This window comes from Amblyomma mixtum, chromosome 4 (assembly GCF_055824585.1).
Source record: "Amblyomma mixtum isolate Tamu chromosome 4, ASM5582458v1, whole genome shotgun sequence".
Classification (NCBI taxonomy): domain Eukaryota; kingdom Metazoa; phylum Arthropoda; class Arachnida; order Ixodida; family Ixodidae; genus Amblyomma; species Amblyomma mixtum.
The window spans coordinates 9,113,618-9,232,360 of record NC_143015.1 but is presented as its reverse complement, the minus strand read 5'-3'; the positions used below and the strand labels follow the sequence as shown (position 1 = coordinate 9,232,360).

The following is a 118,743-nucleotide window of genomic DNA, read 5'->3' as shown; positions in this document are numbered from 1 at the left end:
CATCGCGTGCGGCCTAACAGGATATGAGCAATACTTTTATAGCATAGCTATAAAATATCCCAGCGCCCTCAGCTGCCGATATTTGATCCAAGTGTACCTTGTGCTCTGTGTTGGTGCTGTGAAGAATCAAACGAGTAGAATTATTTATTTCTTTTCCCCTGCTAGCTGCCGTCCTCACTAAGCCTCCCATTAATCTCTTCGATTGCGAGAAGAAAAAGTTCCTCTAAAATGCCAATAGAATATTTCCTCAATGCCTGTCATTTGAGCGCACTCTACGCACCATTGATTCCGCAGTCTCAACCATTAAAGGCACCATGACATGATTGAACACATATTACTGCATTTTCTAGTGTGTGTTATGAGCTTGTTATTCCCTTTCGAAAGTTTGAATGCCCTGGACCGCCATAATGAAGTGCTTCTATGATGTAATTTGGATATGCGCATCGCAACTTCATCCCGTAATCCAAGCTAGAAGCTCATCAGACAGGACTCGCTACTATCGGAGTAGCGCTCAACCCACATACCTGAGTGTCTCACGAATTAGAAGTTGCGGAGAAAAAAAATGCCGACGATTATGCTTCTCGGTAATTCAGTTTTTGAGCGCAGCTGCAGCGGTATTTGAACCACGGGCGACCGCATACGTAGCGCCCAGTGCTGAGCTCAAGTGGCTCTGGGTTTCGGCCTCTGCAACGCACACAGCCAGCTGGAAATTATTGGAAGCGGACGGCTGCGCTGCGAAAGTGTGCAGGCTAGTGCAAGCTAGGTAGGCGCCGCATCTCGAGTCATGATGCGTCTCCCCCTCACCCTGGTTTGTCGCCAGGGCTCCAAACACATCGAACAGCCTGGTAAAGCTCGCCGCTTCGCCAGGGTCGCGAGGCGAGGAGGACCAGGGCCGCTACCTGGGATGCGCTTGCGGGAGCACGCCCCCCTTACTCTAGCGCCATCTCTTAGCGGGCCGTCGCTGCGGAGCCCGTCTTTACGCTATCGCATCTTTTCATCCGCCGCTGCGCTCCTTGTTCTCTCTGTCTTCCGGTGCCTGAAAAACCGCGAAAAGCACGATATGGCTATTACCTTACAGGTCGAAAACAAACCCCGTCGTGGAGGGGCCCCAGGTAGCTGACTCCGAGTTAGGTTCTCCTGTCTCCGACGGTCAGCGCCCGTTGCGTTTGGTGGGTGGTCGGACATCCCGTGAGCGGGGCCGCACCTTTGGGCAATCTCGATGCTCTCCCTGTCCTGGCCAGGCAGGCCGCAAATGGTGTCGAGGTAAATTAAGGATCAGATCAAACTCGCGGTCCTCATTTCCGCCCTACCCGCCGCGGTGGCTCAATGGTTACGGCGCTCGGCTGCTGACCCGAAAGACGCAGGTTCGATCCCGGCCGCGGCGGCTGAATTTCGATGAAGGCGAAATTCTAGAGGCCCGTGTGCTGTGCGATGTCAGTGCACGTTGAAGAACCCCAGGTGGTCGAAATTTCCGGAGCCCTTCACTACGGCGTCCCTCATAGCCTAAGTTGCTTCGGGACGTTAAACCCCAATAAACCAAACCATTTCCGCCCTAAATCCCATAACCCATTTCCTGACAACCATTTACCCCATCCATTTTACCCGTCCTTTCCGCTACTTCCTAAAGGAGAGCAGGAGAGTCTCCCTGGGACCGCTCCCCCGGCTGTGGGTCACTACAGTAGCTTTCCCCCCACACCCCCATTTTTTTCCTATTTCCCACCTACGGGTGGTAAAAAAGTGAGAATATTAGCATAGGTTTAATTCTTTAAGGTGATAAATATGATTGACGCCATCCAGACACTTCGATGAATAGCTAAATGCGAGTATGTACGCCCTGGTCCTTCGCACTTATGAACGAATCTGAGAGCGTAGCTGCACAATCTTTGCGTCATAAAGATGTGTAAACGACAGCGTGAAAGGAATAAAACCGGGAAAAAAGATTTACTGACAACTGATAACTGCCGTGTGAGAAAATGAAAAGAAAACTGCGCCCGCCTCGCTCTTTTCCTTGCGGATTTCCTCCTGTCGATTGTCCTCCATTTGGAAAGTGTGTCTACTTTTCTTAAATGTTTCGCTGGAAGTGATCTATATGTCTCTGCCTCATTCGAAAATTGGGAAGCTGCCTGACTAATCACAGCAGCAATGTTTGCGGTAGAGAACACTGTGTAGCGAGGATTGCGTACGCTGAGAGAGAGTAGGTCTATATACACGGTGTCCCAGCTAGATGTGACCAAGCTTGGAAAAAAAAAGAGGATGTTCCCTAGCCCCGTGAGACCAGCTGAGGGTTGTTGACAGTCGCGTGTTCTAGTCTCCAGTAGTTTTTCATTGTGCAAAAGTAAAAAATTAGCGGAGACTAGTGGAACATGTTCACTATTTAAGTGAATGTGATGCAGCGTTTTCGAGAACTGAAATAAAATTGTTTAATAGCCTTTGGTAATAATAATGCATTATAATTTTAATTAAAAGCTTACTGACGCCGGAAAGGCGTATCTATTCCTCCTCAACAGGCCTGCAGTGCAACTAAGTTTTTAAGCAACAAAATTAACTTCATCGTACTGCAATACTATGGCATGAAAATACACACCAAGGATCGGAATAGCACGAACAATTTCAATCTCAGCCAAGTTAGATGTTACATTTACATCTGCTGGAATATGCGCATGTTTAGTGCTGAATATAACTGTTTTTGTTTTGCTGGTATTCACTCTAAGGAAATTTTGCACGGACAAACTGGTGAACTTACGTACAAGTACTATCGCGCTCAATATGACTTGCAACCCGCGAGCGTGTGGCCGCAGCGTTTTCGGAAGCATGGTGGAGCCGACAAGCGGCGCGCCTGAAAACTAAGTGGGAAAGGATTCTGCTGTTCCAGTAGCCAGGCCCATCCCCCGCGTCGTCTGCGCAACGAAATCTGAGCTGGTTGATTCTCACAGGCGCCGGCGCGTCTAGCCTTGCACATGCGTGATTTCAAATCGTCAAAACCGCTCCAGTCATACTGTGATTGAAGAGCGATTTGGGCCACGGGTTTGTCGGGCATGACAGATGAAAGCGAAAGGAATGAAACAAAATCAACCGTGACATGCGCCTTGCATTCGTCACGCAAGCGCCGGCGATGCGAATGTTATGGTACAGCCTAGACCGCAGGGGAGAAGGCTGAATGGTGGAACAGCAAAATCCTTTCCCTTTAGTTTTCAAGCGCGTCTCTTGTCGGCTCCACCATGCTTCCGGGGAGCGCTCCGGCCACGCTGCTTGAGGTTGCAAGTCATATTGAGCGCGATAGTACATTCGCTTGCGGAAACAACTTGGTAGGACAGGGAGAAGGTACGATTATGTTGGTGCCGTCAGCATACATCATAAGCTTTGTTTCATTGTGTATGTAGGCTACGTCATTTACTTACCGGTTGAAGAGCAAGGGACCAAGAATGCGTCCTTGAGGGACGCCTGAATCTACCTTCATATGCGATTTAAATTAATTAATTAATTTAGTGATTCACTCAAAACTTATATATAAACTTGACATGATCCTGAATAACCCCCGCCTTCTCAATTGGATTTCAAGTTTTCTTTCCAACCATTCTCAATTTGTGTCCTTCAACCGAACTAATTCTAGGGTAGCAGACGTGCCCTCAGGAGTTCCACAGGGTTCTGTATTGGGCCCATTGCTTTTTTTGATTTTTATAAATGACTTACCTTGTAACATCACCTGTAACCTACGTTTGTATGCTGATGACTGCGTGCTGTATCACAAAATTTCCTGCCTTGATGATCACTTATACATTCAGAAATCATTTTCAGAATTTAGCTCTTGGTGTGCTACATGGCAAATGACTATTAACATCCGCAAAACTGTTGTTATGACTTTCATTAATAGAATGACACCTTCCGTGTTTACTTACACAATTAGCAATACCCCCATCCAGAGTGTGAGTCAATACAAATACCTTGGTATTATTTTCACACCCAGTATGTCATGGTCCAAACATATAGATTTCATAACCTCAAAGGCACTTAAAAAGTTAGGATACCTCCGTCGCACAATAAAAGCTGCTCTTAGAGATACGAAACTACTAATGTTTAAATCGCTAATCCGTCCACTACTTGAATACGCCTCCCCTGTATGGAACCCGCACAAACAACGCGAAATTAACCAAATCGAGGCAGTGCAGAAGAAAGCCGTTCGCTTCATATGCCACAGGTTTGGTAGAGATTTTTCGCCTTCCACAGCACTTTCATCACTGGGCCTGCAACCACTAAGGACTGAGTCTTTAAAATTTTTGTATTGCATTATTAACTCTTCCTGCCGGACCTCTGCAAATGATTACCTAATCCCTGCTATACCATCTAAAACTAGAAGTCACTGCAGCCTAAACATCACGCCTTATTTTGCCCGCACGGACACTTTTAAATAAAGTTTTTTTCCGCGTGCAATCGAATATTGGAATTGTTTACCCGGTTCTACTCGCTCTCTTCCTTTAGAGCTGTTTTTAGAGGCTATTGAATAGTTTTTCCGTTTTTCTTGTTTTCACTCGTACTGTTTCGGATGTTTGCCATTGTTGTGCTCCATGTTTTCCTACTTTGTTGTTCACACCCACCCCTGCAATAGCCCAATAGGGCTGCAGTATGTATAAATAAATAAATAAATTCATGCAAACTGTTGCCCGTATGTGTGGTGAACTTGTAAAATTTTAATAAAAGACCTCTTACATCGTTTCTTTCAAGCTTTCGCAGCAATATATTGTGATTAATAAAATCAAAAGCCTGGGTAACGTCTAATAATATACCAAAGGTGTGAAGTTTGTGTTCAAAGTTATGCAGGATGAATTCCTTTTGGTCAAGGAGGGCAAGTTGTGTTAACAAATTTTTGTCAAAACCGTATTGAGCTTTGGAAAGCAGTAGGTGCTCTGAAAGAAAGAAAGATAATTTGTTCGCAAGGCGTTTTCTAAACTTTTCGAGAATATTGGCAGAATAGAAATTGGACGGTAACTTCGAATGTCTAATTTATCACCCTTCTTGGGCAAGGTTCCAACTCTCGCAATGTACGAGAAGGAAATTTGGCTGTGGAAATACAGAGATTATAAATATACACTAAACTGGGAGTTATGTATACAATTACATGCTTAATTGGTGTTATCTCTAAGCAATCGGCAGCGCTGCTTTATTTATTATAAAGTTCATGAAATATCAAACGCAGGTCTAGAGTGCTGAACAGCAAGTTGCTGGTCTAGTTGGTGCTGTTGCATCGTGGTGGAGCAGCGCAAAGGACGGGACACAAGAACCACGGAAGGACGTACACAGGCGCTGACTATCAACTGAATTTTTATTGCGAAATACAGAGAATATATAGCAATCATGAGGGGGTGGAACATAGATAAAAGGTTGCTCGGTCACCGGAATCCAGAAGACAGTCACGTCAGTAGATAAAGTATGTTGGTGAATGTGGTGGCGGTGAAAGACGATAAAGAGATGCATCGTGCTCCACCACGATGCAACAGCACCAACTAGCCCAGCAACTTGCTCTTCTGAACTTCATATCTTGTTCATCGGGCTCTGTTAACTGTCTCCATTCTGACCCCAGCCTTCTGATTTCCCTCACCGCTCTTGCCATTTGCCGGTCTCGGACACTCTCCTTTTGCCTGCGCCACAAATTTCTTCCCCCCGACGTCTTGGCAATTTTTGGCGGCTTCACCCCGTCAGCCGGGCACGGAAACCGATTCCTGAAACTTCTGAGGTCTGAGTGGCAGAGGCAGTCTCGCCTCTACAGAGAGTTCCTTCACCTTCGGTTGTGCTCCAGCCAAGCATCTTGCGGAACTCGGAAAGAATGTGCTCGAATCCTGGACACCACAGTTGAATTTCTCTGGCAACAACGTCTGCGCCAGCTACGGGACTGGAAGCCGAAGAAACCCAAGTGGGACCCGAATCCCGTGCACACTGTTGGCGACGTGGATTTACCGGACGACATTCGGAATGTTCTCAGCCAGGGCCCAAAATTCGCCGTGGAACCGAAAAAATCGCCTGTGGAACTTCTAAGCCTTGTGAGGCAAGTGGGACAACAAGCTCCAGATTCCGACAAGGACAGGTGCGTTTCCGAGGGCGTGGACGTTCTGGTCAAGCATAAACCGTCCTCCAGGAGACTACCTGTACGCCGCACCGCCACCTTTCTTCGAACCCATGGACTTTTCTTGGTGCCCTCTGACAAAGAAGGGGGCTTCACAGTGCTCACCACAGGCGAGTACAACTCGAGAGCCATCTCTGCCTTGGAGTCAACTTTCCACAGGAAGGACACCGTGAACCTTTCCAAGGTAAAAAGCCAAGCCTTGCGCCTATGCAAGACCGCAAAACTTGACGCGCTAGCCCGTAACCTGAAGTCAACCAACCGTTTAACAGGAAATGTCTTTTTTTCTGCCAAGACGCACAAACCAGGTTATCCGTTTAGGGTCATTGTTTCCGAGCAAGAATCCTGGCAGAAGCAACTCGCCACCTTCATTAAAGACAATCTAAAACTTTTAGTGATTGACGACCCTTTTGTGGTTGATAGCTCAGAACAGATCATCACTTTTTTAACCTCGTCTCATCACCAAGATCTTAAAGGATTCTCCGTCGATATCAAAGACTTGTACTATTCGTTGCCGCACCAGGAACTAATGAGTTGTATAGAAGAAGCTATCGATAGACATGGCACTGTTCGCTTCCAAAATCAAATAGGGCTTTCCGCGAGCGATTTTCTGCGAATCCTAGACTTTTATTTGAAATCCTCCTTTGTCACGTGGAACGAACAAACCTACATCCAGAAGAAAGGTGTATGCATAGGCTCATGCACAGCCCCTGTTCTTAGTGAACTCTTTCTGGCCCACTATGACAGACTGCTGCAGAAAAGAATCGGTAGTACCTGCGTTGTCAAAATCTTTCGATATGTAGACGACTATCTCGTCCTTTTAAAATGCAACAGTGAAGAATTCAAAATTGCAGCTCCCGAAGTTCAGTCCTTGTTTGACCAATGTTTGCATCCTCTCGTATTAACGTCTGAATTCCCAGAAGATAACAACATGCGGTTCCTTGACCTACGTCTTCATTTTTCTCCTGCGCATGCCTGCTGGTCATACGAACCCAGAGGTAAAAAGCCGCTCCTCTCATACGCGTCAGCACATTCGAAGTTGATAAAGCGAGGCATCATCAGCCTGTGCTTCCGCAACGCCCTTCAAAAAACCTGCGAACATCGACTTCATGACTGTCTTCACGGGCAGGTGGGTCGGCTCCTCGCGGCGGGCTACCCTTTACCTCTCCTGATATCAGTTGCAGGCAGCATGAAGAAAAAACGTTTGCCCACCCGGAAGGAGGATTACCGCAGAAATGTTGTAGTTGTGCCCTATCTGCACAATGTTAGCCACGGTCTTAAGAAAGTTGGGAAACGCGCAGGCGTCGACGTGGTTTTTTCTGCGCCCAACAAGCTCGCCTCTCTCTGCAGGAGAGTTAACAACCAGCAAGTTCACCGTGGTTGTGGGCAAACGCACAGCAATCCCCACGTTCCTTGTGCCTCCGGTGTTGTGTACTCTGTCCCCTTATCCTGCGGGAAGGAATACATTGGTCAAACGGGAAGATGCATCAATGTCAGACTTCAAGAACATAATAATAATGTAGGTAATATAGCCATCACTGGAAATCTGGCCAAGCACTGCAAAAAATGTGAAAGCAAAACCTGCGCCCCAATTTTTAACCAATGTACAATCATTGGGAAAGGACGAGATCGTACGTCGAGAGAAATAATTGAGGCTTGCAACATCCGTCGTGCAAAAGACCACTGTGTTAGTACATCTTCCATTAGTTTATCTCAGAAAGAATTGGAATTTCTGAGAACAGCAGGGCATGGGTTGTGATTCTTGGCGTTTGTTTTCTATCCCTTCCTGTTTTTTAGTGTTCTTTTTCCCCCGGGTTTTTAATTGTGACATAGGGTTAGTTTTTTATTCCTCGCAGGCCTTTACTCCTCCTTTTAGCTGTTTCATGCTTTTAGCCCCCTTTTTTGGCCTCTTTAAAAATTCATCTTCCGTGAGGCCTTAATGTGTTTGTTGATTGCCGGCCCTTCATACCTCCCAGCCTACCAGGTATTAACGTTTCTAAAGTGTTTTTTTTTTAATGTTCTTAACGATTTTTATGTTTTTTTAATGCCATCTTTTCTGTTATTGATTGTCTATAGCTTTTAGCCCCTTTTGGGCGACCTCATCTTTCATTACCGATCATCCGTTATTTCGCGCCTTGGCCCTATACACCCTCCGCTTCTCTTTATCGTCTTTCACCGCCACCACATTCACCAACATACTTTATCTACTGACGTGACTGTCTTCTGGATTCCGGTGACCGAGCAACCTTTTATCTATGTTCCACCCCCTCATGATTGCTATATATTCTCTGTATTTCGCAATAAAAATTCAGTTGATAGTCAGCGCCTGTGTACGTCCTTCCTTGTTTCTTGTGTCCCGTCCTTTGCGCTGCTCCACCACGATGCAATCTAGAGTACTACCTGCCTTTAAAAGAGAGAGAGAAGCAGAAGGACGGAAAGGCGGGGAGGTTAACCAGGTGATGCCCAGCAGGCTACCCTTCACGTGGGGAGGGGAACAAAGGGGAAAAAAAAGGAAAAAAGATGGGCAACGAAATGAGTTTTTCAAGTGTCCATTGACCCCTAGCACAAGGGGACAGTGGGCGCACACTTAAAGCTTAAAGCTTATAGACGGGAGCACAACCACGAGTCCTTTAAAAATCTTAGGAGCGCTTTCGGCGCTTTACTTTGTGAGGCAGCTTTTGTCCAAGACCCTAGAATCTTGGATTGTGTTCGAGGTTGTAAAAAATTGTTTGTTGGTTGTAAGGCGAAAGGCTCTGTAGCGACTCTGATGCCTGCACAGGCTCTCTGTGGACAAAATAATCATTGAACGCATTAACCATGTTCTCTTCAGTTGTCATTATTACCATTTATGCAATATTCGCTCTTCGCTCGACTGTTTCTTTCCGTCCAGTAATATAGTTTATCTTTGTCCACAGTTTACCACTGTTTCCTGCACTAGCCAAAACCTTTTCTAAGCGTGTGTCCTGCGCATGTGCCCTTTTCTAAGCATTTCTAAGTATGCGCCCTGATTTTCACTTCTTGGAAACTGTTACGTAATTGAACCGAATAACATCAACTAGTTCCAAGATTGTTGACCTCATTTTGACAACCTCACCGGATGTAGTTAATTAATTACATTCGTGCCGGGACTGAGAGAGAACAGTTTTATTCTATTTTTACGTGTAGAAACCGTAAATCTGCCTACGGCAGCACCAGAATGCATCACAGATTAGAACAGGGCTTTTTTTTAATAAAGAACGAATTAAGAATATTCTTGGATGTATACTTACTGAATTTTCTTTTGTGTGCTGCTGAAATCAGCTGTTGTCTCTTTAAAGAAAAAGTCACCTCACTACCAGACATATGCATGCGGCTACGTAAGGTATCGGGTAGACAACGGTCCGTGTGGTTTGAAGTCTCTTGAAAAGAACTTTTAAACAAAAGAAACGCTTAGCGGTAGGGACGATCCCTATGTTTCTTATCAGGTAGAAAATTCTGGGAAAAAGCGCATTCAAGACTTCCAAACTTTTTATTCAATCGTTTTCTTTGAGAATGCCCTCTTGCCCCCCTGGAGGGAAACAAAATAAAGTTGCTTGACCAATGGAGGACTCGTTCCGATTCGGAGACTCAAACAAAGGTCGTTCAACTGGCCGAAGACGCCGCCAGGAGCTAAGACCTTCTGGCCGTTATTTAGGCGTAGGGCCTAAAGCCCCTCAAACTGTTGGAAATATAAGTTTTGCAGTCCAATCTAATCACGCTACTCCTCCTTCTTTACTGGATACAAATAAAAAAGTTAGGAAATTTTTCAGTGGCTCAGCATCCAAGATGATCCCCTTATCTCATGTGAATGGCGTGTTATTCCTGGAGAAAATGTTGCCAGGTTCTTAGAGAGGTATTTCAAGTACCGTTTTGTGACTGCCGTCTCTAACCTTGCCGGATGAGGTCAATATAATTTTCCGCGGTTGGACCGTCTAGTTATTGAATCGGTCGGTCTGCAGAACCTAAACGGAAATTAAAAATTTTCTTCTTCAGCTATGGATGATGTTAATTCGGAATTTTTTAATAAAAAGTTCCAGTGTATTCGTCTACAATCCTATCTAAACTACCAGCAGTCTTTGCACTCTTCAGTGTTACCAAACGATTGCAAGGTGTGCAGGTTAGTAGCGGCACTGAAGTCCGGTGACACAATTTCTCGTGCTAATTATAGACTTATTTCTTTAAGTAGCGTTTCATAAAGAACCGTTAAGCACGTCTGCACCAATCTCTTTAATTTCTGGAAAGCAACTCCCTTTTTATAACACATCAACATGGTATTCAGAAATGATTTTTACGCGAGGCACAGCTCATATCTTTCACTGGCGATTTCCTTGCAGCAATATATACTCTGGATCCTACATAGACTGCATGTTCCTGAATTTTTTCAAAGAATTTGACCATATTAACCAGCGCCTATTATGTTGGATGCTTATCAATATAAACATTGCCCCGACCTTTCGGCATAGATCGAGAATTTTCGGCACAACAGAACCCGATTTTTAAATGCTAATAACTCTGGTTCTTCTCCTTCTCAAGTTTACTCATGCGGGTGTACCCCAAAGTTCTATGTTAAGCTTCACATTTCGTTATGTATATTAATGATTTGCCTGACCAAATTACTTTTTTAGTCAATTTTTTGCGGAATGTTGGGTAATTTACACAACAATTTCTTCTAATTCTGGTCCCACCGAACTTCGGTCCGACATCAACAGAATATCCGACTGGAGTAACATTTGGAAAATCTGCCTTAACCATAGTAAGTGTAAATCAATGGGAATCTCCCGTAACACGGCTTCAATTTCCACTAATGTTTTCGACTGCAAGACACAGGGTTTCTCACTAGAACATGTGGCATCCTACAAATATTTAAGTGTTTAGATATCCAATGATCTGTCCTGGCAAATTTATATTGGCTACATTGTTAGCAAAGCCAGCCCCACATTTGGTTATCCAAGGCGTAATTTCTCTGGGGCACCTTCCTCCCTAAATCTGCTGCTATAAATATACCTCACGAGCCCAGAATTGGAGCGATCACGCTTGATGTCGAATCCAGGTCTTGAATATCTCGTTCAGTCTTTGGAGTCGGTGCAAAATTGCAGCCCGATATCCATACTTCATAACTAGCCTCGCTAATCATGTGTTTCACTAATGAAAAATCCTCTGAACCTTCCCCTTGTTTCATTACGAAGGGGGAACTGTCTCACGTATCACTCTTTTACAATATCTACCGTCCCAAACACCATCTTAAACAAGAGCTTCTATCTGAATCATCGTATATTTCGTCGCTTAGTACTCGCCTCCGTAATGTAGACGTCCAATTTTGTTGAATGAACACATTTTTTTATGCATGTATTCTTCAGAGAAGTAACCATAGGAACCACCTCGCTACATTAATTGAAGCAATTATCGACACCGTCCTGTTTAAATAAGCGATTGAAGAACATGTTTACTTCCAGTGATCGGTATTCTCCTGTATTTTCCAGTCCTACTGTGTAAAACGCTTTTGTTTTCCTCCTATTGTATTGCCGCGTTTTGTGTCATGTTATACTGGGCCTCTTCGATTTACCGCGCTCGGGCAGCCCGCTGGCTGCCCGCAAGTTCACCTCTGACCGAAAAACGCATCATGGCCACGTGGGCTGGCGGCCACCGCAAACCGGCAATCACGGCGGCAAGCAAGTAGCGGATCACAGAGGGCAGATGCTCTCTCTAGCTTCGCATTCTGCTGCGTTTCATTGCTACGCACACGCACTGTAGAAATAGGCTGCTTGGTATCGAAAACAACGCCTTGCAGTTATTGAGGGCTGCGTGCCGCAGACTGCAGAACAGGCAGCTGATCCAGCTCGCACTCGTATACATCGGCGACGACAACGCGAGCGTGTGCCATCGGTGAACAGTGTGCTGCGTAGCTTCAAGGAATCCTCAAAAGCATGCGATGAGCAATCGCAATCTAACGTGTTTCATTCGACACCACATAGGACGGAAAAACTGCCCGTGCGTTGTTTATCAAACGACAAGCCGTACTCTCGGATTATTGCGTGTTTGCTTACTACGTAGTAAGTATATTTAGAAGAACTTCTTGTTGGGCAAGTTGGTGCATTGCTTGAAGGAACCTAGTTGCGCTATAAAAAAGACAAACACAGGAAAAAGCCAAGAGACAGACAGAGCGCAAACTATCAACTGAGTTTATTTGTGTGAAAGTGCCTTATATAGTCAGAATCACAGCAAAACAACAAGGGGAATGAGAGAGGGGTACAGCCAATCAACTCCTGGTCAACAACAGGTGCGCAGAAAATGGTTTTCCTTATTGTACAGTTTTACAGAAGTGTCGCTTACACATTTATCACCGTTTTCTTTAATGTGATAGGCCTCCAAAAGCTCCCAAAACAGCGCGGGAGATCTTGGAGGCCTATCACATTAAAGAAAACGGTGATAAATGTGTAAGCGACACTTCTGTAAAACTGTACAATAAGGAAAACCATTTTCTGCGCACCTGTTGTTGACCAGGAGTTGATTGGCTGTACCCCTCTCTCATTCCCCTTGTTCTTTTGCTGTGATTCTGACTATATAAGGCACTTTCACACAAATAAACTCAGTTGATAGTTTGCGCTCTGTCTGTCTCTTGGCTTTTTCCTGTGTTTGTCTTTTTTATAGCGCAACTAGGTTCCTTCAAGTAGTAAGTATACATGACTATGACCGCCGACGACCCTGCATGGTGATTGACTCTGGTGTGGTCGTTGCGATTTCTACGCTCGTAGCCTGCTTCCTGTAAGCTGTAAGCAGAAAAAAATCGGGTTACGTTTCGTTCAACTGTAGTCTGTCGATCGGCCGCCGGCTTTTGCTGCGGGCAAGAAATGCAGGCATAATCTCGACAAAGCGCATATCAGCTTGTTGAACGTTCACCTAGAACAAGGGGGTGTACTGTATAAATTTAGCTGCGTATCGTATCTGTAATAATACAGCTTTATAGCAGAGAACTGGCACTGGAATGGAGAGCGCTACAATAAAGCCCTGCGTATCGGTGCCTCACGATTCCGCGTGTGCTTGCATGATGATCAGCGCTAAGTGCTTATTTTATCTCTCTCTTTTTTTTTAATGAGCCAAACACGAGGAGATGCATGCCTACGGTACTTATCAGATATTTTGAGCATACGAGGTCTGTTAGAAAAGTATCCGACCTTATTTTTTTTTGCGAACACCTGATGGATATTGTCGTGTCTGGTCGCTGTGTTGAAAGCAGCGAAAGACGCACACGGTACTTTAAGACTTCGTTTATTTAAAGCCGATGAGGGTGCGACCAGCGTCGACCGAGGCAGGAGCCGAACTGGCCGCCCGAAGAAAGGAGGGAGCGGAGAAGCGTCCACGGGAGGGAGTGGCTTCCCAGAACAGGAGGAGGGTGCGGGGGCGCACGCGGGGGCGCACCATGGGGGGGCATCTGGCGACAGCGTGCGACGAAGGGCAAGTGGTCGTTAGGAGGAGGATGCGAGTGGTCGTTACACACACAAAAGCAATAAGGGGACACAACACTTCCTTCCCCCTTAGAAAGTTGCCTGGTATCGTGCAGGGGGTCGGCGCTCACGCGTGGAGGCGCGCTGGCTTTGTGCGCTCGGGGGAGAAACACTTGTAGGCTGGCTGTTGTTCGCTGTGTCTCCTAGGTCTGTCCTGGGCGAAGTCTCTTCTTCCGGGAAGAGGTGCCAGGCTATGTGGGAAGATGGTGCACGTGTTCTCTCCGCTGGCGGACAGCTCTCAGACGGCGTCGTAAATCTACGCAGCTGGTTGAGATGTCGGCGTGCTACTGTGCCATGTATGTTGACGAGCCAAGAGCGCAGGCCTATGCGTCTGACAATTGTAGCTTCCTCCCAGCGTGGCTTTTTCAGAAACTGTCGGGCGAGGACGCGCTGCCCCTCATTAAGCGTGCCGCAGCGCGGAATTGCTTTTTCTTCCCGGAACGTCTCTGCCTTTGGCTCGGGAAGGATGGCTGTGAGCTGGGTTCGCATTTCACGCTCGAACATCATTTTCGAGGGGGTCTCGCCTGTTGTGCTCTGAACCGTCGTGTGCTGCTTGAAGAGAAAGCGCGCAAGGCGGCGCTGCAGCGAGCCTGTCTGATCTCTTTCAAGGGCGCGTTTTAGCTCGGCTACGTAGCGCTCGGCCTGTCCGTTTGTCGCTGGGTGGTAGGGGGCCGATGTAACTGATGAGATCCCGTTGTCGCGATAAAACTTGAGGATCTCCGCAGACACAAACGGTGTTCCGTTGTCCGACACTACCTTGCGCGGCAGGCCGAACGTTGCAAATAGTGATCGGAGGTTGTCAATGACTGCTGCCGAAGTCGTCTGTCCCATTTGCCTTATCTCAAGCCACTTTGTGTAGGCATCTACGACCACAAGGAAAGTGCAGCCCTCAATTGGTCCTGCAAAATCAATGTGCAGTGTGTGCCATGGTGTGTCTGGCTTTTCCCATTCTGGGACAGGAGCTTTCGGCGGGGCGCTCCGGCTGCTCTGGCAAGGCTTGCATTCTCGCACCACTGTTTCGATGTCGTTGTCAATGCCAGGCCACCACATGTAGCTTCTGGCACACTTTTTCATTGCAACGATGCCCCGATGTCCGGCGTGGATGAGAGACATAGCTTGTGCGCGTAGTTCTCTCGGCATCACAACTCGGGACCCAAATATGATGCAGCCGCGATGGGTGCTCAACTCTGTAGCTCGCCTGCGGTAAGCGTCGAAGTTGTCCCCTTTGAGTTTATGCACGTTGCCTTGTTGAACAGCTGTGTAAACTAGCCGGAGAGCTGCGCACTTCTGCGTAGATGCTGCAACTGTGCCTGCTGTAAGCGGAGGTTCTGGCAGTGCTTCGAACATCAGAACGTCTCCTGGTGGAAATGGTTCGTCAACAGTTGCGTCTAGTGGCAGACGGCTTAGCGCATCGGCGTTTTGATGTTTACTCCCATTGCGGTAGACCAGAGCGTAGTCGTACGCTGAGAGTTTGATGCACCAACGTGTCATTCGCGGAGACAAAGTTGGTGGCATAGGCCTTTGTGGTCCCAGAATGCCCAATAGCGGTCGGTGATCGGTTATAAAGGTCACCTTCCGGCCGGCAATGTACTGGTGAAAATGTGTCGCCGCGTAGACGATGGCTAGCCCTTCTTTGTCAAGTTGCGCGTAGTTGCGTTCTGCTTGCGACAACGTACGTGAGGCGAAGGCGATGGGAGCTTCCCTTCCTTGCTCGTCAGTTTGCGATAGAACCGCGCCGACTCCGTACGGTGATGCGTCGCAAGCCAAAAGCAGAGGCTTCCTTTCGTCGTAGTGGCGGAGGACTGTACATCTTCGAATCAGGTCTTTCAGGGCATCGAATGACTGCTGATGGCGTGGCGACCATGTCCATGTCACATCTTTCCGAAGGAGTTGGTATAAGTCGTTGGCCACGGTAGCTCTTTGTTCCAAGAACCGGTCGTAGAACGTCAAGAGTCCGAGAAAAGCCTGTAGCTCCTGCTTGTTTGTTGGAGCTCGTGCTTCTGTGATCGCTCGCACTTTGTCCTCGGTAGGGTGAATGCCTTCCGCATCAATTCGGTGTCCCAGAAATTGCACCTCTGGCACCGCAAAACAGCACTTCGATTTGCTTATGCACAAATTAGCGTTTGCTAGCCTTTCGAGAACGAGCTCTAGGCGCACTGCATGCTCTTCAGTGGAAGTGCCACTGATGATGACATCGTCAAGGTAGACACAAACTCCTGGGATGCCCTGAAGCACTGTCTCCATGAATTTTTGAAATATGGCCGGGGCTGCAGCTACGCCAAAAGGCAGTCGCTTGACTTTGTACAAGCCTTTCAGTGTGTTAATTGCCAATAATTCAGCAGTTGACTCGCTCACCTTCAGCTGCTGATACGCCTGGGTGAGGTCCAATGTGCTGAAGACTCTTGCGCCACGCAGTACACTGAATACTTCTTCAGGTGTCGGTAGCGGGTAAGAGGACGCTTTAGTCGCAAGATTGACGGTGCTCCGGTAGTCTCCGCAGAGGCGTATGGTTCCGTTCTTCTTGCGAACTACGACAAGTGGTGTGGCCCATTCTGAATGCTGCGTCGGCTCGATGACACCTTGCTGCTCCAGTTTGTCCAACTCTTTTTCAACTGAATCTCGGAGAGCAAACGGCACCGGCCTGGCCTTCAGAAATTTGGGTTGCGCGTTGTCCAACAACTCTAGTGTGACCGGGGGCCCTTCGTTTCCTGGAATCTCTTCCGAGAATACTCTTTCGTATTTCTCTTGCAGTTGCTCAACCATGTTCTGGCTCGGCGTCTGGTGTATGCCGCATATCATCACGCCTAGTGGAGAAAACCAGTTTCTCCCTAGAAGGCTTGATCCTGTGCCCTTCACAACAAGCAGAGGTAGCGTATGGGTCTGGCCGTTGTAGTTAACCTGCACGTTGGCAGAGCCCAATAGTGGCAGATTCTGTCCTGACCACGTTCGCAGGTGCGTGTCGTCTTGTTGCAAGGCGGGTGCGTCAGATGGCCATGAAGTTCGGAACGTGTCCTCACTGATCAGAGTACAGGCTGCGCCGGAGTCCACCTCGAACTTAATCAGCTGGTGATGTACGCTTACTTCTGTAAAAATCTTCGGTCGCGTGCCGAGATTCATGGTGTTCAGGTCGTACAACACAGATGGTGTTGCTGATGTTGTTCCATGGAGATCAGATAGCGGCGTATTCTCTGAGGCGTTGACGCTGTGATTAGGCTGGGAAGGTGACTTTATCTTGGCAAGTCTCCGTTTCGTAATGCATGCTCTTTCGATATGCCCTCGCTTGTGGCAAAAATTACACGTGGCTGACTGGAATCGACATCCCTGGGGGTTGTGTTGGTCGTCACACCGCCAGCAGCGTTGTGCCTTTTTGACCGATTTTACAACAACAGAAGGCTTGCGCACCTGGTTGCTTGTCTGGTGTACCGGCTCGGTGTTCCGGCGAATCCCTCTCTGCTGGTGACCGGCGCTCTCCGCTCGAACGGCGATGTCGTAAGCTTTGCTGAATGTGAGGTCCTTCTCAGCGAACAGGCGCTGCTGCAGTGACTCGTCACTCAGTCCGCACACAAATCTGTCGCGTAACATCACGTCCAAGGGAAGCATGGTGGTGTTAGCAGAAGAAGCTGCGTCTCCCTCCTGCCCGGTAGCTGTTGTCGACAGCGTTCCAAAATTGCAGTCGGCAGCGAGCTTCTTGAGCGCGGCTACGTAGGCGCTCACAGTTTCTCCTCCCAGTTGATCTCGTCGTTGGAAGCGAGCCCGGCTGTAGACCTCGGATGGCCTTGGGTCGTAGTGCTTTTGCAGCGCTTTTACGATGTCGTCGTAAGACACTGCCGCTGGTGTGCTTGGCTGAATAAGGGCGCAGACAGTATCGTAGGTCTGCTCCCCGCACAGCGTCAGCAGGTTGGCCCTCTTCAAGGCTGGGTCTGTGATGTTGTTAGCTTCAAAGTAGAACTGAAGGCGTCCAACCCACGATGACCACGATGAGCCGTTGAACTCTGGTATCTGATTGGGAAACCCTCGCGTAGCCATGGCTTGTCAATAGCGTTGCGTAGCGCGGGTCGAATCCACTTTCTCGTCGCCACTGTCGTGTCCGGTCGCTGTGTTGAAAGCAGCGAAAGACGCACACGGTACTTTAAGACTTCGTTTATTTAAAGCCGATGAGGGTGCGACCAGCGTCGACCGAGGCAGGAGCCGAACTGGCCGCCCGAAGAAAGGAGGGAGCGGAGAAGCGTCCACGGGAGGGAGTGGCTTCCCAGAACAGGAGGAGGGTGCGGGGGCGCACGCGGGGGCGCACCATGGGGGGGCATCTGGCGACAGCGTGCGACGAAGGGCAAGTGGTCGTTAGGAGGAGGATGCGAGTGGTCGTTACACACACAAAAGCAATAAGGGGACACAACAGATATGAAACAAGCGCGCTTGCACCAGCAGACCTTGAAGTGTCGTGCGCATACACGAATTTTTTCCCGCCTGCCGATAGCGTCAGTCGCTGGGAGGCAGCGTTTGAGTGAGGTAGTGCGCAGTGCTCTCGTCGGTTTTTCAGTGCAAGCAAAATGGCGGTGCGACAGGAGCAGCGCTAATGCATCAAATTTTGGCCAGAAACGGGGCGACAGCCAAGTGGAAACCATTCGAAATATTCAGACGGGTTTCGGTGACGATGCTTAGGGCAGCACACAAATTAAGCAGTAGTACAACTGGTTTAAAGATGGCCGCACATCGGTGGAGAGCGAGCCACGCTAGGGTCGGCCATTAGCACGCCGAATTGGCCAGATCATTGCCGAAGTGAACGCTCTGGTGATACGGGACCGTCGTGTGACTATCCGAGAAATTGCGGAAGAGGTGGACATCAGTAGTTTTTCTGCACATTCCATTATCACCGAAGATTTGGCCATGAAGAGAGTTGCGGCGAAGTTCGCGCCGAAGCTGGTCAGGGTGGAGCAAAAGCAGCTTCGTGTTGAAGTCTCGCAGGACACGCTGGATTCCACAAACAGTGACCCCGACTTCATCAACACCATAATCACTGGTGATGAGTCTTGGGTGTACGGGTACGACCCGGAAACCAAATCCCAGTCGTCACAGTAGAAGCATTCCACGTACCCACGACCAATGAAAGCCTGCCAAATGCTCAGCAATGTCAAAGTGATGCTGACTGCTTTCTTGGACTCGCTGTGTGGCACACCACGAGTACGCATGCCCCAGGGTCAAACAATGATAAAAGAGTACAACAGGGATGTCCTCCGTCGCCTACGTGATGCTGTGCGGCGCAAGAGACCGGAGTTGCGGTCAACAGGAAATTGGCGCATCCATCACAACAACGCTCCTGAACATTCTTCGCACTCGATTCAGACTTTTTTGGCAAAAAACCAGACTCTTGTAGTTCAACACACTCCTTGCTCTCCTGGTAAGGCCCCCTGCGACTTCTGGCTGTTTCCCAAAATCAAAAGGCCATTGAAAGGAGCGCGATTTCAGACAAGAGAGGACATTATGGCTGCAACGACAGCTGAGCTAAACTCCATTCCGAAAAAGGTCTTTTCGGAATACTTCCAACAGTGGCAGCACATCTGGGAGAAGTGTGTGAAGTTCCAAGGAAACTAATTTGATGGTAATTAGGTTTCCAGCGCTCCAGTTATGCCATTTTTTTTTCTTCGGCCAAAGGTCGGATACTTTTCTAACAGATCTCGTATGTGGCAGAAGGCCCGAGCATCAAGCTGTACAACAGTTGGCGACGACAGAATCAGCACTTGGTCGGCTACAACTGTGTGGCCACAGAGATGCCTCGAGCAATGTACCCGTGAGGGCTTTCAATAAAGGACATGTTTCAGTCGAGCATTTTTCAAAGCATATCCGCTTTTGCACTGCGCCAAACGCAGTGAAGACCATACCCTCCGGTATCGCGCTCAACCAATGCATATATATGCGCGCGTCTGAACGCGTACTCGGAACTGGCATCTGCGGCTGCTCTCGTGAAAGGCCTCGAACACCATCGCAATATCAGCCGGGCGCACCAAATTAACAGCCGAAAAAAAAAAAGGGGGCTAGAACAGAAGTGCCTTTTGTATGAACTGAAACACTATTATTAATAGAATAATATAATCGTTCTTGGAAGTTATCAGTAGCTTCCCAAGTAAGAATACATGATGAATTCAGACAACGCAGTCGAAAAAATTGCCCGTGTGGATAAAATCGCAATTCAAGAAAGAATATTTGCCCAATCGGTATTAATAAGAAAAAAGTATGGGCTGATGATATTGGGCGCACTAAAATGACCCACATTTACACCAGGCAAATGTTTAGACCAACCAAGTTATCAGCGCGACAGTTTAAGGACTGTATATCCTATGTAGATCCGTGAATGTGGCGTTTGTCTCTAAACAGAATGCTTCCAACTCTTTTGCAACGTTTTCCTTTTAAACGACCCGCATTAGAAAGATTATCATGCCTTTAGGCATAGAACGACTGCTGGGCGATTGACGACCGTTATTTCATTGCAGCACTTCTTGTATGCTGTGGAACCATATAGAAACGCGACGTCTCTCAGACGTGCCCCACTGACATCAACCTTCAATGTTGTGCAAAGAAAGTGGAGAGCGGCAAGAGTGTCTTTTCTGAACAGGCGTGTACAGTCCCGTAAGGTTGGGAAAGTTCTACATCTCTACAGATGATTGTCGCAGGCTCAGGGCAGGATATTTGTTTTTGGCACTAAAACGTTTTCATAGCAAACAAGCTTTATTACCATTCCCATACCACAGTGTCATCAAGCGCAAGCTGCGATGGTGCCTAAGATGTAGCGCGATATTGTTTGTTTCGGAAGCCGCGAATCTGTGAGCTGTATCAATGACCAATAAGAAGATAGCGAATTGTTGGCAAAAATCGGCGAACGATTTCATTTCAAACCAACGCACAATAATTACACTTTATTTAGATTCCTGTGGCCTATTCCTGTGACGTCCGCCTATTCGTCCACTTGGCCGCACGGAGGCTCGAGCGGAGAGGAGCTGGAGCACGGTTCCCCGAGCGCGGTGGTGTACACCGGGTTCCAGTGTAACTCATTCTCGTTGACACCGGTGTCGCCTTCCGCTGTGTAGGGCAGCGACACTTCCGATCCAGCATACGGCGTGCTTTTGGCAGACTGTACGCTTCTGCTTCTGGTGGCAACTGAAGAACTTCGGCGCCCAAGGTCTGCAACGCACGAGGGAATATATGTGTTCTACGCCACAGGCAAAAGTAACTCTACCTGGACAGGGTACAAGTATACATACAGTACATACAGCAGTGCATACAGTACAAACAGTACATACAGTACATACAAGTAGATAAGCAGGAAACCGTGCAGTCTGACGTGCCTGCTGCCGGCATCTACTAGCAAGGTGCATCTGCGTGCACTTTTCCTGTCCTCTGTGAAGATAAGCACTGCGTGGAAGCTCCGTTACGAATTCTCGGAACGTTTAGACGCATAACGGCTCCGCGTTGTTCGTTTTTGTACCGTCGTATCATAGCAAATCGTCATCGTGAGGCCTTCATTCCGTGCGACCAGGTTCAGCGCCTGGACACGTCTCCAAGAGCCGCGCGTTCAGCAGTTGGCGATCGTACCGATGGCGCATTTTCACTCCTGCAGCCCTGGGGCCTCACACACTGTAAAGCACAATAAACCAGCTACTTGATCTAGTTACTGAAATTCCAACGATGGGTCGCGGGTCGCACTTGTTTAATTTCATCCGAAGGGTCAGTTGAGCAGGGGGCACAAGATATAGGTAGCACATTCCTGGCGCTGTGTTGTGACATTTCTTCCTGATTAGCTCCGCTTCTGAAGGCTGATGGTTCATGTCATCTAGTTAACTGGTAGGATATTTGCCGTGCTTTTCTGAATGTATTATCTTGAACAACACTACGAAAAGCTCCGCGGTCTCATTGTTATTTAGAGTAGGTGGCCTCATTTAGAATAGAATAAAGGCGGTACTAGACTCGAGCAACAGTACCGCCGGGAAAGCAATGTTTATTCTTTAAATGATTTTTCTGAATGTGCAAAGCAATCTTGTACACTAATGCTCGCCTCCAGATGAGGCAAGTGCTCGAAAATGCCGATGCCTAACCTCAGTGGGTCAAACCATTCCGCACTTTGGTTTAGGAAAGCCCAGTACCACCTTTTTCATAGGTAGCCAAAATTCAGTGATCAATGGAATGAACCAGCTAAATGGAGTAAATTTTTACAACGCTGTTCTGAAATCACGGAAATATATCAAAGATTAAAAGCTAAGCACTGTAGCGTGTGCAATTTGAATAGTCATAGTAAACTTCGCGGCAGCACGCGGTCAGGGGCGACAGCGTACACTTGAGAAAGCGGTCACTTGTTCTGGCTATAAGCTGTATTCTTCTTTATTAATGCGGTTGTGGCCAAAGGTGCGACTGGGTGACTGATATGACAGCGCGAAGCGGTCTGTGCCTCACCTGTTGCGGACGCACCGTCCACGTCGAGCTCCGTGGAGGCGAGGGACTGGTTTGAGCCCGAGCTCGAAGGTACAAACCCCGAGGACGCGGAGTACTCCCCGGTAACTGTCGACGTTGCGTCATCATTATACCCGACCATCGCTTCCTCTTGCGCACTGCGAATGTGTTCGTGACAGGAAAAGTTGAGATGCCACGCTCTCTGTTCATCATCCTCATCAGCCTGACAACGCCCACTGCAGGGCGGAGGCCTCTCCCATGTCTCTACAGCTAACCCTCTCCTTTGCAAGTTGTGCCCATCGTATCCCTGCAAACTTCTTAATCTCACCCGCCCACATACCTTTCTGCCGTTCCCTGCTACGCTTCCCTTCACTTCGAATCCACTCCGCTACCCATATGGACCAGCGGTTATCTTGCCTTCGCATTACATACCCTGCCGAAGCTCATTTCTTCCTCCTGATTTCGACTAGTATGTCATTAACCAGCGTTTGTTTCCTCACCCACTCCGTCCTCTTCTGATCTCTTTACGTTACACGTATAATTTTTCTTTCCATAGCTCGGTACGTTGTCCTTAACTTAAGCTGAACTCTTTTCGTTAGCCTCCATGTTTCTGCTCCGTAGGTGAGCACCGGTAAGCTGTAACTGTTGCAAACTCTTTTGAGGGATATTTGTAAACTGACATTCATGATCTTCAGAACCTGCCATACGCCCTCCACTCCATTCTTATTCTTCTAGTTATTTCCCTCTCATGTTCCGGATCTGCGGTCACTACCTGCCCTAAGTAGACGTATTCTCTTACTACTTCCAGCACCTCCCTACCAATAGCGAACTGCTGTTCCTTGCTAGGCTGCTGAACATTGCTTTCTTTTCTGCATGTTAATCTTTAGCCCACCGTTCTGCCCTGCCTGTCTAACTGATTGATCATGCTCCTGAATGGCTGAGCAAGGCAATATCATCAGCAAATGGCAAATTACTCAGGTATTCTTCATTAACTTTTATCCCCAACTGCTCCCAATTCAGGCCTCGGAAAACCTCCTTTGAACAGGCACTGTCGAGATCGTGCCTCCCTGTGTGACACCCTTCCTTATAGGAATTTTATTGCTGAACTCATGAAGGACTATGGTAGCTGTGCAGTCGTTATAAATATCTTGCAGTATTTTCACATAAGACTTTTCAACACCCTGATTCCGCATTGCCTGCATGACTTATGAGGTTTCCACTGATTCAAATGCTTTCTCTATTCATAATACTCGCGAAAATCTGCTTTAAAATCAAGCACCCCGATTGGCGCAGAACTAAAAAATAAGTTGATTGTCATGCCACTAGCAGCAGATAGGGACAGATAGTAAGTTGAGGTTATAGGAGAATCTGTCAGAACGTCACTCGGCTGCTCAGAGTCTGAAAACTCGGAGAACGGAAAAGTTGCAGTGCACCGTCAATGCACAGTTTACGAGCGCCATCTATGTCTACTGACGCATAACTGTGTTCTATCAGTGGTATCAGTATCCCATCTTCCGATTTCGCCCCCTTGTTCACCATACAGCTTTCTGAACGGTGATTTTTGGTCACGAACATGTAAGAGTCTAAGCGAAAATGCAACAAGCCCCTCAAGAAATAGCAAATGGTTCACGTGATGTTAGTTATTAGTGTAAAAGAGCAAAAAAACTGATTCGGAGAAAAAACACGAAATGCCGACTTGCATGTTCTAAAGCACCGCACTGATAATCCATTCTGCTTAGCGCGCTGTGTTAATGATGCTGTTAATTGTGGCTTTATTAAGTCACGCAAAATTTCTTGCCGCTATCTAAGGCTTCATAGAGGGAAGTTGAGGAGTAGTACACTTGGGAAAGGGAACATTGATTCACTCATTCATGCCTCATTTTCCAGATAAACTGGAAAGCCTCCAGGGCTAAAAGCTAAATAAGCGGCTTGACTGGGCCCGGGAGGCCGTTACAAGGCAGTGTTGCGAAGGGAAAAAATACATACTTGTACAAGGATTCGCAGCAGTACATACCATGTACTCAAGAAATTAATAGCACGAACACGAAAAAAGGCCCTGTCGTTTGGTAGGAAAAAAAAAAGAGAAAGAATATTCAGCATACATCACAATACAATATGAACCGAACATTCAATAGACAGAGTAGTATTCCAATACTTGTGAAGAATCAAATCAAAGGAATGCTTCCCTAACACTAAAGATACAGTAGGACGGGGGATCGTTTAGTTTGTCCTCCTCTGCGAGCATCTACACTTCCTGTCCGTTTAGCCCTGAAGTCCTGAGAAGAAAAACGTTCTTTCTGTGGAGCAGTTCTCGACATGTGAACGCCCTTCTTTCCTCCGCTTACGAAGCGCATTACCTTCAAGACGCAATTTCGCACTGTGCATGAGCTCTATATCTACCTGTGTTTCTCTATGTCCAGCAAACGTAGTTTTTAACAATGAACAGCGATGCATCCTTCTGAAATTGATTTACCTTAGCAGAATACTATGATTAGATTAACTGTAGTCAATCCGTCCGTAAGCTTTACAGACCAAACTGTAACTATCGCAAACAGCGTATCTCTATAATACAAAAATGAACTTAAGAGTTTTCGGTCCACTCAGTAATCGCAAAGATGTGTCCCCCTAGAGCAGGGCACGGCGTGCACATTTGAGGCGACAGATGTTACAGGCCACCACAGCCTTTTGGTAGGAAGCAGGTGATGTAAGTTGCAAGGATCCTTCCTGAAACAAACTGCCCACTTGACTTTCGCTGCCTTTTTGCTAAACCTTCGGTACGGAAGGGTTGTCAAACCTGGAAACAAACCGCAGCTAGATAAGAGACACCTCAGACGGAATAAACACGCAAATACTTAAACAAGTCGCCAAAGCTTTGTCTCACAGTGGGCATACCTAAAAGCAACATAAAAGAATATAGGAAGGAAAAAAAGAAAAATAAGACGTTCCATGCACTCTCCCATTTTGCGCAGATTTTCCGATTTTCTGCTGCACTAGCTGCTTATAAAGCTACGTACGTGATCGACTAACTCCGCAAAATAACACTACGTTGATAACGTGTTTTCAATGCTTTATAGAAGTGTGTGATGAGAGGCTAGTTGATAAGGCATTCTGAAGATATAAAACTACGCAGGAGACAGGACACAGAAAAGATGCAGACAGGACGAGCGTAGACTAGCAACTGATTTATTGGACGAAAAAACGACCTTCCTTCAAGAGCAACGCATGCGCAACCAAACTTAACGCCCAAAGCAAAAGTACACAATCTTATCAACCTAAAAAGTCAAGTTCCTTCTGATACAGGTGAATTGATGCCTCGCTAACACATTTTTTCGCGCCGTATCTAGCAATTTGCCAGGCTTCAAAAATCTCGCGTGCCTTCCTGTCCTTCGCGCAGCCTATAATATTCGTTTGCTTGAAAAATGGCATACAAAATACTTTTTTCTTTTTGTCATTGATCTTACAAGACTGGCAGTGCCTTGTTAAATGCTGCCCACTATGCTGGCTCAAAGAGTTATTGTGCTCCTGAAGGCGTTTATTAATGCAGCGCCCCGTCTGCCCACATATACGGAACCACAGCTGAATGGGATCTCGTAGATAACTCCCATCTTACACGCTACAAACTTAGGTCTGTGGTTGACTCCGCACCCTACTTTCTTTTGCAGGTTATTGTTTGTTAATCGGCATAAACTAGACTCGCTTGTCAAGTGATGTCCACACATGGTGAAATGTAGTTTTACCACTCAAGTATATCGGCTTTACTCTGCGGGTTTTCCTCCCGCTCTTCTGAAAGCTTTTGCAGAATCTTTGCTGAAAACTCTACAGTTGAAACGAAACCAACAAGAACTAACTGAAAGCGATAGGAGGAAGTTTGAAGTCCTTCTTTATGTGCACAAGACCTCGCATGGTTTGAAGAACGTGGGAGGAAAATTTGGAGTCAACGTGTTCTTTTCCGTCCCATGTAAACTGTCTCGTTTATGCCGATTAACAAACAATAACCTGCAAAAGAAAGTAGTGTGCGGAGACAACCACAGACCTAAGTTTGTAGCCAGTAAGATGGGAGTTATCTACGAGATCCCATTCAGCTGTGGTTCCGTTTATGTAGGGCAGACGGGGCGCTGCATTAATAAACGCCTTCAGAAGCACACCAACTCTTTGAGCCAGCATGGTGGGCAGCATTTATCAAGGAACTGCCAGTCTTGTAAGATCAATGACAAAAAGAAAAAAAGTATTTTGTACGCTGCTTTTCAAGCAAACGAAGATTATAGGCTGCGCGAAGGACAGGAAGGCACACGAGATTTTTGAAGCCTGGGAATTTGCTAGATCCGGTGCGGAAAAATGTGTTAGGGAGGCATCAATTCACCTCTATCAGAAGGAACTTGACTTTTTGGGTTGATTAGATTGTGTACTTTTGTTTTTGGCGTTAAGTTTGGTTGCGCATGCGTTGCTCTTGAAGGAAGGTCGTTTTTTCGTCCAATAAATCAGTTGCTAGTCTACGCTCGTCCTGTCTGCATCTTTTCTGTGTCCTGTCTCCTGCGTAGTTTTATGTCTTCAGAATTTCAATCCTTTGTTCCCATCTCAAGTTAAGCTTCATTCGCTTTCGTTAAAGAATAAACAGGTCCCGAGAAATTATATCCCCTCACTTTTTCGTCTCTTCATAGTGGGCACTTAACGACGTTTCGCTCTTGCTGGCTTCTCTGCTGCAGGCGATGCGGCGGGTCAGCCACTGCAGTACGAAAATTGTCACATAGATGGCAGTGGTGATGCCGAGAAATGCGTACGCAGGCGTGGTCGTCTCACGAATGTCCTGAAAATAAAGACCGAAACGGAATGACTTCGATAGTACTATAATACGGCGTGATAGTGTCAGAGATCTCTCAGTTGCGCGGTCCGTCTGGCTATGCCTATTACAGCAACGCGGTGCTCTGGTAGGTCTGATTATTTAGCACCAGGTGTCACGTATGCATTAATATTCATCTTACAATATCCCGTCGCCTTCCCGTGTCTACACTTATTCAAGCTGTCCACTCTATATCCTTGCTCACTCCTTCTCGATTATTGCTGGGACTTTTGCACAGCGGCAAGCCACAGTAGAGCGCCGAAATTATCTTTTTCCTACTCTCCAACAGAAGTAAAACAACTTCAGGACCTTATATGTAATCCCAAAGCCCTAAGTCCAAAGATGTAATCCCAAAGCGATGTAATACAAATGGGGCTGGGCCAAATTGTGCAGCCGTCTAAACGTTCCCTTCACCCGAAAGACACGGGTTCGATTCAGGGCGCGTTTCGCTGGAGGCACATGCTAGAGGCCCGTGTAGTGTGCGATGTCATTGCACGTTAAGGAACCCCAGGTGGTCGAAATTATCAGGAGTCCTTCACTGCGGCGTCCCTCATAGCCTCAGTAGCTTTGGGACGCAAAACCCAATAAACCAAACGAAACCATTCCTTTCAGACCTCTAGCAAAAACTTTCGATTGGTTCAGGAATGAATTTTCGTCACATTTGATTGACCCAACCACCTCTGGTTCTGTTACCAGCCAGAAGAAAAAAATGTCTAAACAACGCAAGTGGCAATTGGCCCTTATTCTGACAGAAATGTGGTTGGATGTCCATGTGTGGCTCCATGCTAGGATCACTCTGAATTTTTGCGCGGACATCACAGCCATCCATTACACCTGCTTACTTCCAACAAAAGGCCGCAAGAGAAGCTGGATACTTACAGGAAGATTCTGAACTAGTGCGAATGAAAATGTCTTGTATAAGCAGTGAATGACTGTCTTCCGAAAGCGGTGTACAGACGGCAAAACGCTTGTCTAAAACACGTTCTCGGCGTGTTTCTGGCTGAACATGCGATATCTAGCGATAACATTTGGTTAAAAATGGTCTGCATGCAACCATGTGCAGTTAAACTCGTAGGACTTCATCGATATTTTGCCTTCCTGGTCGCAGCGGCTATGGAAGCTGCGGAACACAGAGTTCGGTCGTTCTAGGCATGTGTTTTGCCCTCTGTACATGTCAGCCTTTTTCTGCGCACATAGCAACAAGGTTTTTTTTTTCTGATAACCTTTGTTCTTACGATTGCAGTGCAGTAGCAACATGTCCAAGGCAAGGAAAGAACGCAAACACACGCGCTCACTAACAACTGGGTTTGTTACCTCGACCTGGCTATTATATGCACCAGGCAACCTTGGCGTGATTACCTCAGCCATCTTCCTTTGTCCCCAATCATTCAAGCTGTCCCTGCCGTTCAGAAACAGCAACTCTTTCTTGCTCAGACGTAGGGAATCCTTGCTGACACATCTATCTGAAAGTTTCGAAAGGAGTGACGTTCTATCATCTCGCTTGTGGGGTTGTGCTGGCCCTTGAGCAGAAACGTTGTTCTTCTGAAGGCAGGTTCGCAGTTTTTGCACTGGCTACCACAGTGTTTGCTTAATTCCTCTGAGCTACATCTTTAAGAATTTCTTGCGTTCTTACTGTCTTGTATCTAGACACCTCCTGGTTAGGCCGACAGAGACACTGCCACATGACAACGGTATTAAATACGCAATAGTTTTTTTTCCGCAGTTTACAAGACCCGGACGGTGTCTATCATGCAGTCAGGATCGCTAATGGTGTCATAGTTTACACTTCTACACAGTCGGTGAAATGTTTTTGGTGCCGAAGACATCAATTCTTGCTCAATTTCCTATCCTCTGCACGTTACGCACAACAATATGCAGGTAACGTATTACCGGCACCTTCCTTCGACAGCCCTTTGCACTGGGTTCCTTCTTTGACTTTTTTACTATGCTTTCCGCTAGAGCATTTAGAAGATCTGATGGGTAACCGACTTCCTCAAGGCGATGCGCTTTCCTCTGAAAAGCGTCTTTCTGTCGGTATTAACATGATTTTTCACGAGCAATATTGAAGTAAGGCTTTGCGACGGCTCTCTTTACGAACTTCGAGTGCGATGAAGGATATGGAAGGAGTGGCACGTTACCCCTTGGCACACAGGCCCAGCACACATGTTCAATACCGAAGCAGAGCCCCAAGTCCAAGAATATAATGTAGCCATTAATTGGGCACTCATAAGTACCTGTCAACAGCCGCTGGCGGTCAGCTAACGTTGTAACGACTCCGGACACACGTGTCTTAAAACATGCTTCGTCGTTGTTTAGAATCACCGAATAATCGTCTACAAACCATAGCACACTGGCTATTCCGAATTTGGCGCATCGACCCGGCAGCATACGATCTCAGACAGCAAGGTATATATCGTTCAAGATCGGCGCGACGTACGCACCAATGCAAAAAAAAGAACGCAGGAACACCGATAGTATCCTCCATGACAACCTGTAGAACAGTATAAGTATTATCGAGGCCCATGGAGTTTTCTGTTTCAGAATCCTTCCGTTGTGTCAATGAGCAGTCCCTTAATGTTCCTTTTAACGTACTTTGGCGCAGTTCGAAGGCCATATCAGCTCATAAAGAAATGAAATTTGCATGCGTTCGTTCCTAGCGCAGATATTGTGCGATATATACCTTGCTCTTTCGGACCCAAACTTACGGGTCATAATGCGCCGAATTTGGAATAACCAGTGTGCTTCGGTTTGTAGAAAATTATCTGTTAATCCTAAAAAACAAAAAAAAAGATTCTTTTCAGACTCTAGTGTACAAAGTCTTTACAACTTCCACTGATTGCCTTCCACAGTTGACAATAACTCATAAGTGGCCGGTTAACGTCCACAGTAGATTATTGGACTTAAGTCTGTACTTAGGATCTACTCACGCGTTCTGGACTGCGGACCAAGGGCAATAAGTAAGTTTTTTTATGGTCTTCGGTACACTCGCAGTTGTTAATGAGAGCGATCGTAAAGGAGAGCTTCATAAACACTTTTGGAAAATCATGGGAATACCTACAGGAAGATGCTTTTCAGAGAGGAGCGCATCGCCTTGAGGAATCCGGTTACCCATGACATCATGTACATTTTGAGACCCGCCGCGGTGGCTCAGTGGTTACGGCGCTCGGCTGCTGACCCGAAAGACGCGGGTTCGATCCCGGCCGTGGCGGCCGAATTCCGATGGAGGCGAAATTCCAAAGGACCGTGTACTGTGCGATGTCAGTGCACGTTAAAGAACCCCAGGTGGCCGAAATTTTCCGGAGCCCTTCACTACGGCGTCCCTCATAGCCTGAGTCACTTTGGGACGTTAAATCCCAATAAACCAATAAACCAAATCATTTTGATGGCAAAAAATAAAGTTAAAGGTATCATCTAATCGCTGCAGTGGACTGCATCCTAAAAATTCGGCAGACGATTACGATAATCGGTAATGCGAAATTTGAGCGAAGCTCTTCATACGCCGCCTGCCACTGCTCGTAGGTGGGGTGTAACGCTGGTGCCGCCCTCCCGGATCTTCCCGTGGCAGCCGCCTTTCAGATGTCCTTTCCTCCGCCCTCGCCGCGGCATGTGGCGTTTCACTCCGCTGCTACCTGCCGTGGTTGTCAGAGGGTGCGTTGGGCCGACAACGCCGACAACGTCGACGACGACGACGCGGACTGCAGCAACGAGCGCATAACAGCTGCGCTCTAAAAATTCAAGGAAGGAACCAAGCGCGAATGGCTATCCAAGGCAGACCTCGGTGATACCTTACCTGCACGTTGTATCACACAACCTGAAGTAGCGAGGAAATATATCAGGAACTGATGTCGTCTTTTCACCCCAAACAAACTGCACCAGTTGTTTTGAAAGGTAAACTCTGATACAGCTAAAGATCCCGACTGCATGACACGAAGCCGTCCATATATTGTAAACAGTGAAAGAATATGTATTAACTCCCCTTGGCATGTGGCAATACCTATATCGGCCACACCAGGACTTGTCTGTATTACTGCAAGAACAGAAAAAAAATCTGAAAGATGTAAACTAAGGAAAATTGAGCAATCACTGTAGTAAGTGCAGTCTATAAACCTGCCTTCAGAAGAACAGTTGCTCCGCGCAAGTGCCGGGACACCACCACAACGTCCATAGAAGCTCATACTATTTCGAAAATATGTCATAGATACGTCAGCAAAGCTTCCGCATGTCTCAGCAAAAAAGAGCTGATGTTTCGGAACGACAATGACTACGTCAATGATTGGAGGGATAGGAAAGAAGGGTAGAATAATCTCGCCGTAGATTCACGAGTTGTTTCCTCTACTTGTGTCGTCACGAACCTGGTGCAGATATTACCCAGGTAGAAGCAACAAACGCAGTTGTTAGTAAGCACCTCTTGTGCATATTTATTGCCTCGTCCACAGAGCTACAACGCTGTGCTTCTTAGTGCACACAACGAACTAGCCAGCCATTACGTGTTAAACCTTTTTATTCGGTTGTACTACTAGGCGAATTTTCTGATTTCGGGCATACGTAGTACGTAGAGTCGCCCATACAGCTGTCTAGAGAGCTCAAAAGGCGCACCGCGTAGTACACTCGCGTCATTTACAAGTGGCTTAGGGATTGAAAAAAACCTTATCGTGCATGCACATTCTCGTTAATTCTCTTTAGCTCCCCATGCCCTTAAAAGTTATATGAGGCGTGCCAGGGGAAATTAGCTGTCGTTACTGCACAACAAAGCTTGCCGTTCGTGCGCTCTAGACAGGTGTGTGGTGAGTGTACGTATGTGAAGCCTGCTTTGTGACAGGCGGGCCATCTGCCCACGGGGTTGTGGGGAACCTGGCAGGCCTACACCTTGATGAAGGCCTCGAGGATTAGTACACCAGGGTGAAGGTCAAAGAAGTTGTGGTAAAGGTATTTAGGTCGAATGTGTTTATGTCAATGGTCATTAGAGTGAAGCCACCTAGGGGTGAAGGCCTCTATGGCCTTATGGTAACGGCCTCTAGGGTGAAGACCACCAGGGTGAATGCCTTCAGGGTAAAGGGCTTCAGCTAGAAGGTATTTAGGACAAAGCGATTTATGGCAAACGCCTTTAGGTCGAATGCCTTTAGGACGCAAGGATCAGCGTAACTAGTGCTACTGCACGATCTTCCGCACTTAGCCATGCTAAATCGTCTGCTAAATTTTTTCTTATAAAAAAAGAGAGCAAACGTCCACTGCGAGACCGCGCAAGTCACACCCATCTGCCGCACTTTTTGAGCTAGTAGCTCTGCGCATTTTCCTGGCCGTCTTCAGATGGGTGCTCACCCGAAGGTTCCTACCTTCAAACCCGGGATGAGGCCTGTGGGCTGTGTCGGGTCCTTCCATCCGATCAAAGCGACGCCCCAAGCTCCGAAGCTCTTCGCGGTCTCCTTAGCCTTCTCCACGACCGGTGCCATTAGTAGTGAACACACGACCGCAATGACAACCTTGAGCAGCATGGTGCTCTTCTGCCACCGCTCCGAGGCTGGATTTGCTCTTCTTCTTCTACTTCTTCTTCTCAGCCTCTATACAAAGACGAAAGCTTTTAATGCCTCATAGAGTCGTTAGCAGCCGTGTCGGCAGATGTGTCCATGTTTAGGTTACGTGCCTTATATGGAATATGCCAATCATTACTTAATCGATACTTAATAATAATTGCATGATAATTCATGACTAATTGAGTAATAGCAGTTAAGCAATTGGCGCAACTTTTCTAGTCAGACCAGGCAAATAAACAAAACCGAGTAGGAAATTTGTCGAGTAGGGGAATCGAACCCCGGTCTCCGGAGTGCGAGACGAGCACGCTAACCACTCCGCCATGCCAGCCCGATGGTTTTGAATGAACAAAGGCATGTCTAGTGAATACGGTGCCCTCGTTTACTCCCATCTTTTTCCCTTCCCGCTCCAGCTCCACGTAACCTGATTTGGGCCCCCGGTCACCAGGGACTCCAAGGAAGCGATCAGGCCGATCAGAAGCATTTGTTGGGCGAGTTGGTGTTTTCGATGATCCATAACTACAGAGCAGGCCGATCAGGCCGCCCGCGCACTCTCTCCCCGGGCTATCTCCCTGTCCTTGGACGCCTACTCCCAATCAGACAATCTGGCCCTTACATTCAAACACATCACCGATTACTACAAGGAGGAGCACCGGCGCTACCCGTCCCCTTGTAAGGGTCTGGATCGCGCTGACGAGCGCCTCCTGATCAAAATTCTCACTAACACTGTACTGTACCCGGAGGCAAGGGCGTCCGCAGAATTTTTTGCAGGGGGGGGCCCCATTGGTTGTTGGCGCCGGAGGGGGGGGGGGGGGGGAGGGGAGGGTATGTTCGTAGCAAAAAGGCACTATTTGCGGAGTAAATTTATTTATTTATATATAAATAAAAAATAAGTGAAATACACACATGAAATAAAAATTACAAACAGCAAATTAAAGCGTGGCTAGGAGAGATACATTGGAGTTTATCAACGAAGAAACAATTAAAATTAATAAAAAATGGAAAAAGATACAGTCACTTCGTGGAGAAAAGTGCTCAGTCTTGCTGCATACGGGTTCTCGACTCACCCGGATTGATGACCAGCACACAGCACAATATCGTCACAAACACGCAACTACTGTCACTCAGTCAGTCTTCCTTGAACAGCAACTGTAGACGCCTCGGATTTTTCTGGGCGAATTGCGTGATTGCACGGGTGATAAATTCATTTCTGTACTTCATTACACGCTCTCGGTGCACACTCATCACACACATTGATTGGAAAAACGGTTGAACGGGTACGTTGAAAACAAAAGATGACTATATATATACAACGAAAACTTATTTACAAGATAAATGCACGCTCGCAGCTTCATACACCTCGCTCCATCTTGCTCGCGCATCCGCACAGCCGAGCAACGGCACACACACTGCTCGCCGCTCGTCGTTTTCTCGTCCGCTGTCTTGGTTGTTCTCAGCTTCGTTGACAACCGGCCACTAAAACACCGAAGCACAAAGGGGAAGGGACACTCGCCACTCCGGTCGGAAAATTTGTTTTGTGTGTTTTTATGGTGTTCAGTGCCCCAAAACGACTCAGGCTATGAGGGACAAAGTAGTACAGAGTTCCGGATAATGTCGACCACCTGGGTCTCTTTACCATGCACTGACATCGTACAGTACACGGGCGCTGTTGTGATTTGAGGCCCAGCCAGAGGTGACAGGCGAGCCAGGCAGGAGCCATCGGGCTGCGTTGACCAAAGGCGCTGGTTTTCAGAGAAGACGCAAGGAACGCTGGTGTGGGGGCGCCTCTGGAGACTGCGTCGCCGTGAACAAAAGGAGCTAATCCCCTTTGCCGAAGATTCTGAATGCGGCGCTTCTACCGAACTGCGCTCTCCCGCGGATCGGAGGAGACAGCGAGCGGCGGCGGCGCCAACTCTTCGCCCGCTTGCCCCTGAGCAGCCCGACAAAGCGGGGGTGGACACGGCTGATTTGTCCTTCCCTCCTGAAGATGCCCTGTGCACTGTCTGCCTCCGTGTCGCTATCTCTCTAGAGATCAAAGAAACAGACACCCATCTCAAGACGGCTCGAAACACATGCTCGCCGGTGCCGCTGTATGTCTGCAACAGGTCGCCCTTCAACAGAGCTAACGACGGCGTGGTTTGAAAACGGCGTAAAGACGCGTGCCCGGACGCGGCATTTCGCAGATGTGACCCAAAGCGTGGAAGCGGGGCTGCTTTTACCCTTTTGGCTGAGCGCACCACCGCCCCTGGCGTGCGGCCATCACTCACGCTTCGAGTGAGTGATTTTCCAGGGGGGTGCAGCCGCCCCCCCTTGCCCCCCCCTCCGGACGCCCATGCCCGGAGGTGCTTATACATTTTAACACATCCTTTGATGGCGCGTGCCAGTTCTGTGGGGAGGTGTCTGACACCTTCCACACGATTTGGGGGTGTCAATCAAACCCATCTATCCCCACAACTCCACCAGAGAGGACTGGGAGGCGGCCCTGCTCGACTATCAAGACCTAAAGACCCAAAAGGCATTGGTTGAACGTACGCGGGCGGCGTTGCTTGCCACCTAGTATTGTGAGGAGAAAGCGCCAATACGGTCAATTACCTTTCTGTGTAAATTTAATTCACGATGAATGTTTTTCACCACCACCACCACCAACAGCCTGATGAATGTTCAACTAATGACACATACTGTGCGAATTAGGAACTGTGTGTGCCGCAAGCAAGTGGGCCTTCGGGGATATAGAAGGCATTGTTCCTGCCAGGTATAAATTTCGCAGCAAAGCATTTAACAAAGCATCGCAATGTTTGAGATCAAAGAGGAAGGGTGCTGCCACAAAGGAAGGTCTCGCTCTGTCGCTCCTTGCTTGACCTCATGGTTGCGCAATTTCAGTCGCCAGGAAACCATCATTCCAGCCGCCCAGCAACTGAACGTCGCTATATGAAACGTCTCCGGACGCCGTACTCAGCGAAAACGGGTACAACTGCCTCGGCTGTTCTGGAGAAGTCGGCTTGACTTTGCCGCTGTACAGCTGACCGCAATAGATGTGGTAACGCGACAGGCAGGGCCCTTCGGCCGCTTCTAGCAGATTATAATGTTTTCGAGTCACAGTCCCAGAATCTTCTCGAGGATTGTTTACTACTCCTGGAGCATCTCCTAGTATGACAATTTGTTCCAAGTAGATAAGCAGGGTCGTTTCATATCTTGTGACTCTAAGATGTAGAGCGAGTTATAGAGACGGATCAACGTTTACAATTTGAGCGATCGAAGAAAGTCGCTAGCTTTGTTTGCAGTATTATGTCCTCCCCAACCAAGCATCGTATCTTGTTTCGGTGTTTTTTTTTTCACTGTTCTAGACTCTGTCCCTTATAGCCGAAGTCTCATTCGGACGTTTTCCCCACTGACGTTTGTCGCACAAGCTCACAAAGCGGGACGGGAGCCAAAGTAGGACGGGGGAGCCCGGAGAAAAGTAGACACCACGGTGGGGACTGCCTTATCGCTTTTTGAGGAAATTAGAATGCAGAGAGACAGTGACGAGCAACCTACCGAACGGCGTCGCCCCGGGCGATGGCATTACGAGTAGAAGTAGTTTCTGAGTCTACAGCGGGAACTAGAAGAAAGTGTCCAAGTGAAGGCCAACACAAGAAAGCGGCCCAGACGGAATAACAGTCGACTGCAAAGGTCCGGGAGGCATTACCTATTACGGCCTCTTCCGGCATTTACGGCGCTCGCAAGCTCATCGAGCGATAGAGGCCGGGCTCAGCGCCGTAAGATTGGGCTATTGCGGCGGTATAGCGTGCGCCCATTCATCACTAAATTTTCAATGGCAGAGTCGAGGCGATCGGCGTTGAGACGGTCGATGAGGGAGAGGAGGGTGGGATCCAAACACTGTTCGTTCGAAGTAGTTCGCCGTAGAAGAGACGCAGGCATCACACTCACATTCTCTTGGATCTTTAACGTTCACTGATATTGCACAGCACATGGCCAGTTTTTGAGATTCGCCTCCATGAAAACGCGGCAGCCGTGGCCAAGTTCTAACCAGGGTGCTCCGGCTGAGTAGCCGAGCGCTCAAATCACTGAGCGACAGCGGCGGGTTACAGTCCAACGCCGTAACACGTCAACGGAGAGATGAATGAGATTGAAAGGAGGAAGAGAAAAATGAGTTAGTGCGCTGATAAGGTGCTTCATATGCACGCAGAGCGGCGAGTCATATAAAGATTCCAATTCGATTCCATTTCCCTGTCATTTTTTTTTTACTTCGTTTTTGCCTCAGTCTTCTTCGCTGTTACACTAATCAGTGATATGAGCACGTGGTAAGAATCGAATAGAATCAAACGAATAGCATCCTTTTATAGGCACCTTACATGATCATTACATGCCTTCTATCTCACCACGCAACCGAGAGCACGAGACGTAAACTATACTTCAAAACCCCATGGTACGAACCAAATGGCAGAAAAGCCTGTATCGTTAGTACCGCTTTACACATGCAGAGGTAATTAAAAATTTATACTCATATTAAAAGTTGCAAGGGGTTAATAAAATTTAATAGGAAAAATGTTACTTTTTTGGCACCAGTAGCGCGCAGTCACTGGGTCTTGCTTGCAATGCTTGATGCGCAAAGGCGCTTACAGCTTTGTCATTTACCCATTTTACAGGACTCTTTGATCATCGTTGTCATAGCTTTGAAATTCTGTCCAAAGCGCATCGTTCGACTATTGCTCAGCTTTCACAGCTGACGGAGTCAAACGCCGAACAGCGATTTCGTCCGAGCCATCCGGCGGGGTTGACCTGCTACGTACGAGGGGCTTCGCCCTCGTCCACTCAACCGATGTCTGCCTCTCCTTCTCTCCCGTTGAATCATTTACACAGACGAAAAAGAAGGCTGTTCGGCTCACAGAAGGCTTCATCGTCTGAAGAACAATTCATTGATTGGAAAACATTTCATTCGTCGCAAAGAGCTTGGTTCTAAGAAGTGGCGTTAAGTGGTCGAGAGTACATAGCCCTCGACGACTTTGTGAGCCCACTGCATCGCCAAAACGTGCGCTCTGGGGTCAGGGAACAGCGTGAGTCCCTCAAAATTTTGGAATAAAAAATTATTACCTTAATAAGAATGACGCACTTTGAGTTCATATTTTCATTTATTACTACAGCCGCCGCGGTGGCTCAGTGGCTATGGTGCTCGGCTGCTGACCCAAAAGACGCGGGTTCGATCCCGGCCTCGGCGGCTGGAATTTCTTTGGAGGAGAAATTCTAGAGGCCCGTGTATTGTGCGATGTCAGTGCACGTTAAAGATCCCCAGGTGGTCGAAATTTCCGGAGCCCTCCACTACGGCGTCTCTCATAGCCTTAGTCGCTTTGGGACGTTAAACCCCATAAACCAACCAAACCAATTTATTACTACACTTCTTAGATATCTCCCTGATAATATTTTCATGTGGCCGAACACTGATACCTTGATTTAGATATAGATTTATACATTTGCGTCTGATGTAAAAAAAGCTTTTTAATTAAGAAGTGTGCACCGAACTCTGTTTATCCTCTTCTCGTGTGTTGTACTATCAGCAAGAAATGAAACGCGAACAAGATAACTGAACCACGGACTACGAAATAAGCAGCTCTTAGCCAGGGGAAGCTGAATACTAGCTCCTGCTATTTTAATTTCGAAGGAACGAAGACTCTTCTTTAAAAGTGTTGTTCAACCGCGCTTGTATTTGCAATACAGGAATTAATACGTTGGTGTTTTTGTGATGCCACCTCAGTTTTCTTGTTCGCGTTTCATTCGTTGCTGATAGTACCTTTGTGAAATTTTGAAAAGACTTACTGGCTATTTTCCCCTAGCTTTTTGTTATGCCTTAATTCTTGTGTAAGTTCTGCGCGTTTTGTTTGATCTCTAAGTTTTTATTTTGTACAATCTGTAATATGTGTTTCTTTTGTTGATGCTCTTACGAGTGTTGAGAGTGACGTATAGCTTTCTGTAGACTAACTTACTCTGTCTTTAATGTGGTATATTATTGCCTGCATGCTTGTATACTTTTTTCTACTGCACCCATTACTAGCCGTCTGCTATGGGTCCGAGCAGTGTTTGCGTATATTTGTGTAGCGACAAAGAGCAATAAATAAAGGAATGAAAAAAATCTTAAAACTAGCGCGTTTTTATCTAGGCCGAGCCCACAAGCTGTCCTCGTAGCACTGCCATGCTGGAACCACTGAGGCTACCCCTCAGGGCTCTGAAAATCGCCAATACATCGGTAAAGGTTTAAAAGAGTATTGGAGAGCTTGCCACTCATAAAGCATTTCGAGTATAGGTGCAGATATTGTGAGCGCATTGGCCGCTGCATTAAGATTGCCTTATCCCATGGAAAGCGCTGGGTTGTTGTGGCCTCGCATTTAAATGGATTTCGACTGACGTAATTCAGCTTTGAAAGCTGTATTCGTGCCGATGCCAAGTTACGCAGGGGCTTCAGCGATTTGTGGGTGTTGAATATGAGGATGATGTGCGGCTGTGAATTTTTCCACAGACAAACACCAAAAGTGCCGCAATGTCTCGTCGCCCAGAACGTTCAAAAGCTTTCTTTAGATAAAGAAAATTTGGTATGCATAGATGAGCTGTACCGAAGAAATAGCGGCCGAGCGAAAATTCAGAATTAAGATTTTCACTGCGCAATTTGCGTTCTCATGCTCTAACACTGCCGACCAAGAGGCCCTCCAACAGAACCTTAACCACATCGAGCAATGGTGTGAAAATCGTCTTATGACTTTTAAGCCAAACAAGTTCAATCTTCTTTTCATTACCCATCACCACAAAACTCATGCCTTTCAGTACAAAATCGCTTACGGGCCCGTCGAATCTGCATCATATTTAAAATACTTAGGCGTCCCACTATCTTATAAGATAATTAAATATAGAATGCGCATCCTCCTGACATGACATCATCAACTAACACGCGTACCACACAGGCGCGCCACACTTAATATGGCAGGAGCCGCATCGACACACGGCCCCTGCCCGCGACGATGAAGCGGGTGGACCAGCGCCGAAGGAACTGGTGCTCCTCCAGTGACACGAGGTCCACGCACGCTTGGGCCAACATGCGCGCACGTACCCGCTGTAACATAGGGTACATGGCTCTCCGTGGTAGTCCCTGCAGAGCCGCCACACCCCTCTGGCGCCACAGCACGAATGCCCCGACGCAAAGAAGCATGCGTACGAAAGGGTCGCGAAACCTGGAGTTGGGGCCGAGGGTCTCTCCAAACATTCTAGACATGAGAACCCAAAATGTCCTGGCGACAGAACACTCAAAGAGTGCGTGCGGCAAGGTTTCAACAAGGCCACACTGCGGACATCGGTCGGAGGGGGCCACGCCCCAAGCCGCCAGGCGATCTGCCCTAGGCAGGGTCCGCCAGCCTCGCAGCCAGCCAAAGTCTCGCACGTCTGCGGGAAGGGATGACGACGTCAGGTCCCGCCATCGCACCTCTCTGCTTCGCGCCAATTTCTCCTGTGGGGCTTCTTTTACGGCCAGGAGCTCGCATACCCGAGAGGCGGGAGTTGAAAAAAGCTCCACCTCTGGCAGCGCTGCGGTGAGGGACCTGAGCGTCTGGCAGACTCGCTGGAAAAACCGAGGCTGCTGGAAGGCTGTCGGGCCGACACTCTGCTCGGGAAAGAAAAGGGAGCGCGACGTACCGAGTAGGTATGACAGGAGCGCCCTGCCCGGGTAGCCGGCCTGGTTAGCCAGGTCGCTGGTCGCCCGCAACGCGAGCACGTTGCAGAATGTGGGCAGGTGGGGAATGCTGAATCCCCCCATGTTAGTAGGAAGTCGGGGGAGCGCGCGCGCTACAGACTTCGTCCTGCCTGCCCAAAAGAACGAGCCACATAAAGTGGCCAAACCGCGCGTGAAGGTGCGGGGTGGGTGGGTGATGCGTGCGACATAGTACAGTGGGGCGCACACCGACGCGCGGATGATAAATGCGAGCTCCGCGAGGGAGAGACGGAATCGCGCCGCCACTGACAAGCGTTTCTCGGCGGTCTCTCTAAGCCGGGTCCACGTCTCGCGAGCCGGCTCACCGGACTCGAGGAAATAAACCCCTAAAACCTTCACGGCGGAAACCCACTGCACGTCGCGCAACAGGCCTGAGGAGAACGCGCCAAAACGCAACGCCCTACTCTTGCCCCTGTTCAGCTGGGCGCCGGACAGCTCGCTGTAGACTTCAAACAGCCGCAAAAACGCTACGTAGCTGTCCTCGTCCCGCAAGAACAGGGACACATCGCCGGCGTATGCCGAGACCTTCACCTGGCCGTGGATCGGCAGCGGGAAACCGCGCACGGACGGACTCTCGGCGATGCGGCGCAACAGTGGATCGAGGCACAGAACGAAAAACATGGGCGACAAGGGGCAGCCTTGCCTGATCCCCCTGGAAACACAAAAGGGAGCGCTGATCGCTCCGTTGACGGTCAGGCGGGCCGTAAGCCCCGAGTAGAGGAGCCCGACTCTGGCTACGAAGGCTGATGGAAAGCCAAAAGCCTCGAGCACACCTAGCAGGTACCGGTGCTCGATACGGTCAAAAGCTTTGGACTGGTCAAGCGAGACAAAGCAGCCCGGGACCCCCGCTCTCGAGGTGAATGTGAACAAGTCACGAGTAAGTGCGAGAGCGGAAAACACCGAACGGCCGGGCACGCTAGACGTTTGCGCTGGGCTGACCACCGAGGGCAGAATAGCGCTCAACCTGTTCGCCAGCAGTGACGCCACGATCTTGTAGTCTGCGTTGAGCAGAGTGATCGGACGCCACGCCTGCGGCTCAGATGGGCACTCGCCCGGCTTCAGAATGAGCGTGACTCGGCTCTCTCTGAAAGACTCTGGTCGAGCTCCGTCCGTCAAAAAGCTGTTGACCATATCGAGCAGGGGACCCTCTAAAACGTCGTACAGCTTCGTGTAGAAACTGACGGGGATACCGTCAGGTCCGGGGGCGAGGCAGCATTCATTCTAGCTACTGTGGCGCGCAGCTCGTCTGGCGTCGCCGGCGCGCAGAGCTGCTGCGAGAGCTCGTCCTCGACTGCGGGCCCAGTGCGGGGAGACCCTGGCAAAAATCGCGGAGTGCGTCGCGAAACGCGGAGTCGCCTGCCCGCTCAACACTGGATGCGAAAAGCTGGGACACGTGACGTGTGAGGACTTCGCGTATCTCCGTGGCGCTGCTGCTCGTGGCCCCGTTGGGCAGCGCGATCTCCGCAATGAATGCGGGCGCATCCTCATCGAGGGCGCCTGCGCGAACCTGCCGCAGGACCGATGGATCGGCTACGGGCCTACCCTGAAGGAGGACTCGGCTGGCAGCGCGCGACGATTGCCTCAGCAGCGTCTCGCAGCGAGCCTTCAATAAATTGTAATAATCTCGCATAGCGAATGTAAGCGGCGCGCCTCTCTTGACTATGCGGATTCGAGCCAGCGTCTCGTTAAGTTCGCGGGTGATGCGTGCTCTTCGCTGGCGGCCTTCCGCGATAAGGAGTGCGCGCCACTCGCCCTTCCGCTCGTCCCACGGCACTGATGAGTTAGCGCGCGCGCCCGGAGCACCCAGCGCACGCTGAAACGATGTGAGACTCGACCAATCTGTCAGTAGGCTGGCGTCCATTCGCCACAAGTCTACTCGTGGGGCGCACCCGCCGAAATCCAGCACTACTGACAGCGGTGGATGGTCGGTGATGCGCGGAGTGCCCGCGGGAAACGCGAGCACCTCGCACGAAGCTACATATGGCGCGAGAACGGGCGGGAGCAAAAACTTGTCGAGCCGACTGGCCGACCTCCCTCTCTCCCATGTGGCTCCGAAGGTGTCGCCATGAGACGAGACCCACGCGTCGGAAAGTCGGAACTGCACGCATAGGTCACGCAGGGAGCGCGCGCCGGCGTAAGGCCGACCCTGACCTGGGCCGCGTACATCACGTGACGGGTCGAGCACACAATTAAAGTCACCCACTATGGAAGGGGTAGGAGTCTAGCATAAAGCAATCGAGAGACTCGAAAAACGACGAAGAATCGCCACGTTGCGCCGGCGCGTACACAACCAATGCCCTCACCCGTCTGCCGTTAAGGGAAAAATCGACGGCCAAAGTGCGACCGTTGACGCCGTACGTGCAATGTGCGCCTGAACGGAGAGAACTATTGATAAATACGACACCGACACCGCATGACATTGCACTTGAGGCAGGTCGTGAAGCGGAGGTCACGCCGACAGAGTGCACGCAGTCTTCCGCGGTATTCCGAAGGCGGCGTGAAGGTATCCGCTGGGACGACTCGCATGGCCCGCGGACTACGTGTCAGCAGGCCCGCGAAGAGGAGGGTCGGTTGACCACTGCAGGCCAAGATTCCGCAGTAGTCGCCAGGGCAACAGCAGCCAGAAGTGGCAGCTGTGGCGCCGGGGCAGCCGTGGCGAGACCAGACAGCAGCCAGAAGTGGCTGCTGTCTGGTCTCGCCACGGCTGCCCCGGATGGATGCGGCGAACAGGATACAGGCCGCTCCGTTGCAGCAGGCGGCAGCGAGACGATGTGCACAGGACAGCAAGCCGGAGTGGCTCCTGGATCTGCAAAATTTCCGAAACACACTCCGCATGCCTTTAACGTAGGTCACGGGAGGAGAAACGGCGTACACAAGGGCCACGTGGCTCAATGCTCAACTCGCTAGCAAAACGTGTCGGGCGGCTGTGCAACGCAAAGTTCGAGTGAACAAAGCCCTTTCTTGAGTTGAACGAGAATGCTCGGTTCAGGCGAGGTTAAAAAAAACTGGCGGCCAGCAAAGTGCGCCCCCTCTCAACACCACGGTCCGGTGGTCGTGTCACTTTTGACAAGGTGCAGGCAGCTATAAATAGCTTTAGGCCTCACTACCATAGGGACGGTCGACGACCCCCCAACAAAAGAAAGACCCGAAACGGGTTTCTTGCGCGCAGCCGCAAGGAGAAATCAGCGTTGTGGGATGGTCCTCCCCGCTCACTGCACAAAGCAGCCTCTGAGCGATTGGCGCCCACCTTATCGGACGGTGTCGGAACGCCCGGTGCCGAGCTGCAATACCAGCGAGCTCGTAGCGGCACCCGTGGCGGCAGGCCACCCGGCTCCCGGAGCCGCGACTCCCAGAGTCGAAAAAGAGACAGCGAGAAAATATATACAGGAAACTCGGACCACCCACGCGGCTTCCGTACTTACTCGCTTCGGGCTCGGCAACTCCGCGGGCGCTAGGCCTCGCGCTCCCTCGATGCGGACCAAGTGGTTCTTGAAGCAACTCCAGGAAGAAAAACTTGACAGAAAAAACATGCTGAGCATGTCGAAAAGTTCAAACATGCTGCAGCGCAATACACCTCGCACTCAAGAAAGCATGCCGCAGGTCCTAGCGATCAAAATTCACACTAGGCCTACCACTTGTCAAGTCCGGACAAAGAGCGTTCCTCGAACCGAACCGACAGTCGTCCAATGTTCCAAGAGCAGGCCCCTCGTTGGGCTGCCAAATGTGGGGTTAAAATAGGGGGGATAAATCCGTTCTCTCCGATTAAGCGCGGCTGACACAGTTCAAAACCGCGCTTACCCCACCCCGTGATCGCGTACGCTACCGAGCGCACGCCGACCACGGCGGGCCGTGCTCTGCGGGAACAAAGGAACGACACACTGGCTGACACAAACAAGGCATTTATTGCTATAACAACAATAACGCCAGCTAGCAACAAAATACACTGAGGAATCGAGGATGTCCGACTCATCAGCACGGTTTTGAGCGAACGTTCGCCCACGCTAGGGCAAATGGATAAGCTCCGAGGCCGAACGGGACGGGCTCGGCGGGAGCGGCGGGAGCAAGTTCCGACCAAGAGGCGCCCGTCGACGAAGAGCGGAGCCGCGTGCGAAACATCCACTCGCCTTCCCGGCCCCCAGGAGAACAGAGCGAGCCTTCCCCCGCGCGCGAGCGGCAAAACACGCCATCCGTGGCGCTGCTGTCGTTGCGACGCGAGCGCCCTCCCCTGTTAGTTAAAAGTAACCGAACCGAGAGGAGTGCTTTGCGGGGGAGCTAGCCACAGGGAACTAGTGAGTTGAGGGAAAGTGAACGCAGGGGACGAAGGCGTCCCCACAACTCTCGGTTACGGGAGAGGCGCAATTTTTCTTTGTTTACCTCTCTCTCTTGTCTTAGTGCACTTTAGGTGCAATATTGCCTTTAAGTATTGTATTCTCTCTCGATTTTAACTTTGCAAGAGTTTTTTTTTTTATTCGTGAAGTCTGCATTGTTTAATGGAGTGCATATTGCAACCGCGCTAAAACGACGCAGGACAAGAAAGGAAAGCACAGGACAAGACGCGGAACTTCAACTAAAGTTTACTACGGGAAAACCACATTTATACAGGAAACGTAATCACACCAGATAAACAGCCGAAACCATCAAATAACACAGGCACGAGGGCGCGCGTGGCACAAGTTCACATCTAGGTAGTTTAACTCTTTCTTAGATAAAGATACTGAAGTGGAGCTGATGCAACGGTCATTTTCTTTTTTTATGCAGTAGGCTTCAAAGATTTCCCTGCTAAGCTGGGTCGTCAATTTTTTTAAGACAATTGTGTCGCGGAACCTGGGTGTGCAATTATTACAATGGCGACAATGTTTTGCCAGTTCCCCGCCTCCCGCCAATGATTCAACAGCGGCGCGATGCTCCTGAAGTCTGACATTCAGGCATCGTCCAGTTTGCCCAATGTAGCAATTCCCACATGAGAGGGGTATTTTGTACACCACCCCCGTTTTGCAGGGAACGAACCTGTCTACGTGCTTAGTGCGGCACTCGTTCTTTTTTGCCCTTCCCTGCACCATATTGCACATGCCCGAAAGCTTTTTGGGCGCCGTGAATACCACCGGGACATCGCATTTCATGGCCACTTTTTTGAGGCGATGGGAGATCTGGTGGAAGTATGGCATTGCCACGGGTCTCCGGCGTTGCGGTTCTTCACTTAGGCTGTGCTTCGGTGGGCAACGGGCTTCCTTGGCAAGGGCTTCTATCACCGAGGTGACCATCTCTTGAGGAAAACCAGCACTACTCAGACGTTGTAATTGATATCGCACGCTATCCTGCATTTCATGTGGGCAAGACTTATCAAGAGCAGCGCGCATAAAAAAAGAAAATGACCGTTGCATCAGCTCCACTTCAGTATCTTTATCTAAGAAAGAGTTAAACTACCTAGATGTGAACTTGTGCCACGCGCGCCCTCGTGCCTGTGTTATTTGATGGTTTCGGCTGTTTATCTGGTGTGATTACGTTTCCTGTATAAATGTGGTTTTCCCGTAGTAAACTTTAGTTGAAGTTCCGCGTCTTGTCCTGTGCTTTCCTTTCTTGTCCTGCGTCGTTTTAGCGCGGTTGCAATATGCACTCCATTGTCAACCACCAACTAGCCCGCCTTCATTTGTTACATCTGCATTGTTTAGTTAATCACTTTGTATGCGTTTGTACTAGTTATTGTGAAATCCTCTGTATGATGTATAAACATTGTTTTGTTTGTGAACCTTTGGCTCCGACCCGTTCTCTGGCTTGCGACCGGCGAAAGCTGGGCACCAAACGACCAAAAACCTCTTGTCACTTGGCAGCTGGTCTCCGCTGAGCTTGCCATGCTGAGTCGAGGGCATCTCCTTAGAGTCCGAGACCGCTACCCCCACACGCTCTAAGGGTGTCCGGGAGCTTCACGCTCAAAAGTGCGGGAAGTTGGGTGACAATCGTGCGCCTTACATCATGCAAGCATCACGCATATCTCATCGCACTAGCCACTCACTTCAATATTTCTGTTCATGTGCGCGAACTGTTATTTCCTCAGCCTTCTTGTTTCCAAGCGCGCCTAAACCTTAATACGTAAAGGCTGGCTAGTTGGTTGTGCATACTTAAGACTGGCCAGGTTGCAGGGCCAATTTCATAGCCCCTCCGTCGACAGTGGGACTCCCTTGAATCAATTAATTCGAGAGGCTACGCGTGCCATAACTTATCTTCCTCGTATCACTCCCATACCCATTCTGCAAGAGTACACTCAACTTAATACATTAAGTGAAATCATCGACCAGCGTGAGGCAAACAGAGCACGCAAGATGTCGCTTCAGCTTCATCCTTTACAAAATCTTCCTCCGTGGTCATACTGTCAACTCACAGACAATCTCTCCTCTGCTTCGACGCCGATATCAGCCGCGCATCTTCCTTCAGGGTTCGTAATATACACCGATGCATCACACACAGCACTGCAGGGAGTTACCGTAGTTTACAGTTCCTCCAATCCTCATTTTAACTCCCGCGCTACATATAGCGCGGATACTTGCTCCCCCTTGCCTTGGAGCTTCAAGCGATACATGATGCCATTGCTTCCCTTCCACTCGTACCCACTTTCGATATTTTTCACATTTACACCGACTCCCTTGCCGCCCTTAAGCAGCTTGAGGCTGTCCGGCGCACATTCCAAGTTACACAATCCATTCACCAACTTTGCACAAAATACCCCTGTCCTTTGCGAATACACTGTATTCGCGGCCATGCCCAGGATCCCCATAATATTCATGTGGATGAAATGACACACCTTGACACATCAGACTACCCGCCACCTTCCCCCCTTCCCCCAGATCCGTTCTTGTCCCATGTTTCCGAGAAACAGGCTTTGCGTCAGAGAACACGCGCTCTAATTCCTCCGTGTTCGTGCCCTCTACCCCGGAGTCTCACTCGGGAGGAGGAGGTATCTGTGCGCCATATTCGGGCAGGAGCGGCTCTGGCTCCGTCTGTGCGTCATCGGTGGCGTGACAAACGTTTAGAAGTGACTGACAAGTGTCCTCATTGTGGTGCTGCGCCCGACCAGTGTGACGAAAAACACTTGCTGTGGACTTGCCCGGCTACAGCTTCCGTGAGAAGACGCTTCCTAAAGAAGGTATGCCTGCGATGGGACGTTGCAGGCGACTGTCACAAGTGGACTCATGATAATCGCTTTATCGTGAACATTTGCCACTTTTTAAGCGAGGCTTGTTTGCACTCCTTCATATAACTTTCTTTCCCTTTTACATTGTGCCTAATGGCAAACACCTCTAATAAAAAAAATAAAATAAAACCAATTGTCAGTTAACGCCTGTGTTCGCGCCTTTGTCTTGCCATGTCCGGGTTGGTACTGCGCTTTATTGGCATAAGTATGCAGCTAAAGATTTAAACAGCCTTCCGCAGCATATCATCTGCATCACCTCCCCATTATCGTTTGATAATATTTAAATAACTTCCTTTGAATCTAAGCACATGCGCCACTGCTATTTTTGGTGTCTTTTTTGATGCTGCTACCTCTTTGTGACATCCCCCCGCGGGATCCTTAATGAAATGAAACCAAATGAACAGAACCGCTTGACATATCTCATATTGTCTTGGCTCCAGGTAAGTTAGAACAGAAAGCAAAAGGCACAATACGAAAATACAGCAGGCCAGTACTTCACTCTGCGGTCGTCGAAGGACTCTTAGGAATCGCCAGGCAAGCATGATGGCATATCTCAACCAAGAATTATTTTTAAGCTTAATCGCATTATTAACAAGGCATTAACAAGGCACATTTAATGCATATTTTTCGCGCTGTCGCATATCGTACATTCAACGCTAACTAGAATAATCATTCATTATATTTGTTCAGCACCACTAGACCATGCCCAAGTCTTTTCAAGCTGTTCAAGCCTTGAGAACAGACGAATAAAGCAGATTTTTTTTCAAATTTTCCCTTTTTTCTGCGCCATCCCATTGCTACTTCGGAGAGTCAAATGCCCGACTCTTTCAAAACAGCGTTGTCACGCAGATGTCTCAAAGGCTCACCGAAATTTAGCACTGAGAAGTACAGTTCAGTAACAGCTCTAACAAGGTTTGTTGGGACAATTTTCATGTTCCTTCTGAACAATAAATCTACTTTCCGGGGATATGCGCTCTAAAACAGCAAAAGACAGAAAGTGCAAGATCTTCCGCCAGTAAAAAAACATGCGTCGACGTACATGGACAGCATGTCACTGAGGGTTCGGTTGAAACGCTCGGTCATGCCGTTGGTCTGAGGGTGGTAAGACGAAGCGGTTCGATGGATAATGCGGCATTCCTTGAGGAGGGCCTCAAGAGCGTCAGACAGGAATACGCGTCCACGGTCGCTGAGCAGTTCTTGAGGAGCACCATGACGAAGAATCAGGTTCTTTAGAAGAAAGGAAGCCACGTCGCGGGCGGAGGCAGATGGTAATGGAGACGTTTCAGCATAACGTGTGAGATGATCCACGGCCACGATAATCCAGCGGTGACCAGCGGGAGTGGGAGGGAGGGGGCCGTAGAGGTCTATGCCAACGCGATCAAACGGGCGGGCAGGGCAGGGTAACGGCTGCAGTGGAGCAGGCGAGGTGTGAGGCGGACATTTACGCCGTTGACAGGATGGGCAAGATCGCACAAAGTGGCGAACAAAGCGGTACATGCCACGCCAGTAGAATCGGAGACGCAGACGCGTATAGGTTTTCAACACGCCGCTGTGTGCACTCTGGGGGTCCGCATGGAAAGCGGTGCAAATGTCGGTGCGTAGATGGCGGGGGATCACTAGGAGCCATTTGCGTCCATCGAACAGGTAATTGCGACGATAGAGGAGACCGTCCCGAATAGAAAAGTGACGGGCTTGACGTAAGAGGGAACGGGACGAATTATCAGTCGTAGGACTCGAAAGGAAGTTAATAAGAGTGGCGATCCAAGGGTCTTTCCGCTGCTCGGTGGACATGTCGGCAGTGGCAAGCGAGGACAAGTCGTAAGCAGACACAGGAGCAGGCGATGAAGCACTAGGTAGCGGCGAGCGGGAAAGAGCGTCCGCGTCATTATGCTTGATGCCAGAGCGGTAAATGACATGAATGTCATACTCCTGCAATCGCAGAGCCCAGCGAGCTAGGCGGCCTGACGGGTCTTTGAGAGAGGCCAGCCAGCACAGGGCATGGTGGTCGGTTACTATACAGAACGGGCGACCGTAGACATAGGGACGAAATTTTCCAATAGCCCAAATGATGGCCAAACATTCTCGTTCGGTAACAGAATAGTTGGCCTCCGCTTTGCTCAAGGTCCGACTGGCGTAGGCGACCACATATTCACGGAAGCCAGGTTTGCGTTGAGTGAGAACGGCACCCAGTCCAATACCGCTGGCGTCAGTGTGGATCTCAGTAGGCGCAGTCGGGTCAAAGTGGCGCAGGATGGGAGGCGAAACCAAAAGGCGGCGCAAGGTGTCGAAGGCGTCATCGCAAGCAGGCGTCCAAGCGGAGAGGTTGGAGCTGCCTGCGAGTAGCTGGGTCAGAGGAGCGATGATCGTGGCGAAATTCAAGATGAAGCGACGGAAGTAAGAGCAAAGGCCAACGAAGCTACGGAGCTGCTTCAGTGAGGTGGGCTTCGGAAATTCGGCAACTGCACGAAGTTTGGCGGGGTCCGGAAGAATGCCGTCTTTAGAGACTACATGTCCTAAAATGGTGAGTTGTCGGGCAGCAAAGCGGCACTTTTTCAAATTCATCTGGAGCCCAGCGTCAGTAAGACAAGTCAGAACGCGCTCGAGGCGGATGAGATGAGAAGAAAAGTCCGCAGAAAAGACGACGATGTCATCGAGATAGCAAAGACAACTCTCCCACTTGAGTCCACTAAGGATAGTGTCCATCAGGCGTTCGAAAGTTGCCGGGGCGTTGCAAAGGCCAAACGGCATGACGTTGAACTCATATAAGCCGTCAGGTGTTATGAAGGCAGTTTTTGAGCGATCAGCGTCAGCCATGGGCACCTGCCAGTAGCCTGACCTCAAATCCAGCGAGGAGAAATACTCAGCTCCCTGCAAGCAGTCCAGGGCGTCATCGATTCGTGGCAGGGGATAGACGTCCTTGCGTGTGATGTTGTTGAGCTGGCGGTAATCAACACAGAACCTGATGGAACCATCTTTCTTTTTTACCAACACAACAGGAGACGCCCAGGGACTGTGGGAGGGCTGTATGACACCCCGACGGAGCATGTCGTCCACGTGATCAGAAATGGCGCGGCGCTCAGAAGCCGAGACACGATAGGGGCGCTGGCGAAGAGGGGCGTGTGTACCGGTGTCGATGGTGTGCGCAACGACAGACGTACGGCCTAAGGCAGTCTGAGGAAGATCGAAAGAAGAACTGAAGCGCTGGAGGAGGGCGACGAGTTGATCACGTAGCGCGGGTGGAAGGTCGGCGTCAATGGCACGGTGGAAGACATCGGAGGGTGGTGGATCATTCTGAACATTACAAGAGCTGAGCACATCAACATCGAAGGAAGCGGTGGTATCGAGAATAGGGTAGGGAAGGCAGGAATCAAGTTCTTCAATACGCCCGAGGCATTCACCTCGGAGCACTGCTGACGGGCACGAAGATGGGTTCGAGACGTAAATTGCACTTTGTCCATGGTCGATCGTCAGAACAGCAAAGGGAAGCAGGAGACAGGGATGGCGGGAAGCGGTTTCGGAAGGCGTGAAGAAAACAGTTGAATGAGGGACGCCGACACAGGAGAGCGGCACGAGGGCAGCAGAAAACGGAGGAATGTCGGTATCAGTCGCGACCACAAGTTTGGCAGACTGCGTAGGTACGTCGCAAAAGGGAGCGTCACACAGCGGAGAAAAGGCGATTTCAGCTCGAGCGCAGTCAATAACGGCACGATGAGTCGAAAGGAAGTCACATCCCAGGATGATGTCGTGTGAGCAGTGAGACAGCACAATAAACTCGATGGTGTACAAAACATCTTGAATGAGGACACGGGCCGTACATGCGGCTGAGGGATGAATGCGCTGTGATGAGGCGGTGCGAAGCGAAAAGTCAGAAATTGGGGTAGTCACTTTGCGGAGTCGGCGGCAGAGAGCTTCACTTATGACAGATACTGCAGCGCCCGTGTCGACGAGGGCGAGAACCTTGGCACCTTCCACGAACACTACGATTACATTAGCGGGACGACACGGAGGACTTGAGGAGTTCGAAACAAGCGCAGTTCTTGCCCCCGGAACTGCGGCTGTTAGTTTCCCTCAAGCGCGGAGCTAGAACGTCGCAGCATCGGAGAAGGGGAACGGCGTCGAGGGGAAGGCGATCGGCGAGTGGTGTAAATTTGGCTATCAGGGGAAACAAAGGGGGGACCAGGTGGCCTTCTCGGCGAGGATAGTTCGGCATCGTACGGGTAGGAGCGCAGGTCAGGTCGAGAAGGCGGAAGGCGCTGGCGGCAAAGCCGCGCGACATGGCCGGGCAGACCACAGGCGTAACAGATGGGTCGGTTGTCCGCAGTACGCCAGGGATTGGTAGGATGTGGGCGAACCCTTGAAAACGGAGCTTGAGACGGGGGCTGAGACGGCGGCGGAGGACGGAAAGAAGGGGCGGCCTGGTAGGAATCGGTTGCCGGCGTATGTCGTGGCCTGGCCACCGCTTGGGCGTACGTCAGGGGTGCTGTCACAGGCGCGGGCACAGGGCTGGATGGTAGCAGATCAGCGACTTGGTCTTGCACGACACGGCGAATGGTAGGAGCCAAAGATGGGGTCGAGTCAGGAACTTGGGGGGCGGGGTCTTGAAAATGGGATATGAGGGACAGCTGGCGAGCGACCTCTTCACGAACGAAGGCTTTGATGTGGTTGAGAAGAGGGGAGTACTCAGGAGTAGTACCGCCCAGGGCCAGAGTGGAGAGGGCTTCGTCGCAGACACCGGCACGCCGTGTAGAAGCGCGCTGCTTGCGGAGCTCGTCGTAGCTCTGGCAAAGCTTAATGACCTCACTGACGGTGGTGGGATTTTTCGCGAGGAGCATCTGAAATGCGTCGTCAGCGATGCCTTTGAGGATATGGTGGATCTTGTCCGCTTCTGGCATGGCGGCGTTGACACGTTTGCAGAGGTCAACGATGTCCTCAATGTAACTTGTGAAGGTCTCGTCGGTGCGTTGAGCGCGGTCCCGTAAGCGCTGTTCGGCACGGAGCTTGCGCACCGCAGGGCGGCCGAACACTTCCGCAAAGCTCTTCTTAAATACGGGCCAAGTGGGTAGGTCCGCCTCATGGTTTCGAAACCAGAGGTTCGCCACGTCCGTGAGATAAAAGATGACGTTACTCAGCTTGATGGTGTCATCCCACTTGTTATAGCTGCTCACTCGCTCATACGATGACAACCAGTCGTCAACATCATGGTCGGCAGTCCCACTGAAGAGGGCAGGGTCACGCTGCCGGATGGCGCCAGAACAAATGACGGTGGTTGAACTGGCCGCCGGTGTTGGGGCAGTCTCATCTGGCATGGTTGACACAGGCGGCAGCGTACGGCTCCGGAGTTCCAGGTTGGCAGGGGACGAACTCAGCACCTCCACCAATTGTAGGGGTGCGTTTATTAGGCGTCCTCAAGAGACCGAACCGCCGTGCAGGATCTGGCAGCGTAGACGGGCGTAGCCAGCACCAAGAGAGCGGGGCAACTTCGTCGTCGTCAGGCGCAGCGTAGTGTCGGCGCATAACTTCGTCGTCGTCAGGCGCAGCGCAGTGTCGGCGCATGGCGGTAGCGGAACCTGTCACAGTTGGCACACTACAAACGCTATATGACCACTGCATGCTCTCTTGATTATTGCTATACGTAGCTGTGGTTAACTGCTGTGCCGAAAGTACCCGAGAGTTATAGCTACAGAAGGTGCATCACTCACTCGATGATAACGGAACAGATGAGGATAATAAACTGGATGAACACGCCGGAGGCCATTTTCCTGAAACACGCAATGCCCAGAGCTTCAAAAATTGCAGCAGTAATATTGCAGCAGTCCTGCCAGTCGAAGGCACTACCACAAGCGTTGTTACGCTTTCAGCGGAATGAATTGCTTAAAGCCTATGAGGCTTAATACAAAAATAACAGGAATGTTCAGCTGGGTTAATTCGAATATCAGCGCGGGCATCTGTCATAGCGGAGGCATTGTTAGAGAATGGATCCTAAATTTGACTTGATTTTCATGCTAAGTACACCGCTAGCAGAAAAATTAAAAAAAAAATTGCCAACAGCCACAACAATTGGACAAAAATTTATGTGGCGTAGAATAACACTACTTATAAGGATGACGTCTGTTCCTTCTTTGGCTACACAATAGCGTGCGAGAGCATATTTCCTGAACTTCTAACGCAAAAAGACGAGGACAAAAAAAACGAAATGGACAGGATACAGTCCACTTCGTTCCTTGTGTCCTCGTCTTTTCGTGCTAGAAAATCGACACAATAGCGGCAGACCTGAAATTCACGCGTTTTTAAATGCCCGCCCTTGGCGCGAATGTATATTAATGAGAGGTTACAAAGGAAACGTAAATTTTCAGCAATAATAATTTCAGTTTTTATTCATGGCACTGTTGCGAGATAAACCCGCTACCAATTAAATTCACAAAAACGCATTATATGACGTCTCGGCGTCTAAGATGCTGTTAAAAAAATGCATTTAAAAACGGTTTCGATAGCCATGTCTATCACACTTGCAAGAAACAAAATTTCTACGGCACGTCATGAAAAATATTAACAGGCGAAGTGCTGAAGCGCAGCGAGATCTTTACAAAAAAAAAACAGCGCAAATTTTAAACGCAGTAAGAGAAGTAAAAATAAAAAGTAGACAGAGGACGTTTACAGAGGAACCGAGATATTAGCTTCCGCTTGAAAGCACCGACATGCGACCGTGTAGGGGAGGGGACTTGGGAGAGATAGGCAGTAAGAGAATGGTGCAGAAAAAGCTAGATAAAAGAAACAAACTCTATCATTGGGTAGGCGTGAAGGCACATCAATGGTGAATGTAAGAAAGCTTTAAAAGCTAGTGCAAAAGTAGAGTCTCCTCCGGGCGTTCACACAAAAGGTTCAGCGCAGAGTTATTACACAGAAGAATGGGTTCGAGAATGTTTTGAAGATGGTCAGTCAGTCCAGTGTATTTCAGACAGAAGAACAAAAAAGTGACGCGCTGCACTTCTTCGTAGATAGTCTTAAGGACCTGAAACACACATCATCGTTAGTGGAATTTCTGTGACGGTCTCTATGAATGCATATATTTATTTCCTTACGATACCCACCGGCAAAAGAAATCATTGGTTGGAGGAGCCAACGTAAGTCATCGAAAAAAGGCGTAAATCATACAGGCACATAGCAATAAAGAGGCATGGGCAGAAATTGGGGGGACATTTAAGCACCGCCTTTAAAGGTCAGCGCTAATAGGCCCCGTCAGCGACTCCTCTTGCCCGTGCAGACAGGGACATTTTCCCTCTTTCAGAATCATCATGTGAAAGCCGCATGAACATGCATGCTCGGCCTAGTGGCAGCGTGTCTGACTCGCAACAGAAGGGTCAAGGGCTCGATTCACGGCTGATAAAGGCAATTTTCTTTTCAGCGCTATTGATTTTCTTTACATTCATGTTCTAATGAAGTTTGAGTTTTGCTGCTATATTCTACTCAGCAGCTTTCTAGCGCTTTATCTCTTTTCATTTCCACTCCTCCACGCGTGTCCACCATCTCTACGGCGAATCCAGAGTTTCTCGACTCAACGCCGACTGTCTACGCCGGGTCGTCCGCTGAACAGGGCTCTTAATGCTTTTACTTTAATAACAAATCGAAAAACCAGTGCGCAGCAGCTGTGGAGGAGGACCGGCGCGCTCGCGAGGTTCGCCGTCGACAAGACCCATTGGTGCTCACTGTCGAGAGAGATCTCGGTCGGTGGCATAGCCACACTGAGGAACGGCAGGCGGCGAAGACCTCGCAGCAACCACAGTGGCGCCGGCGGCAAAGCGTAGTGGCCGAATCTCAACTTCCGAAACTGCTGTCTCACGCCAGGTTCGTGCTAGGAATAGAAGATATTGGGCTGACGCTTAAGCTCAATGTTAGCTTGTGTTAGTCCGGAAACACGCGCTACCTATCCGCAAGCGGAGGAAGCGGCAGGAAGCATTGTCACCCTAGCATCGTCTCCGCGGGGAAGCGCGCGGGGAAGCGAGTCGAGTGTTCGTGCCTCAAGGACGCACTCATCGAGATTCTGTCAACTCATTCTGTTAAATCTTCATTAAATGATGTTTGTTGAAGACTCGATCGTGTCATTATGTGCATCGAGGCTTACATCCGCTTTAAGGGTGGGATGCGATAGCTTTACTGGGTCAATGCCCGTATATGCAGAGTTGGTCATTCTCTATACTTAACGTTCATAGTATGGTGCGTTTTTATGGTGAATATTTTCAAAAATTTTCCCGCCTCAACCGTTAGCTCGTTTGCGGTGAAACTGCACACAGAGCTTGCGTATTCTGGTAACTTTTGTATTGTAGCAAGTTTTACAACGGTACTTACTTAGTTGAGCCATGCATGATGCGAAAACGTAATCGTCTGCGTAGAGATTGGTCAACCAAAACTCGGAAACGCAGTTTTTTTCGCTGAAGGGCGACAGTGGCGTCATCTGTTTCCTGCAGTGAAAAGCGTCACGACAAGGCGCTGAGGTAAGAGTTGCAAACAATAGTATCCTTTGAATGGTAAAGACTCGTTAAATCAGTTGTTGTGATTTTTTTCTGCTCAGTTAGCCGAAAATGTTGGAAGCGCTACAGCTGAAACGGACGCACATGCCGGAACGGCATATTCAAAGGGTCCGCGCATCTTGCAATGCTCGCCTCGGCGCCTTGTCGCGACGCTTTCCACTGCAGGAAACAGATGGCGCCACTGTCACCCTTCAGCGAAAAAACAGCGTTTGCAGGTTTTGGTTGACCGATCTCTACGCAGACCATTACGTTTTCGCATCATGCACGTCTCAACTAATTAAGTACCGTTGTAAAACTTGCTACGATACAAAAGTTACCATAATACGCAAGCTCTGTGTGCAGCTTCACCGCAAACGAGCTATCGGTTGAGGCGCGAAAATTTTTGAAAATATTCACGATAAAAACGCACAATACTGTATATCCTTGGGAGTCCTCGTACCACTCCTGGCGCAGTGGTGCAGCGGTGCCGCGATGCGCCACCGCCCTTTGATGGCAGACCCACGCGGCTCTTCCGGAGCAATCATTCGCGTCCATTCATTAATTTAAGTCAGTCGCCATGGTGCCGAGTTTGCTCACAATCCGGTGGGCAAGTTGCGATGACGCCACAAGGTTACGTGACCTAAGTGACCAACCTCCCGCCCAGGTTGCTTCTCTGGGGATTTTTCCTTCACGTTCAACGGCGCCGATGACGACACCGCCTTTTGTGCGACACGATCTCCTTAAAGCTGTCATGTTAAAAATGGCAACTGCACGCGTGGTAATGCGGATAATGAACGCTAGGTAAACAGGTTAGCCCACCTTTCAATCCCATTTATTCATCGTCAATACCGCGCATTTCTTGTCAGCACTGATATTGTGACGAAGCTTCCACGAATCTTCCGGGCCGCAGGTTGCCTGGAGCCGACGGCCCCACTGAGCACACAATATCCTGTAGATGTCTAGAAACATCTATAAAAGTCATAAATATCTTGGGCTACAAAAGACATCTACAAGATGGTGTTTGACACTCGTCTAATAGACATCTTAGCCAAGACGCCTGGAAGATTTCTTTGGAGGGATATTTGCGTCTTCAGCTACACAAGGCGTTTAGAAGTTGGCTTAGCAAGTTGTCTCCAAGACATCCCCGGGAGACATTTTTGTGGCCGCGTACACATGATGCAATTGGCTTCGGCGCTTCGACTAGGTCACAACTCGGATGAACGAGTAGCCGACTGTCGCGCCATATTCCCGTGAATCGAAAAAAAAAAGCTGAAACGGAACTAGCAACAATTATAAGAATCCGAGCGAAAAGCTTAAAATTAAAGCCTGCACAATATTATATGTATCATATATATATATACAGCAAACTAAAATTAACATTTTCAGCCATAGCGCTGCGCACGCACTTCTAAAATTAAGGGCTATGAAATTAAAGGCAGGTTTTAATTCTATGGCGGCGAAAAGCCGGCGCCCACGTATACGTGCACGCGCGTGTGCTGTTGTTGTTGTTGCGACTGAAGGAAGAAGGAAAAGAAATTGCACGGGCCTGCTACTGGCTCTGTTGCTGAGCCACCTCCGCTGCCTCGTGCGGACAGAAGAGAAAATAGAGAAAGAAGGAAGAAAAAGAAGAGCGAGAGAGAAAGACGCGCGTCGCAACAGCCGTCGTCCGCCACCGAAGCGGCAGGTGCAATGACGGCCTACAAGAGATAAAATTCCTGTGGCAGGCTAGCCCCCGCCGCAAGCGGCGTTGACCTACCTATCCCAACCCCGTAGGATCAGGAACAGCTACCTACACTGTGCGTGCGATATCAGGGCACGCCAAAGAACCCTATAAAATATACACAGGTGGTAGAAATTTCCGCAGCCCTTCACGGAGTCTCACATAACTATAACTAGCCTCAGTCGCTTTATTTCAAAGGGATGTTGTCATAACATATTAATATAAACCACATAAACCAATCAAGCCACACCAATTTTTTTGCCGCTCAAATCCGCGCCTGAATAAGTTGACAAATGGGCAATTTCCTCACTGGCGTCCCAGAACCCTCCTCGCAGCGCTGCCTCTCCTCCTCCGCTCTTTTTTCCCTTCTCCTCTTTTTTTCTTTCACGGCTGTTGCGCGCTTCGGTCTATTCCTCCGGCGAGTCTGCCTCCGCGCACCGCCGCCGCGAATCTGCGCGTCTTCTGAACCGCGGCCTGGTCAGCGCGCCTCTCAATGTGCTGACGCATGAACACGTAGGTGGTGGTGAAAACGTTTATTGCCAATGATGTAAATCGTAGGGGGCGCCTGGTTTGCCGCAAAAGTTTGCATGATTACGAGAATTGGTCTGGGTATCGGGCATGCTGCAGTATTGGGTATTGAGCAGTCCGGGTTTGTAGTTGTCGCCAATGTGCAGCCTGCGCTATGGTGAGGGACGGAGCGGGGGGTGCGTATTCCCTTCTTTTGTCTCGGTAATACGAGAGAATATCACGGAAGGAGACCAGGTAGTGCATTCCCTGCTCACGACAGTATGAGGCATTAAAGGCTTTCGCCTTAATAAAGCGATTCTGCTCGTATTGTCTTTCACAGCTGTTCTGCTCCTGGCGAGCTTCTAGGGCGGCCGGCTCGCGATTTTCGCGTTGCCCTTCGAGCCATTTGTGTGGCCGGCACGTTCCTCGCGCAAAGAAGGCGACTGCGCACGTACTTAAAATGGCGTTAAAGGGCGATTCACACGACGGTCCGTTCGCCCGCGGCCCGCGCATTACCTGGTCTCCTTCCGTGATATTCTCTCGTATTACCGAGACAAAAGAAGGGAATACGCACCCCCCGCTCCGTCCCTCACCATAGCGCAGGCTGCACATTGGCGACAACTACAAACCCGGACTGCTCCCAATACTGCTGCAGACCAATTCTCGTAATCATGCAAACTTTTGCGGCAAACCAGGCGCCCCCTACGATTTACATCATTGGCAATAAACGTTTCCACCACCACCTACGTGTTCATGCGTCAGCACATTGAGAGGCGCACTGACCAGGCCGCGGTTCAGAAGACGCGCAGATTCGCGGCGGCGGTGCGCGGAGGCAGACTCGCCGGAGGAATAGACCGAAGAGCGCAACAGCCGTGAAAGAAAAAAAGAGGAGAAGGGAGAAAAGAGCGGAGGAGGAGAGGCGGCGCTAGCTGCGAGGAGGGTTCTGGGACGCCAGTGAGGAAATTGCCGACAAATGCTACGTTTGAATTAATTTATCGGAGTTCCGTAATCTCTATGATCAGATCAGGGGGATCTGTTCCAGCTCCGGGATCCGACCGGCCAGACGTTTGTAACAAGCACAATGCATTGTGATGCTTCTCCGGCTTACTTTTTCTTCCTCCATGTGCCGACGTCACTACCTCAACCGCACTCACCCCAGGACTGCAGCGATTCCAACCTTGATAAAATTGAAAACTTAATTTTATTATTAGTATTTGTTTCTCATCATATTTTAATTTTTTTTATTTTCATTTTAATTGTCACTTGAAATTATTGTATTCGTATCTTGAATTGATTTAATTTTGTTAACTGCGGTACTGCACATTGACCGTTGTTCCCGCGCAAACTGTCAGACAAGCCGGAGAAAGGAACTGGAGCGGTTGCTCCGTCGTCGCTATTGATCGTGCTTGTTTGGTGTCAACATCAACCCGGTGTGGGAGCGGCGCCTATATTCGGGTAGTGTCCTTACGTTTTTGATGAGCAGTACTCAATTGTCAACTAGGATAGCATGCACGTATAGGTGTTTTATGTGTATCCAGTATCCCGACCGGATTGTCAGATGTACTACAGGCATGCATCCACGTGCACGCGAAATGTAATTATGTACCGCGGCCAAAAAAAAATATAGAACTATATGCATGCTGGGCAAAAACTAGCGCTTCCTCACTGGAATTTTTGCTGACTGCATATTTGGTGACTGACTTTATCGTCAGCGGGGCGTCTCGGTGTTAATTGTTAGTGCTGCCGACTCCGGTAGGCTTGCCCCGTTTCTTTCTCGCTTAGTTACATCGTGCACGTGTGCGCCGACCCGCGAGCTCTCGTATGACAGTGCTCCATTTTCAACTAAGATGAGCGTGTAGGTGTACCCGCCGGATTGTCAGGTGCGCGCAATGTGTAATATGGAGCGGCCAAAGAAACCCTTTGAAAGTCTTTCGCGGTGGCAGAAGAGGCGCCGGTTAAATAAAATTGTGTCAAAAGTTTCTACATGTAGCTCTCAGCCTATCACGACTGATACCCGGAGCACTGCAGAAGCAAGCTGTAGTAACTGGGTGGACAGGAACGCCTCCAATAATGTTTGCACTACGTCAGAGTTCGAATGCGAGATTGGTGGTGACGTATCTGAATGCAGCTCTCATGAGGGAATGGATTCACCTAGTAGTCATGCTGATACCCTTTCTGGAGATGAAGAGGTTTCATCTGAGCTGCCGTCCTTTGAACAGGATAATCCGAGCGCGCGCATTGTTTCGGTTTCAGGCAGTTCGAATTCTGAGGATAATCCGAACGCGCGCATTTTTTCAGTTTCAAGCAGTTGTGGTGACCTTGCAAGGGGGGCCGATTTTGGCAGATCTTGCCCAACTGAGTTGGCACAAGATGGTGCTTTTCATGACAGCTGTCTGCAGGTAGGAGTGGGATGCACTAATTCTGAACCTGTGCCTGTTCACGACAGTAGCTCAGATGAAACTGCGTCAAGCAAGAGCTTCCCTTCAGATGCATTCTCTACAGATTCCGAGGTTGAGGCTTTGCCTGGAACTTTTTTGAGCAGCATCAGTGAAAAACAGACAAATAGTGCCATGGCAAATAGTGATTCAGTGTGTCGCATGAAACACTTCCTGACTGAATGGTCTGGTGATCATAAGATCACTCATGGAGCCCTTTCCTCACTTATGAATGAGTTGAGGCGTTACCCCATCTTCTCAGGCTTGCCGCGCGACCCAAGAACTTTGCTGTCTACACCTCGCAGGGCATGCGCAGTAACTAGAGATGTGCCACCGGGTTCCTATTTTCACTTCGGCATTGCAGAGAGTTTGAAAAGCCTACTTGTACAAGTCAGTGACCTTTCGACCATACCACCCCAAATTGGTATAATGTTTTATGTTGATGGGCTGCCACTAACCAAAAGCACTCACAGTCAGTTTTGGCCAGTTCTTGGTAAAACTCAGGACGTAGCTCATAGTGGAGTATTCTTGATTGGCTGTTATCATGGCCATGCAAAGCCAAATTCCGTTGAGGAGTACCTTTCGGATTTCCTTGCTGAGCTTCAAGACCTCTTGGCAAATGGATTCCATTTCTGTGGACAAATATTCTCTGTTTATGTAAGGGGATTTGTTTGTGACGCACCGGCTAAAGCATTCTTGTTAGGCACCAAGTCGCACTCCGGCTACTTTGGCTGCGGAAAGTGCACACAAGAGGGCGAGTTTGTAGATGGAACGGTCGTTTTTCTTGAATCTGACGCACAGCTGCGAACAGATCAGTCATTTGCTCAAAAAGCACAAGAAGAACACCATGTAAAAGACACGCCCCTTCAGTCCTTGCCTGTAGGCCTAGTCACACAGTTTCCTTTAGATTATATGCATTTGGTCTGCATTGGTGTTGTGAAGAAGCTGCTGCTTCTGTGGATTAAGGGCAGTAAATCTTACCGCCTGCCATCACTGTCTGTAAATGAAATATCTCAGCGTTTGGTTGACTTGAAACAATTTTGCTGCGGTGAACTGGCACGACTACCACGGTCTTTGAAGGATCTTGGCTTTTGGAAGGCAACTGAATTCCGTTCCTTTGTTTTATACTTTGGTCCAGTAGTGTTGAAAGGTGTCCTAGGGCAAGAGAGGTATGAACATTTCCTCGTACTGCATGTTGCTATTATCATACTTGCTAGCCCATCCATGTGCATGACATACAATAATTATGCCAAGGACCTTCTTTGTTTTTTTGTTCGCAGTTTCAAGTCATTGTATGGTCGCGGGAAAGTTTCATATAATGTCCATGGGCTAGTGCATCTTGCTGATGATGTAGCAAACTATGGAGCATTAGACAATTTCAGTGCCTTCCCGGCTGAAAGCTTTATGTTTCGTCTGAAACAGCTGCTTCGCAGTTCAACTCGCCCGCTTGAGCAGTTGCACAACAGATTAATTGAGCTCAAAGAGAGTGGCAACCTCAATGCCTTCCAGAATGGTCCAGAACCTTCCATTGTTTTCAAGAAGATGCATATGGGAGGACAGCTACCGAATGACTGCAGGGGGCCACAGTTTCACACTGCCGTCTTTCCAAAGTTTGTCCTTAAATCGGCTATTGGAGACAATGGCTGCATTCTCTCCAACTGTTGCGTAATCCTAGTCTCCGATTTTTGCTTTGATGAAGCAGGTTCAAAAGTGATTGTGGGCAGACAGTTCACAGAGGTGAGAGATTTCTACACTGTACCTTGCCGCTCCAGTGACGTGGGCATTTTTGTTGTATCTCATCTGTCATCTTGCAAGGTGTGGCCGGTATCGCGTGTCCAGTCAAAATGTATGCTGCTTCCTTATTTAGGTTCCAATATTGAGTATTTAGCTTTTCCATTGCTTCATACTATGTAATTTTGCCTCATCATCAGATGTATGTGTTGTTGTATCTTTAATTGTCTACTTTTTACCAACACTTCAATGCTTTTACTGTCTGCAGCCTAATAGTTTTCACTTTTTCAGGCAATGTTTGCTATAGTTCGTTTTTTATCCGATGACTCAGTCGATGTGGTGCCAACAAATTGGCTAAAAGGAGACGAGTGTCTGTGGCCAACAGCGTTCCGTGCAACTCGTACCGTCAAGGCGGTGAAACACCGAGAAGTGCCAGATGCTTCTTTCAAGAAGCACACTGTTCACGTTCTGAGTTTTGAAGGTAAGAAAACCAGTGTGTTTTCCCTGTTATCTTTTCTTAATCTTATGGGATTAAGAAAAGAGGATATATGTTGAATTCTGCTGGTTAATTAAAGGAATATTTAATATAGCATGAACTGTCTGCATTTAATGCAACATGGATGCGATGAAGCACAAACAGTGAAACAAGATAGTAGTCACTTCATAGTTAACACCAGCACAGTTGAGTTTTACTTTTATACAAAGTGAAAATTGGATTTCCACAATATAGATCACCATAATTCTTAGCTTTGGAAGCAGAGTGGTCGTGTTTCATTTGTCCTGTTGACGTTTCATTTGTTAAAACTGATTATAAAATTTATCAGTATTTTTGGAGTGGAAATTTTAGAGTATAAGCTCTACTTTTCATACTGCAACTCTCATGATCAAATTAGGCACGGTTTCGACCTTCCTCTGCTGGAGGTGTTCCCATATGAAGTAACATGCATGATTTGCTGGGGAGAGATGCTGCTGTGTACCAAGTGACTAGGCCAGGGTAGAACAGCTGATTTGCTGGTGCATGGCCCTTCAGTCTTGCCGCAAATAAGGCACGCGCTGCTTTGAATATGTCAACTCTATGGTGCAGGCACTGAGTCGGATCATCTTGCCAATATAGCTTGCTGGAATGAAGGAAAGGTTATTAAGCCATACAAATATACTGCCATGATTGACAGAGGTTACTCATATAATGTGGTCTAACCAGGACAAACCTCCAAAATTCTTTCTTCATTGCGGTCTGCCTTTGACAGTATGTTCAGTAGTGTTATTTTTACTGAAGTCATAAGGAAACATTTCACATTAGATTTTTAAACAATTGTTTTTGACATTCACTGTTGGAGGCTTTAAATTGGGCTAAAATGAATGCTGAACGTCCAATTTCGTTTTATTTTAGACACATACCAAAGGGCAAGATCAAAATTAAGAAAAGCTGAGGATACAGATGACATCGCAACTTCAACAGATCAAGGTATGTAGCCCTCAATTCCAAGTATTAAATATTTCAGAAGTACTGCCACTAGAGCTTTGAAAAGGTGTACTCTGGCTTTGAAAGTTGTGAACAAGAAAATACTGTGAATTAAGAACTAGTTACTGCACAGCTTTATGGCTTAACCATTTATCATTTATGCAAACAAAGTAGCCTAATTTGCTCAATACTTGCTAAGCTGGATACTATCTTTGCATGATGCTATGCTTTGAATAGTTGCCATTTGGATATGCAATACTCAGTGAATCTTACTGATCTGATTGATCACATGCCCAAGAGAGGCTTTGGCGCATCTTTCTGTGTCCTATCAGTGGTAGAATTTCGGAGTGAGTAGGCCACCTGCTTCATCATCTGTCATGTGAAAAAATGTTTTGCACTGGACTTTGCTGTTAGTGTACATTATAAGAAGGGATGATGTAAATAAACTTGTTTAAACAATGATCAGCTGTAAGTATAGTAGTGAAGAGGTTCTTTGAAACTGTGACGGCTGGCTGTACTTTACTTGGCATGAGAACTGGCTTGCTCTTTATCTGAAATGACATTTTCCCATTTCATAGCTGGCAACACATGCTTACTTTGCATATTTGCTGTTAGCAGCTAATTTTTAAGGTGTTGAAACGATATAGCTGAAGTGGTGAGAGTCATGTTTTGATAAGTGAGTTATAGCGAGTGATGTCTCTATGCACAGATATATGGAAAAGCACTGAACAAGGGTTGGGGTACCTTGGTTTGCAAGGCGAGCCAACATTTCAACAAAGGGGCTTATCTCAGATGAAGACAAGATCCCTTGTTAAAATGTTGGCTTGGCTTGCAGGCTCGGGCCCCCTCAACCCTTGTTCAGTGCTCTTTCATACTGTGTAGCCATCTCCTTTCTCCTTTGTTACCCTGTGTACAGATGTCTTTAAACAAACTATGAGAGACATCTCAGTGCTATCTGTGCATTTCGATTCGATCATTTATCTAGAGCTCTTGAGCCGTGTGCTGAGCAGAAAATTAAATCATAGCACAGGTGCTTGTTTGGGACCAATGTAGTCTGTGTGGATTGCATGACAGCGGCCTCGCTAGAGTATGTTGTCAGTAAAAGTCAGTGCCTTTTTTTTTTCACAATTTCACTTCACTTTCGCCACAGCATCTCTAGAAGCCAAAATTATGCATCTGGAATCTTCTCGAGTTGGCAATTCACCCATTGCACATTTAAAAATGGTACTGCTTATATTTTTGAGTAGTAATATTGAATACTGTTTGCATATTTATGTGAAAGAATATAATATGATTTTTGGTGACAGTACTGCACCTAGCAAAGCTATTTTATAAATGTGCAATGTGTGAAAGCAAGCTCAACTACCTTCCAGATACTATATCTGGCGTTTGAAATTTTGAGGCATAAGACCAATTAAGAAAATTTAGAAAGGAGAATCATCTTTTTTGATGGCCATCAAATTATAGAGTATTGCCCTTGAAATCAAAAATGAAGTTCATTACTTGATTTTAGCTAATTAAATTGTTTAGCTCTGTAGCAACCAGAATACCTGCCTCGCTGTATAACCAATCTGCAAAGGCTACACCAGGGTACTCATCATAATTTTTAAAATGCAGATCTATAGTAATTAAAAAAAATTGTAAATTCACTTCTAGCAGTCTTATCTATGGAGTTCTGAGTGGGGTGGCTATTTATGTGGTGAATTTCTCACCTTCGTGCTAGTGGCATTCACAAACTGTTGATATTTAGAATCGGTACCCAGTATAGACATCGCCTTGAACTTTTTTGCTGCAAATTCACATTTCATTTTCAGAGAAGGGTCGTGGGAAGCGAAAGAAGGTATCGGCAAGTTTGAGCAGCTCTGATATCTCTGATTTTGAAGATGGAAACAAAGATTTTGGACTCCGTGGTATTCCACCCTCACCTTTCAGGTCTCAAAGGCATGGAACGTTCCCTTTCTCAAGAAAATTTCTGGGTGATAAGAAAATAACTGATTCTTTCAAAGAGCTTGTTCTAATTTAGGAGCTGAATTTCAAAAGTACTCTTTTCATGACAAAGAAACACCATATTCATGGAGGTTATAATTTTTCTTGTTTGGTTAATTTTGTGTTGTTGCTTCTAATTGCAGTGGTTCAACTTTGCATGGAGAGAACAGTTCTGCAGCATTGCACACGTCCACAGGCATTTTGTCACCATGTCCTTCAGGTGAGGTCACTAGCGTTACCATATGTTCGGTACTGTTAAGCAGCACTGAGTTGCACAGTGCTTATTTGCTGGTGTAGGTGTTTCAGGCTTTTACTTAAGCAAGTCTGCTTAGGGAAATGCATGCAACATTCATGTAAATATATCCAGCTATATGCAGTCTCCATTGTCTGCAGGGGAAAGAAGTTTTGAATCATCACCCACTTCTGCTGGCATTTTGGCAACAAGTCGTTCAGGTACTGTTAAATGCTAGGAGCAGCTAATTTCATTTGAGTTTAAGAGCTTTTAATCAGTGTTGCTGAAGTTCTTTGGCTTGGAGTATTTCAGTTTATAATTTGCTTGCATTATAGTATATGTGTAGAGTGTGATCGATACAGTCTTAGTGTAAATGCATCCAGCTATATGCAATCATTTCTACCGGCAGAGGGGCGAAATTCTGAAACATCTCACACCTCGACAAGTGTTCTGCCACCAAGTACTCAAGGTATGCTTGCATTGCGGTGAAACTTGCCTCCCCCTAATGCAGAACCCTGCGCATGTCTTTGTATCTGCATATGTATGTATATATGTTATTATAAGCTACACGCATCATCCTTGCCCACAGAGAAAAGGCACTTCGAATTCGGAGCAGCCCACACTTCCACAGGCGTTATGTCACCAAGTTCAGGTACGCACACCTGCCTTATTATATGTTAAGTGCAATTAGGTGCCATCAAGCTGCATAGGTTTCCATTGCCAGTCTGAGCATCGTATGACTGCTTTTCGGGTCTAACTGTATAGTAATGTGTGCAGCATAATGGACGCAGCATTTATGTAACTATATCCAACTATGTGTAGTTATTTTTGCTTGCAGTAAAACAGAGCTCTGAAGCATCACACACTTCCATGGGATTTTTGCCACCAAATCCTTGAGGTATACAAATGCTACCTTATGTTATGTTGGGCACAGTCAGTCGCCACCAGGAAGCAGTGTCTAGTTACTTCTTTGAGCATACTGTGACACCGATTGTTGGGCTTGAGCATAAATTATTCAGTATGAATGCACATATATCTGACTTCATGTTCAGTCATTTGAAGCTAGAAGTAACTGTTTCAATTGAAATTTTGAGTTGTAATCAATTTATGAGAGTCTATTTCTATCGTCTTGCAGTACTTTTTGCTATTAAGTGAACACTTACTTTGTTCGATCTATTTGGGGCAGTTGTGGTCCGAAAGACCTCTCAAATTTTGGTTCGTCGGGTACTTTAACTTCAGCATAGTAGCAAAAAACATTACATATTGATGAACGTTAAAAACACTGGTGTATAATATGGAAGAGGTTCATCATTCATTGTATTAACATTTTTGCTTTATATGCAGCCTGCCTTGGATGCTCACATGTGAAAGACCGGGCAGCATCAGAAGCAGGAAGCATCAGCTCTGGTAAATAAAAATTCTTGCAAATAGAAAACAAAATACTTGAGCACCATGCAGGAAATAATTGCACAATGGATCTGTCTCAGTAAATATAGAGAGTAGGAAAGTTTGTTTCATGTGCAATAAGAACTGTGTCAACAGTAAAGTAAATTTATTCAAGTATGAACTGCTTTACTCAGCCAGTTGAATCAGATTTCTGTCAAAATCAAGCTGTAGAGTTGTGCTGGCTCTTTGGGCTTGGTACTGCAGCACAATTTGCTTTTGTGGGCAGCACCATGTAATATCCAGTCCTTTCAATCTGTATACAGCATGCCACATACTTGCTCCATCAGAACAACAGGCATGACGTGTGCTTCTACTTTATGGCTTAATGCATTTACTTCTGTTTCTTGGTTACTCTTTTCAGATAATGCACTTCGGATTCTGCGAGAAGTTTGCTTTGTGAAGAAAGAGCTTAGAGCGATAAAAGGGCTGTTGGAAAAAGGACAGTGCGGTGATAGTGGAGGGTCTGGAGAATCTGTCATTTTACCATTGAAAACAGAGGAGGATATCCAAGAAATTGAAAAAAAGCTGAAATGTGAAGAGTTTCATGCACGACTGGTATGTTTCATTTTACAAGTGTGCTGGTGTGGTTCATTTGCTTTTGGTGAATAAACATAGTTGCCAGTTCATGTACCTGACAGGGTACTCAGAGAAGGATGCAAGGCATAAAGCAGAGTGCACAAGTTGCTCATAGTGTGCATATATGGTTCATTGGGAGCACATAATTAGTGTGGCAGGAAATTAAAGAAGGATGTGGCCATGGATATGTAAAGTAAAAGCAAGTGCAATGTGGGCATTACATTAGCAATGCTGCTGGACAGATTTCCTGCCAAAAACATGTATTACATAACCCCTACTGGTTTTACAGGTTCGCCAGCTTGCTGGTATAGGTGGAACCACTGCCCAAGCTGCGACGACAAGGATATTATCAAAGTTGATTGATGACTCTTTGGGCCAACATTATAGCTTGTATGGCCAGAAAGGCAAGAAGGTGTTTGCTAACTTGGAACTATTCAATGTGATCCAGAGTGAGTATACTCCCATGTCACATATGACTACTCAAGGCAGTTCTGGCATTAGATTCTTGAGTGCTGAAATTTTTGCAAACCGCTAAACAGCGCTTGTAAGATATATGGTCATATCATAGCTGGATACAAACAACATACATAATTTTTCATTGATATAGTAGTTCGTGGTTAAAGCATCATATCGGCACAAGAATTTCTAGGTCTCTAACTTGTTTGTTACTGTCAAAAATTAAAACTGATTTCTTTACTTTTCAGTAATACACATGCTGCATACGTACCATTGCCCATAGTTCTGCTGTTTTAGTAGGATAGCTGCTGTTTTCACGTTGTATCCTACTCAGCTGAAGCCCTCTCTTACTTCGCCTGGCAAAAAAACCTTTACTCCCGGGCAACTTTTTGTGGCTATGCAACCAAGGCTGCGGAGCAGTGCTTTAGTTCTGGCATATCTGGCCTCAGTTTCGGTTTCAGTTTGACCTTTACTTGAAGTCATAGTTTTCGAGCCGCAAGCGACACAGCAAGGTCCTTCTTTAGCCAGCTTAGGGCCTACTTGAACGTAAATGTGTGGTTAATGAATAAAACACACTTTGTACATTGCCAAAACGTGTGCATTGCGTTGTGTAGCAAGACCAGCGGCAGCGGGTAGACGCAACAAAAACAGCCAACGTGCATTTCAGATTACTGACAGATGGTGTAGCATCTCGTTTTGCTCAGCATATTCTGCTGATTCAAAAATGCACTAAACTAACATTGCACTGTCTTGTGTTGTAGAACGATCATGATGTACCGTGATCATATAATACTCTAGAGCATGATCCTTGAAACTGTTGTGCTCGTGATTGTGTTTTAGTGTTTTTTATGCCGTCATTTTTTTTTTTTTTGCCTCTTACAGAAGCAGTACGGCTTATGAATGGACTCTCGCTGGCATCACTGCAGGATATCCAAACAGGAGTTAAAGGGTGGCTCAAGAACTGCTCTGCACGGCTGAAGAATGCCAAGAAGAGGTACTTGGATTGTGCTGATGCGATTTATACACTTATCCACATGTACTGAGAATTTGAAAAAAAAAGTCACCTTTGTACTCATGTGGGCTTGTCTTTTTCCCCCTACTGTTTGAAAGTGGAGGCAGGCTATTTCACTAGTTTAATGGGTTGAGCTCCTTGCTTGTCACTGTCACTAGGTCTAAGCCCAGTTATAGGAATAGGCACTTGTGTTGGCTTCTCTATCTTCTGTCATCTTTTTTGCACTTGTTAACAATGAAGGTGTAAACTACCAGTAGCCTGGACATCAGAGGTGTGCCTTAGCAATTTGAATGCACTTGTGAAGAAATCATATGGATAAAAGACTGACGGCAAAAATGAAATATTGTGCAGCTTCGTAAAGTATTGCGGGGTTTTTTTTTTGTTCACTGTTTGCAAAGTGAACAAATATGAAATTACCGTTGTGTTAAAAGTTCTTATATTCTTATATAGTGGGTGCTATCTACTGCAATACCGTACTAGATATTACATTGACTTGGCTATCCAATTAACAGTGACTATAGAGTCATGTAATCCCTTTTAACAATTGTTATTGCAACAGCTGTTTAATCAAGGATACTGCAGAAGTCCTAGGGGGCTATTTAAAAAAATGATTTTGGTGTTTAGTTTTTTCTTTTCCTGTCCTCACTTTTTTAGTCAGCATTTTGCTTTTGATTCTTGTAACATTTGCAGGGGTAGAGAGCAGGTCTGCTGTTTGAAGTAATGCATGTTACGTATGTTTTGTATATATGTGACTAAAAGATGTGAAATGTGTAGTGGAACACCACACAGGGATGGATTGGAAAAGAAGCTAACTGTGCAGTGATACATTTTTGCATGCTGAAATTTTGTGCTGTTGAAACACAGCTGCGATGCCTCATGGCCACTGTTTGGCTGCAGCTTACCTAAAAGAAAAAGCTTGTTAATGTTACAAGAGGCTGAGTTAACTAAACAGGTGTGCAAATATTCAGTATTTTCTCATAACACATTAAATGTCCGTTTCGATTCACTCAACAAGTGAAAAGGTGCACATTTCAAATAATTTGCAGCTAACAGAATAAAGTGAGGCATTTGGATCATAGGCACCAAATTTGAATAGGGCGTGTTTTTTTTTTCTGATGACTTATTTTAAAACAGAGCCTACTCTGACAATGCACAGCATGGCCAGCTTGTGCAAGGAGCAGTCAGTGCCATTAGGACTGCAAATTAATCCAATTTATGGACGATGGTTTAGAATCAACAAGGTTCAGCCAGGTTCAGTAAACATGTCCTATCACCTTGCCGGATATTGGAGGTCGTGGCGCACTGCTCTTGTCCTCATGTCAGCCAAAGTGTAGCACTTGTTTCCATCACCGTCAGAAAGAACAAGCAATTTCATTATGTGAATATGAATATCATCGGGCAAAATCTGACTGTGTTCAGTCGTTAGTTACAGCATTCCTGGATGAATGTTTGGTTTGTGTCAATATCCACAAACACAGGGAATAATCGCGTGGATGTTTGATTTGGTTCTCACTATTCAGTTTGATTTTTTCTGCTCTCTATATATACTTTGCCAGCAAAACTATATTATTCAGTTTAGTTTCAGAATACTATTCTCGCACCACTATAGTTGCTAACAAGGCATTCTTTGCAGACAATTCATTTTGCCTTGCATGATACAGCTTTTTTCAGTATGACAGTGTGACCGCGGACAACAAAGCAAAATTTTTATGTAGGTCCCATTCTTAATGTGGAAACAAAACATAAGGCACTTATTTCATAACTTCATAAAAGCATACTGAAGTATGTTACCTATAATTTTCTCATTGCAGGATGTCTAAGGGGACTCCTGATCACCTCACCTCCACCTGCCAGCCAGTCTCAGCATTTGTGGAAGCTGCGAACATTTAGTTATTCCAGGGAAACTAAGTTTATGGGCACACAAGTCCATGCCATATGTTTTTTTAAGATTTTTATTTATTTGCTCATGACGCCAAGCGGAATACTTGTTTTCATGCTTATTTTTTAGTTCTGTTTACATTGTCGCTGTTGTGTTGCGCGAATTCTTTGTCATGTGTTCTTTTATTTACTGCACTTAGCATATCTTGCATTTCATACTTATTTTTCAGTTTTGTTTACATCGCTGCTGTTGTGTAGTTGTGCATAAGTCCTTGTCATGTTTTTTTTTATTTTACTCACAGTGCCAACTGCCATACTTGTGTTTTACAGTATATCTTACATTTCTTGCTTACTTTTCAGTTCTCTTCAGGTCATTACATTGCTGTAGACAGTGTTTCTGAGCACATAAGTCTAGTCATTTTTTTTTTTTTTCAGATAATTATTTACTTGCAGGGACAAGTATATCTTGAATTTCATGCTTTTCTCTTTAGATAATTCCTGGACGATTTTTTCAGGTGCATAAATCTAGTCATGTTTTTATATTTATTTATTTACTTGCCACGCCAAATTGTATCTTTTATTTTATGCTTATTTTTCAGTTCTGTTTGTCGTTGCTGTCGGCAAACCATGCTCCTAAGCGCATAAGTCCTTGTCATGTTCTTTCTTTTAAGGCTTTTATTTGCTTACTCACAACACCAAGTACTTGTGTTTTCCAGCAAATCTTACTTTTCATGCTTATTTTTCAGTTTTGTGTAGGGTGTTGCTGTGACAAGCCATATTTCTCAGTGCATAAGTCTGTCATGTTCGTTTTCTATGCATTTTTATTTTTCAGTGCGCCTCACATTATCATGTTTATATTTCATTCTGTTTTGCTTCTCTAGCTTTTTTTTTTTCAGACTGCTGCTTTGTTATGGCCTTTACCTACTGTTTAATCAACTGCCACAGTAGATTGGTTTTTCTGAATCCTGTGTGTAATGCCCTCTTTGGCCCTTGAGCAGGGTGTAAATAAAAAGTATTTCATTTCGTATTTGATTACTATTAAAGTGAAAGCTTGCACAACACTGAGTCGTTATTTTTTAAAGCTATTTGCATGCTAGAACTGCGTGCAACTGGCTGACTTTTCTGTAAATTGCCAAGTTTATAAATGTGGCGGGTGCAGGCTAGCCGTTAACTGTTCTTACATGCAAGAGGCTTTGATGTTAGCAATTAAGATTTGCTGCAGATCAACAGTGCTAATAAGCCTCTTACATATAAGAACAGTTAGTGGTTATAACTTCAGTCTGTCAAATCGTATTTTGAGTGCGTCTATGCAAGATATTTTTAGCCTTTTAAGGAGAAAATAAAGGCACATTAGCACAGAAATATACATCTCTAAGACGTGCCAAATTTCTTTCATAGACATGCAGTAGGTGTCCTTAAGATGTGTACACGATCGTCTTCCAAGACGTCTTGTAACCCAAAATGTATGGTGCGTTATCCCAGCTATGAGACTGCTACTGACCAGCTTGATAAGTCTTGAAACATCTTCCCAAGATGAACTCTAGATGTCTTGAGTGACTTGCAAACACTTCTCATAGATGTTCAATAGACTATTAAAATATCTGGCTAGCTGTCATATAGACATCTTCCATGTCTTACCTAGACAATTTGTAGATGTCTAAGAGATGTTGCTGTGTTCACTGGGGGCCGAGGCCCGAGGACACGCCCAAAGGCATGGGCAGGGGGGAACGGTGTCTTGACATGTAAGCGGCGTCTCGGGTCGGTGGGGTCGGTAGGTCGGGTCCTTGCGTCGGGTGCAGTTGGTCGTGTCGTGTGGTCTGGGCGGGGGACGGGGCGGAGGAGCAACGGCGATGTCGGCAACCTTTCGCGGGGTCGGCTTGCGAGAAAACGGCTTCGCCCGCTTGTAAATCCCTTTTTTTTTCGTTTGCTACCCTAGACCGCCAAAAAAATTGAGAGGTGACCAATTGGAATAATTCTTTCACTCGCTAATCCATTCTAGTTCTGATTCTATTCGAATTATAAGTCCGTTGTTTTTCACTACCCAATCTACTGCATTTGTGGCCCTTTCCAAATTCCCACTACGCAACTACGCGAAATGCGTCACATTGTTAGATAGCTCCAAGCCCTCGTGCCAGTACCGGCACAGTGGCGCTGCGGTTATGCGAAGCGCCACTGCACTGGCAGGTGGCTGTTCCAACAGTGCTGCCAACCCTACGGATTCTTCCCTAGATCTAGAGAATTTGGACGTTCTTTAGGGGAAAAGGGATTTTTTTTGTATAATCTAGGGAAATTTCATTTGCTCGGAAAGTTTCTTTTTCTCTCTCAAATTTCAATTTCTCTCTCAATTTTTCTCTGTCAATTTTCACTCCACAAATTATTATTGAGAAAAACGTTCAGGCAGCTATTGCGAGGGGCATTCAGGCAGCGGTAGAGCGGGTCTTGCAGGGCATCTTGGAGCCCCGTCTGATTAAGCTGCAAGCCTTTTAAATCAGAATCGATCGGAAACTTCAGGAGCTTGAGGAGTGTACGCGGACGAAGGTACTAATATTAACTGGCCGGTTGGCTAATAGGCAGCTTGCAGCTGATGATTCGCCCGACACCGGGTGGACGCACCAAGCGCGATTTCCTTTAGTGTTCAACATGGCCCGCCCTCCTAAATTGCAGATTTTGCAATGGAACTGCCGGGGGTTTAGAAAATAAGAGGGATTCGCTACAGCAATACGTAGATTCGTTGGGTAAATCACCAGATATTATTGCACTGCAGGTCGTGAATACGGAGGCCAAACTCAGACCATACAGCACGCATCAAAACAGCTCATCCACTTGCATTCTGGTGCATAAGGATTGCACGGCTGTGACAATTGAGCTGGAGTTAGTCAGTGAGCTGCAGCATACATTTATCAGCTTCTACCGAATGTACGCACTATCAGAAGTGCGTATGTGTTGAACATATATAGTCGACCAAAAAACAGGGGTGCGTCTTTCGATGAGATTTTCCAAAAGGCCGCGCAATTGGCAAAAAGTGCACCTCTCATCATTGTGGGGGATTTTAACGCGTATAGCTTCTTGTGGGGTTATAGTAAGGAGGATATTAAGGGCAGAAGACTCGCTGCGGCCATATCGGACATAGCACTGACGATTCTTACTGACCCGCAGCATCCCACGAGAATTGGCCACAGTGCCTCGAGAGATATATGTCCAGATCTCTCGTTGATTAAAGGAGCGAGATACTATGATTGGCACAACACACAGGAAACCTTAGGGAGTGACCACTGCATTCTCAAGATCTGCCTCGACTACAATAAGCATCGCAAACCGAGAGGGAATGCCCGGCTTATGGACTGGTCGTTGTTCCGACAGGCGGAAGACTCTACGCTCAACGCGCCCATTGAAAAGTACGAGGAGTGGGCTGAGTCGCTGCTGGGAGTCAGGGACCGCTTCACACGTACGCTTCAGACATCAGAAGAAGTCCCGGCCATTGACAACCACCTACTACATCTATGGGAGGCCAGAAGAAGTCTCACACGGCGGTGGAAAAGGCAAAAACATAACCGCAAGCTCAAGATCAAGATCGCGAAATTAAGCTTGCAAGCAGAAGAGTATGCACGATCCCTGGCCAAAAACAACTGGTTGGACAAATGCTACTCCATGAAAGGCATCCTTAGCACCAAGGCGGCTTGTAGTCTTCTGAGATGTTTGATAGAGCCCTCCAAGTCTCGCGGCGATCAGCAACGTAACCTCAATAGAGCCCTACACGGCTTCGCGGACACGGAAAGTTAGGCGTATGAAAGGCGTATGAAAGTTAGTAAATGTGAAGACCCATTTGGAATTAAAATGCAACCAGTTATGCATGTTATAGATATTATTTGTCCAATTTTAGCTCACATTTATAACTTAGCTCTAGGTACAGGTGTATTTCCTTTTGAAATGAAAAAGGCAAAAGTGATTGTCTTACACAAAGGCGGTTCTAAAGGTGTTCTCAATAACTACAGGCCTATATCTATTTTGCCAATATTTTCCAAGGGCTTAGAGCGAATAATTTTTGTACGCCAGTCTGATTTCCTTCAAAAATATAATGTCATTACAATGAAACAGTTCGGATTTAGGCAGCACTCATCTACAGAACTGGCACTGCTCCGACAAAAAGAATTCATTCTCACGAACATCGAGAACAAAATGATCACTTTAGGAATATTTGTAGACTTCTCAAAAGCCTTTGACAGAATAAATCATACTACCCTTCTCTTAAAACTTTCTGCATACGGTATTAGGGATAAGATGCTTAATTTAATTTCCAATTACCTCATTAACCGCGAACAGTCTGTCACTGTTGATAATTTTCACTCTGCTTACAGACCTCTTAAACACGGAGTTCCCCAGGGAAGCTTACTGGGTCCGCTGCTATTCAATATATATATTAACGATCTAATAAATATAGATAAAGAAGTTGAATATGTAATGTATGCAGACGACACCACTTTCTTTTTAACTGGCTCAGACGTAAATGGCTTAGTGGCAAAAGGAAATGAAGTCTTGGATAAACTGCATCTGTGGTCTATCAAAAATTCTCTCTTAGTGAACTCAAGTAAAACAAAAGCTGTATATTTCAGAGCCAAAAACACGAATTATAACATAGAAAATCCCCTGAGATTGGGGGTGAATGACATAGAAATAACTAAGGTAGTCAAATCCATGGGTGTTTACTTTAATGAATACATGCTGTGGGATGCTCATATTCAGCATCTACAGACCAAGTTGTCTCGTACAGTCGGAATTCTTAGAAAACTGCAATATATGCTACCTGAGAGAACCAAGCTTCTTTTGTATATCGCACTGTTCGAATCCAATATAAGATATTGTAACTTAATCTGGGGCAGCACTACAGCCACCAATAGAAATAGGCTGTTAACGGTACAAAAAACCGCGCTGAAAGCAATAGCAAATGTGCCTTCTTTTTCGTCTTCTGGGCCTTTATACTCAAAATATAATATAATTAAAGTTTCCTCGTTTTATGATTTTCGCCTCCTCCAACTGTACAAATCCTTGTCCGAACGTCGAATGCCGTTCTTAGAAGAAACTATCAATCTACTCGAAAATACGCACTCCCATCTAACTCGCCATCATGAAGTTTGGTATGTTCCACGTCCTCGCACTAATTACGGATTTCAGACACTAAATTACGGCTTACCTACTTTGCTTAATCAGTTTCGCCTACCCAGCTCTTCCGTTCGTTTACCTTCGAACCAACAGATGAAAACTTTATTTTTGTAATATTTGCTAGCCTTGCCTTTGCGATGCCTTGATTTCTCTTTGTGTTGGAATGTGTTTGTTTTGATATGCCTTTTCTTTTTGTATGTGATGTAAGATATATTATGTTGATTGCTTTTCCGGTTGCGGATAAACCGTACATTCTTATTTTTTTCGATTTCTTTTTTGTTATGTTCAAATTGTGAACTAAGTGCTTTGTATGTATGCTTTACACGCTTTCATTATCCCTGCCGCCGATGTAGTGTGGGGGGAGGGAACGTTGTCAAGCCACAATATTGCGGCTTTTTTTCCCTCCTCCCCAGCCATGTGATTTTCTTTACATGTCTGAAATAAAGTTGACTTGACTTGACCAGCAGCTAGTTGCAGCCCTCGCGAGCAAGTACCTCTGTACAGTGAAAGACAACGAGCCAAGACGGGATTATGAGGGTACGGACAATCCGGACCTGGACACAGAGTTCGAAGTCGAGGAAATACAGGCGGCGCTTATGGCCATGAGGCGAGGCACGGCGCCAGGGAACGACAGGGTGACGGTGGGATTGCTGGTCAATCTCAATCGGCAATCGCATGAACATCTCACGCAGTACATCAACGAATGCTGGAAAAGTGGACAGTTACCCTGGGCATGGGAGACGGCTGATGTCAGCTTTATTCCCAAGCCTGGAAAAGAGGTGAACATCAATAACCTCAGGCCCATCTCGCTTACGTCGTGCGCCGGGAAACTTATGGAGAAGGCGGTACACATGCGGCTTTCGACGTGTATAGAAGACCACAATATTATACCTCACACAATGTTTGGTTTACGGCACACTTGTCAACCCAGGACGTGCTACTGCAGCTGAAAATGGAGGTTATCGATCCCCCGCGCAAACGAAACAGTAGGGTCATAATGGCACTAGATCCTAAGGGGGCTTTCGACAACGTGAAGCATTCAGAGATTCTGGAAAATCTACAGGGTACTCACTACGGAAAGCATACCTTTAATTACATCAAGGCTTTCTTGCAAGATAGGCAAGCACACATCAGGATTGGCGACACGAGGTCCGAGGCGATACCCATGGGCACCAGGGGGACGCCTCAGGGATTAGTCCTTTCTCCACTGCTCTTCAATGTTTACCTCACGCACCTGTCGGAACAACTTAATGCCATAAGGGGAATCCGCCACGCCCTCTACGCGGATGACATAACCATATGGACAACGGAGGGAAACATGGGACAGATGGAGATAGAAGATGCCCTCCAAGAGGCTGCCAGGACGGTTCAAAAGTATGCAGAAGAATGCGGACTGCGCTGTTCCCCGGACATGCCGGAGCTCCTTGTCCTTCGAGGGAAGGGGGATACTGCATCGTTGGAAATCTCGGTCCATGGTACACCTATTCCCGAGGTGGAAACAATACGGATTTTGGGGCTGCTCATTAACAACAAGGGTGTGAACGCAGCAGCGATCACCAAGCTCCGAACTGTGTGCGAAGAAGTCATCCGTATGATATCTCGTATCACAAGCAAGAAAAACGGAATGCAAAAACAGGATACCCTTAGACTAATACAGGCCTTTTTCATCTGCAGGATAGTGTACGTGGCCCCGTACCTTCGTATGAGGAAGACCGATCTAAACCACCTGGACGTTATCATTCGAACGGCTTATAAGAAGGCAATCGGCCTACCCATGAAAGCATCTACGGAGCGTCTGCTAAAACTAGGGGTACACAATACGGCTGATGAATTGATTAGCGCCCATCTTTCAAGCCAGGTAATGCGACTGGCCATAACTACGACCGGCCGCAGGGTCTTAGAAGATTTAAACATTAGCTTTCCGCAGCAAGTGGCTGGGAGACAAGATATACCTAAAGAGTGGAAAAGCAAAATCCTTACGCTTCCGCTTCCCAAAAACATGCACCCGGAGCATCATCATGCTAGACGAGTGGCGAGGAGCAAGAAGATGAACGAGTGCTATTCAAGGGAAGAAGGAGCCTTCTTCGTGGATGCTGCGGGTCCTGTACAAGGCATATCAACGATCTCAGTGGTGCACCAAAAGCAGGTCGTGGATGGGCTTTCAGATCGTAACGGGGATACACAGGCTATGGAGGAAGTAGCGATAGCCCTAGCCGCAACGCACTCCGCATCGAAATACATAGTTACAGATTCCCAGGCGGCTTATAGAAACTATATGCGTGGCAGAATCACGCCGCTAGCCTGCAAAATTCTTAGTCAATGTAGGACTTCAGCTGAACGGAAGGAATTAATATGGGTACCAGTTCATCAGGGAGTTGAAGGAAACGAGCGCGCACACGCTTCGGCCCCAGCTTTTCTTCCCCCGAATCCTTCTCCGTCCTCCCTTACTGATTCAGGCTCCCCTTCTACATTAACAACATATTCAAAAATATTGCAACATTTGCGCCTTGAAAGGCAAACACTCCAGAGGCCCGCTAAGGGCCTCAGTAAATCAGAGGAATGTCACCTTCGCAGCCTACAAACTATGTCTTTCAATAATCCAGTTACTCTTCACGCCATTGAGCCCGAGTCCTTTTCGGCAGAGTGCAAATTTTGTGGCCAGAAGGCAAACCTATGCCATAGGGTATGGGCTTGTCAGAAAAATGACAGCAATGACATCATAAATCAGCCAACGCGGTAGGGCTGGGAGGCGGCCCTGTCCAGCTCGGACCTCGAGGAACAACGAGCCCTCGTCGCCAGAGCACGAGCAGCGGCTTTTACCAACGGCGTCCCGGACTAGGGACCCGATCAGCCTTCCCTTCAACTAAGGCATTGTGGCTTTCAATAAATGTTTTCATCATCATCATCTCAAATTGGGAAGACAGTACAAGCTTTTCGTTGTTTTCTCTCTACAGCTGACGGAGGCCCGCACAACACTGCCGCGCGCTCGTGTAAAGCCTAGCTGTTTCACATGCAAGTCAAAACGCTTTCTTGCTGCGGCGCAAAAGCTGTTTAGAGCCATCGCGGCGGCTCCAGCAGCCAGAGTGGTGATTCTTCCAACAAGTTACAAATTTTTTTCAGCACTGCGCTGCTCAATTTTCAGTCGCTTGCATGCGAACCAGCCTTTACTCGGACGTAATCGGACGTGAATGGTCTTGATTCATATTGCAGCGAAGAAGCACGAGCACTAATAGAAGGAACATGCCAAAACATGGACGAACGCTGCATTTACAACTGGTTTACTGCGAAAAGATGTCGAGCTTAAAAAGGCTCACGCATCTGCGCATTACAGAAAGAAAAAAACATTAACTACCACGTGCCAAGGAACACCAGAAAACATCTTATCATATTGCCGCAAAAAGGTTGAATTCCAAAGCGTACAAAAAACATAAGTATCAATAATGCAGCAATCTGCTCTTTTTTTTATGTGAAAGGCCTCCAGGTGTTCATGTGCCGTTTTATACTTGCTGCTGCCTAGGATTCGAGCACTATCGAAACGTGGCATACATGTCATGCATGACTGGCAGTGCTTAACCAAGTACACATTCTCTTTGTTCTTTAAATTCCTTTGGTGTTCCCCTAGCCGGTCGTTGATGCATCGCCCCGTTTGACCTATGTAGACTTTTCCACATGAACGTGACAGCTCGTATACCGCCCCAGAAGCGCATTGCGCATAGGGCGTGGCGTGCTTTTTACCACTTACGCTTCTTGTTTCGCTTCCGGAAATACGAGGGCACAGCTTTTAAAGCTTCACCGGAGCCGAAAATCGAGCGGCACCTCATACCTGTTCGCAACCTTCTTCCTGTTATGCAACACCTTGTGCAGAAAGGGGGCAACTTCCGGTCGCAGGTTTCATTCCCCCTCCATCGTCTTGGGGTTCGCTGTGCGTTCCTTCCCTTTTTTCAGCCAAGCTTCTGCAACAGAAGTCACGACCGACAAGGGGTAGCCCGCTGACAAAATTCTAGCCAATTGGTTCTCAAAGCCAGACTGCATCTCATGGACGCACGATTTCTGAAACGCCGAATCCAGACACAAACTAACTATGCCTCTTTTTATCACCTTCGAATGGATAGAGTCGTAAGGCAAGAGTTGCTTCTGAACACGAGGGGTGTACATCCAACAAGTATGATCTCTGCCCAACATCACCCGAATATCTAAAAACTGAAGTTTGTCGTTATTCGGCGTCTCAAAAGTGAATGTTAGACCCTTTCCATGCTTTGGAAAAGTATCTAAAATCTTGTTAAAAATAGCGCAGTAGTGTGAAGGGCTCTGCGTTTCTAAAAAAAATTAAAAAATCATCAACATATCGGTACACTTTGATGACCTCGTCCGAGTTAAAAACAGTGCTTAAAATCTGGTCAATGCTGGCTAAAAAATTGCCGCTTAATATGGGTGTAGCGCAAGATCCAGTGCAAATGCCTTTCGTCTGTAAATAGAGGTGATTGTTAAAAAGCGATAAATGTACCTTTAAGGTAAAATTCTAAAAGAGTCAAAAAATTGTCCACAGACATGTCAGCCGAATTTTGGAAAGGGACAACACCACTCTTGTCAATACATTGTCTAAAAGAAGCTTACAACTCTTGGTGAAGTATAGAATGAAACAGATCCAGTAGCCTGTAACTGCAAAGAACATTTCTCACTTAATATAGTGCGGAATGGCACCTCGGGTTTGTGCGTCTTAGCACTAAAGAAAATATTCAAAGCATTACTTTTAGACTTAGTGATTCGCGCACACAAAGTTTCATTCCCAACATCCTTGCAGAAGTCGGCTATCCTTTGTTTTGCAGTAGTAGCATGACGCTTTATATGGGTGAAATTCTTTTGAACCTCTTGAAGGGCTTTTTAATGGAAGAGGCCTTTCGGCAACACTACAAAGCCTCTTTCTTTGTCAGCTTGTTATACCGACAACTCACTGTCAACAAAGTGTGTCACCACCTTCTGCAAGGAGGTTGTTAGGCTCCTATCCCTTGACACACCAGCTGTTTTTTGGAGGCAGTCAACACCTTCAAGCAAGCACCTCTCCTGTTGCTCCACAGGCGCTTTCTTGGCTATGCGACGATTCAGGGCAGCCAGGTCTTGAATAGGAACAGTATGGTCCCTGACGTGGGCAGTGGCACCCGCTGCTGTGATCTGACATGCCGCCGCCTTCCCTCAACACGCGCGCCCCTTCCTCAAGCTGTGTTCGGAGCTCGCTGCACGGCAATTTCCTCGCTGGCGTCCCAGAACCCTCCTCGCAGCGCCGCCCCTCCTCCTCCTGTTTTTCTCCCTTCTCCTCTTTTTTTCTTTCACGGCTGTTGCTTTCTTCGGTCTATTCCTCCGGCGAGTCTGCCTCCGCGCACCGCCGCCGCGAATCTGCGCGTCTTCTGGACCGCGGCCTGGTCAGCGCGCCTCTCAATGTGCTGACGCATGAACACGTAGGTGGTGGTGGAAACATTTATTGCCAATGATGTAAATCGTAGGGGCGCCTGGTTTGCCGCAAAAATTTACATCATGACGAGAATTGGTCTGGGTATCGGGCATGCAGCAGCATTGGGTATTCAGCAGTCCGGGTTTGTAGTTGTCGCCAATGTGCAGCCTGCGCTATGGTGAGGGACGGAGCGGGGGGTGCGTATTCCCTTCCTTTGTCTCTGTAATACGAGAGAATATCACGGAAGGAGACCAGGTAGTGCGCGGACCGCGGGCGAACGGACCGTCGTGTGAATCGCCCTTTAACGCCATTTTAAGTACGAGCGCAGTCGCCTTCTTTGCGCGAGGAACGTGCCGGCCACACATCGCGAGCCGGCCGCCCTAGAAGCTCGCCAGGAGCAGAACAGCTGTGAAAGAAAATACGAGCAGAATCGCTTTATTAATGCCTCATACTGTCGTGAGTAGGGAATGCTAGCAAGTGTGTTCGAGTTCCGGCGAAGAAAAAAAAAACTTTATTGAGACTGAGAATCGAACCAGGGCGTTTGGCACTTAAATGGTAGTCGCTGCCATTCCGCCACGAACACGGTTTGAGCAAGAATAAAGGCAGATCTAGTGAACGCCCGGGTTTCGTGAGTGAAATAAAACGAATGAAAAAATTGCGAGTATGAAAAGAAACAAAAATTTAAGAAATTAGATCATAAAACACGAAAAATATTAGAGAAAAGGCACATCTAGTGAACGCACCGGTTTCGTGAGTGAAATAAAACAAATAAAAAAATGCAAATATGAAAAGAAACAAAATAATAAAGAAATTAAACTTTAAAGCATGAAAAATATTACAGAACACAGACCGCGTGGTCCAGAAGACGCGCAGATTCGCGGTGGCGGTGCGCGGAGGCAGACTCGCCGGAGGAATAGGCCGAAGAGCGCAACAGCCGTGAAAGAAAAAGAGGAGGACGAAGGGAGCGGAGGAGGAGGAGCGGCGCTGCGAGGAGGGTTCTGGGACGCCAGCGAGGAAATTGCCCGCTGCACGACGTGAAATTCCTATTTAGTAAGCATACCTGCATGCTTATTCTGCTAAATAGGAAAGAACAAGGGCGTCATTTTTTTTTGAGATAGGAGCGTCTTGCTGGAAATCTTAGCTAGTCCAACTAGGGGAACCATTCCCAGTTCTGCCGCCGGGGTGCAGTGGCTATGGTGCTCGGCTGCTGACCCGAAAGACGCGGGTTCGATCCCGGGCCTCGTCGGTCGAGTTTCGATGGAGGCGAAATTCTAGAGGCCCGTGTACAGTGTGCTGTGAGTGCATGTCAAAGAACCCCAGGTGGTCGAAATTTCCGGAGCCCTTCATTATTTCATCCCTCATAGCCTGGGTGGCTTTGGGACGTTAGGCGCCCCAAAACCATTATTCCCAGTTCCACGACGACGAACGAAGTGAGTTGAGGTCACATGAGGCGTACAGAAGCTGTAACAATCACTGCTTCATTGTTTTAATTGACTCAAACTGTTACGTCAGCCATCGCCTAGAGCAGTCGAGCAAGTCGACAAGCAGCTTTTGTATCGCAGTTTCCGTACATTCCTGAAGCGACCTCCAGTCATTTTGCACGTGGCATCCTTCTGCTGAAGTCGAAACCGACGCAACGTGAGGGAAAAAAAATCTGTTAATTCCACATGCCGATGCATGATTACTGATACCTTGCGTACAGTGAAAAAAAAAACACATACACGATATAGAGCCGTAAATTTGTAATTTTCAAAGAGCGATATACGGTTTATCTTGTAGCTTCATTTAGAAGTTGTTCATTTAAAATCTTTCATTTCAAATTTACAGCTAATTTGCTTATAAACGTCTGGTATTAGGGTAGCTGCATGATATATCTTGCTACTGAACTACGCATAAATATACATTTTTCACAACTGAACGCTATTTTCGTATCTAGGGAATTTTTTATTGCAAATTGGAGGAGAAGCGGCGCTGGAGGTTGGCAGCACTGTGTTCCAAGCACAGCCACTGGTGAAGCTTGCGAGCGCCAGGTTGTTTTTTCGAGCGATGTGAGAAGGAATAGCTTCCGCACAATTCCCGCACTTTCCTTAACCACCTCCACCGCACAGGAGTGCCTGGTTGGCCTCGGACCAGTTTGAGGATGAACTGGCCATGGCGGAACAAGCTCTTTCCATCCTCGGCGACTGAACCAAAGTCCCCAAATAAAGGGCAGTCTCTCTGTCTCTCCCTAGAATACCTACGAACTCGCACTGCCATGCTCCGGGGGGTCCCTGGTCACGCTTGAATTAAAAAAAAAAAGCTCGTTCACGGGCTGCCACGCTGCACTGCGCACAAAAAAAAAACGTTCGAAGATTTTTAGACTAGCAAAAAAAAAAAACCTTAGACCATACGGCAATCAAGCATCAAGGCGCCCACGGGCATTTAAGACCAAATTGCTTTCTTTCATCAGCCAATGGTGCTTAAAAGTGCAAATGCACGGTGTTGGAGCGACCATCAAGATCGCCCATTCCCGGTCACAATGGCACGCCACACACGATGCGAGTGCGTATGCTGTTTCCAGAAGAGCCAGCATGTATACATCACAGATGCTACTGCGCGGAGCGAGCTTCTAGTATCGCTTAAAAAACGGGAGGAAACGGAACGGCCGATGTTCACATACCTGTGCGTCCCATGCAAACTGGGCTCGTAAGAAAAACAACCTTCGTTTTAGATAGACAGATAGAGCTTTTATTTATTTATTTATTTATTTATTTATTTATTTATTTGTACCTCAAAGACCCCATTGAAGGGGTATTACATGAGGGGGTGCTGAGATCTGGGCGAGTTGGTATGCATTCATACTGGTGAACAGCGCAAAAAAGGCGGGACAACAACAAGACAAGCGCTGACTATCAACTGGGTTTATTGAAGGACGGAAGGGTATATATACAAAAACATAACACAAAGAAGTAAGAGATAGTGTGAAAAGGGCCGTGAAAATCAAAACTTATGTCACATGTGAAGAGATGTAAGCCAATTCCTTGTTGCTAAGTGCCACGGAAGGACTGCTGATGCATTCGACACCTTGCCTGTGGATGTGATGCGCTTCCATTATTTCGCGCGTGAGTTTATCTTTATGGCGGAACAGAACTTCGGTTTTCTTGTACTCCGGTGCGCACTTGCACTTTTTGCAGCGGAACTTTGTGCGCGGAAGCCCGCCGTCCTGTTCCGATTTCCTTTCTTGCTCCCTTTCATGGTGGCATTTGCACTTTTGACAATGAGCGGCAACGTGGCTAAGAGGGTCACTTTTCCTTCTGTTTTCATGCTCCATGAGCCTTTTGTTTACGCATCTGCCGGTCTGCCCGACGTAAACAGCACCGCAAGAGAAGGGAATTTTGTACACCACGTTTTATGCACATGGTACAGAGGGTGAAACATGGCGTACTTGGCAGCCTTCCTTCTTCTCTTCCTTAGCCTGTGCGACCTGCTTGCACATGGAGCTCAGTTTGTGGGGAGCAGAAAACACAACATCGACATCATACCTGCCGGCAACCTTCTTGAGACCGTGAGACAAGCCGTGCGTGTAAGGAACCACCGCTGGTCTTTTCACCTTCTTGCCTTCATTGGGTCGGCCATTTTTTACAAATTTTATCAGCTTTTCGGAAGCCCTGGAAATTATTTCATCCGGATAACCATTTGCGCGTAATCTGCAAACCTGCATTGTGATGCTATCAGCAGTCTTCTCATGGCACGACTTTTTGATAGCGGATTTCAGGCACGATACCGCTATACCTTGTTTTATAAGTTTGGAGTGACACGATGAAAAATTCAACAATGGTTTTTCAGACCTCGGGCAATAATACCAGCAAACATGTCCACGTTCAATAAATAAAGCCAAATCCAAAAACTGAAGCTGATTGCCGCTTGGAACCTCAGTTGTAAACTTGAGGCCGCGTCCGTATTCACTGAAGACCTTCAAGACATCAGCGAGCTTTCTTGGCAAACTGCCTTCATGAGCAATAACCAGGAAGTCATCTACGTACCTAAAGATACGAGTGACCATGCCTTCTGACGCTTTGCTAATATCAGAGTCAACATTGCCAAGAAAGATATTGGCCAAGACTGGAGCAACCCTTGATCCTATGCAAACACCTGCCGCTTGCACGAATGCCTTCCCTTGCCAATCAATCACAGTCGCGGACAGGTAAAACGACAGAATTTCAAAGAAGCTCTCAACAGACACTCCGCATTTGTCAATAAAGGAGCGCTCTTCATTATCCTCGCAAATGCACTTTTTCACAGCGATCATCAAATCACAATGTGGCAAGGAATAATATAGATCAACCACGTCAATACTGAACATCATGCAAGTCCCTGGATTTTTCACATTAAGATAGTCCACAAGCGCTTGAGAGTTCGGCACTAGAAATGGGTCGTGCACGCTCAGGGACGTCAGGTGTTCTTTGAGGTATCCCGACACGGCCCTCTGCCAAGTGCTGCGCTCGGAAACGATAGCGCGGAAGGGTACATTCACCTTGTGCGTTTTGGAGGTGAAAAATACATCCAGGAGCAGTCCCTTTGACTTGGTAACTGATTCAGCCAACTTCATCAAGTTGTGGCGCTGCAAAAGGTCGACTGCCTCTCTCTTTACCTTGGCTCCTTTGAATGAAACCTGCCTGAAGTTCTTGTTCAAGGCCTCGAACGCCTTCTCTTGAAAGGAACCCTCTTGAAGGACGACAAAGCAGCCTTCCTTATCGGCCGTGACTAGTCTGAGGCCACTTTTCACCAGGAACTGCACAGTCTCCTTTGGGTTGCTTCTGTTCCTTTGCGCCTTGTCCGTTCTCGCCAGTACGTCCACACCTTCTGCAATGCAGCGTTGGCGCATTTCTTCAGGAGCGCGGCGAGCAATGCCTCTCGAAAATGCCACCTTCTCAGCAGGGTGCAGGCGAGGTTCCAGGGCGAACTTGGGACCCATCCGCAGCACCGCCTTATGTCTCTCAGGAATTTCCTTGTGGCCGAGAAGGCCTTGTCGTCCTTCAAGAGGGTTCCTTTCAAGAGAAGGTGTTCGAGGCCTTGAACAAGAACTTCAGGCAGGTTTCATTCAAAGGAGCCAAGGTATAGAGAGAGGCCGTCGACCTTTTGCAGCGCCACAACTTGATGAATTTGGCTGAATCAGTTACCAAGTCAAAGGGAGTGCTCCTGGATGTATTTTTCACCGCCAAAACGCACAAGGTGAATATACCGTTCCGCGCTATCGTTTCCGAGCGCAGCACTTGGCAGAGGGCCGTGTCGGGATACCTCAAAGAACACCTGACGTCCCTGAGCGTGCACGACCCATTTCTAGTGCCGAACTCTCAAGCGCTTGTGGACTATCTTAATGTGAAAAATCCAGGGACTTGCATGATGTTCAGTATTGACGTGGTTGATCTATATTATTCCTTGCCACATTGTGATTTGATGATCGCTGTTATGGGGGTTATTCTTGTAGTAACGCTCAAAGGGCTAGAAGCAGTTGTCGCTCTCTAGCACCTGCGTGCCAGCCCTAGCAGTCAGAGCTGTGACCCCCAACCCGCGGTGCGGTGAGTCGCAACCACGGCGGGTTCGGGCCAGAGGGGACAAACACGAGTATGCTACTCGGAGGAGCGTTTATTGCTCCCGAGCAATACAATGCAGCAGCAACAATACAACCGCCGTAACGATGGAGAGGGTTCCGCTCGCGTACGGGGGTGAAAAACACAAAGGAAAGAACGCACGCAAAAATGTGGGGGAAGAGGGTTCCGCTCACATCGCGTGGTTCCTCGCTCACGGCCCGCGGCGGTCAAGTCACACACGGTGGTCGGGCGATAAGGGCAGCGGTCTCCGTGGCAGATCTCTGATCCGTGCGTGTGCACGGCTCCCGCCAGAAGACGAGCGAGCCTCGGGAGAATCGCGTCTCCTCCCGGGCTGTGGAGAGGAGGTCTCTCCGTTGTAAGAGGGGAAAGAGGGAAAGTCTCCGCGGCGGGGAGCGAAAGGAAGCGGGGGTGGCGAGAGTGCCCTCCCTCGCAAAACCTCCCGAACGGCGCGCACATAGCATCGCGTGATAATTACGCGCGGCCGTTACAATGGGGCAGGGGATTCATGTGTATCCCCACATCCCCCCCTCCTTAAAACTGCCCTACGGCTGAAAAGTGACCGCGTTCACACAAAAGGGTATACCGAGTGGGGCCGGCGAAACGCCGTTTAACTTTAAAACGAATTAAGAAAAGATTCAGCTCACAGCCAGCAGTGCCGTCGTCGAAGGCCGTGGACGCCAGGGCAGGAAGGTAGTGTAGACGACCGCCATGGACGACTGTGGAGCCCAGGGTTGAAGGGGGTCGATGACCGCAGGTCCCGTGAGTCGGCCAGGGCAGCCTTGCCGGGACGCGCGGGCGGCAGGCAGGCTCAGGGCAATTACGCGCCGTGTCGTAGCGTACGGCAGGCCCCCACTCAGCTGGATGAACCGCTTGCTCTTGGCTCGCCCTCTTTTCCTCTCGTTGGGGGGGTGACAAAGGCGCGCCGACCCATTTTCCCTCTGCCGCAGAGGACTTGCGAGGCGGGCCCAGCGGGGCACCCAGCTTCTCTTGCGGGCGAAGCCGCTGCCGCGGGTACAGGGGGACTCCAAGGCGGCCTCTCTGCTGCAGTTTTCGCCATGGTAGACACAGGCCCCGGTTTCCCCGAATTCCCGCTCGCTTGTCCCGCGGCCGACCGGAAGCTGTTCTTCTTCTGCGCAACCTGGTGGCGACAGCGGGCTCTTGGCTCCGGAATGCGGCCGCCTTCCAAACGGCCTGGCTCTCGGTGTTCGAAGCTGCCACGGTCGTTGCGGCGTCCGCTGGCTCTCCTCCGGGCACGCTGTGAAGGCTGACCTGCGGCTGCAAAGCTGTCTTTTCTTTTTAGTTACTTTTAACGATTTACACACATTTTTTTTTTTTGAGCTAGTCTAACCCCGCTCGGTCTTTTCCGACGAGAAAGCGTGTGCTTGCTCCGGAAGCCGTGGTGCGAAATATGGAAGGGGTGTTCCGTCCATATTAAGCAGGAGAAATTACTCCCTGCGCGTTGGTCAGAGTTGTTTCTGCCGTGGGCGCAAGTTGTAACGAGGCGCCGGGCTCTGTTGTCGAGCCTTGCGTCTCGGTGCGGCTGCCTGTTGGCGGGGGAGGGTGTTCTCCACAGGCCACTCGTTCCCTCTGGCACACGTCGCACGAGCGGGCGTAGCGTATCGCATCCCGCTTCATGCCAGGCCAGGTAGCGAGGCGGCACAACTTGAGGTAAGTCTTAGGGCCACTCGCTTGCCCAGCGATGCACGTGTCATGAAAGTAGCGTAAAAGTGCTCCTCTCAACGTGCGTGGAATCACCACCTTGAAGGACTCGTGTGTATCCTTCTCGGAGGGGATATATCTCAGCAGGATGCCATCGGAGTCGAGCAGATAGGAATCCATCGCGCTCACAGCATTACCAGCTGTGTTCGAGCGCCCCGCACGGACAACAATACCAGTTGCCTCCATGTGCGCCGCGGCCGCGCCGCCCGGCTCCCTGAGCCCGTCGAACACTTTTCTACAAAATGGATCCTCCCGCTGTGCCTCCAATAGCTCCCTTCTGCTGAAAACGCTCACCACGGAACTGACGCCTTCCAAGTGGTTCACGCTTTCGCCCTGGGAAGGCGGGGTGTCCCTTCCCTCGGGGCGTTGTGTGAGCTGCGCGGCAGTCGCGCTGCTCTGGCTGTCGGGCGCGGCGGAGTGGGCAGTGTTGTTACTTCCCAAGCCGTCAACGGGCGCGCGCGAAAGTGCGTCCGCCACCACGTTGTTCTTGCCCCTCCTGTAGCGCACGGTAAAGTCGTAACGCTGGAGGGGTAGCGCCCATCGCGCTAGGCGTCCGGACGGCTCGCCTAGGCGTCTCAGCCAAGTGAGTGCCGTGACCAGGATGTTGCTGCTGAGAAGCCGTATTGGACAACCACAGCAGGGACTGGATGTCAATCCCGCTCGCCGCCATGGCTAGTCTGTATGTCGGCAGTCGGTCACACAGACACTCGGTTTGTCACACCTCTGGCCCCACGTTGGGCGCCAAGAATATGGGGGTTATTCTTGTAGTAACGCTCAAAGGGCTAGAAGCAGTTGTCGCTCTCTAGCACCAGCGTGCCAGCCCTAGCAGTCAGAGCTGTGACCCCCAACCCGCGGTGCGGTGAGTCGCAACCACGGCGGGTTCGGGCCAGAGGGGACAAACACGAGTATGCTACTCGGAGGAGCGTTTATTGCTCCCGAGCAATACAATGCAGCAGCAACAATACAACCGCCGTAACGAGGGCGAGTGTTCCGCTCGCGTACGGGGGTGGAAAACACAAAGGGCAGAACGCACGCAAAAATGTGGGGGAAGAAGGTTCCGCTCACCTCGCGTGGTTCCTCGCTCACGTCCCGCGGCGGTCAAGTCACACACGGTGGCCGGGCGATAAGGGCAGCGATCTCCGTGGCAGATCTCTCATCCGTGCGTGTGCACGGCTCCCGCCAGAAGACAAGCGAGCCTCGGGAGAAACGCGTCTCATCCCGGGCTGTGGAGAGGAGGTCTCTCCGTTGTAAGAGGGGAAAGAGGGAAAGTCTCCGCGGCGGGGAGCGAAAGGAAGCGGGGGTGGCGAGAGTGCCCTCCCTCGCAAAACCTCCCGAACGGCGCGCGCATAGCATCGCGTGATAATTACGCGCGGCCGTTACAATGGGGCAGGGGATTCATGTGTATCCCCACACTGTGAAAAAGTGCATTTGCGAGGATAATGAAGAGCGCTCCTTTATTGACAAATGCGGAGTGTCTGTTGAGAGCTTCTTTGAAATTCTGTCGTTTTACCTGTCCGCGACTGTGATTGATTGGCAAGGGAAGGCATTCGTGCAAGCGGCAGGTGTTTGCATAGGATCAAGGGTTGCTCCAGTCTTGGCCAATATCTTTCTTGGCAATGTTGACTCTGATATTAGCAAAGCGTCAGAAGGCATGGTCACTCGTATCTTTAGGTACGTAGATGACTTCCTGGTTATTGCTCATGAAGGCAGTTTGCCAAGAAAGCTCGCTGATGTCTTGAAGGTCTTCAGTAAATACGGACGCGGCCTCAAGTTTACAACTGAGGTTCCAAGCGGCAATCAGCTTCAGTTTTTGGATTTGGCTTTATTTATTGAACGTGGACATGTTTGCTGGTATTATTGCCCGAGGTCTGAAAAACCATTGTTGAATTTTTCATCGTGTCACTCCAAACTTATAAAACAAGGTATAGCGGTATCGTGCCTGAAATCCGCTATCAAAAAGTCGTGCCATGAGAAGACTGCTGATAGCATCACAATGCAGGTTTGCAGATTACGCGCAAATGGTTATCCGGATGAAATAATTTCCAGGGCTTCCGAAAAGCTGATAAAATTTGTAAAAAATGGCCGATCCAATGAAGGCAAGAAGGTGAAAAGACCAGCGGTGGTTCCTTACACGCACGGCTTGTCTCACGGTCTCAAGAAGGTTGCCGGCAGGTATGATGTCGATGTTGTGTTTTCTGCTCCCCACAAACTGAGCTCCATGTGCAAGCAGGTTGCACAGGCTAAGGAAGAGAAGAAGGAAGGCTGCCAGGTACGCCATGTTTCACCCTCTGTACCATGTGCAGAAAACGTGGTGTACAAAATTCCCTTCTCTTGCGGTGCTGTTTACGTCTGGCAGACCGGCAGATGCGTAAACAAAAGGCTCACGGAACATGAAAACACAAGGAAAAGTGACCCTCTTAGCCACGTTGCCGCTCATTGTCAAAAGTGCAAATGCCACCATGAAAGGGAGCAAGAAAGGAAATCGGAACAGGACGGCGGGCTTCCGCGCACAAAGTTCCGCTGCAAAAAGTGCAAGTGCGCACCGGAGTACAAGAAAACCGAAGTTCTTTTCCGCCATAAAGATAAACTCACGCGCGAAATAATGGAAGCGCATCACATCCACAGGCAAGGTGTCGAATGCATCAGCAGTCCTTCCGTGGCACTTAGCAACAAGGAATTGGCTTACATCACTTCACATGTGACATAAGTTTTGATTTTCACGGCCCTTTTCACACTTTCTCTTACTTTGTGTTATGTTTTTGTATATATACCCTTCCGTCCTTCAATAAACCCAGTTGATAGTCAGCGCTAGTCTTGTTGTTGTCCCGCCTTTTTTGCGCTGTTCACCAGTATGAGGGGGTGGAATACTCAGGAGAACATTTCTTCGATGGATGATTTGAATGATGATGAGTTGGTCAGATCCACGATGGCGTTTGGCAGGTCATTCCAGTCCCTTGCTGTGTGAATGAAAAATGATGACAGATGAGCAGAAGTGCGGGCTGGGGGAGGATAGACGGCCTTCCCGTGGTTTTGTGCGATTGGAGGTGCGGTGTGCAGGGCCGATAATGGAGTTAAGCAATGGATGATAATAGAACTTGTGAAACAGACACAGTCTGGAAATTTTTCGGCAGTTCTCTAAGGTGGTGAGATGAGCATTGCGTTTTAGTTCAGTTACACCGTTACACCTACATGATAAGAATAGGCTGAGAAAATGAAACGAGCTGAGCGAGTTTGTACAGATTCGAGAGTAGTGGAAAGGTTATTTCGATGAGGGTCCCAGACCGCGCATGCATGTTCTAATTTGGGATGAATAAGTACTAAATAAGCAAGTAATTTCACTGATGGGGGTGCTAGTCGCAGGGTTAGTCGAAAATAACCAAGGACGCGATTTGCCTCGTTAGTAACCTGAGAAATATAAAAAGACCAACTTATATCAGGTGTCAATTCGATGCCTAAACACTTGTAAGTTGACACTGAAGAGATAGAATTCTGCATTCCCGATTAGATATCTTGAAGATGGTTGTAAATGACGTCGGTGGAATGATAGCAGACATGTTTTTTTTTTTTTACATTTAAGGACAGTAGCCATGTATTACACCAGGTTAGTGCGTGCTGAATGTCAGACTGGAGAAGCAAAATGTCAACGCTGTTAGTTATAGGCCGGTAGATAATGCAATCATCAGCGAACATGCGAATGTTAGAACATATGTTAGCGGGCAAATCATTAATATATATAAGAAAAAGGAGGGGGCCCAAGACGGTGCCTTGAGGTACCCCAGATATAAAGAGGAATAAGAAGATGAACATTTATTAGCAAAAACAAATTGCTGTTGATTAGTGAGAAAGCTGCATATGCAATTAAAGACAGATTTGTTAGGATTGAGACGTGAAAGTTTTAGGAATAATCGTTTGTGAGGAACATTATCAAAAGCATTCTCAAAATCAAGGAAGAGGGCGTCAATAGGAATGTTATGGTCAATGCTAGAGTTGAGGTAATTAATAAAAATGGCTAATTGTGTTTCGCAAGATAAACCTTTTAGGAAGCCTTGCTGGTTAGGGTGGAAAAAGTTGATGGACACTAGGAATTTTATAATTTGAGAGAAAATTATATGTTCCATTTGTGTGGATAGATAGATATTGGTCGATAATTATGGGGAGAATATGAAGGTCCTTTTTCGGGGACTGGGATGACCTTGCTTATTTTACAGTCATGTGGTATGATGGCTGATGAAGGGATTGCTGAAAGATATGTCTCGGATACAAGGTCTGGGATACAGGGGCAAAAGGCAGATGCACTCTGCCTGACGGGGCCCAAGCACCCGACACAATGCTCAGGACAAGCAGCAAAAGAAGCAAGAGCTTCATACACTCTCATTAGAAAATAATTGTACAAGGTAAACATTGAAGGAAGATGCATACTTTTGCAATGACATAATTATAAGGTAAATATTTACAAGGCACATCAGAGAAACAAGAGAATTTGCAGAGTTAACGGAACAACAGTGACATCAAGAATTTCTGCATGAACAACCTTTCAATCATTCGAGTAAGAAAGGAGGTAAGCTTTAGCATTTCTTTTGAAGGACTTTCGGGAAACAGATTTCTGAATAATTTCTACGGCCTGCGTATGCTTACGACTAAATCATCCCCCGGCTCCAAGGAAAAGTTTCGGTCCAACGCGCATGAACTGCGGAAAGAAAAGTGGTTTAAGGAGTCATTTGATATATCCAGCAACCATGATCAGCTTTAGAGTTCACCACCAAACGTCTGTTAATCTGAGTTGGGAGGGTGTGCATTTTATTGACGGCGATGTTTCCTAGAAGGTAGCACAGGTGACATTGGGGCGGACGCCAGCGGTGGATCCCAGCCAGGGGGCAGGGGCAGGCGGGGGTTCATGCATGCCCCCAAAATGTTGTTACTGCGCTTTGGATGGCAGAGGCATCCCGCAGGGCATGGTGGTCGAAGTGTCAAGGGATTGCACTGAGAAAATAAGAAAATAGACAGCAAGGTTACTGGAACTACGTCACTCGCGCAGGTGATCTAAGAGTTGCCTGGGACTATACATAGTGCAAAAGCAAACACGATAAAAAGAAACAATTTTTGTCGACCTAAGGTCAGAAATTCTCGATGTTTGGGAAATGCTACATCATTTTGTAAATACTTATTTTATTTTACTGTTTCTCAAAGGTAAGAAACAGCAACAAATATTCATCAGCGTATTCTTTCTTGAACATCTTTGTTTCTCTGACACAAGGAAGGTGTTTTTGAAGCGCTACAATCTAATTAATAAAATGCCACGAAGGAATGTAAATTAACTGCTTACAAATCACTAGTTCGACCCATCCTGGAGTACTCCTCAATTGTCTGGTCCCCTCATTACGCGCGCGACATTGACCGTTTAGAATCAGTTCAAAAAAAGCAATAAGATTCATCTTCAGCCGGTATGATCGCAAGTTTTCACCTTCTTCCCATATGCACAGTTTATCTTCACAAACTTTAGAACATAGGCGCACACGTGAACGCATCATTCTGCTGCCCAAGATCGTTCACACATCATCTGGCATTCAGGCACCCTTCACATTTGTGTCATCAAGCGCACGTGCAACCCGACGGAACCACCCATTAAACATTGTTTCCTTCAAATCACATATAGATTGTTTTAAATTTTCTTTTTTCCCTCTAACCGTTGAAATTTGGAATGGATTGTACGGCTCACTTCGTTCATTGCCAATTGAAGAGTTTGTTGTTCAGTTGCCTGACAATTTGACCCGTTGATCTGTTTTTAATACTTCTGTGTTATCTATTTCTATGCTACCCATGTTATTTGTTTTTACGCATGTATTCACCCACTCCTGCTATGTGTCTCCTCAGAGACAGCAGTATTTATAAATAAATAAATAAATAAAATAAAAATTTCCGAGTGAGCAAGCTCACTGATGCAAATTTTATATAGTATGAGTTTTTTTTTTTACTCTGCATACTTTCTATCATACTAATCTACCACTTACTACTCAAACTTTTTTTGTGTGTGGGGGGAAACGGGTTGTGCTTAAAAGGGAATCGTACACTAATTCTTTGTCATCACCCGAACGCGTCTACGCTGTTCGAATCCACTCTGATAAATAGGCATATTTCTGCAGCAAGAAATTGCAGTGGCCAGTCCTCTAATTGTCAGTGACTCATGGTAGCTTCAGTCCGGCCGTTCTATAATGCTGCCATTGGACTGGACTTGGCGCCTATTTCGAATTTCAACATTACATTGTTCTGTTCGCCTTCGACTGTAACATGAGCTTCATTATTTACTGATTACTGTTTTTTGTAATACGTGAGCCTTCTTTGCGCTCATGCATGAGAGGGCAAAGTAACGTGTACAAATAAAACATCATGAACAAAAGCAAAGTAACAAACAAAATAGAACTATAGTGGTAACACTCTCACATGATTCAAGTAATATCCCTGTCGCACTAGCAAATTTAATGTCATTCTACTCGAACGACATTAGCACCTAATGTCATTAATCGACTTCTGCACTGGAAAATGTAATGTCATTAGCTTCGAATGACATTCGCCATCGAATGAGTTAGGGGAACTCATTCGTAATCGATCTCGAACCGAATGAGTACACTGGACACCAAACACGCAGCAGAAACAAGCGACGCGAAAAAGTAACGTGCACACTGCCGAACTTTAAAACTGTATTTATTTAGTTGTGCTAAAAAAAAAAGTTAATGTTGGTGTGAATCTGTTCACACTAGAGGCTGTCGTGGATAGTTGTTACTCTCGGTCTCAGCAGCAGCCAACAGCAGCGGCCAAGCGTGAAGCAGCGTCTTTCCCGCCGCCGTCGGTCATTTTGGGTTGTGTGTTTCTTGCTGGTTGGCGTGCCATGTTCGCTAAGCTCGAAATTACTTAGACAGAGCTGAGCAGTTCCCCTTTTGGAAGTTATTTCCTTGCTCCGCATGAGTCCGCGCACCGCCATGTCAGCCATTTTGTTTGTTTACATTTATCGGATTTGTAGTTGACTTTGTACTTGGCTTGGCTTTTGATGGCTAAAGTTGTGCAGAATGGCCGAAAATAATATCTTAAGCTTATAATACTGCACACAAAAGTTCTCAGCCTCTTTTGAAACACTGCACAACAATTTCAAACATCTTTTATGCACGCTGATGCCTTTCAGTTGTACTATTTTTTGTTCACTGATCGTCAATGACATTATTTCTTTCCGCGTAGCCCCAAAAGAGACCGAATGACATTCGATGCATTAAATGCCATTAGGTTCGAATGACATTAAATTTGCTAATGTGCCATGGGTATAACATCAGTTATGTGGGTACCAAAGCGCTCAAACCTTACGGCAAAAACATCGTCTGAAGAATTCATAATCTCTTTGTTAAAGAAATCCACATTTCGATTGCCTAGGAAAAAAAAAAGAATATTTAAATGTATCGCAACGTGCCCGGTATGGCCTAATGCATTTCCTGTGGCGACTAATAAATACAAATTACAGGATTGCACTTAAGTCTGCTTTAGAGCGGAAATGCGAAAGCTCTTCCCTTTCCTGCCTTTCTGCCAGCGTCTTTAATTTATTATTTTCGTTTTGATGTTTATTGCTTTACGTTTTATTTTATTTATTTTTCATAGTTTATTTTTTCTATAATTTTCTCACTTTAATCATCATCTCAACACCAGCTAGCACTATCGCTAGCAGTGATCACCTCCATCATCATCATCGATATCACCAGCTATCAGGACCACTGCCATCATCACTGTCATTATCTCCAGAACTAACTATAACTCCCAGTAGCTATCATTTTACTATCACTACTAAAACTATCTTTAGCTCTATCACTATCCCCAGCTATCATTCAAGCGCTCACTACCACTAGCTATCTCTAGAACTAACTGTCCTTATCAGTACCTACCATTATCGCTATCTTTCACTATTTTTACTATTTACCTGCTATAACTACTATCATTGCTTATATGTTACTTATCAACTGTTGCTTATTCAACTTTTACATTTTATTTTAATTACCAGGTACCTTATGATTGACAGTTCGTGCAGACACTTTTGCGAACAACTTCCGTCAACGCCACTCATGAGTGAATGACGGCTTACGCCTTAAAATGCTTATTCAGCGTATCAGTAAACAGCGTATGCCTTTCATCTGAGTTATGGGACCTCCATGACCTCCTTGCCCTGGGCAAATACTAGAAATAAGTCACTCACTGGAAGCATCTGTCCCGAGTGGTATAGCTATGAGAAGGCCGTTTGATGAACACTGTGCGTCATAGTTTCCGCGCGTATAGGCGCGGCAGCTATGGAAGAGCAAAATAAGCCTGCCTAACAAATATTCTCGCCGTTGCATGCAAAGCTACTTTGCAAGCCTTTGCTGTTGCTTCTTCCTTCTTTGTCATAGCACATGATGATCACTAGCTCATATGACGACTGTAGTTAATGACTTCACCATAGTTTTCAGTGGGCTTCATCTCTTGGCGGCGCTCCAAGCGGTCAATTTACATGTGACATGGTCACAAGCAAGGACAGCTTTCACCTGTCTGTTTTATGGCTGCGCGTCAATATTGGCAGGCACGTTTAAGGATTCAGGATTTAAGTATTTTATTTTTCTTTACCGCTGGGGTAAGAGGGGAGTGTGGGGCTAAAGGCATTTGAATGCTTGACGGACGTTCCAGCCCACCCCCCCTCTCTTCTCCATTAGCTTTGGCCTTAGGTGCCAACCCACAACCAACCCATACCTACCCAAACCTGCCTACCCGAACCAAACACAAGACAACACGTTCCAGCACCCTCGTGTACTTAACAGACAGCAAACAAAAAAGGCTACAGAATTATCACATTAAAAGTTAAATGAAACACTGTATAAAAAGTGTGCTAGGGTAGCACTCTCACATACTCAGTAATCATCCACACAAAGCAGAAATAGTAAACAGAATAAGCGGATACTACTAAGATTGGGAATATGTACACTTGGATATGCGAAGCAGTTGGCGTACTTGTACTAAAATAAAACAAAAATAATTGTCAGTCTTAAAGCAGAATGAAATAAAGGAAAACAAGCACTAAGAAATGAAACAAACACGAAGGTGAAAGGTCTAGTCCAACAAGAGCAATTGCATCAGCTACAAACTGCCTGTCGACGCTGTGCACCACACGGACCCACATTCCTTCAAGACTGCCATTCAACCACTCTTCACTTGAACATTATGCCCATCCCTCATGTAATACCCCACACCAAGGGGCATTTGAGGTAATAATAATAAATAAATAAAAAACAACGCCGAAGTAAATCAAAAAGATATGACCATAATCATGGAAGCAAATATTTCATTTCAGCAACATTTCTTTAACCTGTTTATTCAACTCGTTCTAAACAAACACAGCTAACATTTCCTGCGTATTAAGTATATCTACTGAATGGAAAGCAGAGAATTGTTTTCCATAATTTGTTCTAATTTGAGGTGAGAGTCTTCTGGCGTGTCTGATGTTATACCCACCATCATTTCTATAATTCTGCTGTACGTATATATTTTTCTTTGTGCATGACTTGAACAAATTTCAAGTAGTAAATCTGGTTGGCACACAACACGCAATATTGTTAAAAAAGCAGACCTGTTCAAAAATTTGCATAAGGGCCTTGATAACTCGAGAACATACGTAGAATGCATTTTTGCGAGATTAATAACTTACTGTAATTTGATTTTGATTGTTGGGCCCCATATCAATGTTCCGTAACAATGAAGAAAACAAGGGTGTTGTACAGCTATTTTTCTATCCACAGTGGAATCAGATGTGCTATTCTATATATAATACCCATATTCTTAGAGAGTTCACTGCATAGATAACAAATATGCTTACTACAAAATAATTCTTCCTGAAACCAGACGCCTAGAAACTTCTGTTCTCTTACTCGATTAATCACAGAGCCATTGCAGATGATATCAATTTCTTTTTCGGCTCTTTTATTACTTGGCTAAAATAAGACGTTTGTAGTCATATCTGTATTAGATGCAACATATTTTCTCTTTACATTTCGTTATCTCTAATATTTCTCTTTTAGCGCCTGAAGCTCACAGGCAAACCCACGGAAATTGCTCTTGCGAATGTTAAAAAGGAGAGCGGATATCCAACAATTTCGAATCTCGGCAGAAAAGCCCACTACACTGTCCATACAGATTACGCACCTGGGTGGAATTAACCATGAATAAAAATTCCCGCTCCCAAATCTCGTTTTAAATCTGCCCATTTGGAAAGCTACACCACAGCATACTTCTAAACACTTTCCAAGAATTTCAATACAGTCGCCCTCCCAATCGTGAAATGTGTCAACAGAATTGTGCAGCAAAATTGTGGAACATTTGCTTGTGTGTAGTATTTTCCACGGCACTGGCTTCAAGCATTACTTTACTGTACTGGGAAGATATTTGAAATAAACGGCCATCATACCTGTTGGAGGCAGCGGAAATGAGCTTCATAAAGAGCACTCCATTCCATCGCCCTGAAACCGAAGTTGTTAAAAATAACTGAACATTACGCAAAAGCAGTTAGACATGGAATATGCTTGTTTTCAACGGCATAAAAAGACGCAAAGCAACGTGGGAAGAAAAAAACTTTGATTTAGAATGCCATGTTTAACCGCTGCATGAACATCACAGTGATGTGCAAAAAGGCAAAATTAATATTCTAAGCCGATGAGACAAGCACATTTCTGACATACACTTCGCTCCCTGACCTACTAACGCGATGTCGCTAAAGGTCCCATTGTATAGAAAACCCGGGGTGTGCGTGGGCGGATAATCGTGATGGGTCGAGAGGGTAGAGACGCAAAAAACCAGTTTGGCTAAAAAGAAAAAAAAGGAGGTCAAGCAGAATCAAACCGCAGTCCTTCGGGATAGAAAAAAGGCGCGCTGCCGCTGCCCCACTCAGTATTTTTTTCCCAACATGGCACTGACTATACAAGATTTTGTATGTACAGAAGGGGCTATATACAGATTATTTGCAAATACATTTACCTGCTACTGCCCCAATGAGTCACGTTCGTGGAGTGGGAAAAATGGAGGCCTTGTACGAGCGCCTCACGCCTCACAGTAGAGGAATTACATTAAAGAAACACTTTACTAGGGTCACTAATTAGCGGCACTAATTAATATGGAATATGATGTGTAATGAGCCGTATGGAATGCCGACGAGGGTCTCGATGTCTGCGACACGCTAACGCGTCATAATCTTAAAGGAGTATGCACACCTAACTTTTGGGTGCACGGTTTCTTCTTGGTAATGGGGCGTAAGACATTATTATACACGCAATACCACGTGGCAACCTCCTACGACCACTAAAAAATGTATAATCGAATTTCTTTCTCATGCTATCTCGGTTTCGGTTTCAACAACCGAACGATGGCTGTGACGTCAAAGAGATGTCATAGGTCACGTGAGGCGTGAAAAAGTGCAGTATATTCCCTGCTTCGATATACGCTTTCATTGCGGCTCTTGGTTCAGCACTGTTGTGAATTAAAACGATGAAGCAGTGACTACATCGCCGTTTTTCCATGCATCACGTGACCTATAACCTCTCTGTGACAATACAACCTCGTTCGGCTGTGGAAACCGAAAAAAAAGCATAATGATAGGAAAATTCGATTATAAATTATTTACCGGTCGTAGACGAATACCACATGGTGAGTTTCGCATAATAGTGTCTTCCAAATGATTATGAACAAAAAAAAAGAGATGCTACCACAGTTAGGTGTCTATGCTTCTTAAATGTGAACTTAAGAAACCCCAGTGTCTGGCCGAACCTTTCTAAGAATAAAAACTAGCAAAACAAAGCTGCAGTTTTTCATACCAAGGGCACACATATAGCGAACAGTATGACATATATCAAACAGTTTGAATTTTTAGTATAATTATATACATACTGAACTCGCGCAGCCTGTCGAAGTGTTTCTTACCCCTTTTTGGAATACGTTAGAGCGAGTTGATCTTACAAACTTCGTACTGCAAAAGCTTAGTCATATAACATGCATATTAAATCGATGCAGCAATACAGTTGCAACATTAGTAAAACTTTTTTGCGGTGCTTTCTTTCTTCTCCATAGGAAGTATTGCCATCTTGTTCGCCGCACAATGAACGATTTAAAGTTGAATAAGCTGTTTCGTATGCCGAACAAGATAGTACATGTAACGCCCCGTATACCGAACAAAAGGCCAACTTATTTAATCAGTATAAGCAACCCGTGCACGGTACAGACAAGTATACCCTCAGCTTTCTATGGAAAGAGAGCATTAAATGAAACACTAGTATATTTTTAAAAAATTCAGCCTGTATCTAGGAAACATGCCCGACGAAGTTCAGGATTTGGGAATGTACCTCAATCCCGGAAACTCTACGGTTCACAAATGTTTAATGTGCACTGCCACGATTACTTAACGCCCTTCATAACGAAGGCCCTGATACATTCAATCTCGCGCCCTCCAGATTAAGGCTTTCTTCCTTAACAACAGAATTGATTGATTAAAAAAATTACCGACGATTACGTTACTTCCTAATGCGAAATTTGAGCGCAGCAAATAAGCTGTTTCACCTTTTCGATAGATTGAGGCAAAGAAATCGAGCAACACATGTATGCGCTATCACAGAATTTTTTTTTTTTATTTTTCACACGTATTCCTTTAACAAAGACTCCACTAACAGTTCTTGACAGTCATGAAGGAAGCTTTGTGGTCGGAGAAATAGACTGATATATGTTCGACTTGGTACACCAATGCTTGATTCTCAAAGACGAGATCTATACAAGTGCCTCGCGAGGTTGTAACAGCCGTGGGACGCGTTACGAGCGAGAGGAACGGGATGTTCTCCCGCATAAGTGTTAGGAAATTGCTGTTTGTCTTTATGTCAACATTAAAGTCCCCCACTACTAACATCGGTGTGGATCGATGGACGGTTAATGCGAGTTGCAGGAAGTGCACGACGTCTTTCGTGAGTGCGGTAGGGGCGAAGTAGGCAGCTACTACCAGCAAGCCGTTGGGCAACTTTGCGGCGCACAGTTCGCCAACTTCATGTGACGTGCCAAACATTTCGACTGGTATTGCAGAGAGACCTGTGCGCAAGTAGATAGCGACTCCCGCCGCTCTGTTGTGGTCTCTGCGAGCACCACAGCAGTATAGGAAATCTATGATTTCGAGAGGCTCTTCGGGATCCATCCAGGTTTCAGCAAAGCAAAGTACAGAGGAATGGCGCAGAATGTGATCGTGGTGTACGTCCTTGGCATGTGTGGCAAGGGAGCGTACGTTAAGAATGTGGTTGTGAATGATGAATCAAGTGCTGCCATCGAATGACGCGTCCATTGGCTGTCTGCGTGTGTTACTGATGTGTGGTTAACATGTTAAGCTTCGCCTGTAAGAGCGGAACGCGACAGCGTCTTGCAACGCTGCCAGGGAGTCCACAGAACGCCATCGCCAATTCGGCTGTACGCCTTGCTGGACGGTAAATTTATTTTTTGAGGAAAGGAAATGTATCTCTCTCGCATATCTGGGTGGACACCTGCACCTCGCCGTAAGGGAAAGGGGGAAGATGGGAGTGAACGAAGACGCCGTATTAGCTAGATGCGCCTTTGTTCATTCCAAACCATTCAGCTGGCATTACGGAGTGGCTAGCGTGCTCGTATCGCACTCCGGAGACCCTGGTTCGATTCCCCAACTCGACCAATTTCGTTCTCGGTTTTATTGATTTATGCGGTCTAACTAGAAAGGTTAATTAGGCTATTTCATATTTATATCGTTGTATTTCTATCCATCTTGTTCTGTCATTAACCTGTCAATTGTTGGAACTGTCTAGGATGTTCGACACAACGTATATGAAACGAGCAACGTCTTACTGAGAGGGGAAGTGCGTGGTGGTGGAGGGAACGCGGCTTCGTACTTATCTGTTTTTTTCAGCAGCGTCTCCTTCCGCGGACGCTGTTGTCGCTGCGGCGCGCGTCTTTTCTTTTCTTCTGACCTCTTCATTCTCCTCTATATTAATTAGGCTAATTGATTAATTAAGGAATTAACTAAACTCAGTCCAACTTAGTTGCAGCATCACTATACGATCCCTTTGATTGGTTGCATGGTTACTAGCCAAAGTACAATTGGCCCCATTTGAAATTCGCGCACTGTGACGTCACGAGCATTTCGACCAATTGAAAAGCGTGACATTGGGGGCGGAGCTGGTTACGAGGCCGACGACGACGCGAAACCCAGGAACGGACGCCAAAGAGCTGCGCTCTAAAATTGCTAAACTGCAGTAAAATTTTTGTCATTGTAATCTCTGCAGCCTGTATATACGCTACGTGTTACCTTTTATGCATGCATAAAAATTTCTTTTTCTGCATTGAATTTCTCACTTCTACATTTCTGTTTGTAATTTATTTAAGGTAAGCACTTTTCATGCGCCTGTTTTGTCTTGTTTGCGTCAACTGATTCACGATTGTATAATTTCAGTTTAGATATTGATTTCATGTTTTATTTGTAATCATGTGACTGTGTGCCGCTTGTCGAACGTCTTGCTATGCTCAAGCGAGTTGGGGGCTGACAAGCTGCTTCCTTTTAACTCAGTCTCCTCATTTCTTGCAAATAGAAACAATAAAGAGAGGAAGGTGTGGTTTTCGCGGGTCCCGGCAAGGAAGAAGCGATTAGAACACTGCGTAGTACTTTATTGGTCAACAGCTAGGATGGGTTCTCCCGGCGGCGCTCATGCAGGTGCTCGCTTTTGAAGAGCCACTGCTGACGTCACTTGGCGCGTCGCACTCAGCTCACCCAGAACGCCGGCACGCGTCAGAAGCTCTCCCATATTTACGAAGGGGAAAATGCACAGCCAAGCCGCACAACAGGCGGAAAGCGGGGCTAGTTGGTGTGTCATCATTAATTAAAAGACTAGCGCATAAAACTATAGGAAACAGACATAGAAGGAGACAGCACAAGCGCTAATCCTGTCTAATCTGTTAGCGCTTGTCCTGTCTCCTTCTAAACTTCACCAGCGCTGCGACGAGGAACAAGAACAGAGAAGGAAGGACAAGGACAAGCGTCTTCCTTTGAAGATGTACCAACTAGCTCAAACCACGATTTTGCTCCACTTCTATGTCTGTGTCCTAGTTTTATGCGCTAGTCTTTTAATTAGTGATATCCTCAGACGTTCTACCGAGGTGTGCGTCGGTTCTCTTGCCTCAAGTTATAAATGGTGGTGTGACAATATGTTTGCGTAGGAAAATGCTTGCTCAAACCCATTAACGTAGCCTGAGCGGTCGCCTGAGGAGCACGTGTGAATAACGCGGTTTATAATGACCTTTCCGCATATCGGCGGGTGAGGTGCGCTTGAAATCGCTATAGCCGAAGAAAGCTGCGCTGCGCAATGCGTGCCTCCATAATTCAAGGCACCCTGCCGAGCCCAGACAGAGAGACAATGGCTGGCATGCTTCCGTTCTGAAGTGCGCCTTTCCTTGAAAGGCTGCGAGGTCACTAACGAGCAAGCGCCAACAGCTGCGAAAACAGTTTTGCTAATTCTTTCTTTTGCGCCTTCGTATTTAACAGCTGCATCTCTTGAGGTCGGGTGTGGCAGCCAGCAATGTCTTTAGCCGGCTCTGGCATGGAATCGGACCTGCCAATGAAAACAGAATGAGAAAGTGAGAAAATATTAATTTCGCAGCAAGGCCGCTGAGATGCGTATGCTCAGTGCCACAGTAGCACCTGGTATCGACACCCGTATCATCTTCTAACGGTGGCTGGTGACATCAGCTGGGTTTGCAGATGCGCAGCAGTAAATGGGCGTCAACCGGTTCTTCAGGAAACGGAAAAACACGCTTCGTTCTTCGAAAGCTAACGAAGTCGACAGGACGTGGCGCCGACTGCTCTCAAATGTGCTCTTGAGAAATGGTTTATGGTTTACGGGGGTTTAACGGCCCAAAGCGACTCAGGCTATGAGGGTCGCCGTAGTGAGAGCTCCAGTAGTTTCGACCACCTGGGGTTCTTTGGTTGATTGGTTTATTGTGGTTTGACGTCCCGAAGCAACTCAGGCTATGAGGGACGCCGTAGTGAAGGGCTCCGGAAATTTCGACCACCTGGGGTTCTTTAACGTGCACTGACATCGCACAGCACACGGGCCTCTAGAATTTCGCCTTCATCGAAATTCGGCCGCCGCAGCCGGGGTCGAATCTGCGTTTTTCGGGTCAGCAGCCGACAGCCATAACCACTGAGCCACCGCGGCGACTTGCTCTTGAGAAATAAAGGTCACAAAAAAATGGCTAGCGGTTTAGCATTGCTAAGGGCGAATAATGTGTGAAAGCACGGTTTTTCGCAGGTGAACACCACCGCCACGTACCTCAGTGCGCCATTCAGGAGTGCACTGACACAAGGAGCCACTTATGCAGCTTTCCTTTCTTCAAAATCAACGGAGTCTACATTTTCCACTGTTTTTTATAAAACGGAAGGCGCATAGCTGCATCAATATGTAGGTGGACGACACCCACTACTCACAGCGAGATTGAGGTGTCCATTGAAACTGTGAGCCAGCTACACTTGCGGGTTAATGACATCCTAGCCGAAATCGGGGGGAAAAGAGGGCTTGGGCAGGGCATGTAATGCGAAGGCAAGATAACCGCTGCTCCTTAAGGGTAACGGAGTGGATCCCAAGAGAAGGGAAACGTAACAGGGGTGAGCGGCAGAAAGTTGGGTGGGTGGATGAGATTAAGAAGTTTGCGGGGATAGGGTGGCCGCAACTGGCGAAGGACAGGGTTAGTTGGAGAGACGTGGGAGAGGCCTTTGCCCTGCAGTGGGCGTAGTCAGGCTGATGGTAACGATGACGACTCATATTTCTCACCCAAACACTGTTCACTACCTAAACCGCTGCCTTTAAATGGCGCCCACTGAAATACCCCAAAGTTTCAAAACACCCCAGTTGCGCCTATGTCGGCTCTGAGTAAATTAAATTTAATATGTTAATTAAAGCAACGTTAGCAGAGGTCTCCAGTGCGGTTCTCAAAAAATCGTTGTTCATAGGGGCGTCAGCTTTATAACACTAATGCAATACACACAGCACAACACATGTGTCATGTGTCATGATAGCAGCAAACCCTATAGGTATCGACGTCTGACCTCCACATCTCTCCTGTTGCGCCTTCAAGTAGTTTCTCCCTATTGGCAGAAATGTATCTCGTAGTCTCTGTGGGAGAAAATGTCACACTCACTCGACAGTAGCGGTAATGATGAGCCAAGAAAGCGGAATGACCACCGCACAGATCATATCGTTCAAGAGCATAAAGTCTGGAGCTTTCAAAACTCTAGAAATTCTGATTATCTGTCTGCTCATTCGGCGGCATATCGGCATAATGAGCCTTGATGCAAAATAACAAAATGACAAAGCTGTGCGGACGCCGCAGCTACGCTATCACGCTCATCTGTCGATGTCTGTGCCATCTGTCTAAGGAGCGGTGTGACATTTTGCATGATTTAATCGATTTTCTAAACTCGTCGCTGCTGCTGCAAGTAGTATAAAATTGCGAAGCATTGGTGCCACACGAATTGGATAAATTAGATGGCCGGGCTTGTTGGTAATTCATCTTTTACGGAGCAGCTCCGAAGAGAAAAAGGACGTAGAAAAGAACGCCACGCCACGAGCGCTGACTTTCAAAATGAAAGTCAGCTCTCGTGGCGTGGTGTTCTTTTCTGCGCCTCTGTCCTTTTTTCTTTGTTCCGCAAAAAGAAAACTCGATAAAAACATCACATGTGCTAACGGGACCTGCTCAGAATATAGAGAATTTCTATTCTTCCTATTAAAAGAGCTTTTTGTTGCCGATGCTTGCTTTTCTGCGCTAGTTATGGGTCCACAGTTACACGCATGCAGTTCAACGAGAAGAACGAAAATGGGCCTGCAATTAACATAATTATTAGGATAAAAAGAAATGAACAGAAATGCTATTCACAAATGCAGTTAGGGGAACATAATTCAGAAAAAGCGGAATGTTAAAAGAGTGGACTAAACAAAACCACGAGATGAGGGGCAGCGCCGCCGGCAGCGCTGACGAGAGCCAACAGTGACGGCTAAAGCCGCTGCTATGTTGTTTTGTTGCGCGGGTGCCGATGTAGATGGCAGACAAAAGACTGGCGTGGAATTCAAAATTTCTTAATGGGAGAAAATGCTCCCACATACACAAAATGTCTCGGCGGCGGCAATAGCAAAAAGTGCATTCGTCGGGCGCCCAAGTCAAAATGCCCTCTGCTATCATGGGCGCTGATGTTAAAGACAACGACAAATATTCGAAGGTGCCGAAAAACCGACAGCAAATTTCGAACACTGTAGCAACTGTCGCGCCTCGCGGCCACAGTTCGAGAACACTGTGGTCGCATCTCGAGTAACAATCGCAACGTGATAAGGCAGCGTGCAGACGGTGATAACGAAAGAATATGCAGCAACAAAGAAAACGCTTCGTTATATATGACAGCGTAATCAGGAGCAGCGAGGCTTACTTTGCGTTTACTCTGCGAGCGCTCACCATTCTGAAGGACAGGGTCCGTCGGCTTCGATTTTCGTGGGGGCGTATTCTACACTGCGAATACGTTAAGTGGCCATGCTTGCCGGGTCAGGGTAAGTCTAGAGACGCGGCTAAAAGTCCCTTTAGTAAGCGCGAAATATCCGGCATTCCGTGCATTACTTCGAGCCAGTTCTATCTAAACTTCATGCTGCAATCGCCATCTAACTGGACTATAATCTGATAGCTGCATTTGACATGACATGGAGCCCATGTTAAACGACAATTTTGAATTATGCTTGGCTATTATACGCAGCAAAAACGCATCTTTCTTTGCTTGTTACCGATTCCGAGCCCAGTCCAGAGAATCCCCAGATACGCGCTGTCTTGAGTTCCAGGGCTAAAAGATACGTTCTCTCTTCAAGGGCCGCCTTGAATACGTTCTGGCGGGCAAGTTTGCTCTGGAGCATTATGAAACGAACAGCCTAATCTGAGACACATACACACTCAGTGCTGTGTTAGTCTCTGTCTCCGTGCTACCGTGTCTGTCTGAGATCGCAGTGTTCGCTTCGGTTGGTTTGGTTTGGTTTATTGGGGTTTAACGTCCCAAAGCAACTCAGGCTATGAGAGACGCCGTAGTGAAGGGCTCCGGAAATTTCGAGCACCTGGGGTTCTTTAGCGTGCACTGACATCGCACAGCACACGGGCCTCTAGAATTTCACCTTGATCGAAATTCAGCCGCCGCAACCGGGATCGAACCAGTGTTCGCTTCATGCTAGGCGCTGCGTTGGCTCAAATTCGTCTTTTTTTTTTACTGCAGCACGCAGAGATTGCGCTAACAAAGAAAAAGAGTGCCACGTGACCAGAGCGATCATCCACGTGGCGAAGAAGAAGCAGCTCAGTAATCGGGTTCCATGGAGCACAGAGGCGGCGGTGACGGGCCCTCCTTGACGGACGAGCCCAGGGCTGAAGGCGGGAAGCGGACCAAAGTGAAGCCAATCCAGCCAGCAGCCGTGGCAGAGGGGTCGTCCCCGACAGGAGGAAAACGGTCGTCACCTGGAAAAAAGTGTGCAGCGCCTGTTGCCGCACGTGATCCAAAGACCCGACCAGAAGAGGACGGTAGGATCAACACCCAAAGCCCCGATCACTGCACCGAGGAGCAACGAAAAAAGGTAGCTGACGGTCAAATATTACGCGTCATTCTTAATCCGAACACGTGTGCTGCTGCAGTAAGCAAGCAGTTAGTTTGTCCAATTGCAGTAGACAGCAATTAGTTAGTTAATTAAAAGACTAGCGCATAAAACTAGGACTAAGACATAGAAGGAGACAGGACGAGCGCTGAACATCAACTGGTAGAGGAGGCACAAGGTTAGGCCGTGAGATTTGTGAGGCTTATCACATTAACAGGGAAGGTGATCACTCTGTTGGCACGACATCACTTGCCCTGACCAGAAAAGAAGCACTGTATCTCCGAAGCAGTTTGCCACATTTTGATTAGTTTGTGCACGTTGCAATCCAGTGTACGCATGTGCCACCGAAGTGTTTTAATTACCTGTTTGTCGTAGTAAATCTTCAGTTGATGTTTAGCGCTCGTCCTGACTCCTATGTCTTTGTCCTAGTTTCATGCACTAGTCTTCTAATTAACGATGACACACCAACTAGCCCAGCTTTCCGCCTTAATTGCAATTACTTCGCCAGTAGTCTTTTAAAAAATACCGGAGATCTACAAGAATTGAATCAAACGCGTAATATTAAATTTCCTTAAGCGCATTGCTGAGCTCAGTTGGATGATGACTAGTAAAATTATTGCATCGTTTTTATTTCATCGGCTCCATAAACTGATTTCGATGGTAGAAATTCCTCCCCAAACTTTTTCTAAGAATCCATGGGGGCTACATACCACAAAGTTAAACGCAAGTTTCAGCAATGAAATTGCGCTACAAGTGACGAAGAACTAAATGCATATCCGCTAATTTTGTAAGGAAAAAAATTGCCCAGCCCTGGAATCCCTGGATGCTTTTTAAACATTAAACACAGCTGCTTAACGAGAGAGCGCCAGCATTCGTAATTAGGTTTAATAAGAGATACAAGCTGAAGGTGGTGCAGATCTACGCGCCTGCATCACGCAATGATGACCAGATCGTAGAAACCTTCTATGAAGAGGTGGAATCGGCGATGACCAATGTAAAATCACAGTACACTGTACTTATGGGCGACTTCAGTGCGAAGGTAGGCAAGAAGCAAGCTTGAGACCAGGCGGTAGGTGGCTACGGCATAGGTTCTAGGAATAGCAGGGGAGAGATATTAGAGTTCGCACATAGAAATAATTTGCTGGTCATGAATACCGCCTTCCGCAAACGAGCCAACAGGAAGTCGACGTGGAAGAGCCCCAATGGCGAGATTTAAAATGAAATAGACTTCATACTGTGCGCTCAGCCTGGCATCGTAGAGGATGTGGAGGTCCTCGGAAAGGTCCGTTGTAGCGACCACAGAATGGTAAGGTCTCGTTTTAGCTTAGATTTGAAAAGTAAACGGAGGAAATTAGTGAAGCGGAAGTCTATTAACGAGTTAGCATTAACAGGGAAAGTAGAGGAATCCAGAATTTTGCTGCAGAACAGATTTTTCGATTTAACTGAAGATGACGACTGTAATGATGAAACAATGAACGATCGTCTCACAGATATCATTACGGAGTGCGCCGTAGAAGTTGGCGGTAGGATGGTTCAACAGGATACCGGGAAGCTATCTCAGGAGGCTAAAGATCTGATTAAGGAACGGCAAAGCATGAGGACGTCTAACTCCACAGACAGGATAGAACTAGCAGAGCTATCGAAGTTAATAAATAAGCGCAAGGTAGCCGACATAAAGTTTAACACGGAGAAAATCGAGCATGCTCTAAAGAACGGAGGTAGCCTGAAAGCAGTGAAGAGAAAACTAGGCAGAGGTAAAAACAAGATGTATGCAATAAGAGACAAAGAGGGCAATGTCATTAGCAATATGGATAAGATAAAGTAACCGAAGAGTTTTACAAAAATCTATACAGTAGCGATTGCATTCAGAATGTTACTGAGAAAGGCAGTCGATCACAGCAATGGGATATCCCGCCAGTAATGAAGGAAGAAGTAAATAAATCCTTAATAGCAATGCGAGGGCGAAAATAGCTGGTGAGGATCAGATAACTGCAGATTTGTTGAAGGATGGAGGAGAGACTGCGCAAGAAAAACTAGCCACCCTGTATACGCAAAGCCTTGTGACCTCGAGCGTACGTAGAGCTTGGAAAAACGCTAACATTATATTAATTCATAAGAAAGAAGTCAAGGATTTGAAGAATTAGAGACCGATCAGCTTATTGTCTGTTGCCTACAAGGTATCTGCTAAGGTAATCGCTAATAGGGTCAAAACAAATTTAGACTTCAATCAACCAAATCATCAGACAGGCTTTCGTAAAGGATACTCGACAATAGACCATATTCCCGCTATCTATCGGGGGATATAGAAATGCGCACAATATAACCAGCCCCAATATATAGCGTTCCTTGATTACGAGAAAGCATTCCACTCAGTAGAAACGTCAGCTGTCATGCAGGCATTGCGGAATCAAGGTGTGGAAGAGTGGTTTGGTTTTAGGTTTTATGGAGTTTAACGTCCTAAAGCGACTAAGGCTATGAGAGACGCCGTAATGAAGGGCTGCGGAAATTTCGACCACCTGGGGTTCTTTAACGCGTGCTGACATCGCACAGCACACGGGTCTCTAGAATTTCGCCTCCATAGAAATTCAGCCGCCGCGGCCGGGATCGAACCCGCGTCTTGCGGGTCAGCAGCCGAGCACCATAACCACTGAGCCACCGCGGCGGGTTCAAGAGTGTTATGTGAAAATATTGGAAGATATTTGTAACAATTCTACAGCTACCATAGTTCTCCATAAAGTCAGCGATAAAATTCCAGGAAGGAAAGGTGTCCGGCAGGGAGACACGATATCGCCTATGCTGTTCACTGCCTTTTTACAGGAGGTATTCCGGGGCCTAGAAGTAAGAACGGGTGGGTGTAAAAGATAATGGAGAATACTGCGATTCACTGATGACATTTGCCTTGCTAACTCACTCAGGACATGAACTGCAAAGCATGATCAATGAATTAGGCAGGCAAAGCAGAACGGTGGGGCTAAAAATTAGCATGCAGAAAACCAAAGTAATATTCAACAGTCTAGCAAGAGAATAGAAGTTCGCAATTGATGGCGCGGCGCTGGAAGTAGTGAGAGACTATGTCTATTTAGGGCAGGTAGTAACAGCTGATCGTGATCATGAGAGGGAAATAACTAGAAGAATAAGAATGGGATGGACGCATATGGCAGGTTCTCTCAGATCATGAATGGCAGTGTACCAATATCCCACAAGAGAAAAGTATACAACAGCTGTATCTTACCCCAGTACTCACGTATGGGGCAGAAACGTGGAGGCTAACAAAGAGGGTTCAGCTTAAGTTAAGGACAACGCAGCGAGCTATGGAAAGAAAAATGATAGGTGTAACGACAAGAGATCGGAAGCGGGCGGAGTAGGTGAGAGAACAAACGCGCGTTGATCACATCCTAGTTGAAATAAAGAGGAATAAATGGGCTTGGGCAGGGCATGTAATGCGAAGGCAAGATAACCGCTGGTCCTTAAGGGTAACGGAGTGGATTCCAGGAGAAGGCAAGTGTAGCAGGGGGCGGCAGCATGTTAGTTGGGGGAGTGAGGTTCAGAAATTCGCGGGAATACGGTGACCGCAACTGGCGAAGGACAGGGTTAATTGGAGACATGGGAGAGGCCTCTGCCCTGCAGTGGGCGTAGTCATGCTGATGATGATGGTGATCACAGCTGCTTAGCACGAAAGTACTGCAAAAAATTCCAGTTCTCTAATATTCACTCAATTTATCGATGAAGGAAGAATGAGCTGTTATAAAACTTCTGACTGGAAGCTGGTTTCCGTCAAACATGCCTGCAATCCATTTCATCCACCCGCCGTCTGACTCGAAAATGGCTGCAAAACTTTTCCCACAAAACCCCTTTTGCTTAACGTCCTTTTTCTTCATCTCGCTATACGTGTAGTAAAATTTAGTGCCACCTTGCGTAATTCAGTCAGTAGGGATGTTTCTTTCAGTATTCTAGAAGTAGCTGGTTACTTTTCCCTCCTTGTGAGACACAGATTGTCATCATATGTATCGGAGCTCAGTACACTAAACCCGCTATAGATTATGCATGATAAAATGCGGTATTGTGCGCTTCCATTACTTTCCTCGAAAACAATCCAAAGTTGTCGCTATCAAAACAAAAATTTCTGCATCGAATAACAGGAAAATTATGTTTATTTCTATAACTCTTACCTAACGTCGAAACTTGTGCTTGCTGTCGCGTGTTTACACAGCTGCATCCCGTCAAAAGGTAACGGAAGGTGTGTCCATCTGTGTGTTTCAAGGCCGTTCCGTGTCTTGTCTTTTGTTCCACTACAGCTATTGTAATTATTAAGGCGGAAGCATTTAATGTCTCATCGTTGTAAGCAGCAGTTGTCGACAGAAAATGACACGCTTTTCAATTGGTGGAAACGGTCGTGACGTCACAGTGCGCGAATTTCAAACGGGGCCAATTGTACTTTGGCTAGTAACCATGCAACCAATTGAAGGGATCGTATAGTGATGCTCCAAGTAAGTGGGACTGAGCTTAGTTAATTGCTTAATTATTCAATTAGCCTAATTAGCCTTACTAGTCAGGCCATATAAATAAAACCGATTAAGAAACTGGTCGAGCTCAGGAATCGAACCCCGGTCTTCGGCGTGAGAGACGAGCATGCTATCCACTCCGCCATGCCAGCTAGATGGTTTGGAATGAACAAAGGCGCGTCTAGTGAATACGGTGTCTTCACTCACTCTCATCCTCCTCCATTCCCTTCCCGCGAGGTTTAGGTGTCCACCGACAAACGAGAGACAGATACATTTCCTTTCCTCAAAAACCAATTTACTGACGAGCGAGGCGTAGAACCGAATGGCCGATGGCGTTCTATGGACTCCTTGGCAGCGTTGCAAGACGCTGTCGCGTTCCACTCTTAGGGGCATCACTGACCACACTTTAGGTCAAAAAAGTGCCCCCCTGAATTTTGTGAGACAGTTACTGCGTAATTTCCTTTCCTCAAATACAATTTTCATTTTCTTCATTACGGCTCCTCTTTACCTATCTTCTTTCACTCTCACTTCCTCCCTTCCTCTACGGTGCGGTTCAGGTGTCCACCGAGATGACAGAGAATTACTGCGCCATTTCCTTTCTTCAAAAAGCGTTGCGTTCAAAGGGCAAGGCATCGCGCTGAACGGGTGGTGTTCCGTGGACTCCTTGGCAGCGCTACATCGCGCTGTCGCGTTCCACTCCTAAAGGCGAAGCTTAAGCGTCATTAATTAGCAGTTAATTAGTATTCATGCATTAATCAGTAATTAACCATTAATTAGTGATTTGTCATCACTTAGTAATTAGTACTCAATTATATGTGACGCCACCGGTGCCACAGAAACAGCGAAGGTGGTGCGGAAAACGCTTCCGCCTCTACCCACTTTAGACAGTCAAAGTGCCCCCTGAATTTTTTTTTCAAGTTAGTTCGTACGCTTTGTCAGCTTTTTATGTCCAGTTACTTTAAATAATGCGCAGAAAGGGACATCCAAACCCGCTCTACCCGTACAAAAATGGCTTTAAACAATCTATACCATGTTTATAAACTTCTGTCTATAAAATCTACACACTCTCTGCTGAACAATGTTAGAGAATAGTCTATAGGCAATACAAATCCTATAGACAGTATATAGACAATCTACAGCTATGTGTCCATACACTTCTAGTATACTATCGTCTACAGGCAGTCTGTAGACTACGAATAAGCAAAGAAATATCTATACGGAGGCAACAGTCTGTAAAAAGTCGATAAACTGCCTGTATACCGTATTTTAAGGGTATGCTTCGTAGCACTAGTGTGCGTGTCCTCTGCTCTTATGTGTTTCGTAGTGTGCTTGCCCCCATCTTTCCAAAAATGATTCCAACTGGCCCAAAATCTCGTCCTTCTGAGGTTGCGTACATCGTTGGTTTTGTTCTAGGAGAAATGAGTCCATTGTCTTCAAACCACTATCGTAGCGTTTAATGGGCGCTTAGATGTATTTCTTGCAAAAAAATCAAAGCCCCACATGGCGCCTTTTTATTTTCTGCTTTGTCAATGTGCTAGTGACGTCATCCGTAGCGCTGATAGCAAGACTCTCATTGGCCAGTTTGGCATTATTTAGTCTTTTGCTCCACTTGGACATAATATTGCAGATAGCAACACACACCGCTCTTTAAATGAACACGATGAAGTATCTTGATTCATATTGCAGCGAAGAAGCACGAACACAAGTAGAAGGAACACGCAAAAAACACGGACGAACGCTGCTGCGTTCGTCCGTGTTTTTTGCGTGTTCCTTCTACTTGTGTTCGTGCTTCTTCGCTGCAATATGAATCAAGAATGTTACCAACTTGCCCAAAAACGTGTTTTACACGATGAAGTATGCAGAACGAAGTCAAGTGTGTTCAGTGGAATGCTGAAAAGTTGATTAAGATTTAAGGTTAAGATTAAGAAAAATAAAGTCGATTAATGACAAGTAGGATTAGTAAGCATACCAAACAAAACAAAATAGATAGATAGAAATAAAACAAAGTCAAAAATGTTGACAAAATGAGAAATGTGGGAGAAATAAATTTTAACATGCAATAAAAGGGTCCACGATCCACAACCACGCGCTGCCGTTAACAATGGATATCAGACAATGCGGCACTATAACATTGGGCTGCAAACAGGTGAAATGTACGGGTTCCACTAGCGCATCGAACAATTCACTGTTGGCAGATGCCGCGAAAACCAGGACGCACATTGCTGTCCGCGACGGCACGACAGTATCTGGGGATACAGAAAGCGCCGTTGCCGCCTCACACAACTTTCCTTCAGAATGGGCACAATCATGCGCTCTAAATAAACCTCGCCACTTCCACAGTCGACTACTGCTCCACACTGCTTCAGAAAGTTCATTCCTAATATGACGTCATGGTAGACCCAGGGATAACGAACAATTCCGCTTGAAAAACGGCTCCACCCAATTCAACTTCCAGATTACACACTCCTAGAGGACACAATGGCTCGCCACTCACGCCACAGAACGTTGAGGATTCGTAGCATTTAAGCATAACTTTGCGTTACAGCAAGCACTTAGATCTTCTACTGATCACAGAAACAGTTGCACCTGTATGAACGACAGCTAACGCGGATGAGCATTAACGCCCACAAAAACTTTGTTCTTGAGCATTTAAACAGGACGAGGGATATCGGAACAGAGCGGAAGTCCAGCGGCCTCACCTCAATCGGTCGCGCTGGTTAAGTTTCCCGGACGAGGAGACAAGGACAGGCAAAGAGGTGAGGGAGACCGCCGCGTGCGAAGCGCGGGAGGGGGAATCACACTCAGATCCGGAGTGTGATGGGAAGAAGATCCGGAGTGTGCGGGGAAGAATTCCGAAAGGTGCCGTGCGAAGTTTTGTTGAAGTCGGTGCGTAGTGTTGAAGATTGCGCTTCATTCCCACCGCTGTGACCAGTGTTGAAGACGGAGGGGGCCTGGAGATGACCGACTCGTTCAGCCCCGCAGGTCCCGGCTCCGAAGGACGGTGTCGAACTCCGTTATGGAGGAAACTGTACAGAAGGTTTATTTTACATATTTACTGTCGAGACGGAAGTGCTTGGACCACAAAACAACATCCCGTTAAATAGGGTTCGTGTTCCCCAGATCTCTGACTGGGGAATAAAGCTCGGAGATCGATGTCCAATCAGATGGGCACATGTGGAACATTGCTGGTGTCACCTACGGCAGGGGCGGAGCTGGGCTCTCTCCTAGCTCGGTCGATGGGAAGGGAAAGCAGAGTCATCAAACACTGATGCGTCACCTTGACTACTGCTGCAAGTCTTGTGTGCATTGCCTTCGCGGGAAAGGAGTCTCCCGCAGTCTACCCGCAAGTGAATAAATGTCCTCGAACTCCACCGCCGGATGTCCGAAGCACGAGACCTCTATCTAGGACACCGCCGTCTTTCAATTAGCAGCCTCAGCTTCACCTTGCGTAGCACCACACCATCCGGTGACCCGAGGACAGACCCGGCCACACTACCGCCGCTGCTGTCGCCATCTCGCTCCGCATCTTTTCTTTGCGATAAGTCATGTCCGGTACAAATTCTTCCCAGGCCCGTGTTCGCCGATCTTAACAGTAGTCAGTAGTGGTAGATGCATTCTGGCAGGCCGGTCGGGCTGTGAAGGTTCATATCCCAAATCGAGAAGGTCGACGGCGGTGGCAAAATCTTTAAATGTGTTGGGATTCCTGTAGCGAAAGCAAAGAGGCTGGCGTTCAAAGTTTCGCGCCTGCTACTATTCATCGGCGCCTGTACCCATTGAGAAGGCATCACACCGTTGGTCGTGCTCGAACGTGGCGCGGTCCAAAATACTAAGGCGCTCAGTGAGCAGCATAGTCTGTTGCGTTGATTGAAAACGGCTCTGCCGGCCGCTGCAGATAAGTGAACGTGTGGTCACAAGGCGTTATCTGGCAGCAGGACAATTTCTCTCTAACTACCTGGCGGAGAGTGGAGGCAAGATGCCTCGCGGAAGCAGTGTCAGTTGCAGCGACTGTTGTGACTGTGTCCAAGCGCCCGAACTTTGGTGTTATTCTCCGCATCTTCAAGTTCCGAAAGGTTCGGCAGTGCTGTGCAACATCGGCGACGCATTTGAGGCTATCCTTGCTGATAAAAAATGTATAGATGTCTTCAGCGAATCCCTTACCCAAGTGGCCCACTTTCTCCTCGTCGGACATACGAAGCGAGGCTAATTTGCAGAGTCTGAATACTGCCTCATTATACTGTGTGCAAGTCTCACCGGGAAGCTGAGCCCGACGAGCCAGTGTCTGCTCGGCCCTCTTCTTCGCGGAAGAGTCACCACATCAATTAGTGAGTTCTTCAACAAAGCGTGGCCAGGATGCCAAGGTGTCTTCATGATTTTCGTACCATGCAAGGGCCGTGTCCGTGAGCGAGAAAACGACGTTCGTTAGCTGGTCGTTTGTACTCCACATGTTACATTGACTCATTCGTGGGTAATGCGTGGGCCACTCGGCCACGTCATCCTCGTCTGCACCCGCGAGGGTGCGGGGTTCACGGTAATGCGGCCAGGAGCTGCTAAGTGCAGGCCTACCCTTACAAAAAAAGTTTTAGATAGTCTATGGAGTGTCTATAGACTCCTGTCTATAAAATCTATAGACAGTCTATAGACGAATCCTAGAGAACAGTTTATAGGCACTACAAATGCCATAGACAGTCTATAAACAATCTATATATTTATGGCCATACACTTTTAGTAGACTTTTGTCTATAGACAGTCTATAGACTATGAATAGACGAAAAGCAATATCTATAGGAAGTTAATAGAGTCAATAAGAAGTCTATAGACTGTCTATAGACCATTTTTTATAAGGATGGGAGTGGCTTTTCTATCCAGGGACATCACGGGCACGAGATGTGGAAGGCCGGCAAGCCGTCGACTCCAGCGAGGCTCAGGCGAATGTTCCTTTCTTGGTTAAGGCATACCCAGAAAGCCTTCACCATGTTGTTACAGGCGCGAAAGCTTTGCTTAAAGTCGGTTCACGCTAGGCGTAGCAGGCGCACAAAGTCAGTTGCCGATGACGTCAAACCGATCCCACATCCACCGCGTTTCACTTCTACTCCTTCGACTTCGCTCGTCCGTGACAGTATTCTTCACCGGACTACAAACTATAAAATGCCGCAGGGAACTCAATTTTTTTCGAAAACTGCTTCAGCTTCCCTTTAAACACCTGGCGGTGTTTTCCATGTGGACAAGAGTGTGCGCCATTTATGGATCGCTCAGTCGCTGAGCACAAGTGCGGCGGATCGGGTCCCGGGCACGACGGTCGCATTTAGATAGA

The 118,743-nt window shown here is 47.2% G+C and overlaps 2 protein-coding genes across 4 annotated transcripts; one reads left to right on the top strand and one right to left on the bottom strand.

Annotated features, from left to right (window-relative positions):
• Positions 1-20,563: 20,563 nt before the first annotated feature.
• Positions 20,564-32,397, bottom strand: LOC149345646 (uncharacterized). Its single transcript, XM_089585266.1, has 4 exons — positions 32,239-32,397; positions 26,709-26,872; positions 22,072-22,226; positions 20,564-20,805 (listed from the first exon to the last, which is right to left on the bottom strand). Exons 1-4 carry the CDS (start codon positions 32,395-32,397, stop codon positions 20,579-20,581), a joined length of 705 nt encoding a protein of 234 aa, XP_089441392.1. The 3' UTR covers positions 20,564-20,578.
• Positions 32,398-59,302: 26,905 nt separating this feature from the next.
• On the top strand, positions 59,303-72,370 carry LOC149345645 (uncharacterized). 3 transcript variants are annotated; one of them, XM_089586154.1, is made up of 11 exons: positions 59,305-62,744; positions 63,654-63,728; positions 65,540-65,666; positions 65,855-65,931; positions 66,105-66,164; positions 66,353-66,412; positions 66,533-66,595; positions 67,288-67,350; positions 68,255-68,414; positions 69,304-69,415; positions 71,245-72,370. In XM_089586154.1, exons 1-9 carry the CDS (start codon positions 62,558-62,560, stop codon positions 68,326-68,328), a joined length of 786 nt encoding a protein of 261 aa, XP_089442280.1. In that variant the 5' UTR covers positions 59,305-62,557; the 3' UTR covers positions 68,329-68,414; positions 69,304-69,415; positions 71,245-72,370. The 3 variants fall into 3 exon arrangements, with proteins under 3 accessions (XP_089442282.1, XP_089442281.1, XP_089442280.1); XM_089586156.1 differs by lacking the exons at positions 68,255-68,414; positions 69,304-69,415; positions 71,245-72,370 and adding an exon at positions 67,751-67,825 and having other exon boundaries at positions 59,303-62,744; positions 66,533-66,841; XM_089586155.1 differs by lacking the exons at positions 68,255-68,414; positions 69,304-69,415; positions 71,245-72,370 and adding an exon at positions 67,751-67,832 and having other exon boundaries at positions 59,303-62,744; positions 66,533-67,350.
• The last annotated feature ends 46,373 nt before the right edge of the window (positions 72,371-118,743 follow it).

Coding starts and splice junctions, on each gene's coding strand:
- LOC149345646 (XM_089585266.1), bottom strand. CDS start 32,397: ATGCTGCTCAAGGTTGTCATTGCGGTCGTGTGTTCACTACTAATGGCA. Junction 26,873..32,238: donor GCCTCATCCCGGGTTTGAAG/GTAGGAACCTTC, acceptor CTTTATTTTCAG/GACATTCGTGAGACGACCAC. Junction 22,227..26,708: donor CACTATGAAGAGACGAAAAA/GTGAGGGGATAT, acceptor ACACATTCGCAG/TGCGCAAGAGGAAGCGATGG.
- LOC149345645 (XM_089586154.1), top strand. CDS start 62,558: ATGTTTGCTATAGTTCGTTTTTTATCCGATGACTCAGTCGATGTGGTG. Junction 66,165..66,352: donor TTTGGCAACAAGTCGTTCAG/GTACTGTTAAAT, acceptor TTCTACCGGCAG/AGGGGCGAAATTCTGAAACA. Junction 66,413..66,532: donor TCTGCCACCAAGTACTCAAG/GTATGCTTGCAT, acceptor CCTTGCCCACAG/AGAAAAGGCACTTCGAATTC.